A 144,179-nucleotide genomic window follows, 5' to 3' on the forward strand; every position below is an offset into this window, starting at 1 on the left:
TTTGCCGGGAGGTAAGACCTAGGAGACATGGTGTTAAATACTGGAATAAGCCAGACCTTATCTGCACTTCTGTCTAGATCCTAGGTTCTACACCTAGCACATAATTAAAATCTCAAACTTACCAACAAAAGTAAAGATTGCTAACAGTTAACAGTGTAACATGTATTTAAAACTATTGAAAGAACAGTTTACATATACTTTTTTTTTTTTTTTTTTTTTTTTTTGAGACGGAGTCTCACTCTGTCACCCAGGCTGGAGTGCAGTGGCCGGATCTCAGCTCACTGCAAGCTCCGCCTCCCGGGTTCACGCCATTCTCCTGCCTCAGCCTCCCGAGTAGCTGGGACTACAGGCGCCTGCCACCTCGCCCGGCTAAGTTTTTGTATTTTTAGTAGAGACGGGGTTTCACTGTGTTAGCCAGGATGGTCTCGATCTCCTGACCTCGTGATCCGCCCGTCTCGGCCTCCCAAAGTGCTGGGATTACAGGCTTGAGCCACCGCGCCCGGCCTACATATACTTTTGGTGAAAAGATTATAAGGAGGCATGAAAATGTGGATTTTTACCTAGAATAAAAGATTAAAGAATTGTTTTAAATTGAATGAAGTAAAAATGAAGGTTTACGCAAGTTTTGGAAGGTTAATTGTAAAGGAAAAGTTGTAGGGATATCATCCAGTTTTTCGGTAACTTGAGCATTAAAATAAAAGCACAATGAGTTTCTCTCTCTTTTTTTTTTTTTTTTTGAGATGAAGTCGCACTCTTGTTGCCCAGGTTGGAGTGCAATGGCACAGTCTCAGCTCAGCTCACAGCAACCTCTGCCTCCAGGGTTCAAGTGATTCTCAGCCTCCCAAGTAGCTGGGATTACAGGCATATGCCACCACACTAGACTAATTTTGTATTTTCAGTAGAAATGTGGGTTTTCCCAAGTTGGTCAGGCTGGTCTCCAACTCTTGACCTCAGGTGATCCACGTGCCTCGGCCTCCCAAAGTACCAGGATTACAGGCATGAGCCACCGTGCCTGGCTGAGTTTCTCTTAAAGCACTAACCTGCTCTTTAACAGAAATTATAAAGGGTTAAAAAGGGTCTATAAAAATGTTACCTATGGTCGGCCAGGCGTGGTGGCTCACACCTGTAATCCCAGCACTCTGGGAGGCCGAGGCAGGCAGATCACAAGATCAGGAGATCGAGACCACCCTGGCTAACACGGTGAAACCCCATCTCTAATAAAAATACAAAAAGTTAGCCAGGCATTGTGGCAGGTGCCTTTAGTCCCAGCTCCTCGGGAGGCTGAGGCAGGAGAATGGCGTGAGTGTGCAGTGAGCCGAGATCGCACCACTGCACTCCAGCCTGGGCAGCAGAGCCAGACTCTGCCTTAAAACAAAAACAAACAAAAAAAGGTACCTATGGTCAAACATTAACATTGGGTAAATGTGTCTACAAGATTTTATTTAAAATTGAGTTTAACATTAATAGCTCACTAATATAAAGGTAAAATTGGGCTTATATGGTATAAAATCATACAGAAAGCATTGTCAAATATAAAATGGTGTTTGGTTTTCTTTGAGCTATATTTGTATAAATATGTTATTGGTGTGTGTTCCAAAAATATGGGAGACTCCTATAATTCTGATATCTTAGTGCACATTATCAATGATAATTATAATTGTTAAAATTATTGTGTGCCACAAAGGTAGCAGATATCCTTGCTAACTGTACCTTTAACTGTGGCTACCCTAAAACTTGTTGTCATCCATAAACAATTGTTTTGTTTTGCCTTGGTCCTCTTTAGAAGGTAGTTTTATAATCAGCTATAAAGTTCTAACAGCTACTTTTGAATGCAGGTTTCTGATAACTTTGGAGATTGTGACATCAGAATAGAGGAAAAATGTTCAGGACTCTTGAAGAGCTAAAATGTTAATTAATATTCAGCAGGACAGGAATTAACTTCATGAACTGAACTAATAGGATACTGGAGTGATCTTTCTGACATTTTCCTTAAAATATTGTTAATCCTTTGTTTTGGTTTTCAAAGTCAAAGAAACTTTTCTTTTGAGTGATTGACAGCTTGTAACAATTCACATCCATGAACAAAATTTGAAGCACACTTGTTTCTCTCTACTTGATTTTCTCCAGAATTTGGAAACTATCTGTGAGTATTCTTAAGTTATGTCAGTATAATTATTTGCATAAGTGCAATAAGAATCTGTTTTCTTTTTCTTTTCTTTTTCTTTTTTTTCTTTTTAGATGGAGACTCACTTTGTCACCCAGGCTGTAGTGCAGTGGCATGATCTCGGCTCACTGCAACCTCCGCCTCCTGGGTTCAAGTGATTCTCCTGGCTCAGCCTCCCAAGTAGCTGGGATTACAGGTGCCCATCATCACACCTGGCTAATTTTTCTTTATTTTTAATAGAGATGGGGTTTCACCATCTTGGCCAGGCTGGTCTCGAACTCCTGACCTCATGATCCACCAGCCTCAGCCTCCCAAAGTGCTGGGATCACAGGCATGAACCACCGTGCCCAGTCTAAGAATCTGTTTTCTTTTGTGACATTACATAATTGGAAAACCTGGTTATTTTACCAAGGCTTTGACTGGAATGTTGTGCTTTCTTTTAAGGAATCAAACTTGACTTATGAAATCAATACATCTCTTGGAAACTGGCCTCATATTTTGTGTACACAGTCCCAGTACAGTGTTTCTGATCTGTGGAAAGTAAAGAATGTCACTTTCTAGCAGGCCAGGAAGCCCAAGTTATCTTGGAACCTCTAGAAGAGAGAAATTCATCAACTCATAGGTATTTGATTGTATGAATCCATGGCTCAGCTTAGCTGTAAAAAGGTCTTATCTCAGATTCCTTCTACAAAACAAAGTTCCATCAAAGCCCATTTAAAAGGCCTGTGTAACAAATAATTATACTTGCTGCACTGTATGCAAATAACTAAGCCAAGTATAATAAAGCAAACCAGTCCTATCATGATTTGTCTTCTAATAAAAATGGGAAACTGGAGAGAGAAATTGTTTCAAAAACTATAACATGCCTGTTGTTAAATTCTAGTCTTGCTTAATGTTTTTCAATTTTTATTATTTTCTACAGTTTAAATTAAATTCTAATTTTTCTGGCTACAAGTTTCCAAAATAAGCTGTTTTCTTAAAGCCCTATGAACTGAAAACTAAATGTTTCAGCAGGTGTTTCCTCTAAGCCCCCGGATCATCACAGGAGGAAATCTCTTCACTGCTAGCACTGACTACTAATAACTGAGTATGCCCAGAATCCCTCTCCCCCGCATGTAACGAGTCCAGAGAGCGCAGGGTAATTCAGAGTATCTGTTAAAGGAATCAACTCCTGTATACATCACATGTGAGTCAAAGCCTGGAAAGATGAGGAAGCAACCCCCGATAGTCCAAAGGAATGTCCTAAATATCAACGTAAAGAAATAGGAAATCTTAAGCTGAAAATCATAAAAAAATAAGTAACTGAGTGAGAACTACTCATCTTAGTCTCACCCCTACTTCACCGAATACTTTTTGTCATTCCTACCTCAAATATTAATGAAGCAGTAATTTTAAAAAATAACAATAACTACTGCATTTATTCACTCCAAGAAAAGTAAAAGCTAAATCTCAGAATGTGGCACGGTAAGGGTTAAAAAGAAAAAGAACAAATTTGCCTCTGCCTAGCAAGCTCACTTCAAGGACAGTTAGAAGATAACGCTGTCTGAATAGTCAGGGTCAAAGGAATGGGCTCCAGACACAACCCACGCCCTTCCAGATCAAGGTTGAAGGAAAAAAAAGAAAGACACATTCTTTTACTGTTACTCTTTTCCCAGGCTTCTTAAGCATTATTATGTTTTACAAATGTGTGTCTTTAGCCAGTTCTTGTTTTTCTTTCAATGCAGCTACAAGGCCACTGGCTATGCAAGGTCACAAGTTATGTTATGCTGTAGACTACGTGACCTGTCACTGTATAATTAACTGCTTTTGTGTTGCTTCTGTAAGGCTGCTTATAAAAACCCCACTCTGTCTTTGTTCAGTGCTCAGCTTTTTGGATTTGAGTCCACTGAGCCAGTGCGTACCTAAAATAAACAACAATCCTCCTGTATTCCATATTGGTCTCTCCGTTCCTCAGTTTACCACAACATTAAAACATTCATGAAAATTATTATTATTATTATTTTTGAGATGGAATTTCATTCTTGCTGCCCAGGCGGAGTGCAATGTCATGATCTCAGCTTACCACAACCTCCACCTCCCAGGTTCAAGGGGGTTTCTCTATGTTGGTCAGTCTCGTCTCGAACTCCCGACCCCAGGTGATCCACCCACCTCAGCCTCCCAAAGTGCCGGGATTCCAGACATGAGTCATTGTGCCTGGCCATGAAAATTATTTACTATGCCACCTTGTGGTAATTGCTTTACTCACTCTACTATTTGCAGTAGGACTATATGCTGTGGCACCCTCAGGGTGGAATATTGGACAGAGAATATAAATTACCGTAGCATTTTGCTTAATTATTATCCTCATAGCAGGAATAATGGTTACCAACAAAAAACAACACAAGGGCCTTACCAAACATGCACCTCTGCCTCTCATTAGGTATCCAATGTTGTTTCTATCTCAACCAATCTTGCCTAGTAAGAGACGATGCTGAAAACTTAAAGGATCAAAAAGCTAAGGGAATACAGAAACAACCAAATAGAGTCTTAGTTTGGGAACAAAATCACAGTATGGGTCATCCACTTCCTGGGCCCTCTCCTAATATTATGCCTAGGACTCATGTTCTTACTCTGTCTAATTAACCTTTTTCAAAGATTTTTAACTGACAGGATCATGGCCATTTGACAGACAACTACCCGAAAACATCTACAGATGGCGTTACTCCTGCAATCTATCTGAGACTTGAAAACTTTTGGTCCCCTTGTCAGCAAGAAGTAGCCAGAAGGAACATACTGCCCCTCACCTTTTTTATAACTACGGGGTCTGGATTGACAGAGCAGGAACATCACCATCTTGGACAAGTACTGCCATTTTTCACCTCGATCAAAAACTGCCTAAATCCAAAGGTCATCAGCCTAATGGCTAAGGTCAGCATGACCATGAACCACAAATAACATCTCTGACCAGACACACTCCAAACCCCTCTCTAACCAGAAACAGGCCAGCCCTGAGACAACCTCCTCTCTGGCTGGAGAGATGTCAGCCCCAAAATAACCTCCCCTCTGACCAGAGACATTCTAACCTTGCCATAAACTTCTCCCCCACACAGAAACATTGCAAGCCTGTGATAAGCTGTCTCACCTTGAACCCTTAAATAATCTTAGTCTGCAAGAGAAAGTGGTCCTGACCAAAATCAGCCAGAAACCCCTCTCAGGTTTGTTTCTTCAAAATAGACCTGTCTGTGACTGTTGAGATGCTTTTCATGCTTCTTTCCTCTTTCTTTAACTTTTACAGTGACTAATATAAATTATTAAAATAGATTAAGACCTTTTTTTTTGTACAACATGTAATCCTGAGGAGACAATCAAAATTTATGTACATTTCTACTACCTGAAGGGTCATCTAAATGTTTATACAGAAACATTTATTTAATTGTCACTATATTTTTTGTTTTTTTGTTTTGTTTTGTTTTGGTTTTTCTTTTGAGATAGAGTCTTGTCTGTCACCCAGGCTAGAGTGCAGTGGTGCAATCTCAGCTCACTGCAACCTCTGCATCCCAGGTTCAAGCAATTCTTCTGTCTCAGCTTCCTGAGTAGCTGAGATTACTAGTGCATGCCACCATTCCCAGCTAATTTTTGTATTTTTAGTAGAGATAGGGTTTCACCATCTTGGCCAGGCTGGTCTTGAACTCCTGACCTCAGCTGATCCACCCGCCTTGGCCTCCCAAAATGTTGGGATTACAGGCATGAGCCACCGTTCCTGAGTTTCTCCTTAAAAACAAATGGCAACTTTGATTTAGATAGCTTTTTTTTTACAAGATCAAAAATGAAGACATCTCCACTATTATGGTACTCTTAGTTGACAAGTTTTTTTTCTTATGGCTCCACAAACAACAGAAATCAAAAAGAAATCTCTCCTGTGCACTCATGGGGCGATTCTTTTATATGTAGAGAATTTTGAAGCCAACCTTATATATGAGGTTTCTTGCCCACATTAAGAAACAAAATTTAATTAAGAAAGAAAATTTAATGGGACATTTGCTGCCTCATAATATCAGAAACAGAATATTGGTCTACTGCTCTTAACCTACTTCATAACTTAAAGAGAACTTCTTCAGAATAGGTTAAAGAACATTGCCAAGAGGCCATTCGACTTCTGAATGGGCATTATGTGTTAGGGGCGCCCCCTCTACCCCACATGGAGTAGAACAAATGAAGCAATGATTAGAAATGTATTTTCCATAATGGGCTCTATAGCAGATTTTACTGTAAACGCTATGACAGTTACTAATACTTGTAGTTGCACATGGAGGAATACATCAGGTACTACATAGATTAAATTGCAGAGGATTAGTAAACAGGCTGCTTTGTTGAAATAAGTAGAACATTTATCTAACTAATTATTTGATCTATTTAGTTTTAATTGGTTTGTTCATGGGGACCCTGGTTAAAAAGCATACTTCAAACTCTTGGTGTTATCCTCTTTATAGTAAAAATAGTAGTTTCTCACCGAACTCTATTCTCTCAAAAGTTACAAATGTTTGAATGCATTCATCTGTAGAATGTCAAATGGTCTCTGTTTAACATGAATGAAAAAAAACTCAAAGACATATACGACCATGTGGACACCATAACTTATGAATGACATGATACCAAAAAAAAAAAAACCTCAAAATAAGGAAAACTGAGAGTGGCATTAATGATATTACCTAGGTTTTCTTCCAGGGTTTTTATGGTTTTAGGTCTAACATTTAAGTCTCCAATCCATCTTGAATTAATTTTCGTAAAAGGAGTAAGGAAAAGATCCAGTTTCAGTTTTCTACCTATGGCTAGCCAATTTTCCCAGCACCATTTATTAAATAGGGAATCTTTCCCCATTTCTTGTTTTTGTCAGGTTTGTCAAAGATCAGATGGCTATAGATGTGTGGTATTATTTCTGAGGGCTCTGTTCTGTTCCGTTGGTCTATATTTCTGTTTTGGTACCAGTACCATGCTGTTTTGGTTACTGTAGCCTTGTAGTATAGTTTGAAGTCAGGTAGCGTGATGCCTCCAGCTTTGTTCTTGTGGCTTAGGATTGTCTTGGCAATTTGGGGTCTTTTCTGTTTCCATATGAACTTTAAAGCAGTTTTTTCCAATTCTGTGAAGAAAGTCATTGGTAGCTTAATGGGGATGGCATGGAATCTATAAATTACCTTGGGCAGTATGGCCATTTTCACAATATTGATTCTTCCTATCCATGAGCATGGTATGTTCTTCCATTTGTTTGTGTCCTCTTTTATTTCACTGAGCGGTGGCTTGTAGTTCTCCTTGAAGAGGTCCTTTACATCCTTTGTAAGTTGGATTCCTAGGTATTTGATTCTCTTTGAAGCTATTCTGAATGGGAGTTCATTCATGATTTGGCTCTCTGTTTCTCTCTTACTGGTGTATAAGAATGCTTGTGATTTTTGCACATTGATTTTGTATCCTGAGACTTTGCTGAAGTTGCTTATCAGTTTAAGGAGATTCTGGGCTGAGACAATGGGGTTTTCTAAATATACAATCGTGTCATCTGCAAACAGGGACAATTTGACTTCTTCTTTTCCTAACTGAATACCATTTATGTCTTTCTCTTGCCTGATTTCCTTAGCCAGAACTTCCAACACTATGTTGAATAGGAGTGGTGAGAGAGGGCATCCCTGTCTTGTGCCAGTTTTCAAAGGGAATGCTTCCAGTTTTTGCCCATTCAGTATGATACTGGCTGTGGGTTTGTCATAAATAACTCTTATTATTTTGAGATACGTTCCATCAATACCCAATTTATTGAGAGTTTTTATCATGAAGGGCTGTTGAATTTTGTCGAAGTCCTTTTCTGCATCTATTGAGATAATCATGTGGTTTTTGTCTTTGGTTCTGTTTCTATGCTGGATTACGTTTATTGATTTGCATATGTTGAACCAGCCTTGCATCCCAGGGATGAAGCCCACTTGATCATGGTGGATAAGCTTTTTGATATGCTGCTGGATTCAGTTTGCCAGTATTTTATTGAGGATTTCTGCATTGATGTTCATCAGGGATATTGTTCTAAAATTCTCCTTTTTTGTTGTATCTCTGCCAGGCTTTGGTATCAGGATGATGTTGGCCTTGTAAAATGAGTTAGGGAGGATTCCCTCTTTTTCTACTGATTGGAATAGTTTCAGAAGGAATGGTACCAGCTCCTCCTTGTACCTCTGGTAGAATTTGGCTGTGAATCCGTCTGGCCCTGGACTTTTTTTGATTGGTAGGCAATTAATCATTGCCTCAATTTCAGAGCCTGCTATTGGTCTATTCAGGGATTCAGCTTCTTCCTGGTTTAGTCTTGGAAGAGTGTAAGTGTCCAGGAAATTATCCATTTCTTCTAGGTTTTCTAGTTTATTTGCATAGAGGGGTTTATAGTATTCTCTGATGGTAGTTTGTATTTCTGTGGGGTCGATGGTGATATCCCCTTTATCATTTTTTATTGCGTCTATTTGATTCTTCTCTCTTGTCTTCTTTATTAGTCTTGCTAGCGGTCTATCAATTTTGTTGATCTTTTCAAAAAACCAGCTCCTGGATTCACTGATTTTTTTTTGGAGGGTTTTTTGTGTCTCTATCTCCCTCAGTTCTGCTCTGATCTTAGTTATTTCTTGCCTTCTGCTAGCTTTTGAATGTGTTTGCACTTGCTTCTCTAGTTCTTTTAATTGTGATGCTAGGGTGTCAATTTTAGATCTTTCCTACTTTCTCTTGTGGGCGTTTAGTGCTATAAATTTCCCTCTACACACTGCTTTAAATGTGTCCCAGAGATTCTGGTGTGTTGTGTCTTTGTTCTCATTGGTTTCAAAGAACACGTTTATTTCTGCCTTCATTTCGTTATGTACCCAGTGGTCATTCAGAAGCAGATTATTCAGTTTCCATGTAGTTGAGCGGTTTTGATTGAGTTTCTTAGTCCTGAGTTCTAGTTTGATTGCACTATGGTCTGAGAGACAGTTTGTTATAATTTCTGTTCTTGTACATTTGCTGAGGTGTGCTTTACTTCCAACTATGTGGTCAATTTTGGAATAAGTGTGATGTGGTGCTGAGAAGAATGTATATTCTGTTGATTTGGGGTGGAGAGTTCTGTAGATGTCTATTAGGTCCGCTTGATGCAGAGTTGAGTTCAATTCCTGGATATCCTTGTTAACTTTCTGTCTCATTCATCTGTCTAATGTTGACAGTGGGGTGTTAAAGTCTCCCATTATTATTGCATGGGAGTCTAAGTCTCTTTGTAAGTCTCTAAGGACTTGCTTTATGAATCTGGGTGCTCCTGTATTGGGTGCATATGTATTTAGGATAGTTAGCTCTTCCTGATGAATTGATCCCTTTACCATTATGTAATGACCTTCTTTGTCTCTTTTGATCTTTGATGGTTTAAAGTCTGTTTTATCAGAGACTAGTATTGCAACCCCTGCTTTTTTTTGTTTTCCATTTGCTTGGTAAATCTTCCTCCATCCCTTTATTTTGAACCTGTGTGTCTCTGCGTTTGAGATGGGTCTCCTGAATACAGTAAACCCCCCACCTTAACCCACAAGTATAGGATACCTGTAACCCCTCCCTGGCAACAAATCACATACCCATTACTATCCCATTAAAGGCTAATCACCCTTATCCTGCTCAACGCCAGTATCCCATCCCTCAACAGACTTTGAAGGGACTAAAGCCTGTCCAGAATCTTGGCCTTATCAACTAAATTGTCTAGCCTATCCACCTCATGGTACCAAACCCATATATTCTCCTATCCTCAATACCTCCCTCCACAACCCATTATTGTGTTCTGGGTCTCAAAGAAAGCATCTTTCTCAAAGATGCAACAATTATGCTGATAAGACATCTAAAGAAGCAGCCAATATTCCCAGTTCTGTCCCTCATGGCCAGTTTTTCTCCTTCTCATCAGTCACTCCTACTTACTCTCCCACTGAAGTTTCCACCTATCAATCCCTCCTCTCTCAAGGCAAATGGTTCTTGGACCAAGGAAAATATCTCCTTCTAGCCTCACAAGTCCATTCTATTCTGTCATCATTTCTTTTCTTTTTTTTTTTTTTTTTTGAAATGGAGTCTTGCTCTGTCACCCAAGCTGGAGTGCAGTGGTGATATCTCAACTTACTGCAAGCTCCGCCTCCCAGGTTCATGCCATTCTCCTGTCTTAGCCTCCAGAGTAGCTGGGACTACAAGTGCCCACCACTGCGCCTGACTACTTTTTTGTATTTTTAGTAGAGATGGGGTTTCACCGTGTTAGCCAGGATGGTCTCAATCTCCTGACCTTGTGATCCACCCACCTCAGCCTCCCAAAGTGCTGCGATTGTAGACGTGAACCACTGTGCCTGGCCTTCTGTCACCATTTCATAACCTCTTCCATGTAGGTTACAAGCCACTAGCACATCTCTTAGATCCTCTCATTTCCTTTCCATTGAGGAAATCTATCTTCAAGGAAATCACTTCTCAGTGTTCCATCTGCTATTCTACTACTCCTCAGGGATTTTTCAGACCCCCTCCCTTCCCTACACATCAAGCTCAGGGATTTGCCCCTGCCCAGGATTGGCAAATTAACTTTACTCATATGTCCCAAGTCAGGAAACTAAAATACCTCTTGGTCTGGGTAGACACTTTCAATGGATGGGTAGAGGCTTTTCCCACAGGGTCTGAGAAGGCCACTGCGGTCCTTTCTACCCTTCTGTCAGACATAATTCCTCGGTTTGGCCTTCTCACCTCTAAACAGTCTGATAAGGGACCAGCCTTTATTAGTCAAATCACCCAAGCAGTTTCTCAGGCTCTTGGTATTCAGTGGAACCTTCATACCTCTTACCATCCTCAATCCTCAGGAAAGGAAGAAAGGACTAATGGGCTTTTAAAGACACACCTCACCAAGCTCCGCCACCAACTTAAAAAGGACTGGACAGTACTTTTACCTCTTGCCCTTCTCAGAATTAGATCCTGTCCTTGAGATGCTAAAAGTACAGTCCATTTGAACTCTTATATGGACGCACTTTCTTGCTCAGCCCCAACCGCATCCCAGACACCAGCCCTCTAGGCTACTATCTTCCAGTCCTCCAGCAGGCTAGACAGGAAATTTCCCAGGCTGCTAGTCTTCTCTTGCCTACTCCAGATATGCAGCCACGTGAAGACACCCTAGCTGGATGATCAGTTCTTGTTAAGAATCTGACCCCTCAAACTCTACAACCTCAGTGGACCAGACCCTACTTAATCATCTATAGTACCCCAACTGCCATCCATCTGCAGGACCCTCGCCCATTAGGTTCACCATTCCAGAATAAAGCTGTGACCATCAGACAGACAGCCTGATCTCTCCTCTTCCTCCTGGAAGTTGCAAGTACTCACCCCTACTTCCCTTAAACTCACCCGCAATCCTAAAGGATAATCCTTATAAACCTAATACATGCTTTCATTTTTATTAGGTTTCTTCTTCCTTACCTTAGCTGTTTACAATGGGGTTTACACAGTCCCCTCCCCAACTTGAACTGCACCCCAAAAACTTGTCTCCCCTACTATCTTCTGTCTAGTCATACTCCTATTCACCATTCTCAACTAGTCTTAAATGCCCTGTCCCTGTTTACACTGCCGGTTTACACTTTTCCTCCAAACCATCGTAGCAGATATCACGTGGTACTCTCTCCACGTGATATCTGACTCCCTCTTGGAGTGGATAATCTTTGCTAACAGGGCACCCTCCAATACTTTAACCCTGATAAAGTCCTATTGTTTACTTTTATACTCACTCTTATTCTTGTTCCCATTCTTATGCCACCCTCTACCTCTCTCCAGCTATCTCCACCACACCATCAATCTCTCTCACTCTCTCCGAGCCCCCTCTCATCCTTCTTTAACAAACAATTGCTGGCTTAGCATTTCTGTTTCCTCCCAAACTGCCAAGGCCTTGACTTACTCACTGCTAAAAAAGGGGACTTTGTATATTTTTAAATGAAGAGTGTTATTTTTCCCTAAATTAATCTGGCCTGGTATATAACAACATAAAAACACTCAAGGATATAGCCCCAAAACTCGCCAACCAAGCAAATAATTATGCTGAACCCCCTTGGACACTCTCTAATTGGATGTTCTGGGTCCTTTCAATTCTTAGTCCTTTAATACCTGTTTTTCTCCTTCTCTTATTCATACCTTGTGTCCTCCATTTAGTTTCTCAATTCATACAAAATGACATCCAGGCCATCCTTGATCATTCTATATGACAATTGCTCCTTCTAACAACCCCAAAATATCACCTCTTACCCCAAAAATCTTTCTTCAGTTTAATCTTTCCCACTCTAGGTTCCCAGGCTGCCCCTAATCCCACTCGAAGTAACCATGAGAAACATCACCAATTATCACTCCATACCAATCCCCAAAATTTTCACTGCCCCAACCCTTCACCACTATTTTGTTCTGTTTTTCTTATTAATATAAGAAGACAGGACTGTCAGGCCCCTGAGTCCAAGCTAAGCCATCATAACCTCTGTGACCTACATGTATATATCTAGGTGGCCTGGAGCAACTGAAAAACCATAAAAGATGACATTCCACCATTGAGATTTGTTCCTGCTCCACCCCAACTAATCAATCAACCTTGTGACATTCCTCTCGTGGAGAATGAGTCTCATGATATCCCAACCCTGCACCTTGTGACCCCGCCCCCACCTGCAAGGGATAACAACCTTTAACTGTAATTTTCCACTTCCTACCCAAATCCTATAAAACTGCCCCACCCCTATCTCCCTTTGCTGACTCTGTTTTCAGACAGCCCACTTGCACACAAGTGAAACAAACAGCCTTGTTGCTAACACAAAGCCTGTTGGTGGACTCTCTTCCCACGGACTCACATGACAGTACCAACCACTGTGTTTTTGCCAATATGAGGATTTCAACTATTCAAACCATATTCAAATAAAGTGAGTCTCAAGGTGTAATTAATCTGGGTGTTTCTGTACCTTACTTCCATGTTCTGTATGTCATTTTGGTTTTTCTGTCCCTAAGTCTTTTTGTACCACATGTCTGTGCTGGAGTGTCGCTAAGCTTATTCTGAATTTAGAGGACGCCTGATTTGAAAATCATTTTTTGCTCAATTAAACTCTGTTAAATGTAAATTCTCTAAAGACTTTTTCTTCTAAAAGTTTTCACATTTTTCTATGATAAATGGACTTCGATATTCTTGTTATTTTTTTTCCAAATTATTCTATGCAAGCTACTTTTTCCAAATTAGTTTTAAAAAGTTCTTGACCTGAACTTCCCACATTCCTGAGCTGATCTGTACTCTTCTCTCTAAAGTAGTGGTAATTCCAGAAATCAAGTGGCATAAAATATTGTTGCTTACAAATTAAAATCTAATTGCCAACACCAATTTTAGATTCAGTATTACAAGCTAGTAAAATTAAGGACCTATAAAACATTTTCAAAATATTTACAAATTTCTGTTAAAAATCAGTATTTTGGGATTAATTATTAAAATATTCTATTACACCCTTTTTACTGGGCACATTACTAGGTTGGTAATTGGAGAATATGAGCAAGATACATGTTATTTACTTTTAATTAAACAGGTATTGCTGTCTCTAAGCCAGTCTTGATCACCTGTCTGCAGAAAGGAAAAGAGCCCTGGAATATGAAAAGGCATGAAATGGTGGATGAACTCCCAGGCAGGTGAGAGTGAATACAACAGATGACACAGATGAGAGGTCCAAAGTTCAAGAAGAAAGCCAGGTCTCAAACTGTTACTTGGGGAGCTATGTTGCAAAGGAAATAGTTTCTGGGAAGCCTGAGGGGTTTGTTTTCCATTTGTTTTTTTGTTTGTTTATTTTTGTTTTCTCTCAAATAAGGGTATCTTCTGTCTTATACTTTTAAATTATCTCAAGATTCTACTTTCCCTTCAGTGATTTTCCTTCAAGTTCACAGTGAGAGCCAAAGTCTTCTTTATGATCTGTAACAGACAGCACAATCTAGCTGATTTTCCTTTCCTTCTGGGGACACACAAATATCTGCATATTTTTGAGAAACTATGTTAAACTATGTTTAAGTTATCTTCTTGTGTCATGTCTGAAATGTGTGAGAGTAGTGCTTTCTGTTCCATTAGGGTTTTTTTATATATGTTTCTACACATTCCATCCTGTTTATATTACTATAGTCTTTAAATATAGTCTGAAATTATAAAGTATGATGTTCCTCTGTTTTTTTTTCCTCAAGATTGCTTTGTCTGTTCAAAGTTTATTGTAGTTTCATATACATTTTAGAATTGTATTTTCCATTATCATGAAGAAAATGTCACTGGAATTTTGATAGGGAGTTTATCGAATCTATAGATCATTTTGGATAACACGGCACTTTAACTAATATTTATTATTTCAATCTGTTGGCATAAAATATTTTGAAATTTGTCTCTTGTGTAATTTATTTTTTATATATTTTATTGTAAAGATTGTTTATCTCATTAGTTAAATTCATTTTTGAAATTTATTATTTTAATGCTATTGTAAATAAAATAATTTCTTCCTCTACTTTGTCAGTTTGTTTTCAGTGTATGGAACCATAACTTATACTTGTTTGTTAATTTAATATTTTGCTAATTTACTGAGTTTATTAGTTTGGACAGTTTTGTTGTTGTTTTTGAGATGGAGTTTCTCTCTTGTTGCCCAGGCTTGAGTGCAATGGTTCAATTTCAGCTCACAACAGCCTCCACCTCCTGGGTTCAAGCTATTCTCCTGCCTCAGCCTCTGGAGTAGCTGGGATTACGGGCATGCACTACCACACCCAGTCAATTTTTCTATTTTTAGTAGAGACAGAGTTTCTCCATGTTGGCCAGGCTGGTCTTGAAATCCTGACCTCAGGTGATCCACCCACCATGGCCTCCCAAAGTGCTGGGATTACAGGTGTGAGCTACCACAACCAGCCTAGACGGGTTTACCACATGGTTTATGGTTTTTTATATAAGATTATATGATCCTTTTCTTTACCTCGCTGAACTCCTGAGAGCAAGATGGGTCACCAGCAGCTGTACTGGAGCCACCCATGAAAATTAGGCCACAGTTCTCACTCTTGTCGCATCTGTTCAAACCGGCATGGTCTGATCCAGAAATATGGCCTCCATATGTGCCACCAGTGTTTCCATCAGTATGTGAAGGATATCGGTTTCATTAAGTTGGACTAAATGATCTTCTTTTAAAGGATTATCCAAAGCATCTACTCAATGAAAAACCATGATAGTTCTTTGTACATAAAATAAACATTTGAAAAGAAAAAAAGATGATATGATCTACAACCTTCAACTTTTAACTTACTCATCTTTGATTTCTTTTCTTTTTTTTCTTTTTTTTCTGAGATGAAGTCTCGCTCTTGTCCCCAGGCTGGAGTGCATTGGTATGATCTCCGGTCATTGCAACCTCCGCCTCCTGAGTTCAAGTGATTCTACTGCCTCAGTCTCCCGAGTAGATGGGATTATAGGTGACTGCCACCACGCCCAGCTAATTTTTTTGTATTTTTAGTAGAAATGGGGTTTCACCATGTTTAGCCAGGCTGGTCTCAAACTTCTGACTTCAGGTGATCCGTCTGCCTCAGCCTCCCAAAGTGCTGGGATTAAAGGCGTGAGCCACCGTCCCTGGCCTCATCTTCAATTTCAATTGCTCTTTTTTATTCTTGGCTGGGCATGGTGGCTCACGCCTGTAATCCCAGCACTTTGGGAGGCCAAGGTAGGCAGATCATGAGGTCAGGAGATCAAGACCATCCTGACTAACACAGTGAAACCCATCTCTACTAAAAATACAAAAAAAAAAAAAAAATTAGCCTGGCTTGGTGGCGGGCACCTGTAGTACCAGCTACTTGGGAGGCTGAGGCAGGAGAATGGAGTGAACTTGGGAGGTGGAGCTTGCAGTAAGCCAAGATCATACCACTGCACTCCAGCCTGGGTGACAGAGAGAAAGTCAATCAAAAAAAAAAAAACCAAAGAGACATTGTAGCCAACAAATAGATGCAATGATTATATTTTGATTAAAAACATAATCTTTTAAAAAGAGTAATTATTTTTTATTCAATGAATCTTTGATATAGTCACTTTAAATTCTTAGGTGTTAAGCCTATAAATGTTCAATGGCTTAGATAATGTCGTACACTGCATATCCTACATGATAATCACTGTGACTATCAGATTATCTTTTGTTCATACCGTTTTTGAAATATAATATTTTGTATTTCTTATTAAAATTCATTTTTCTGTCATGCCTAAATATTGATAAAAATACAGAGGATTGGTTTGACTAATTTATTACTTCCAAAGTCAAATAGCAGTTTTGCTTTTTTTCTTTGTATTCAGTAACTCATTTGTTTCACACAGTAAACATGAGAATTAAGTAACACAATTATAGTTATATTCTCATGCTAACAATGGAGAAACATTTGAGTTATTTTTTAATAGTGCTAAAGTCTTATTTTACGTTTTTATTACAGATTATTTCATGTCAAGTAACAAGAATATGAATTTTAATAATATACTATGAAATTAGAAAATGTGATAGTCACAGATTACAGAAGTACGCTGAAGAAATAGATTCTATTAAGAGGTGTACATTTATATATACACACACTTTTTATTATATCTACAATAAAATGGAGTATATAAATAGCCATATAACAAGTAAAGTAAAAAGGTTACTTAAAATGTTTTTACACAAAAAGCTCAGTGTCAAGTTGCTTAAATTTTAAATTTTACCAACACTTAATGAAAAGCTGATACCAATTTCCCCCCAAAACTGTCAGCAATAGAAGAGGTAACATTTCCCAATTCATCTATTAGCTGGGATTACCATGATCCCAAAACCAGAGAAAAGAATCAGAAATAATGAAGACTATGGAACAACGTCCCCTATAAATGAAGATGCAGAAATTTTCAAAACACTAGCAAATTAAATCCAACAACATATGAAAATGAGTACATACCATGACCAGGTAATATTTGTTCACAAATTTAGTGTTGACTTAATATTTAAAAAATCAACTAACATATTACAAAATATTACTTACTGACAGGTTTTGTCCTGGTCGCTTCACCTGTGCAGGACCCAAGAAACTGCTCTGCTCTTGCGTCTCTAAGAAGCCAGGTGCTTAACCATGAGAACCAAGAGAAAGAAAGCTGAAGAAGCCAGAAGAGGAAGCCAAGCTACAGAAAGAGAGCTGACAGAACCACCAGGCGCAGGATGCTTCGGGCAGGGAGGCAGTCAGGGCTGGCAGCTGCCTGGGTCAGGTAGCACGAGGTGGATCTGAGGGTACTCACAGGCAGGATGTTCCAGAAATGAAAAGAGCAGAAGCTCCAGCTTTCAGTTGCATGGCCGTTACCACAACCAAACAATGTGAAAAGGACTGACTCTCCAACAAATGGCACCAGATAACTTAATGTTTAAATTAAAAAAAAAAAAAAAAAAAAAAAAAACTTGGGGCTGGGCCCAGTAGCTCACGCCTCTAATCCTAGCACTTTGGGAGGCCGAGGTGGGCAGATCACTGGAGATCACGAGTTCGAGACCAGCCTCACCAACGTGATGAAAACCCCATCTCTACTAAAAATACAACATTAGTTGGTCGTGGTGGCGCGCACCTGTAATCCCGGCTACTCGGGAGGCTGAGTCAGGAGAATCACTTGAACCCAGGAGGCAGAAGTTGCAGTGAGCCAAGATCGTGCCACTGCACTCCAGCCTGGGCGACAGAGCAAGACTCTGTCTCAAAAGAAAAAAACAAAAAGCTTGGACACTGTTTTTTGGCATGTTATACAAAAAATGTCTATGTATGCAAAGCAGAAGCTGGAAGTAACATTTGCATACTCATGTTGATAATCTTATTATTCATGAAACCAAAACTTGGAAGCTACTTAAATGATTTTTGATGTATAAATGGATTTTTTTTTGTTTTTAATTGAGACAGGGTCTCACTCTGTCATCCAGGTTGAAGTGCAGTGGTGCCATCTCGGCTCACTGCAACATCCGCCCCCGGGATTCAAGTGATTCTCCTGTCTCAGCCTCCAGAGTAGCTGCAATTACAAGCGTGTGCCACCACACCCGGATAATTTTTGTATTTTTAGTAGTGACAAGATTTCACCGTGTTGGCCAGGCTGGTCTGGAACTCCTGACCTCAGGTGATCTGCCCACCTCTGCCTTCCAAAGTGCTGGGATTACAGGCTCAAGCCCCCACACCCAGCCATATAAATGGATTTTTTAAATGGCAATATACATGCGATGAAATATAATTATACCTCATAAAAGGAAGTTATATCACATGCTACAATAAAGATAAACTTTTGGGGCCAGTGTGGTGGCTCACTCCTGTAATTCAAATAGTTCAGGAGGGTGAGGCAAAAAAATGTTTTGAACCCAGGAGTTTATGACTAGCCGGGCAACACACACACACACACAGACACACACACACACTATAAACCTTTAGGACATTATGTTAAGTGAATTACGCCAGGAACAAAATAACAAAGAGCACATAATTTGAGTTATATGAGATCTCTTCAGTAGTCATGTGATACCTTACCTTGTTTTAACCTGAGCGGCTGTCTCCTAGCAGAGAGAGAGCCAGACAGACTCCATTTTAGTTTCTTCACTTGTAACCCCTTTCACCTCCCTCCAGGCATAGCTAGTGTAAAACTGACTCAAAGCACGTCCAGCAACGCACCTGCTGATAAGATATTGAGGCGAGCTGCACCAGCAGCTCCTGGGGACGCACTCGGTGGATGGCACCCAAAACCCCTACATTTATCTCTTTGTGACAGTTTAAGCCCCTGCACCTGGAATTGTTTTTTTCATAACTGCATTTGTAATCAATTAATTTTTTAACTTATTGCCAGTTCTGCTTCTGTAAAAATTGCTTCAGCTAAAATCCCCCTCCTCTATTTAGACCACGGTATAAAAACAAAACTAGCCCCTTCCTCAGGGCCGAGAGAATTTTAGGCGTTAGTTGCCTCTCGGTCCCCAGCTAATAAAAGACTCTTTAATTTGTTTCAAAATGTGGCGGTTCTCTATAACTCACTTGGTTACAACGTTTGGAGGCCCCAGCGAGATGTTCGCCACCATGTGAGAACCGGACTCGTTCCGGGCTCCCCCAGACACACAGCAGACTTATAGGGGATGCGCCCCGAAGACGTTCTAAGGCCCCATAAGACCCTGTCTTCCAGAGGGGAAGGGATCGACCACCGGTGTGTGCCCATAAAACTTCAACTCCTGAGTCCTCTGGTCCCGGGAAGGTAAGTCAGATCTGACTCTGTTTCTCTAGGAGGGAAGTGGCTCTGACGGGGACCCTCCCTATTTGACTCTGCCGGCATTCCAGGACGCTGGAGGACAGAGTCCTGGTTTTCTGTAAGGCACCTCTGTGTCTCCCTGGGAGGGAAGTGGCCCTGATGGGGACCCTCCCTTGACTCAGTCCATATTCCAGGACGCTGGAGGACTGAGTCCTGGTTTCTGGCAGGCCAGTCTCTCCATTAAAGACTAGTCTGTCTGTCTCTGTCTCTCTCTCTCTGTCTCTCTCTCTGTCTCTGTCTCTCTCTCTCTGTCTCTCTCTCTGTCTCTGTCTCTCTCTCTCTGTCTCTCTCTGTCTCTCTCTCTCTGTCTCTGTCTCTCTGTCTCTCTCTCTCTCTGTCTCTCTTTCTCTCCTTATCTCTCCTCCCTCTCACCTTCCAGTTTCCTGGAGACCTCTGTTTCAGAATAAGAAAAAAGCTGTTATAAACTCTGTGTGAATGGTGAGTGGATGATGAAGTCAAGGGCTTGTGCTCGGACTTCCAGTTTGTAGCTCCATGGCGAAAGCTACGGAGTTGGAGTGGGCCCTCGCCTGCGGTTCCATGGTGACCTCATAAGGCTTAAGGCAGCATCAGGCATGGCTCGATCCGAGCCGGGGGTTTATACCAGCCTGCCAGTGCTAAGAGGAGCCTGAGTCCCCTCAGGGGGAGCGGCCAGGCGGGCATCTGACTGATCCTATCACGGGACCCCCCTTGTCTGTCTAATAAAAACTGCCATAATTGTTTATATACCCTAAGGTCTATTGTTTGTTTTCTGTTTATTGTCCTGCTCGGTGTCTATCGTCTTGTTTAGTGTCTAAGTTTCATATGTCAGGTCACCGATACTGCCCAAGGCGACTGGGAAAGAACTTCTTCAAGGTCCTCAGTACTGATTTTCTACCACAGGAGGTCAAATTCCTCATCAGTCATTTGGGCTGGCCGTCCCCATCCTGTCTTTTCTGTCAGAAAGAAATCAAGTGCTGTTATGGGAAGGAGTGGGAAATACTCGCCCATTTAGAATTTCTGGCACCATAAAGGCTGCTGGAATTTAGATTGCCACATCCCACGCCCTAGTAACTGGAGGGCCTCCACATTAGATCAGTGGTAGGTCCAAAATAGCCATGCTGCAGACCTCCTTGCCCACCTTTTCTGTCATCCTGTAACGTTTCCCCTGCCTTTGAATAGAAGACTGTGCAGAGAAGCCTACGCTCCTACTGCTTTTCTCCCTCTGGACTCCTATTCTGTTTCCCCATGGCTACTCTCCTACCTTAGGAGAGATCCCAGTGGTCCCTTTCCTCCTCATCCTTATCCCTTACCCCGCACATCTCGTTTTCCTCTGTCACAGCAAGTCCAGAGCCTCCAAGATTGAGCCCTGCTCTCCCTCCTAAAACCCTTGAAAGAAAAGGCCGAGTTTGAACTTTTTGCCTTTGAATCATGCAGACTCCAAAAACACTTCGGATATAGCTCAAGGGAAGGAGGGAGGTCATGTAGGTCCAGCCAGCCAAAGAAGCCTCGGGTCGGCCACTAGTCCTCCTCCCTAAATCTTGAAGCTTAAGAAAACCAACTTCATGTGGCAAGAAGTATTAGCTGTAGTGGTTTTCCTGCTCTTTCTGGTTGTATTTCTGTTCTTCTGATACACCAGCACCCCAGGTTGTGAATCTGTCTGTCCGTGCCACATTTAATATCTCTGTTCAACCTTGTTAAACTGCCTCCAAAATAGGAAACTTCTCTTCCTGACCCTGTAAAGAGTGGAGTCCTCTCCAGTGTATGTTGCAGAATTTCTCTCTAGGCTTCTCAGAGGATTATGGAGTCTTCCTGAAAAAAGGCAAACTCTGGACGCTCTGTGAAGTAGAATGGCTGCAGTGTGGAACCAGGTGTCCCCCAGAAAGGTCATTTAACCCCACAGCTGTTCAGGCTGTGTGGCGGGTCATTACTGGAAGCCCCGGTCACCCTGATCAGTTTCCCTATATTGATCAATAGCTATATTTTCTCGGGAGCTCTCCTCCCTCGCTCCGTTCATGTGCCATTCATGATCCCACTTCCAAGGTCCCTTGAGCCGCTCTGTATTTTTACCCCGACCCTCAGTCCCCTGGGCTCCTCCTGTACTGCCTCTTTCTGAAGAAGAGGAAAGTTTTCCTCTCCCAGTTCCACTGCCCTATAACCCTCCTGCTCCCCTGGCTTCTTCCCTTGTTTCCTTGACTACATCTCCTGTGGGCTCTCTGCTGATAGCCTCCTGATTGCTGTACAGGCAGGAGGAGGTAGCCACCCCCTCCTCCCACTGAGAGAGGCTCAAATCCCTCCAGGTGATGAGCGCTCAGCTCCCTTCTTAGTTTATGTCCCTTTCTCTACCTTTGACCTGTACAACTGGAAGGCTCGTAATCCCTTTTCTGAAAATCCCCAGGTTTTGACCTCACTAATGGAGTCCATGCTCCGGACTCACCGCCCCACCTGGGATGACTGTCAGCAACTCCTTTTACCCCTTCATCTCTGAACAGAGGGAGCTATCCGAAGGGAGGCCAGAAAGTATTACCTTGTAACAGCTAGTAGGCCAGAAGAGGAAATTCAAGACCAAATTGAAGAGGTTTTTCCCTCTACCCGGCCTAATTAGGACCCAAATTCCTCAGGTGGAAGGAGAGCTTTAGACGATTTTCAGTGATATCTCCTTGTAGGTATCAAAGGAGTCGCTCGAAAACCTATAAATTTATCTAAGACAACTGAAGTTGTCCAGGGGCCCGATGAGTCACCAGGAACATTTTAGAATGCCTCCAGGAGGCCTATCAGACTTACATCCCTTTTGACCCTACAGCTCCCAAAAATAGCCACGCTCTTAATTTGGCATGTGTGGCTCAGGCAGCCCCCAACGTTAAAAGAAAATTACAAAAGCTAGAGGGATTTGCCAAGATGAACATCGGTCAACTTTTAAAGATCGCCCAAAAGGGTTTTGACAACCAAGAGTTTGAAAAGCAGAAACAAGCAGCTCAGGCAGCTGAAAAGGCCGCTGACAAAGCATCAAAAATACAGGCAAAAATCAGAGTGGTTGCCATTCAGGAAGTCAAGAAGGAAAGGCCCCTGTCACAGAAAAATGGTCAAGGAACCCTGGGTCCCCGCCAAAAAGGCCAGAAAGAGGAGCAGGCAACCCTGGAGAAAAACCAATGTACTTATTGCAAGCAGATAAGACACTGGAAAAAGTAATGCCCATTTAGACCAGAGGAAAAATCAGAAGAGAAAAAAGTCCTCACCCTCCCCGCTTCAGAGGAATCTGATAAGTGACAGGGCTAGGGCTCCTTTCCACTTCGCCCCCGGGAGCCCATGGTGACCGCCATAGTAGGGGACCAGCCCATACGCTTCCTAATTGACACCAGGGTAGAACACTTAATACTGCAGATGCCCCTAGGCAGTGTCTCTAGTAAGAAAGTGGCTGTACAGAATGCTAGTTGAGTTATTCAAGAATATTCTATCACCCACTCATGAGAGATGAGTTTAAGACAGAAAAGAGTAACCCACTCATTCTTCGTGGTCCCAGAGTGTCCCTTTCTCCTGCTAAGATGAGACCTGCTCCATAAGCTGCAGGCATCTATTTCCTTCTCAGCCCAACAAGCTCACCTCATGCTAGGAGACACAACACCTCCCACTGCCCAGATCCTGCTAACCACCCCTCTGTCAGAAGAATATCTCTTAGTTTCACCTTCACAACTGCCAGAAAATAAAACTAATCCTCTCCTACTGGACTTACAGACTCTCTTTCCTCAAGTCGAGGCTGAGTCAAACCCCCCGGGACTGGCTATGCACCATCTGCCAGTAGTAGTAGAACTCCTGGCCAATGCCTTGCCAGTCCAGGTAAAGCAATATCCTATGAGTCAGCAGGCTAAGAAAGGAATCAATCTCCATATTCTGTGACTGTTACAGGCTGGCATACTTAAACCATGTCAGTCCACCTGGAATGCTCCATTTTTGCCAGTCCAAAAACCCAGAACAAATGAATACTGGCCTTAAAGGAAGTTCATGGACAGTCACTGTCTACCCAACAGTCCCTAACCCTTATACTTTACTCGGCCTGCTCCCACCAGAACACACAGTGTACATACACTGTCCTTAACTTAAAAGATGCTTTCTTTGCTATTCCTCTAGCCCCCAAAAGTCAACCTATATTTGCCATTGAATGGACAGATCCTGGCTCAGAAGACACCACCCAATTGACCTGGATTCGGTTTACCTCAAGGTGTTAAAAATTCCTCCACCCTTTTTAAGGAAGCCCTCCAGCAAGCTCTTGTACCATTTTGAGACAAACACCCTAAATGTCCTCTTCTTCAATATGTAGATGACCTTTTATTAGCTACTGAAACTACTGACAGCTGCCTGCAACATACCAAAGACCTACTTTACCTCCTTCAGGAACTCAGGTATGGAGTCTCAGCCAAAAAAGCCCAGCTTTGTCTTCCCAGAGCCTCCTACCTAAGGTATAAAATAAACAGAGGAAAACAGGCACTCACCAGTGCTCGTAAGGAAGCCATCCTACGAATCCCCACTCCCACCACCAAAAGACAGGTACGTGAATTCCTGGGGGCCATAGGATACTGTCGCCTGTAGATATTAAGGTTCACAGAAATTGCCAAACCCCTGTACACTGCTACCAGAAGGAATGGCCCACTAGTTTAGACTGACACTGTAGAACAGGCTCTCCAAAACCTGACAAAGGCGCTAACTGAGGCCCCCACTCTAGCCGTCCCTAATATCTCAAAACCATTTCACCTTTTTATTCATAAAAGCCAAGGAGTTGCTAAAGAGTTGCTCACTCAGACTTTAAGACCCTGGAGATGCCCAGTAGCCTATTTGTCTAAGAGACTGGACCCTGTGGCCTCTGGATGGCCAAGCTGTCTGCAAGCCATAGCAGCCACTGCAAGCCTGGTCCAAGAGGCTGATAAATTGACTCTAGGCCAAAATTTAACCCTTACAGCTCCACATGCCATAGAGACCTTGCTACAAAGTGCTTCTGGCAAATAGATGTCTAATTATCGCATCCTGCAGTATCAGAGTTTACTGTTAGATCAGCCTCGTTTGACTTTCCCTCCCACAAGGTGTTTAAATCCAGCTACTTTACTTCCTGATCCAGACTTCGCTACACCTGTCCATGATTGGCAAGAACTGTTAGAAACTATGGAAACTGGCTGGCCTGATCTCCAAGATTTGCCCCTAAAGAAGGTGGATGCCACCTTGTTTACAGACAGTAGCAGCTTCCTCGAACAAGGAGTATGGAAGGCTGGTGCGGCCGTTACCATGGAGTCTGATGTGCTATAAGCTCAGGCATTGCCAACCAATACTTCGGCCCAGAAGGCTGAATTGATTGCTCACCCTCACTCAAGTTCTCCAATAAAGTAAAGACAAACGTATTAATATTTACACTGACAGCAGGTATGCCTTTGCTACTGTACATGTACATAGAGCCATTTATCAAGAGTGTAGGCTACTCATCTCAGCAAGAAAGACTATTAAAAACAAAGAAGAAATTGTATCCCTGCGTGAAACTGTCTGGCTTCCTCATCAGGTAGCTGTAATTCACTGCAAAGGACATCAAAGAGAAGACAGAGCCGTCGCCCGTGGTAAGCAAAGAGCAGACTCTGCACCCCGAGAAGCCACTCAGCTCCCAGTCATGCCCTTAGTCCTATGGCCTGCCATGTCTTTTCCACAACCCAACTTGCCAAATCACCCAAAATACTCCACAGAAGAAGACAAACAGGCTTCAGATCTAATAAAAATCAAGAAGGTTGATATATTCTTACTGTTTCCAGAGTCTTCATACTTCAAGCCCTTAGAAAAACTCTAACCAATCGTCTACATTCTATAACCCATTTAGGAGGAGTAAAACTCACCCAGCTACTAAGGAACTGTTTCAAGATCCCCCACCCTCAGGACTTAGCTAACCAAGCAGCTCTCCAGTGTACAGCTTGTGCTCAACTAAACTCCAAGCAAGGTCCCAAACCCAACCCAGGCCACCGTCTCTGCGGAGACCCACCTGGAGAAAGGTAGAAAATTGACTTTACAGAGACAAAACCACACCGGGCAAAGTATAAGTACCTCCTGGTGTAGTAGACACCTTTTCCAGGTAGACTGAGGCATTTGCCACCAGAAACGAAACTGCCACTAGAGTAGCTAAATTTCTACTAAATGAAATCATCCCAAGACACAGGCTGCCTGTTGTCATAAGGTCTGATAATAAGCCAGCCTTCACCTCATCCGTAGTTCAGTCAGTCAGCAACGCATTAAACATCAAATAGAAGCTCCATTGGGCCTACCGACCCCAGAGCTCTGGATAAGTAGAACGCATGAACTGCACTCTAAAAAACACTCTTTTTTTTTTTTTTTTTTTTGAGACGGAGTCTCGCTCTGTCGCCCGGGCTGGAGTGCGGTGGCCGGATCTCAGCTCACTGCAAGCTCCGCCTCCCGGGTTTACGCCATTCTCCTGCCTCAGCCTCCTGTGTAGCTGGGACTACAGGCACCCGCCACCTCGCCCGGCTAGTTTTTTGTATTTTTTAGTAGAGACGGGGTTTCACCGTGTTAGCCAGGATGGTCTTGATCTCCTGACCTCGTCATCCGCCTGTCTCGGCCTCCCAAAGTGCTGGGATTACAGGCTTGAGCCACCGCGCCCGGCAAAAAACACTCTTACAAAATTAATTCTAGAAACCAGTTAGAATTAGGTGAGACTACTTCCTTTAGCCCTTCTTAAAGTAAGATGCACCCCTTACCGAGCTAGATTTACACCTTTTGAAATTATGTAGAGAAGGGCTCCACCTATCCTGCCTAGGTTAAAAGACACCCATTTAGCAGAAATGTCTCAAGTGAATTTATTACGGTACTTGCAGTCTCTCCAACAAGGACAAGACATCATCCAGCCGCTTGTCCAGGGAGCACACCCAAATCCAGTCCCTGACCAGACAGGACCCTGCCACTCTTTCCAGCCAAGTGACCTGGTGTATGTTAAAAATTTCCAGAAAGAAGGACTCATTCCTGCCTAGAAAGGACCTCATACTGTTATCCTCACCACACCGACAGCTCTAAAGGTAGATGGCATTCCTGCTTAGATTCATCACCCTCGCATCAAAAAAGCCAGCCAAGCCCAGCAAGAAACATAGATCCCCAAGCCTAGGCCAAGCCTCTTAAAACTGCACCTAAGTCGGCGAAGCCATCGAATTAATTCTTTTTATTTACTTCTCTTGTTTGTTTCCACCTATCATGTCCTCTGCTCCATCCTACTCTTTTCTCCTTACTTCTTTCACGACAGGACGTGTATTTGCAAACACTATTTGGAAGGCAGGAACCTCCAAAGAAGTCTCTTTTGCAGTTGATTTATGTGCTTTATTCCCAGAGCCTGCCCATACCCATGGAAAGCAACGCAATCTGCCGGCCACCCATGGAAAGCAACGCAATCTGCCGGCCACCCATGGAAAGCAACGCAATCTGCCGGCCACAGGAGCAGGGAACATTGACCTGGCTGCAGGATTCGGACACACAGGAAGCCGGACTAGATGCAGGAGCTCTAAAGGTGCAGAAAAAAAGACTCCAGAGCACTGATTTTTACCTTTGCCCTAGAAATCACCCTGACTCTAGTTGTCGAGATTCCTATCAGTTTTTCTGCCCTCACTAGTCGTGTGTAATCCTGGGTGCTTACTCTGGAGGATCAACCTCATGCTCAATCCTCTCCATAACTCGCAGTTCCCATCCTCGACCATGTACTCTAAAGAACTGCAGCACTCTTACTATAACTGTCCATAACCGTAATTCAGCTCAATAGTATTATGGCATGTCATAAGGATTAAGACTTTACATCTCAGGATTTAATGTTAGAACTATGTTCCCCATTCAGAAAAAAAAGTCCTAGTCCCATGAAGCCCTCCTAAGTCAACCAGACCTCTAACTGATTTAGGCGACCCTATGTTCTTTTTTTTTTTTTTTTTGAGACAGAGTCTGGCTCTGTCACCCAGGCTGGAGTGCAGTGGCTGGATCTCAGCTCACTGCAAGCTCCGCCTCCCGGATTTTCGCTATTCTCCTGCCTCAGCCTCCCGAGTAGCTGGGACTACAGGCATCTGCCACCTCGCCCGGCTAGTTTTTTGTATTTTTTAGTAGAGATGGGGTTTCACCATGTTAGCCAGGATGGTCTTGATCTCCTGACCTCGTGATCCGCCCGTCTCGGCCTCCCAAAGTGCTGGGATTACAGGCTTGAGCCACCGCGCCCGGCCTGGTGACCCTATGTTCTAAACGCACCCAGACAAGGTCAATTTAACTGTCCCACCACTCCTAGTTCCAAAATCCCAATTATAATGACAACATCTCCAACCCAACCTGATGTCCAATCTGGACAAAGTACATCACCTTCTTAATCTCACCCAGCCTAAACTAGTCCGAGATTGTTAGTTGTGCCTAAAAGCAAAACCCCCATATTATGTTAGTTTAAGAGTAGAGGCCGTGTTCAAGGTTAACTCTCTCTCTTGTCATACACCACCCCATGCCCTTACACTAGGAGATGTGTTGAGGAACCCCTCCCGTCTAATTAGCAACAGGTATAACTTATCTGCATCTCCCTTTCAGGCCACCTGTAATCAATCTCTCCTTACTTCCTTAAACGCATCAGTTTCCTACCAGGCACCTAACAATACCTGGTTGGCTTGTACTTCAGGCCTCACTCACTGCATCAATAGGACTGAACCCGGAGCTCTCCTGTGTGTGTTAGTTCATGTACTCCCCCAAGTCTATGTGTACAGCAGGCCAGAAAGGCAACTGCTTACTGCTCTCCCTGAATTGCATTCCAGGTTTCGCCAAGCTGCCCCACTCCTAGTACCCCTCCTAGCTGGCATGGGGGGGTAGGTCCTAGCTATGCTGACCTTAGCATAGCTCAGTCAGCAGCCATTGGCACGGCTGCCCTAGTTAAAGGAAAGACTAATGTCCCTGTCTCAGCAAGTAGATGCTGATTTAAGCAACCTCCAGTCAGCCATAAATACGCTTACATACCCAGGTAAAGTCTGTAGCTGAAGTAGTTCTTCAAAACCGCCGAGGCTTAGAGCTACTATTTCTCTCCCAAGGAAGATTATGTGCAGCCCTAGGAGAGAGTTGCTGTTTCTCTGCCAACCAGTCTGGAGTCATAAAAGATACCTTCCAAAGAGTTCAAGAAAATCTAAATAGACACCAACAAGAACGAGAAAGTAACCCCCTAGTATCAAAGCATGTTCAACTAGAATCCATGGCTAACTAATTATTAGATTGGCAAGACCCCTTCTCCTCCTCTTAAGTTTAATCTTCAGGCCTTGTATATTAAATTGCTCCTTAACTTTGTAAAAGAGCGCATAGCTTCTGTCAAACTTATGTATCTCAGAACCTAGTATAACCCCCTTGTTATAACTGAAGAATCACTGATTTCATTCCCCAAAACATAAGTAAGGAATGTGATACCTTACCTTGTTATAACCTGAGTGGCTGTCTCCTAGCAGAGAGAGAGCCGGACAGACTCCATTTTAGTTCCTTCACTTGTAACCCCTTTCACCTCCCTCCAGGCAGAGCTAGTGTAAAACTGACTCAAAGCACGTGCAGCAACACACCTGCTGATAAGATATTGAGGCGAGCTGCACCAGCAGCTCCTGGGGACACACTAGGTGGGCGGCACCCAAAACCCCTACACTTATCTCTTTGTGATAGTTTAAGCCCCTGCACCTGGAACTGTTTGTTTTTTTGTAACTACATTTGTAACCAATTAATTTTTTAACTTTTTGCCAGTTCTGCTTCTGCAAAAGTTGCTTCAGCTAAAATCCCCCTCCTCTATTTAGACCACGGTATAAAAACAAAACTAGCCCCTTCCTCCGGTCCAAGAGAATTTTGGGCATTAGCTGCCTCTCAGTTGCTGGTTAATGAAAGACTCTTTAACTTGTCTCAAAGTGTGGCGTTTCTCTATAACTCGCTTAGTTACAACAGTCAAACTAATAAAAATTGAAAGTAGAATCGTGTTTGTCAACAACTGGGGTAGTGGGTAGAAGGGGAAGTTCTTGGTTAATGGGTTTGAGTTTTGAGTTTTACTTTTGCAAAATGTAAACATTCTAAAGGTCTGTTGTATAATTTTTTTTTTTTCATACTGACTCTTGCTGTGTCGCCCAGGCTGGAGTGCAGTAGCATGATATGGGCTCACTGCAACCTCCACCTCCCGGGTTCAAGAGATGAGATTCTCCTGCCTCAGCCTCTTGAGTAGCTGGGATTGCAGGCACCTGCCACCATGCCCAGCTAATTTTTGTATTTCATAACAATTTTAATACACTTTTTAGTAGTATTATACTACTAAACTATAAATTTCATGGTCAAATATATGTAATAACACTTTTAAAAGCATAATTATTAAAGGTATACAATTTTTAATAGGATTGACCTTGCATCTTCTTTGCTTTATGATTATATAAAGTTTTATTTCCATTATCATGCCTCTTTCTTTCTTCCTTCCTTCCTTCCTTTCTTTCTTTCTCTTTCCTTCTTTCTTTCTTTCTTTCTTTCTAGATGGAGTCTCACTCTGTCCCCCAGGCTGAAGTGCAGGTGGCGTAATCTCGGCTCACTGGAACTTTTGCCTCCCAGGTTCAAGCAATTCTTCTGCCTCAAATTCCAAGTAGTTGGGACTACAGGTGCGTGCCACCATGCCCGGCTAATTTTTCTATTGTTAGTAAAGATAGGGTTTCACAATATTGGCCAGGCTGGTCTCGAACTCCTGACCTTGTGATCTACCCTCCTTGGCCTCCCAAAGTGCTAGGATTATAGGTGTGAGCCACCGCTCCCGGCCATTCTACCTTCTCTTTCTAATCCTACTGAGATTTTCTTAACTCGTTTCTATTCTTGTATAATGAATAAATTCAATGCATTTCTCTGAGATTTATTGTTAACAACGAAATTTTTACTTTTACTTTTTTTTTTTTAGGTGAAAGCAAGTTTATTAGGAAAGTAAACAAACAAAATAATTGCTACTCTACAGGCCTACCTTTGATTTTTATACCTACAAGTTGTTTTTGAAAAGAGATCATTTGAGAAATACTGATAGTAATTGCCTGCTATGCAAGGCTGTGTAAAATCAGTACCCAAAATTACAATTCTTCTTCGAAGTAAAGCTCTAGGAGCCCCTATAATGCTTTCAGTCTAGTGCCAAATCTAAAATTCATTTTCTGCAAAGAACTGTTCCTTTCACTCAAAAACACAGATACCACACTGAGCAGGCTGGTCTGTACTTATTTGGGAACCGGTTTAGTCATTGTGCCCTAAGTACAATAATTCCTTTCTTTCTTCCTTCCTTCCTTCCTCCCTCCCTCCCTCTTTCCCTCCCTCTCTCCCTTCCCTCCCTCCCTCCCTCCCTTCCTCCCTCCCTCTCTCCTTAGCCACCGCACCCGGCTAAGATTTGTTTCTTGTTCATAGAATTGTTATACAGATTAACTGCATTTTTACTAGTTTTTATCTTTATTCCAAAATCCAGGCTGGTGAAACAGCCTCTGTCTACATCTTTCTGATTTTCATGGCTTAGAGAAAAGAAGCGGTTGGTGGGGCACGGAGGCTCACGCGTGTAATCCCAGCACTTTGGGAGGCTGAGGCGGGCAGATGGTGAGGTCAGGAGGTCGAGACCAGCCTGGCCAACATGGTGAAACCCCGTCTCTAGTAAAGATACAAAAAATTAGGCATGGTAGTCTAGGGTGCCTGTAGTCCCAGCTACTCGGAAGGCTGAGGCATGAGAATCGCTTGAACCCGGGAGGTGGAGGTTGCAGTGAGGTGAGATGGCACCATTGCACTCGAGCCTGGGTGACAGGGTGAGACTCCATCTCAAAAAAAAAACAGTCAACCACACATTGACTCTTAAAATTTATACTCAGAAGTGACACAAGTTACTTTAGTCTATTTTCACTGGCCAAATAAAGTTAAAAGGCCAAGTCTGATCTCTATGGGGCAGGAAAATATAATTCTCTTGGGGGGGTCATCAAATATCAGGAAACAATAATACAACTTACCACAAAACCTTCCTACTCAACTAAATATGAAATTACAATACATTCATTCATAAACAAATGAACTTTGAATTTAATACTATTTATTAGTAATAATATTTAATATCTATTGTTTGCTTATCTGCTAGAATCAATGATATGCATTTTATTTTTTACTTTTTTTAGATAGGGTCTCACTCTTTTATCCAGGCTGGAGGGCAGTGGTGTAATCACAGCTCATGGCAGTCTCAATCTCTTGCTGAAATGATCCTCCCACCTCAGCCTCCTGGGTAGCTGAGACTACAGGCATGCACCACTGTGCCTGGCTAATGTGTTTTGTGTTTTGTACAGATGGGGTGTAGCTATGTTGCCCAGGATGCTATCCAACTCCTTTGCCTCAGCAGTCTTCCTGTCTTGGCCTATCATAGTGCTGGCATAAGCTGCCGTGCCCAACCAATGATAAATGTTTTTTAGTTAGTTTGTTTTTTGTTTTGTTTTGTTTTGTGATGGAGTCTCACTCTGTGGCCCAGGCTGGAGTTCAGTGGCATGATCTTGGCTCACTGCAACCTCTGCCTCCCAGGTTCAAGCAATTCTTCTGCCTCAGCCTCCCGAGTAGCTGGGACTACGGCACCTGCCACCATACCTGGCTAAGTTTTGTATTTTCAGTAGAGACCAGGTTTCACCATATTGGCCAGGCTGGTGTCGAACTCCTGTCTTCCAGTGGTCTGCCCGCCTTGGCCTCCCAAAGTGCTGGGATTACAGGCATGAGCCACTACACCTGGCCCATGCTAAGTATTTTACATGTGCTATTTCATTTAAATGTAAGAGGCTGGCATAGAATTATCCCTATTTTAAAGATGAAGCTAGTAAAATTTAGTGACGTTTTGAGTTGCATAAATAACATAAGTAATGAAGTAGAGCTGCCTCCAATCCTTAGTAAATTGCCATATGCACACTAATAGTGACAATGTGTCAGTTTATAAATGCATATGAAGTTGTACCCAAAGCTACTGATAATTTCTTTCTTTACTAATTTGGATTATCCTTGGAGCTGCCATGAATAAAATATCCATCTAGAGCCCACAAAAGAGCAGCACACCTGAGAATAAACATGAAAACAATGAAGCAGCCACTTTTAGTGAGCTTGGCAGAACCACGGGTTCAAACTCTATTGACCATACTTCTTTTTTTTTTTTTTTTTTTTTTGAGATGGAGTCTCGCTCTTCCGCCCAGGCTGGAGTGCAGTGGCACGATCTCAGCTCACTGCAAGCTCCACCTCCTGGGTTCACGCCATTCTCCTGCCTCAGCCTCCCGAGTAGCTGGGACTACAGGCACCCGCCACCTCGCCCGGCTAGTTTTTGTATTTTTTAGTAGAGACGGGGTTTCACCGTGTTAGCCAGGATGGTCTCGATCTCCTGACCTCATGATCTGCCCGTCTCAGCCTCCCAAAGTGCTGGGATTACAGGCTTGAGCCACCGCGCCCGGCCTATTGGCCATACTTCTAAACCATCCAGGGCTCCAGGACAACTAAAACTGTGGCTTCTAATAATGGAGAACCACCTATGACATTTAAGGTGTGACTTTTTAAAACTGAAAAGAACAAATATGATTACTGCTAACATTTTTATTTTGTTTATTTGAATTTGGGGATGAATAAGTAGATGCAAGAGAGGGGAATGACATGTCTTAATAGTCTCCTGAAGTAATAAATAATTTGATTTGGTCTATCAGAAGTCTATTGGCTACTACTAAACAAACCATAGTTATCCCAGGTTCAAGCAATTCTCCTGCCTCGGCTTCCTGAGTAGCTGGGATTAGAGGCATGAGCCACCACTCAAGGTTAATTTTTTTTTCTTTTCTTTTTTTTGAGATGGAGCCTCACTCTCTAGCCCAAGCTGGAGTGCACTAGTGTGATCTTGGCTCACTGCAACCTCCACTTCCTGGGTTCAAGTGATTCTCCTGCCTCAGCCTCCTGAGTAGCTGGGACTACAGGTGCCAGGCTAATTTTCTGTATTTTTAGTAGAGACGGGGTTTCACCATGTTGGCCAGGATGGTCTTGATCTCCTGACCTCATGATCTGCCCACCTCGGCTGGTGTGAGCCACGGCGCCCAGCAGGCTGGAGTGCAGTGGCGTGATCTCGGCTCACTGCAATCTGTGCCTCCTGCTTTCAAGCGATTCTGCTGACTCAGCCTCCCGAGTGGCTGGGATTACAGGTGCGCAACACCATGCCCAAATAATTTTTTTTTTTTGTATTTTTAGTAGAGACGAGGTTTCACCATGATGGCCAGGATGGTCTCGATCACATGACCTCATGATCCGCCCACCTTGGCCTCCCAAAGTACTGTGATTACAGGTGAGCCACCATGCCCAGCCCAACAGCATCATTTTTATCTAAAGCTGTAATTTAGCAAATGCTGTAAGGTGAATAATTAAATATTATTTACTACAGACCCAAGCAGTCTACTATGGTTTTATTACCCTTTAATACAAATTTATTTCTTGAATTAAATAATTATTTCATTCTGTTTTAGTTGTATTTTCTTTGTGTCTGTTGCTAAGTTTTGCTGAAATACTGCCATTTTACTTACACTTGTCCCACAAATAGCTTTTTATTTATTTAAAAAACTTCAAAAATCAAATATTATAAACATTACAGCTTGCATTGGTAGTCCCAGCTACTCAGCAGGCTGAGGAAGGAGAATCTCTTGAACCCGGACAGTGGAGGTTGCAGTGAGCTGAGATGGCGCCATTGCACTCCAGCCTGGGCAGCAAGAGTGAAGCTCCATCTCAAACTAAAAAAAAAAACAGAAAAAGAAAAATGCAGAATTCAATATGCTAAAACAACTTTTTATATCAGATATATACATCATATTGATGGTTGTCTGATATGAATATTAAGTGTTCTGTATTAGATTTTGCAAAATATATACTTTTTTTGCACGAGTGATTAGCAAAAGCCCAACTATTCAAATGGCCATAAACATGATTTTTTCAAAAATAATATATGATTTTAAAAAGTTTGGGCCGGGCGTGGTGCCTCACACCTCTAATCCCAGCAAGTTTAGAGGCCGAGATGGGGTGATCACCTGAGGTCGGGAGTTCAAGACCGGCCTGGCCAACATGGTGAAGCCCTGTCTTTACTAAAAATACAAAAATTAGCCGGGCGCTGTAGCGTGCGCTTGTAATTGCAGCTACTCAGAAGACTGAGGCAGCAGAGTTGCTTGAACCCAGGAGGTGGAGGTTGCAGTGAGCCAAGATCGCACCATTGCACTCCAACCTGGGCAACACAGAGAGACTCGGTCTCAAAAAATAATAAATAAATAAATAAATAAATAAATAAATAGCGAGAGAAACACCGTCTCAAAAAAATAAAATTAGCGTTCTCTGCTTTTTTCTTCTTTGGCTCGTTTTTCGTTTGTTTGTTTGTTTTGAGATGGAATCTCTCTCTGTTACTCGGGCTGGAGTGCAGTGGCACAATCTCAGCTCACTGCAACCTCCACCTCCCAGGTTCAAGCAATTCTCCTGCCTTGGCCTCCCGAGTAGCTAGGATTACAGCCATGTGCCACCACGCCCGGCTAATTTTTGTATTTTTAGTAGAGACGGGGGTTTCACCATGTTGGCCAGGCTGGTCTTGAACTTCTGACCTTGTGATCCACCCGTCTCAGCCTCCCAAAGTGCTGGGATTACAGGCGTGAGCCACTACGCCCGGCCAACGGTTTTCCTTTTTATAGATGAGGGTTTGCTACATTGCCTAGGCTGTTCTCAAAGTCAGTGGCTCAAGTAATGAAACTACTGCCTCAGCCTCCCAAAATGCTCTCTGTAATATTTAATAATACTTATGAGTCAAGTGTGCTGGCTCATGCCTGTAATCTCAACACTTTTGGAGGCTGAGGGGAAAAAACTGAGTTCAGGAGATTAAGACGAGTCTTGGCAACATCGTGAAACTTCATCTCGACTAGAAATAAAAAAATAATAGGTGGACATGGTGACACATACCTATAGTACTAGCTACTTGAGAGGCTTATGTGGAAAGACCACTTGAGCCCTGGAGATTGAGGTTGCAGCGAGCTCTAATCGCACCACTGCACTCCAGCCTGGGCAACAGAGTGAGACTCTATCTCAAAAATAATACTTATAATGCATTTATATAATTTCGTTATTCACTGTATTGGATTAACTTATAAATAAAAAATACAATATAGTCAAAGGCTAAATCATCCCTTTCTAGTCTTTCTTTTGCCTTTCATCTTAGCTCTTCACTCCCAAAGCAACCCAGACTATAGGGCTAGATGTTGCCATGCTGCTGTTTATATTCTTTATCTGATACCATATTAGCTTTTCTGAACATATCTCTCCTATTAGAGAAGAATTTTGCTTTATATTTATGTGAGTAAAGAGACTATAAGGTTTGCTTCCTTACTACTTTTTCAATGATTAAAAACAAATCCTGGGCCAGGCGCAGTGGCTCACACCTGTAGTCCTGGTATTTTGGGAGGCCAAGGTGAGTGGATCACCTGAGATCAGGAGGTAGAGACCAGCCTTGCCAACATGGTGAAACCCCTACTAGGCAGGAGAATTGGTTGAACCCGGGAGGCGGAGGTTACAGTGAGCCCAGATCGCATCATTGTGCTCCAGCCTGGGTGACAAGAGCGAGACTCTGTCTCAAAAACAAACAAACAAACAAACAAACAAGCAAAATCTTGGCTGCTGGCAACCAGGCACAGCCAAGTAAGGTGAAGGCAGAAGGCAGAAACTTGCAATCCATGGTGCATCAGCTTTTATAACATATTTTTTCTCCCCAATTACATAGAAAATATCCTGTGTTTGATCTTATGCATCTTTGAATCCAAACATCTCATTTTTTGCCTTATACATATTATAAACTTATTCACAATTTATCATACATAATCAGTCTATTGGAAAATATTCAAAACAAATGCATTCTCTTCACGGAACCAAGTAGTATACCTGAATTAAAATTTGTATTGAGAATTATTAGTATAATGATTTTTAAAAAACATTTATTAAGTACTTTCAGATGTTTAGCACTTGGAAAATATTATAAAAACCTTTTCAAAATTAACCTGGAACTCCAAAAGACACGTATGGTCCAAACAGTTCTTTTCTTCCCAACACCGAGGAATGGCATACAAGGCTGTCTCCAAGAGGTCACATCTCTTCCAGACCTTAATGAACCCTAAAAATAATTTTTCATGTGCAGTGATTAGCAAGCAATCAAAGATGACAAAGCTCACAATAAATAAGAAAGTGTGAAATACACCAGAGGGGGAAAAAAAAAAAACTGAAGCAAATTTGCAAAGACATCTAATATTAGAATTATCACATACAAAAATATTAAAAACAACTATGCCTACCACATTAAAAGAAGATAAAGTATTGGCAGGAAAAAATATTAAAAGTTTTAAAAATAACTAAATTGTGGCTGGGGTGCGGTGGCTCACGCCTGTAATTCCAGCACTGTAGTAGGCTGAGGCAGGTGGATCACCTGAGGTCGGGGTTCAAAACCAGCCTGGCCAACATGTTAAAACCCATCCCAGACTGGGCACGGTGGCTCACACCCGTAATCCCAGCACTTTGGGAGGCCGAAGCGGGTGGATCACGAGGTCAGGAGATCGAGACCATCCTGGCTAATACGGTGAAACCCCATCTCTACTAAAAATACAAAAAATAAAATTAGCCGGGTGTGGTGGCGGGTGCCTGTAGTCCCAGCTACTCGGGAAGCTGAGGCAGGAGAATTGCTTGAACCTGGGAGGCAGAGGTTGCAGTGAACTGAGACTGTGCCACTGCACTACAGCCTGGGGAACAAGAGCGAAACTCCATCTCAAATAAAATAAAATGACTAAGTTGCAAAATGAATAATACAATAACTAAAATGAAAAACTCACTAGTCACATTTGAACTTATGTGCACAAGACAGAACCAGTAAACTAGATGCTAGATCAGAAGAAATTAACACAGAGGCAACAAATGTCAGTCTCAGAAAACTTTTCTGGTAAGTTTTCCAGACATTCAAAATTTAAAACTGAAAAGCATAATATTGATATTATTTAGCCTCTTCCAAAAAATAAAGTAAAAAACCTGCGCAACTTAATTCCTGAGTTAATACCAAAGCTTGACAGAAACAAAACGAGAGCAACTATAGACAACCTCATTAAGACAAAGAGAAAAATGTTAAAGTAATTGCTAACAAACTAAATTTTGCTCTGTAAAAAATAAATAAAACCATAAGTAAGTTAATCTCAGAAGTACAGGATAAGTTGAAATTGTAAAATCTACATGTATATATCATAGGCACAGAAAAAGAGCTTGGTAAAAACTTTTTAGCAAACTAGAAATAAAAGAAAATTTCATTTTATTTTCTAAACATACAAGGTATCTAAAATAAACTACAGCAAAAGTAAATGTACAACTATTGAAAGCTTGTCTTTTGATGTCATAAACATGATAATGATGCTGCTGTCAACATTTTTATTAAAAATTGCATTTATGGCTCCAGCCAACAGATTAAAATGAGAAATTAGTATTACAATTACATTGGCAAAGCAGAACTAATCAATAAACTAGTACCTGAACAACTGGTTCTAGCTAGGTAGATTGAATCTCTGCAAAGCAACTCACACAAAAACTGTTCACATAGATCGAGGATTTAAAACTTAGGAGAAAATAGAGGATAACATTGTTTTTATTAAGCTAGGAGACCACCCCTCATATCATCTTATGCCTAATTTTTGCCTCCAAAGAAAGAAGAAGTAAAAACTAAAAGGCAGAAATAAAATCCACAGGCAGACAGCCCAGTGCCACACCCTGGGCCTGGTAGTTAAAGATCGACCCCTGGCCTAACAGGTTATGTTATCTATAGATTCCAGACATTCTATGGAAAGGCTTTGTGAAAATCCCCATCCTGTTCTGTTCCGTTCTGATTACCAGTGCATGCAGCCCCCAGTCATGTATCCCCTGCTTGCTCAAATCAATCACAACCCCCTCACGCAGACCCCCTTAGAGTTGTAAGCTCTTAAAAGGGACAGGAATTGCTCACTCGGGGAGCTCGGTTTTTGGAGACATGAGTCTTGCTGAAGCTCCTGGCTAAATAAAGCCCTTCCTTCTTTAACTCAGTGTCTGAGGGGTTTTGTCTGCTGTCTGCAGCTTGTCCTGCTACCATCATAACTGTGGGGTAAAAAGACTTATTAAACATATAGAAATGGTGCATAGGCTGGGCGCAGTTGCTCATGCCCGTAATATCAGCACTTTGAGCTCCAGGTGGGTGGATTACTTCTGGTCAGAAGTTCAAGACCAGCCAGGCCAAAATGGTGAAACCCTATCTCTACTAAAAACACAAAAATTAGCAAAGTGTGGTGGCACATGCCTGTAGTCTCAGCTACTACTCAGAAGGCTGAGACATGAGCATCACTTGAACGGGGAAAGCAGAGGTTGCAGTGAGCTGAGATTGTGCCATTGCACTCCACCCTAGGTGACAGAGTGAGACTTCATCGCAAAAAAAAAAAAAAAAAAGCATGAAAATATTTATAAATTAGACTATATCAATTTTAAGACTGTTTAATTATCAAAATCTTATTAAAACATGTTTTAGTAAAGATGGTGGAAAGGCAAACCATAACTAGGAGAAAATGTTTTAAAAACACATATTACAGGCCAGGTGCGGTGGCTCACACCTGTAATCCCAGCACTTGGGGAGGCCGAGGCAGGCGGATCACAAGGTCAGGAGGTCAAGACCAGCCTGGCCAATATGGTGAAACCCCGTCTCTACTAAAAATACAAAAACTTAGCAGGTGGGGTAGTGGGAGCCTGTAGTCCCAGCTACTTGGGAGGTTGAGGCAGGAGAATCACTTGAACCTCGGAAGCGGAGATTGCAGTGAGCTAAGATCATGCCACTGCACTCCGGCCTGAGCGACAGAGCAAGACTCCATCTAAAAAAAAGTTGCAAAATATCAGCATTTAGAAAATATACGTTACAGAAAATGTATGCATAAACAAGGAAATGACAAACATTTAAAATAGGACAGATGGCAAATCTTAAAACAAGAACTTATAAAAATTGCTAACTCTATTAGTAAGCAAGTAAATGCTAATTCAAACTACAAATGATACACCTTTCTAATTCACCATTTTTTGTCAAATAATTATGTCTAGTAGTTTCAGGAGATGATAAAAATATGAAGTAATTCAAATATCCACTGGCAATAGACTTGGTTTATAAATTGATGTGTGTTTGCACTATGCAGCAGTAAAAATAGAGAACTAAAGGCCGGGCACGGTGGCTCACGCCTGTAATCCCAGTACTTTGGGAGACCAAGGCAGGCAGATCTCGGGATCAAGAGATCGAGACCATCCTGGCCAACATGATGAAACCTCGTCTCTGATAAAAATACAAAACTTAGCCGAGAGTGGTGGCATGCACCTGTAGTCCCAGCTACTTGGGAGTCTGAGGCAGGAGAATCTCTTAAACCCGGGAGGTGAAGGTTGCAGTCAGCGGAGATCACCACTGCACTCCAGTCTGGGCAACAGAGTGACACTCCGTCTCAAAAAGAAAAAAAAAAAAAAAAAAACAGAACTATAGCTATGCAAAGCAACATAAAAAAATAGAAAACAACATAAGCAAGTCGCAGATGAAAACTTATGCAGAATATATACAGGCAAAAAATAGGCAACACTGAAATGTATATGTTTATACATAAAATTGCATAAAGTAAATGATAACAGAGGCTGGGCACAGTGGTTCACGCCTGTAATCCCAGCACTTTGGGAGCCCGAGGCGGGCGGATCACCAGGTCAGGAGATCAAGACCACCCTGGCCAATACGGTAAAACCCCATCTCTACTAAAAATACAAAAACCATTAGCCGGGCGTGGTGGCACGCACCTGTAATCCCAGCTACTCAGGAGGCTGAGGAAGGAGAATGGCTTGAACCCAGGAGGCGGAGGTTGCAGTGAGCCAAGATTGCGCCACTGCACTCCAGCCTGGGAGATTCAAAGCGAGAGTTTGTCTAAGAAAGAAAGAAAGAAAGAAAAGAAAGAAAGAAAGAAAGAAAGAAAGAAAGAAAGAAAGAAAGAAAGAAAGAAAGAAAGAAAGAAAGAAAGAAAGAAAGAAAGAAAGAAAGAAAGAAAGAAAGAAAGAAAGAAAGAAAGAAAGAAAGAAAGAAAGAAAAGAAAAGAAAGAGAGAGAGAGAGAGAGAGAGAGAGAGAAAGGAAGGAAGGAAGGAAGGAAGGAAGGAAGGAAGGAAGGAAGGAAGGAAGGAAGGAAGGAAGAAAGAAAGAAAGAAAGAAGAAAGAAAGAGAGAGAGAGAGAGAGAGAAAGAAAGAAAGAAAGAAAGAAAGAAAGAAAGAAAGAAAGAAAGAAAGAAAGAAAGAAAGAAAGAAAGAAAGAAAGAAAGAAAAGAAAGAAAGAAAATGATAACACAAAATTCAGGTAGTGGTCAAATTGGGGTAGGAGGTTAATAGAAGACTTTAGAGGTATTGACTTTACAGGAGTGTGTGAGGATCTCTCTCTTTTTTTTTTTTTTTTTAGACGGAGCTCAGTTGCCCAGGCTGGAGTGCAGTGGCGTGATCTCGGCTCACTGCAAGCTCCGCCTCCCGGGTTTACGCCATTCTCCTGACTCAGCCTCCCGAGTAGCTGGGACTACAGGCGCCTCCCACCACGCCCGGCTAATTTTTTGTATTTTTAGTAGAGACGGGGTTTCACCGTGTTAGGCAGGATGGTCTCGATCTCCTGACCTCGTGATCCACCCGCCTCGGCCTCCCAAAGTGCTGGGATTGCAGGCGTGAGCCACCGCGCCCGGCCTGTGTGAGGATTTTATGTAGCAAGACTGAAAGTTTTAAAAGAGTAAAGAGCAATACTTTTATTTTTTCATTTTATTTCCTAAGGCTAGCAAAAAGTATGGCACAAAGTGTGTGCTCCACAAACATTTCCAGGTTAAATGAATGAATACATCCCCTTTGTATACTGTCAAGCTATGCAAACCAAGACTTTATTATTATTAGTTACTATAGATTAGTTAATAGAATCAAATGAAAGGTAATAAACTGTGGGATTCAGAAAGAACTACTGAAAGTTCAATGTTACCCCAGCATTCTTAGGTAAAATAAATTAAAATTTTTAGTTTGTAAATTTGTGACCATTACAATTACATTTAATTTGCCACATATAGATGGAACATGAAATCTTACTTCAGGCTAGCATAATTTGAGATGAAAAGGCAAAAAGGAAAAAATAAAAAAATAAAAAAAACTTGATCGAGTCAAATCTGCAAGTTCTACTTTATACTTAGAAAAAAAAAAAAAAAAAAAGTCTCCTTCTCTCCTGACCCAGAGTGAGGCTGGCTGGGGAGCCTGGGTCCCTCTGTCCTTCCCGCGGTGGCAGTGGCTGATCTCTGCTCAGGCGTGAGAGGCGCCGCCCTGCGCTAGGCCGGAGGCTGCCAGGCCCGGCCCCTCCTCACTCCCTTGGACTCTTCACGGTGTCTCCGGACCCCTGCACAATCCTGAGCATCCCTCTGATGGAAGCCGAGGCGGCAACAGGAAGCTGGTGGAAGGAACTGGCTCCGCAGGCAGCGAGGTCTCGCCCAGGAAATGCTCTGTTGGCCTCGGATTTCTGCGCACGCAACTGGGCCCAGACCCAGGGTTGGAGCCAAGGCGTCGTCCCTCTCGGGCTGGGCGACCCTGAGCGTTGGCGATCCGGCTGCAGCTGCGTTTCCTTCTGTGCTCTGCTGGATCAAGGCTGGAGGAAGGCTCGATCGAAGCCGGAGGCCAGAAGTGCAGGAGCCGCCTCGCAGGAGGGAGGAGGCGGTAGCCATGATCTCTGAAAACTGGGCGCTGTAAACAAATTTCAGACGCCAGGAACAGAAGACCCGGGAGAAACTGCCCTAGAGCTTGAGCCAAATGGACGGACTGTTGGGGTTGCTGAGGGCGAAGCTGCCCAAACTCCTCAAAGTGGAGCAGCAAAGCAACCACCAGAGATGGACAAGAAAAAAGGAAAAGTCAAAGAAAATTAGCAGAAATCAAAGGCAGATGCTTAAAGCCGTGCAAAACTGTTCACGCCACTATGGAAACGGAGTTGATGAAGGAGTCTGAGAAACGAATCTTTTTTTTTTTGAGACAGAGTCTCACCTGTCACCCAGGCTGGAGTGCAATGGCGTGGTCTCAGCTCACTGCAACCTCCGTCTCCCGGGTTCAAGTGATTCTCCAGCCTCAGCCTCCAGAGTAGCTGGGATTACAGGCGTGTACCACCGTGTCCCGCTAATTTTTGTATTTTCAGTAGAGACGGGGATTCACTATGTTGGCCAGGCTGGTCTCCAGCTCCTGACTTCGTGATCCACCCGCCTCCGCCTCCCAAAGTGCTGGGATATCAGGCATGAGCCTCCGGGTCCGGCCTACAAATCTTAGTCACAGAAAGGACAGCAGTGACCACGGCAAGGTGCTGACGACTCTGGTCCACTGGATCCCACCATTCCTAGGACAGTAAATACCATCACAGTCACCACCCAGCAAGATACAACCGCATCATTTTCTGTTTTGTTTTTCAAAATGAATAAAGGTGATCTTCATCATAAGTGGAAATAAAAAGTCATTTATCATCTTTTTATACTAAATTGTCACGGTTTAGTTTACATTTTCTTAAGTTCTTATAATTTTAAAAGGGCAGTTGACACTTGTATGGCTTATAAAGTTTTTGATAGTCTTACATTACTTGAATTATTCAAAGTGCAGTATACTTTTAATTAAAAAGAGTAAACTGTATGTCTTTGTTTTATATATTTAAGGCTTACTCACAAATAATGCTCCTGCTTTTTATTTGAAAACTTCAAAGTTTGATTTTCCATCTGTGCATATACAGAACAGTGTATCGTGCTGATGGGTTTTTTTTTGTTTTTTAAGTGACAGCCAGTTTCTGTTTGTCTGAATGTATTTTGGACTTTTGTATGTTAAATATAACATTAAAAAGACACTTCTTCATGTTTTAGGTAATATAAGATTGGCGTACGCAAACAAACTTTACAAATTTCTGTAGGGTTTAGCAAACGATGTGTGTAATATGACAATACCTATATTTTGATTTCTAATTTTTTTAAGAAAAGATTAGTTTTTTAAAGAAATGCCTCCACAAATTCAGTCTTATTTTATAAAATGGTAAAATAGTAAAGAAATGGGTGGTTTTTCATGCTATATGAATACTGGCACTTAAATAAAATACCAAATGTTTTAATCAAAATTATTTAGACAGCAGATTTAAATAATTTATTGATTTAAAACTACAGTGATACACATTCACTAATATTTTATAAATCAAACCTATTGGTATTAGGTTTTACTTAGTAGTAATGTACATATGAGATCAAATATCTGTTCAAAATGAACATTTTTGATTTAAAACTACAGTGATACACATTCACTAATATTTTATAAATCAAACCTATTGGTATTAGGTTTTACTTAGTAGTAATGTACATATGAGATCAAATATCTGTTCAAAATGAACATTTTTCATCAATAATTTGGTGTGTTTTTTTGTTTTTTTTTTTTGAGACCAAGTTTCACTCTTGTTGCCCAGTCTGGAGTGCAATAGCGTGATCTCGGCTCACCGCAACCTCCACCTCCTAGGTTCAAGCAATTCTCCTCCCTCAACCTCCTGAGTAGACGAGATTACAGGCATGTGCCACCAGGCCCGGCTAATTTTATTTTTTCTTTTTTTCTTTTTTTTTGTATTTTTACTAGAGACAGGGTTTCTCCATGTTGGTCAGGCTGGTCTCCAACTCCCCACCTCAGGTGATCCCCCAACTCAGTCTCCCAAAGTGCTGGAATTATAGGTGTGAGCCACTGCGCCTGGCCCAGTTTGATGTTTTCAAGTAGGAAGAAGTCTTGCTTTAATCAAATATTTTGGAAAATAGTTGACTAACTTTATATTCTTTTGTGTATGGTGTGTTAAAAATGTTCTAGTGTGACCTAATATTGATTGATGACGGGTAAGCAAAGTTTTCGAAAATCTTATAGGCCTATTAAATTGTTGAAGTTGTTTTTTTTTTTTTTTTTTTTGAGATTAGTCTCACTCTTGTCCCCCAGGCTAGAGTGCAATGGCACGATCTCAGCTCACTGCAACCTCCGCCTCCCAGGTTCAAGCGATTCTCCTGCCTCAGGCTACCAAGCAGCTGGGATTACAGGTGCCTGCCACCACACCTGGCTAATTTTTGTATTTTTAGTAGAGATGGGGTTTCACCATGTTGGCCAGGCTGGTCTCGAACTCCTGACCTCAGGTGATTCGCCCACCTCAGCCTCCCAAAGTGCTGGGATTACAGGCGTGAGCCACCGCGCCCAGCCAAGATGTTTTTAATTTAAAAATTTGGTCTTTCAATATTGTTTGCAGAAATTTAGTTCTGGTCTAAACTGCTAAACATGTTAATCAGTGCCAGGTGCCAGATCCCAATTCATTTTTAGTGTGCCTGTATGTCTTTTTCCATATTCTTTAAACTAAATTTATATTACTTATTTGTTTTGTTGTTGTTATTGTTGTTGTTGTTGTTGAGACAGAGTATCGCTCTTTCACCCAGGCTGGAGTGCAGTGGCATGGTCTCAGCTTACTGCAACCTCCGCCTCCCGGATTCAAGTGACTCTCCTGCCTCAGCCTCCGGAGTAGCTGGGATTACAGGCATGCGCCACCATACCCAGCTAATTTTTATATTTTTAGTAGAGATGGGTTTTCACCATGTTAGCCTGGCTGGTCTTGAACTCCTGACCTCAGGTGATCCTCACACCTAGGCATCCCAAAGTGCTGGGATTACCTGCATTAGCCATAGCGCCTGGGCTCTATTACTTATTTGAATGATATATAATACAGTTTATATATTTAAAGTAAAATCACCAGGTAAAATGAGCTCTGACTTGATATAAAGAAGCTGTTACCACGTTACATATACAGATGGATGTGGCTCAACAAGATTTTAGACAAAAAAAATTGAATGGAACTAACATGTGTTTCTATGACAGCCTCTAATGAGTTTATAAATAAATCCAGATTTCAGCACATTTATCCAGTTGCTTTTAGTGCCTCTAAAGGTTGTATATCAAGAATTTTTGTGCTTTTGTCTGAGAAAACAGAATCTGCTGTTACTTAAGAAATCAACCGAAAAGCATTTTATAACCTTGCACCACATAAGAAAAAACTAGTATATAGTACAAATAAATGCAAGCAAAATCACCTAGAAAATGGTAATCCTAGGCCGGGCGCGGTGGCTCAAGCCTGTAATCCCAGCACTTTGGGAGGCCGAGACGGGCGGATCACGAGGTCAGGAGATCGAGACCATCCTGGCTAACACAGTGAAACCCCGTCTCTACTAAAAATACAAAAACTTAGCCGGGCGAGGTGGCAGGCGCCTGTAGTCCCAGCTACTTGGGAGGCTGAGGCAGGAGAATGGCGTAAACCCGGGAGGCGGAGCTTGCAGTGAGCTGAGATCCGGCCACTGCACTCCAGCCTGGGTGACAGAGCGAGACTCCGTCTCAAAAATTAAAAAAAAAAAAAAAGAAAAAAGAAAATGGTAATCCTTTCAATATTTAAGTATTTGAACTTTTGTTTTAAAAATGTTGTAAAATGAAGCGTTTGGTAAGCTTTGTGTAGCATACAGTAGAAAATAAATCTTTAAGCCGGGTGCAGTGGCTCACACCTGTAATCCCAACACTTTGGGAGGCCGAGGCAGGGGGATCACCTGAGGTCAGGAGTTCAAGATCAGCCTGGCCAACATGGCGAAACTCCACCTCTACTAAAAAATTCAAAAATTAGTTGGGCATTGTGGCGGGCACCTGTAATCCCAGCTATTTGGGAGGCTGAGGCAGGGAGAATTGCTTGAATGCTTGAACCCAGGAGTCGGAAGTTGCAGTGAGCCGAGATCATGCCACTGCACTACAGCCTGGGCAACAGACACATTGAGACTCCGTCTCAGGGAAGAAAAAATAAATAAAATAAAATAAAATAAAAAACAAAATAAAAATCTTTGGCGTGGCACGGTGGCTCATGCCTGTAATCTCAGCACTTTGGGAGACCGAGGCGGGCCAATCACCTGAGGTCGGGAGTTCGAGACCAGCCTGAGCAACATGGAGAAACCCCGTCTCTACTAAAAATACAAAATTAGCCAGGCGTGGTGGCACAGGCCTGTAATCCCAGCTACTAGGGAGGCTGAGGCAGGAGAATCGCTTGAATCTGGGAGGCAGAAGTTGAGGTGAGCCGAGATCGCGCCATTGCACTCCAGCCTGGGCAACAAGAGCAAAACCCTGCCTCAAAAGTAAATAAATAAATAAATAAATAAAATCTTTAAAAATGAAAATGGGCTGGGTGCAGTGGCTCACGCCTGTAATCCTAGCACTTTGGGAGGCCGAGGTGGGCAGATCACCTGAGGTCAGGAGCTCGAGGTCAGCCTGGCCAACATGGTGAAACCCCATCTCTACTAAAAATACAAAAATTAGCAGGACACGGTGGTGCACGCCTGTAATCCCAGCTACTCAGGAGGCTGAGGCTGGAGAATCACTTGAACCCGGGAGACGGGGGTTGCAGTGAGACAAGATCCGCCATTGCACTTCAGCCTTGGCGACAGAGCGAGACTCCACTCCACCCCCCAAAAAGAAAACCTACTCAAAAAAAAACAAAAACAAAAACAAAAACAAAACTAACATCCACCAGTGCATACATATTGTTCTTTGTGTTGGGAGAGTCTAAAGCAGAATATCTGGTGAACTTGATACAGTTATTTTTGCCATATTGGAATGCTGATTAAATCATTCATATTTAATGTGAATGAAACATTTTCACATCTTAAAAACACTGCTTTATATTATGAATAATAAAGGTGAAGTATTTATCCTCAACAGGATTCTGACTCTCAACCCAACACATATGGCAACTCATTTCTCTGCTTCCTCCAAACTGAGGCCTCATGAAGGCTCAAATATGGAGTGAGAAGGACTCAAGAACAGAGCATGCAAAACAAAAAGGATGAGGTAGGATGGTCAGATCTAGGGCTCAGGAATTGCCTGGGGGATGCCAATATAATGCTTGCAGCTATAAAGCTTACTGGGTAGAAATAAACATAAAAAGTTGAAAACACCATGGCTTGAATTTGGTAAAAAAACCAGTTGCTGGAATTGTAGCAGTTGTGCCAAAATAATTCAGCAAGAATGACATGTATCTAAGGATTATTAAGGGGAATGTTTACAAGCATACAAAAATTTGTTCCAAATCTTATTATAGTAGTAATATTATTTTCTGTAATGACAGTTTCCCCAAGCTAAAGATGCCATAGAGAAACTAAGGCAAGTGCCTAATATGTTATAGGCAGTTAGTTTCAAAATTTAACAAACTTACAATGATTTTATGAATTCAATTGAACTCTGTATAAATTTCACTAAATTTATACATATAAATTTCACTAAAAGGCACTATCTAGTAGCTATTTCTCTCAGTTTTTCTGGAATTTTTCTGTTGCTTGATTCCAAGTCAACCTTACTTGAATCCCAGTCATTTCTAAAGCTTCAGATGTAAGAATAGAAAAACAGCAGAAATGAAGCCAAGTTACCGCAAACAGTCCATGTCTAATACATTTGGTTTCCCACACGAACCAAAAACCCACACAAGGTAAACAACAGTGGATTTAAAATTCAACCTAAATTCAACAATAGCAATCACAGCCATACATAAAAATTAGCAAATCACAATGTAGAAACCCTTAGTCTGTTATTGCATTGTTATTCTTAAATATTTACTATATTTAGACAAGACTTTCAGTAAAAAGTACTTACAGCTACCAACTATGAATTAAAACAGCCCTGGGGGAAATAGTATTTTTTATTAATGATGAAGATTGAAGGTCCAAGGATATAAAATAATTTCTACTAGGCACACAGCTAATGACCCAAACCAGGCTCATATATGTTTGATATTAAAATTTTTAATTCTCTCACTGTTGACAATGTTGACGAAACTGTTCAATCATAGTTTCAGTGTTGGTGCTTGGGAATAAACCACAACAAGTACTACTGAGGGAGGATGGGTAGTCAAGAAAGTGACCATGTCCTTGGGATGCAGCAACCATGGCGATTGCATGGTGACTGCATACTATCAACACAATAAACCCAATGTTTGCTTTGTATTCCAGCTCATTCAAGCAAAGCTCTCTCCAATAGGAAAATTTTCCTGTAAAGAGCATGCACATTTTTATTTTACCTGTCCTCAGACTGACCTGACCTCTTAACCCATTATCAATATTTTACTATTGATTATCATTATCAATATTGAACTCATTATCAATATTTAACCACGCCCATGGGTAGAGATTTAAAATGTCATTGAGACATGTGACATATGAAGAAGCATGTACAGCCACTGTGTATGTGCACCAACAGGAAGATCCAGAACATGCTTACTAGTAGTAACACCTCTCCCCACCTCCTTATAATTGTGTAAGGCTCCGGTAAGTGGAGTCTCCCTAGTTCCTTTCTTTCCTGTCTTTCTTACAGCCTGTCTTCAATCCCTTTCTCTCAGGGTGTACTGGCCATTCTGCATCTTTTTTCTTTTTTTGAGGCAGCGTCACACTCTGTCCTAGGCTGGAGTGCAGTGGTGTGAACTCGGCTCACTGCAACCTCCACCTCCCGGGTTCAAGCGATTCTCCTGCCTCAGCTTCCTGGGTACTTGGGACTACAGGCGTGTGCCACCACGTCAGGCCAATTTTTTTTATTTTCAGTAAAGACAGGGTTTCACCATGTTAGCCAGGCTGGTCCTGAACTCCTGACCTCAAGCAATCTGCCCGCCTCGCCCTCCCAAAGTGCTGGGATTACAGGTGTGAGCCACCACACCGAGCCTGCACCTAACTTTTAAGTCTTTCCCTTTTGCAATAAATTACCCTATGCTGCATCTCCTTTGTTGTGTGGCTCATGTTTGTTTTTTTTTTTAACTTAGAAGAGAAAAACTGAGGTCTCACAACAGCCACTAACACTATTGCACTGTTTTGTATTTTTTATTATAAACATTTTATTCTCTGATACATCAATATTCACATTTCAAACAGCCAACTTATATTGAAGTCTACTATATAACAATACTAAATTGAAAATTTAAATGATCAGGCCGGGCGCGGTGGCTCACGCCTGTAATCCCAGCACTTTGGAAGTCCCAGGTGGGCGGATCACGAGATCAGGAGATCGAGACCATCCTGGCTAACACGGTGAAACTCCACCTTTACTAAAAATATAAAAAATTAGCCGGGCATGGTGGCGGGCGCCTGTAGTCCCAGCTACTCAGGACGCTGAGGCAGGAGAATGGCGTGAACCCGGAAGGCGGAGCTTGCAGTGAGCCGAGATGGCACCACTGCACTCCAGCCTGGGCGACACAGCAAGACTCCACCTCAAAAAAAAAAAAAAAAAAAAAGAAAATTTAAATGATCACAAAATGATTTGTGATAAAAGCATGTATGTTATTACAAATTTCGACTTTATCACACTATTCAGTTTCTTAAAACAATTTCCAACACAAATAATCAAATTTAATATTTAATGATTAGGATTCAATTCCAAAATTATTTAAATTCATTTATTGTTATATGTACTTTTGACAAAATTGGATTTGAAAACTAAGAAAAAACTAAAGCATGTTCTTGTTTTTGTTTTGTTTTTTTGTTTTTGTTTTTGAAACAGAGTCTCGCTCTGTTGCTCAGACTGGAGTGCAGTGGGATAATCTTGGCTCACTGCAACATCTGCCTCCCAGGTTCAAGCGATTCTCCTGCTTCAGCCTCCTGAGTAGCTGGAATTACAGGCAGATGTCACCATGCCCGGCTGATTTTTGTATTTTTAGTAGAGACGGGGTTTCACCACGTTGACCAGGCTGGTCTCAAACTCCTGACCTCATGTTTCACCCACCTCGGCCTCCTAAGGTGCTGGGATTACAAGTGTAAGCCACAGCGCCCTGCTAAAGCATGTTTTTAAAGGTTCAAGGGACTTAAGCTTAGAAGCACAAATGCTCTGTAGTAAAATAAAGCCTCTTTTTATCAATATTTTAAGTTTTATGTCTGAGCACTTATGCATCAATAACAGGACTCTGGATGATGTTGAGGGAATATTTAAATGGATAAAATAGAAAGTGATCATCGGATAAAATAGAAAGTGATCATCGGATAAAATAGAAAGTGATCATCGGAGTCTAATAAGTGATGGATACAGCAACATAATACTTGACAAAACCATTCAGGGTGTGTTTGACAAACAAGAAGGTTACATAGGAACTGCACTGCATGATTAATGTAGTGTTTTCTCTCTAACTTTAGTCTTTATTCTCAATCTTAGAAATATCACATACTCACATACACAGAATAATTAACTTTTTTTCCTGGAAGGCAGTGTTTCATCTTTTATTATGTTTCACAATGCTGTAATGATGTTGTTGAAGTACACTCTCTTTCATCAGAAGATTACCTGTGTGAATTTGAATAGATTGACCCTGGAGAGGACCAGCTCTGCACACTCACTTGAACTGTCTTGCTTTCCAGGCAGTTAAAATGCCTTTGAAGAGTGAAAATATGCTGACTGCTGATTATGTAGAAAATTTTACATTAAAAAACTTGTCAATTGTTTGAAAATTACATTGCATTGTCTACGACTTTTAAAATGTAAAATGCATAAAATAAATACTGCACAACACGAGCCGGGCGCGGTGGCTCAAGCCTGTAATCCCAGCACTTTGGGAGGCCGAGACGGGCGGATCACGAGGTCAGGAGATCGAGACCATCCTGGCTGACACGGTGAAACCCCGTCTCTACTTTAAAAATACAAAAAACTAGCCGGGCGAGGTGGCGGCGCCTGTAGTCCCAGCTACTCGGGAGGCTGAGGCAGGAGAATGGCGTGAACCCGGGAGGCGGAGCTTGCAGTGAGCTGAGATCCGGCCACTGCACTCCAGCCTGGGCGGCAGAGCGAGACTCCGTCTCAAAAAAAAAAAAAAAAAAAAAAAAAATACTGCACAACAAAATAGAAATGATGGAGTTGGCCACAAAGGACAGCCAAATCTGTATATAGCAATGTAGAAAAGTATGTATCTACTGTCAGAGTGAGGTAACTTGAAGTATTTGAGAGATGTTCTCTAAGAATCTAAAATTACTTTTAGTTTCAGTGTCTATGTTTTTTAAGCATTTTTAATTTTCTAAAAATGTTTAAATGTGTCCATCATTTTATTCCTAGAAATACAAATGGTAGGAAAAAAGAGGTATAAAAACAAATGAAATAGAAGGAAGAAAGTGGATTACTCACAATAGCTAAGGTATAGAATCAACCTAAGTGTCCATCAACAGTTGAATGAATAAAGAAATTGTAGTATATTTACAGAATGGAATGATACCCATTTCTTTAAATTAGAAAGTCTTGTTATTTGCAACAACATTGATAAACCCAGAGAACATTATGCCAAGGAAAATAAGCCAGCATAGAATAAAAGTATATCACATGATCTCATTTCTATGTAGAGTGTAAAAAAGTTTAAATACACAGAAGCAGAAAGTAGAATGATAATTGCCTGGGGCTGGAGGAGATGTTGATAAAAAATAATAGGTCCTGTCTACATCTCTTAAGTTAACAAATAAGTTATTCTCCTCTCAAATTGGATTAACCAGGGAATTGAATCATACACTGAAGAATCAATACTGAAGAAATAACACATTTGTTCTAGCAATGATGGTTGTATACCGAAATTTCAGAGGCTTAGCAAAATATATTCTCTGCTTAGATCACCATGCCCTGTCGGTTTTCTTTTTCTGGTTAAGAGGACGTCTTCATGATCTTTCAGGGATCATATTTTCTTTCATCTTCAATCTGTATTCTCCTTTCTTCAGCGAATGGATGAAAAAAACAATGCAGAGAAGACACATTGGCATCTTACCCACACATCACTTTTACTCACTATTAGGCAAAGAGGGTAAGCAAAATAGGTATATGCATGAATAAAACGCTTGTGGTAAAATAATCATTTTGCTGATTCCTGTAGAGCTCAGGTTATAAACCAAAAGCTAGCAAATATACAGCAGAAAATAATATTATTTGAAATAAGAATATTGTGAATGAAGTTATTCTGTCAATAGAAGCAAAAAAATTATAACCTTATCCTAATAGTCTCTATATTTGTACATCAAATTCTTTTTATTAAAAATTGTATTTCATATAAATATGCAACTTATATCACCTTTTTTAACCATTTCAATGTCTTCTCCACTCTGTATTAGTGGAAAACAGGCCAGCTGGTCCCGGGAATCATAAAGAGCACTTGTTTGGGTGATACTCCTGTGCCAAACACCGTTATTTGGCCCAAAGTACTGGTTTTCTATTTTTCTCTACATTTAGTAATAAAATAAAATTCTTAGCTAAGAAGACTTGATCTCATTCAAATATGTTTTATGAAATATGGCTGACATTTAAGAGTCTCTGACTTATTTTGAATATTGACTTTTTTATGAATTCAAATTGAGTTCAAAACTATAAATAATCTTTTACTAAAAGCGTTTGTAGAGTAAGATTCATAAAATTTCTTTATAATATAAAAGGAATATGTTAACCATGCTTCCAGTAATCACTCTGACCACAGCATTCTCAGTTTCCAGTATTTACCCTGAGTCACTCAGGGGAAATTGGTATTTGTAAACAGGCAGAGGAAGGTGCTGCTGAGTGGAGGTGTACCACAATGCACATCAATGCTTTCCACATGCACCTATTAGGCTCTTAATTTAATTGGACTGTCATTTCTATGGCTAGATACCTACTCAACCTAATCATACTATTTTTTAGCAGCTAATGATATCTGTTACCCATTAGTCCTATACAATTATTTGACTGGCTGAAAAATATTTTGTTAATTTACTTGAAATTGAGAGACTAGATTTGCAATCTTCAATCTTTCAGTTAAAGCAAATCAGAGAAGCACGATGCATGCAGAATGCATTTTGTTGTTGTTGTTGAGATGGAGTCTCGCACTGTCACCCGGGCTGGAGTGCAATGGCACAATCTTGGCTCACTGCAGCCTCTGCTTCCAGGGTTCAAGAGATTCTCCTGCCTCAGCCTCCCAAGTAGCTGGGATTACAGGTGCCTGCCACCATGCCCAGCTAATTTTTTTATTTTTAGTAGAGACAGGCTTTCACTATGTTGGCCAGGCTGGTCTTGGACTCCTGACCTCTTGATCCGCCTGCCTCGGCCTCCCAAAGTGTTGGGATTACAGGCGTGATAGAATGCATTTTCCTGCCCACCATAATTCTTCTTTACATAGAATATATTCCATTCAAACTATTTAGCCAGAATTTTAGATTTCAAAAGGTCAAGAACAATTGAGTGAAGCCAAAATACTGTCTTTGCTTCTTGTTAGCAATCTAACCATTTCAAAAAGCACAGCAATTATGCCAAGCCATTGAAAACATCTAGTTAACTTTATCCCATTTCAAAAATTGTTACTTTTATGTTAATTTAAGAGGATCTATCTACATAACTTTACATGCATTCCAGAAATATTTATCTTAGCTGGATGCAGTAGCTCACACCTGTAATCCCAGACTTTGAGGGCCAAGGAGGCAGGATCATATAAAGTCCGGAGTTCGAGACCAGCCTGGCTGACATGGAAAAAGCTCTGCATCTACTAAAACTACAAAAATTATCTGGGCATAATGAAGCATGTCTTTAATCCCAGCTACTCAGGAGGCTGAGGCACGAGATTCTCTTGAATCTGAGAGGCAGAGGTTGCAGTGAGCTAAGATTGCACCTCTGCACTCTAGCCTGAGCAACAGAGCAAGACTGTCTCAAATAAATCTTCATATTAAGGTATTTAATGTTCAATATTATATGACAGTAGAGTGGAATCCTCAAAAATGAGCAGAAGTTTATTATTAATAAATTAGGCCAGGCACGGTGGCTCACGCTTGTAATCCCAGCACTTTGGGAGGCCGAGGCAGGTGGATCATGAGGTCAGGAGCTCAAGACCGGCCTGGCCAAGATGGTGAAATCCCGTCTCTACTAAAAATACAAAAATTAGCTAGGTGTGGTGGTGCACCTGTAATCCCAGCTACTCATGAGGGTGAGGCAGGAGAAACACTTGAGCCTGGGAGGTGGAGGCTGCAGTGAGCCGAGATTGCACCACTGCACTCCAGCCTGGGCAAGAGTGAGGCTCTGTCTCAAAAAACATAAAATAAATCAATCAATACAATTTTTTTTCAAGGGTTTTCAATCGTTAAAGAATCAGGTATGCTTTTCACGATAAGTTCAATTTTAGGAGGGTACCCACTGGTCTCCACGGTATTTCTGTAATGGATAGTGTAAAACTGGGTCACCAGACTTACGCAGACATGATTATTTAATCAGAATGAATTCAGCCTTCGTGGGGGAATATTGGTATCTCAGGAGCTGATCATTCACTACAACTTAGTAAATGTTGTTCCATAATCCCAGTGAATTCTTTCAACCACGTTTCCTTTTTTCTCATTGATGTGGTCATGTTGTGGTCTCCCTCTGTTTATCCCAGATGAGAGGTGATTATTTATTGCATGAATGAGACCCCCTTTTTTTCCTCTTCCTTGGGATCCTCCTGTCCTCCCTACTGGAAGGAACATGTGGGAGGCAGGAATTATGACAACATACAAATATATTTCCTGCCAGGGGACCACCATAAGCAGCTTACAAAATGACCCATCTGGAAGTCACTTACTTCCAGGCCAGCAGGAGTGTTTTTCTATGATGTGCCTTTTTCTCTTAAAAGCATCTCTAATTAAGTTTAGCCCAATCAAGATAATCTCCCTTTTGATAAACACAAAGTCAACACATTAATAACCTAATTTCATGAGTAATTAATTTCCTACCACAGTAAATCACACTTGTTTTTGAGATGGAGTCTCACTCTGTGGCCCAGGTTGCAGTGCAGTGGCATGATCTCAGCTCACTGCAACCTACACCTCACAGATGCAAGGGATTCTCCTGCCTCAGCCTCCCAAGTAGCTGGGATTGCAGGCGCCCTCCACCATGCTTGGATAATTTTGTATTTTCAGTAGAGATGGGGTTTCACCATGTTGGCCAGGCTGGTCTCGAACTCCTGACCTCAGGTGATCCACCTCAGACTCCCAAAATGTTGGGATTACAGGTGTGAACCACTGCATCCGGCCAGTCGCACATTTTTTTACACTAAAAAGGTAACACCGCAGGTGTGCAACAGCTGGGAATCATTTTAGAATTTTGCCTATCTACCTGAATAGACTTTTCTTTTTTTTTTGAGATGGAGTTTCCTTCTTGTCACCCAGGCTGGAGTGCAATGGTGTGATCTCAGTTCACTGCAACTTCCACCTCTTGGGTTCAAGCGATTCTCCTGCTTCAGCCTCCTGAGTAGCTAGGACTACAGGCGCCCACCACCACGCCCGGCTAATTTTTGTATTTTTAGTAGAGACAGGGTTTTGCCACATTGGCCAGGCTGGTCTTGAACTCCTGACCTCAGGTGATCCACCCGCCTCGGCCTCCCAAACTGCTGGGATTACAGTGTGAACCACCGCGCCTGGACCTGAATAGACTTTTCAAATTCTTTCAGTTGCTTTTGTTATCTAAGTAAACAAAGATATCTGCAAATAATAATTACTTTCCAACTTAATTCGTTACAAATATCTTTTTTCTGGCTTAATTTCTTCTTTATGTACCATTTTATAGATTCACACACACATATATAACAATGAAAATGTATCCAATTATTCCATTTTTATTTGTATTATAAATGAGTGTTACATTATTTTCTGTTTGAAGGGTTTGTCTGTTGTCCTTTTTTGGGCTTTTTGTTGGTTTTTGTTTGTTTTTTGAGACAATCTCGCCCTGTTGCCCAGGTTGGAGAGCATGGCGGGATCTTGGCTCACTGCAACCTCCGCCTCCTGGGTTCAAGCGATTCTCCTGCCTCAGCCCCCTGGGTAGCTGGGATTACAGGCGCGTGCCACCAAGTCCAGCTAATTTTTGGGTTTTTAGTAGAGACAGGGTTACACCATGTTGGCCAGGCTGGTCTCGACCTCCTGATCTCAGGTGATCCACCCCAGCCTCCCAAAGTGCTGGGATTACAACAGGCGTGAGCCACTGTGCCCAGCAACACAGAACTATTTTTATAACACACAAGTCTTTCGACCAATAAATATATATTTAAATTATTTCTTAAAATGTGGTATAGATACACAATGGAGTACTATTCAGCCTTAGAAAGGGCTAAATCCTGTCATTTGAAACAATATACATTTTAAGACATTATGCTAGATGGGATAAGCCTGACACAGACAAATACTTCATAATCTCATTTATATGTAGAATCTAATAAAGTTTAACTCAAAAAAAAAAAAAAAAAAAAAAAAAAAAAAAGAAAGTGAAATAATGGTTACCAGAGGCTTGATGTGGTGGGAAGAAATTACAGAGTTTTTTGATTGAAGGGTACAAAGTTTCAAATAGACAAGGTAAGTAGGTTTTGAGATCTACTTCACAGCAGCGTGACTATAGTAAACCATAACGTAATTGTATTTTAAAATGACTAAATTTCAAATATCTTAACTATCAACTCACTTATGATAGGTAAGCGAGTTGATAGATGTTATTTAACTCAACTCAATCATTCCATATTACACACATATATTCAAACATCACATTTTACCCCATAAATTCATTCAACTTTGATTTGCCAATCAAAAATACTACTCATACTTTAAAGAGAAATAAACTTTAAGAAATTTGACAAGAAAAAAGTGTTCATTTTAAAATCTTAGAAAACATACATATATTTTTCATATATATATATTTCAAAAGGCTTGCTCCTTTAGTGATGTAAGTAAACTCTTTTTTCTGTTTTTATTAAGACGGAGTCTCACTGTCACCCAGGCTGGAGTTCAGTGGCATGGTCTCTCACTGCAACCTCCGCCTCCCAGGTTCAAGCAATTCTCCTGCCTCAGCCTCCCGAGCGGCTAGCTGCAATTAGAGGCACCTGCCATCATGCCCGGCTAATTTTTGTAATTTTAGTGGAGACTGGGTTTCACCATGTTGGCCAGGCTGTTCTTGAGCTCCTGACCTCAGGTGATCCACCCACCTCGGTCTCCCAAAGAGTTGGGATTACAGGCATGAGCCACCGCACCTAGCCATAAGTGAACTTTTAATATAATGAATAGTCTAAACCCAACACTCAGGAAAAAAATGTTTATTTTTAATGTTCAAAAGAATACAATACTCTAAAAGACAGACTCTAAAGCAACTGCTTAGAGTAACATTATTTCTACATTTGTAAATAAGTTATTTCTTCACTTGTTAGAGAAAAGTTATTTGAAAATATATTTTAAACCACATTTCAACATATTAAATCAAATGAACATATGTACTTGGCAATAAAAAATTTATTAAACAAGTAGACAAGAAAACAACATGCCTTCTTTTCTAATATTAAAACTGACACACTCGGCATTTAGGTGCTTATTTGTCTGGTGTTACTAGAGTGCCAAAGAGAAGTACTCAATGAGAAATCTTTCCATATTTATATCCATGCTGAGTGTGAATATATGGAAATTTTCCAAGGGTAGTATTATAAACATTCAACTACTATTATATATAGTCCCTCACTGACTGATTAGAATAAACATGGGTTACAAACCACTGATGTGGCCACCTTGTTTTTAGGCTTAACATTGATCATGATCTAACAGAATCAACAAATGAGAGCTATATGCTGGGTGCTCTTTGGGCAACTTTATTTGCATTAATTGCTTTAATTTTACCAAAACCCTAAAGTTAGGGATGCAATCAGTAACCAGCTGCTACCAAGTTTCAATCTTAACCATTATGCCCAACAACCCGTCACCCAATGCTTGTTCTAAATCCTGACCTAACATTTTGGCTTTAAATTTTTTAATTTAGTAGAAATAAAGATAAATTTAGAAACCACTTCTTTTTATCCATAGATAGTATGTAGAACTTAAATTTTGGTTTAAAGTATTCATTATAAAGTCTGAGACAAACACTTCAGTAAATGAATTATAACATTATTCGTCTTATGACTTAAAAGAACCATTAATTTTACTTTTGAAATAATGAGTTAAGTTTATATTTAAACTTAAAATGAGCCTATTATATAGAAAATTTGTTGTCTGCATGAACCTTGTCATCCATTGAGCAGTCTACAGTTGCTAGAAGTTTCAGAAACATTAATAAGAATACTCTTTCTGATTGAATAAAGAACGTTATGCTTTCTCAGTGATTAAAATAAAATAGATTGGAATTACTGATCGGTAACTTACAATGTGATTTAAATGTTATTTAATTAATACATGTGAAGTTTCTCTTAAACTCATTTTAACAAATGACTTCTACTGTTTTTCACTTCTATTAGAAAAAAAGTATTAAAATTTCTGTTATTACAAGCCTATAAATTTTATTCAGATCTAAATATAGTGCTAATCTTAAAAGATCTGTATGCTTAGGATTATAAAAAGCCTATTCTCCATTCACACACAGAAGATAAATAACTGCTTTTCAGTAAACCTGATGGGGCAATTGTGACTCACAATTATAAGCTATTAAAATATTAATACTATCACCTAGCTGACATTTTTAGGTATCTGCATGTTCAAGTTGTTTAACTTATAATTCAAAAATAAATTTTTATAAACTATAAAAAATATAAAGAATTTTTTTTTACTTCTTAAATACTGTCATTATTTCTAGCTGACATAACATTAAATTTTAGAGGCTGTGGCTTTAGAAACAAGAAATGTCATGGTTGACTCCGCTTTACTTCCTGCCTTATTTCACACAAACACAGCAGCACAAAAAACGGCCAGAAATGCTACAGCATGACTGGAAATACACCAGTACCTTTCTAGGGAGAATATATGTGGGAGCATATTTACTTGAAATTAATGACATCTTTTGTTGAAGTACAGGCTTCTACATGGCAAGTAATAAAGACAAAAATTTTACAGGGCAAAAGAGTAAGAAACATACTCTAAAACTACCTTCTAACCCATTGTTTCTTTTTTCACTAGCATGGTTGTGATGGAATGAGCATTTGCAGCAGCTTTTTTTTACTTTTGAGACAGAGTCTTGCTCTGTCGCCCAGGTTGGCGTGCAATGGCGCGATCTCAGCTCACTGCAAACTCTGCCTCCCGGGTTCAAGTGATTATTCTGCCTCAGCCTCCTGAGTAGCTCACCCTGCTAATTTTTGTATTTTTAGTAGAGACGGGGTTTCACCATGTTGGTCAGGCTGGTCTCAAACTCCTGACCTCGTGATCTGCCCGCCTCGGCGCTGGGATTACAGGCGTGAGCCAAGGTGCCTGGTCCGCAGCATGATCTTAAATAACCTACACTCTCTGCTTCACCATTTTTGGGATATGGCCATAAGACGTTTATGAATTTATTAGAAAAAATGTTTTCTTTTTCTAATTCAGAAATTTTAGCAAAATTTCACAGGCTGATCATGAGGTCAGGAGTTCGAGACCAGCCTGACCAACATGGTGAAACTCAGTCTCTACTAAAAATACAAAAATTAGCCACATGTGGTGGCGCGTGCCTGTAGTCCCAGATAGTTAGGAGGCTGAGGCAGAATAGCTTGAACCTGGGAGGCAGAGGTTGCAGTGAGCTGAGATTGTGCCACTGCACTCCAGCCTGAGCAGCAGAGAGACTCCATCTCAATTAAAAAAAAAAAAAAAAAATCTAATCTACAATAACTAGTAATTATACTTTGAATTTAACCAAAAAGTGGAAAAACCTGCGCATTATAATCTAAACGATATTGAAATACAAAAATAATACACAAACGGAAAAATATTACCTATAAATGAATTGGCGTTATTATCGTTAAATATCTGTATTACACAAAATAATCTACACACATAATGCAATCTCTAGGAAAATACCAGCGACACACTGGTATAAATTTTAAAACATACATCTAAAACTTATATTGTACCACAGAAGACCCAAAGTAGCCAAAGCAATGAAGGAAAAAAAAAAGGGGGGGTGCTTTGGGAGGCTTAGGCGGGTGGATCACGAGGTCAGGAGATCGAGAACATCCTGCCTAACACGGTGAAACCCCCTCTCTACTAAAAAATACAAAAATTTATCTGGGCATGGTGTCGGATGCCTGTAGTCCCAGCTACTCCGGAGGCTGAGGCAGGAGAATGGCTGAACCTGGGAGGCGGAGCTTGCAGTGAGCGGAGACTGTGCCACTGCACTCCAGTCTGGGAGAAAGTGCGAGAAAAAAGAAAAAAGAAAAAAAGAAAGTGTGAAGGTATCACCCTACCTGACTTTGAAATATACTAAAAAAGCTTTATTAGGTAAAACAGTATGGTAATTGAAGAAAAACAGACACATACTCCAATGGAGCAGGGAAAAAAAAAAAAGACCAGAAACCGCTGACTTGAAGTTACAAACTAACTCCAGCAGAATTATTTATGGCTTATTATGGAGCATCAGTTACACAGCAAGTACCGTCATGTTTCCTTTTTTTTTTTTTTTTTTGAGATGGAATCTCACTTTGTCACCCAGGCTGGAATGTGGTGGCCTGATCTCAACTCACTGCAACCTCCACCTCCTGGGATTAAGTGATTCTCCTGCCGCAGCCTCCCGAGTAGCTGAGATTTCAGGCGCATGTCACCACACCCAGCTAATTTTTGTATTTTTAGTAGAGAATGGGGTTTTGCCATGTTTGCCAGGCTGGTCTTGAACTCCTGGCCTCAGGTGATCTGCCCATCTTGGCCTCCCGAAATGCTGGGATTACAAGCATCAGCCACCTTACCCGGCCTCACTGTCATGTTTCTTTGATACATTTATATACAAAAACATTCTCATGACTTATGAAACTTCCCTAGTACTTACCTAAAAAAAAAAAAGACTCAATAAATAAGTAAATTCACTTATGTCATCTATAACAAGTAAAACGACAATAACTAAAGTAGGCTTATATAGGCATCTGCAACTAAAAGAACAAAATGGAATGTTCTAAATAAAATATAACGTTATGGAATTATATCTAAAAATTGTGTACATTACTGAATTTTATAAAAAATTCTTATAATCATGACCAGCTCACGTAGTGGATACTTCATAAACTATAAAACAAAAAATCATAACAAAATTATAGGTCTGGCATGAGTACCAGGCAAAGAATTTGTATGGAGAGATTCTGAACCATAAACCATACGGTTTTACAGTAATGAATTTAATACAAAGCTGAGAGCAAAAATTTGCTTTCAGCATTTTTGAGGTTTTTATTATCTAATAAATTAATCACCTCATTAAAACAATTTGTTTTGTTACGATATTGCTCTATTCTTCTTTCCTGAAAATAGATACAAACTCATACTCATATAAACACACTCACTCCATAATTTCTTTCCTAAGGTTTATCTTTAGAGTAATACATGTGTATTTTTAACTTCATGTAAATCAAAATTAAAAGTCTTTATGTGTTTGCAGGCAGAGAGGCCACATGTTCAAATAAAAATATATAAGAAATTTATAAAAATATGTATACAAGACTCACAAATGTATGCATTTTATTCATACTTCTAAATAATACAATAATAGAAATTACCCTGTAGTCAATATCTATTTATTCATTTTGAGACAGAGTCTTACTGTCACCCAGGCTGGAGTGCAGTGGCACGATCTCAGCTCACTGCAACCTCTACCTCCCAAGTTCAAGTGATTCTCCTGCCTCAGACTCCTGAGTAACTGGGATTACAGGTGCTCACCACCATGCCTGGCTAACTTTTGTATTTATAGTACAGACAGGGTTTCAACATGTTGGCAGTGCTGGTCTTGAACTCCTGACCTCAGGTGATCCACCTGCCTCAGCCTCCCAAAGTGCTAGGATTACAGGCATGAGCCATGGTGCCTGGCCATCGGTAACAGTTTAATTGTACATTTTAAACTAACAAAAAGTGAGAAATTAAATTTTCTGTAATACAAAGGATAAATGCCAGAGGTGAGGCCATTGGTAACAGTTTAGTTGCACATTTTAAACTAACAAAAAGCATAAAATTAAATTTTCTATAATACAAAGGATAAATGCTAGAGGTGACAGATACTTAATTTACCATGAGGTGATTATTATATATTGTATGTACCAAAATATGCCATATATGGTTTAAATATATATACATACTATCTACCCAAAAATATTAAGTAAATTTAAATAAGAAAAAAAAATTTAACATACAGGAACAACATTCTTTAACTTCTTTGCAGTTTAAAGCCACTAGCAAAAAAGATTACTACAGATACTACTTTATTACGTTAACAAATAATACTATCTTTTACCTACACTCTTGAGTAAGGTGGAATGGGTTAAGGTTAGTGGCAAAATAATGCTTTATTGAATGCACAATAGTATTTAACATGTTAAAAATGTTAAATTAAAAAGTTAAGTCTACACATAATTTCAAAGTTTTTAAATGTACTAGATTGTATCACATAAAAGTACAATTAGTAAAATAACACTATTAAATTTTAACTAAAATTAAAAATATTTTTCTCATAAAGCAGAATATTAAACTGAACACCTACTTCATGCATCACTCAATATTATAAGTTAACCACAAAGAGCATCCCTACTTAGATTTTCATCATATATCTTACATTTTAATGTCTTTACTCTTTCATAGAAGAGATAATAATGCCTACCTAATAAAAAACAATCTCTCATATCTTTCATGCAGGAACCATTCATCACATACTTTCACATATGAATGCAATAGGAATAAAGAAACAGCATGAATTTGAGAGTTGAATTCCATCATTATTCACATATTAAAAAATCTATAAATTTTTTTCAAGAAAAAGTATATTTTGGTGGGCACAGTGGCTCACGCCTGTAATACCAGCATTTTGGGAGGCTGAGGCAGGGTTCAAGACAACCTGCCCAATGGCAAGACCTCATCTCTACTAAAAATACAAAAATCAGCCAGGCGTGGTAACTCATGCCTGTAATCCCAGCTACTTGGAAGGCTGAAGCATGAGAATCACTTGAAGTGGGAGGTGGAGGCTGCACCTGAATGACAGAGCAAGACTTCGTCTGAAAAAAAAAAAGTAAAGCCTGGCCAATATGGCAAAACCCTGTCTCTACTAAAAATACAAAAATTAGCCAGGCATGGTGGTGTACACCTGTAATCCCAGCTACTCAGGAGGCTGAGGCAGGAGAAGCACCTGAACCTGGGAGGTGGAGGTTGCAGTGAGCCGAGATAGCACAACTGCACTCCATCCTGCACGATGGGAGCAAGACTCCATCTCAAAAAAAAAAAAAAAAAAAAAAAAAAGAAAAGCATACTTTGAATGTAATAACTCTCCAAAATATCTTACACACTTTTTAAAGTTATATACAAAATATTTATGTAAATTTCAGTTTTATTTTCTAAACTCAGCACTCTGATTTAGTGTCCTGTCTGAAGTGTCAGTTCCTTAGATACATCTACTCTGAATTGATATTTACAGACTTAATTTTCAAATAACTAATTTTTTATATTACTGCATCTGCAAAAATATATTTTAGTATGAACTCTCTGGTGTTTCCTAGGCTGTAGTTTGTAAAAAAATGTTTTTCCAAATTTATCACCTTTGCAGTGATTTTCTTCAAGATATATTCTCTGATGTTGAAGAAAGTTTCAGCAACAACTTCAGGGTTTTCCTCTAGTACAAAATGTGTAAAATAAGATCTGTAATACAAGTAATGGTACCACAATACTCTTCATGTTAGTTTTTTTTTTTGAGATGGAGTGCAGTTGGAGTGCCCAGGCTGCAGTGCGGTGGCACAAACTCAGCTAACTGCAACCTCTGCCTCCTAGGTTCAAGCGGTTCTCCTGTCTCAACCTCCTAGTAGCTGGGATTAGTCATGCACCACCACACCCACCTAATTTTTGTATTTTGGGTAGAGACGGAGTTTCACCATGTTGGCCAGGCTGGTCTTGAAATTCTGACCTCAAGTGAACCACCCACCTCAGCCTCCAAAGTGCTGAAATTACAGGCGTGAGCCACCATGCCCAGCTCACTCTTGATATTTTAATGCTTGTCCAAAGTGCTGAAATTACAGGCGTGAGCCACCATGCCCAGCTCACTCTTGATATTTTAATGCTTGTCTTCAAAATAAATACTCTTCTTCACTTTAAAGGCTTATATTTTCTGAAAAATCTATTGACAGTAATTTCATTTTTAATGTTTCTATTAAGTATGAACTCTCTGATATTGAATAAGATGTGAGCAGATATTAATGGCTTCTTCACATTCTTTACATTTGCATAATTTTTCTCAAGTATAAATCATTCCCTGTCCAATAAAGTGTCAGCATTGGTTAAATGTTTTGCCACATTCTTCACACTTGCAGAGGTTTCTAGCTCTAGTATGAAGTATTTTACCTACAATCAAGTGTGACAACCATTTAAAGGTGTTTAGAAATGTTCAGGTGTTGTCAACTGCATTGTTATATCATTCAGGTTTGTACAATTTCTCTCCAGTAATTCTCTTATGTCTGCTAAGAATTAAGGACTTGTTAAAGGCTTTGCCACATTATTCACACTTCTAGGGTTTCTCTCCAGTATAAATTATCTTATGTATAGTTGAGTTGTTAATTGGTTAAAAGCTTTGCCACTTTTTTTTTTGAGACGGAGTCTCACTCTGTCACTAGGCTGGAGTGCAGTGGCACGATCTCGGCATACTGCAACCTCCACCTCCCGGGTTCGAGGGATTCTCGTGCCTCAGTCTCCTTAGTAGCTAGGACTGCAGGCATGCGCCACCACACCCAGCTAATTTTTGTATTTTTTAGTAGAGACTACTAAATAGAGACTACTAAATACCATGTAGGCCAGGATGGTCTCAATCTCTTGATCTCATGATCCACCAGCCTTGACCTCCCAAAGTGCTGGGATTACACGTGTGAGCCACTGCGCCCGGTCCATTCTTCATATTTGTCAGTTTTTTCTACGGCATGAATTTTCTTGTGTGTAGTAAGGTTTGAGCATTGATTAAAAGCTTTGCCACATTCTTTACATTTGTAGGGTTTCTGTCCAGTATGAATTACCTTATGCTTAGTAAGAGTTGAGGACCAGTTAAAGGCTTTGCCACATTCTTCACATTTGTAGGGTTTCTCTCCAGTATGAATTATCTTATGTTGAGTAAGGTTTGAGTATTGGTAAAAAGCTTTGCCACATTCTTCACATTTGTAGGGTTTCTCTCCAGCATGAATTATCTTATGTCTAGCAAGGGTTGAGGATTGGTTAAAAGCTTTGCCACATTCTTTACATTTGTAGGGTTTCTCTCCAGTATGAATTTTCTTATGTGTAGTAAGGTGTGAGGATAGGTTAAAAGCTTTGCCACATTCTTCACATTTGTAGGGTTTCTCTCCAGTATGAATTATCCTATGTTCAGTAAGGTTTGAGGACCGCTTAAAAGCTTTGCCACATTCTTTACATTTGTAGGGTTTCTCTCCAGTATGAATTATCTTATGTGTAGTAAGTTGTGAGAACTGGTTAAAGGCTTTGCCACATTCTTCACATTTGTAGGGTTTCTCTCCGGTATGAATTCTCTTATGTGTGGTAAGGTGTGAGGATGTGTTAAAGGCTTTGCCACATTCTTCACATTTGTATGGTTTTTCTCCAGTATGAATTCTCTTATGTTGAGTAAGAGTTGAGGACACGTTAAAGGCTTTGCCACACTCTTCACATTTGTAAGGTTTCTCCCCAGTATGAATTCTCTTATGTTGAGTAAGGGTAGAGGACACATTAAAGGCTTTGCCACATTCTTCACATTTATAAGGTTTATCACCAGTATGAATTCTCTTATGTTTAGTAAGGTTCGAGGATTGGTTAAAAGCTCTGCCACAATGTTCACATATGTAGGGCTTCTCTCCAGCATGAATTATCTTATGTCTAGTAAGGGTTGATGACTGGTTAAAAGCTTTGCCACATTCTTTACATTTGTAGGCATTCTCTCCAGTATGAATTATCTTATGTTTAGTAAGGTGTGAGGATATGTTAAAAGCTTTGCCACATTCTTCACGTTTGTAGGATTTCTCTCTAGTATGAATTATCTTATGTGTGTTAAGGTGTGAGGACTTGTTAAAGGCTATGCCACATTCTTCACATTTGTAGTGTTTCTGTCTTGTATGAATTCTTTTATGTTGAGAAAGCGTTGAGGACACATTAAAAGCCTTGCTACATTCTTCAAGTTTGTAGGAATTGACAGTAGTGTGAATTCTTTTATGTTGAGTTAGGTGTGAAAGAACGCAAAATGATTTGCCACATTCTTTACATTTCAAAGGATTCTTTTCAGTCTTATGTCTATTTGAATTTGAAAATTTATGAAAGTCTCTCACATATTTATCACATTGAAATATTTTGCTCTGGGTAGTTGACAAACACTGGTTAAATCCATTATAACTTCCTTTGTGCACCTTATACTCATCCACACTTTTACACCCTTTTTTTAACTGTAAATTGTGATGTCCACATTTTTCATATTTTCTTGGTATTATTCTTTGGAAAGAAGCTTTTATGCTCTGCTCTGGCCAAAGGTCTTGGGCGAAATAACAACACATACCTGAAAGAAATAAAAATAACAACTTACTCCACATACTAGACTCAGATACATATTCTTTACAAATCCAACCTACAAAATTATACAAACTACATAAACAAGATTGCATAAGAAGGCCGGGCATGGTGGCTAATGCCTGTACTCCCAGCACGTCGAGATGCTGAGATGGGCAGATCACCTGAAGTCAGGAGTTTGAGACCAGTCTGGCCAATATGGTGAAACCCATCTTTTCTAAAAAATACAAAAAAATTAGCCAGGAATGATAGCATGCACCTGTAATCCCAGCTACTCAGGAAGCTGAGGCAGGAGAATCGCTTGAACCTGAGAGGCACAAGTTGCAGTGAGCTGATATCACACCAATGCACTCCACTCTGGACAACAGAGCAATACTTTGACTCAAAAACAACCAAAACAAAACTGCACAACAAAATACCAAAGGCCCTAATTTCCTTATCGACATATAAATGTAAGAAAAATACACAGACCAAAATACATTTGTGAAAAATTTATACAAGAGTTAAGTGTGTACAGTGCCCCAGGAGGTGAGGACAATGCAAAGAACCATAAAGAATAATGAGAAAAGTCTGTTATGTTTACCCAACACAGCTCATCCCTCTCCCCAATATAATATAGTGCCTTTAGAAGTGAATAACCAGCCAGGCAGGGTGGCTCACGCCTGTAATCCCAGCACTTTGGGGTGCCGAGGTGAATGGATCACCTGAGGTTAGGAGTTTGGAATCAGGCTGGCCAACATGGCGAAACTCCCTCTTTACTAAAAACACAAAAATTAGCCAGGCATGGTGGTGGGCGCCTGTAATTCCAGCTACTCGGGAGGCTGAGGCAGAACTGCTTAAATCCAGGAGGCGGAGGTTGCAGTGAGCCAAGATTGCTATTGCACTCCAGCCTGGGCAACAGAGCGAGACTCCCTCTCAAAAAAAAAAAAAAAAAAAAAGTGAATAGCCAACCTTGTTTTTCTTTCTTTCTTTGTTTTTTAAAGACAAGTAGAACACTGGCACATACATCTTTTTTTCATTTCTAGGTGCCCTTCCAGACACTGGTTTCTGTCTCGCACGACATAAAGTGCTGAAAAAAGTGTTGGTATACTGTGGAATGACGGTTTGAATCTGCTGAAACCAAAGCCAAATGTTACAGCAGCAGAGAGACCGCAGTATCACAGACAGCGAACAGGTTTAGCAAGTGGTGACTGATTATTAAGAAGAAACATGAATAAACTTTTTAAATTAAAAAACAAATTTCAGACAAGACACATCCTAGGAACATGTTTAAGACACTCTCAGAATTTCTAGCTGAGAAAATTTTTTTCAGGCTATGCCAGGACAAAGCTACATTATAAAAATTGATCATATGCAAAAATATTTTAAATAAAATACTTAAACATTAAAAAATAATTTAACCCCAGTATACTTCAAAATTTCTGCAGATTAAAAAAAAAAATTCAAGTGCCAATGCCTCCTAGGAAACTGGTAAAAATATTTGCAAATCATATAATAGGAGTTGATACTCAGAACATACAAGCAACTCTTAATACTGAGCAATAAAGTTGAATAACTTGATTTAGAAAAGGATGAATAATTGAACAAAATTTTCATTTAAAAGATACATAGGCGGGCCAGGTGCGGTGGCTCACACCTGTAATCCCAGCTCTTTGAGGGGCTGAGGCAGGCAGATCATGAAGTCAGGATATCGAGACCATCCTGGCTAACACATTGAAACCCCATCTCTACTAAAAATACAAAAATTAGCCAGGTGTGGTGGCACACGCCTTTAGTCCCAGCTACTCGGGAGGCTGAGGCAGGAGAATCACTTGAACCCAGGAGGCGGAGGGTGCAGTGAGCCAAGATCACACGACTGCACTCCACTCCAGCCAGAGTGACAGAGTAAGACTCCATCTTAAAAAAAAACAGTGAACCAAGATTGCGCCACTGTACTCCAAACTGGGTGACAGAGGGAGACTGTGTCTCAAAAACAAACAAAAAAAACACACACAAACAAAAAGATACAAAAATGGGAAAGAGCATTTGAAAGGACACATAAATTTACTAATTTGTGAAGACATACATAGAAATCACAATGAAAAGCAAAATCACCCCACACCCATTAGAATGACCACTATCATTTTTCTAAAAAAAAAAACACCAAATCTGGCCAGGCACGGTGGCTCACGCTTATAATCCCAGCACCTTGGGAGGCTGGATAAAGACCATCTGGCTAACATGGTGAAACCCCGTCTCTACTAAAAATATGAAAAGTTAGCCAGGCATGGTGGCATGCGCCTGTAGTCCCAGCTACTTGGGAAGCTAAGGCAGGAGAATCGCTTAAACCCGGGAGGCGGATATTGCAGTGAGCCGAGATCGCACCACTGCACTCCAGCCTGGGCAACAGAGCGAGACTCTGACTCAAACCAAAACCCCAACCCCCCCCCCCAAAAAAAAACCCACCACCAAATCTGTTGACGATGCTATGAAAATGAAACTTATGTTGATTGTTGATGGAAAACAAGGATGCAACCATTATTTTAAAATGTTATGTTTCACACAGAATTAAAAGTGGAATTATAATTAAATAGAGCAATCCCATTTATGAATCTATATCCAAAGGATGCAACACAGGACCTAGAAGAGATACGTAAACATCTATATTTATTGTACCAGCATTCACAAAAGGCAAAAGGCTGAAGTAACCCAGATGTCTCTTGATTCATAAACATAAAAAATCAAATTCAAAAGTTTTTAACAATATTTCTGTAAAAATGTGCTATTGAGATTTTTATAGAAATCTCACTCCGTTGCCCAGGCTAGAGTGCAGTGATGTTATCTCGGCTCACTGCAACCTAAACATAAAAAAGGTAACATATATACACAATGGAATTTTATTCAGCCTTAAAAAAATTGTGGGCCGGGCGCGGTGGCTCAAGCCTGTAATCCCAGCACTTTGGGAGGCCGAGATGGGTGGATCACGAGGTCAGGAGATCGAGACCATCCTAGTGAACATGGTGAAACCCCGTCTCTACTAAAAAAATACAAAAAAATTAGCCGGGCGAGGTGGCGAGCGCCTGCAGTCCCAGCTACTCGGGAGGCTGAGGCAGGAGAATGGCGTGAACCCGGGAGGCGGAGCTTGCAGTGAGCCGAGATCGCGCCACCGCACTCCAGCCTCGGCGACAGAGCGAGACTCCGTCTCAAAAAAAAAAAAAAAAAAAAAAAAAAATTGTGGCCGGGCATGGTGGCTCACGTCTGTAATCACAGCACTTTGGGAGGCTGAGACGGGCGGATCACTTGAGGTCAGGAGTTCAAGATCAGCCTGGCCAACATGATGAAGCTCCATCTCTACTAAAAATACAAAAAACTAGGCAGGCCTGGTGGTGCACGTCTGTAATCCCAGCTACTTGGGAGGCTGAGGCAGGAAAATTACTTGAACCCAGGAGGTGGAGGCTGCGGTGAGCCGAGATCACACCACTGCACTCCAGCCTGGACAACAGAGTGAGACTCCATCTCAAAAAAAAAAAAAAAAAAAAAAAAAATCAAATTTAGAAGAAAATAATAGCCTTGTATTGCTAAATTAAAAAGAAATATATATTTTTGCAGAATATAATTAAAGCCTCTGATATATATACAAAACAAATATTTGGAAATAAATTATGTTTTTATTTAGATATAGGCTGAAGAAAGTGAGTGCAAATCCTGTAATTCCTCTTTGCCTACAGCAAACAAATGTATAAGTAACTATATTTTAGTAAATATGGAGTGCCTACTAAGTATCTAATTTACTTCAGGCATAACACTTAAATTGTGACATATTGCCCTAAATGTGTGAATCCAAAATTATGGACAAATTTGAAATACAAAATAGAAAGAAAAATGAATAGAGTGACATTAGTTTGGTGGAAAAATAAAAGGTGACATATTTTCTTACACCCTGAGAACAAGAAAATTTGTCAGCCATCCCTAACAAAAATGCCTTTATGAGAGAGCCAAGCATTATTCATACCTGTAATGACAACTACACGGTACACTGAGGTTGGAGAATTTCTTCAGGTCAAAATTTCAAGACCAGCTTGGGGTATGCAGCAAGTCCTCATCTCCAAAATAAGTGCCTTTAAGGGAGCTTTAAAGGCCGGGTGCGGTGGTTCACGCCTGTAATTCCAGCACTTCAGAAGGCTGAGGCAGGTGGGTCACCTGAGGTCAAGAGTTCGAGACCAGCCTGGCCAACATGCTGAAACATTCTCTCTACTAAAAATACAAAAATCAGCCAGGCATGGTGGTGCACGCCTGTAATCCCAGCTACTTGGGAGGCTGAGATAGCAGAACTGAGTGAACCCGACCAGGAGGCAGAGGTTGCAGTGAGCTGAGATCAGGCCACTGCACTCCATCCTGGGTGACAGAGATGAGACTCCATCTCAAAAAAAAAAAAAAAAAAAGAAAAAAGAAAAGGTCAGGTGTAGTGGCTTATGTCTGTAATCTCAGCACTTTGGGAGGTTGAGGTGAGTGGATCACCTGAGCTCAGGCGTTCAAGACCAGTCTGGCCAACATGGCGAAACCCCATCTCTACTAAAATACAAAAATTATCTGGGCATGGCTGGGCACGATGGCTCATGCCTGTAATCTCAACACTTTGGGAGGCTGAGGCGGGTGGATCACCTGAGGTCAGGAGTTCGAAACAGCCTGGCCAACATTGTGAAACCCCATCTCTACTAAAAATACAAAAATTAGCCAGGCATGGTGGCACATGCCTGTAATCCCAGCTACTCGGGAGACTGAGACAGCAGAATTGATTGAACCCGGCCAAGAGGCAGAGGTTGTAGTGAGCCGATATCGGGCCACTGCACTCCAGTCTGGGTGACAGAGATGAGACTCCGTCTCAAAAAAAAAAACAAAAAACAAAAAAAACAAAAAACAAAAAAGGCTGGGCGCAGTGGCTCACGCCTGTCATCTCAGCACTTTCGGAGGCTGAGGTGGGTGGATCATCTGAGGTCAGGAGTTCGAGACCAGCCTGGCCAACATGGCGAATCCCTATCTCTACTAAAAATACAAAAATATGGGCACAGAAGGGCAGGATGGCTCACGCCTGTAATCCTAGCACTTTGGGAGGTCGAGGCGGGCAAATCACCTGAGGTCAGGAGTTCGAGACCAGCCTGGCTAACATCGTGAAACCCTGTCTCTACTAAAAATACAAAAATTAGCCGGGTGTGGTGTCACGTGCGTGTAGTACCAGCTGCTTGGGAGGCAGAGGCAGGAGAATCGCTTGAACCTGGGAGGAGGAGGTTGCAGTGAGCCAAGATTGTGCCATTGCACTCCAGTCTGGGCAACACAGCGAGACTTCATGCCCATCTTCCAAAAAAAAATTATCCGGGCATCGTGGCGCATGCTTGTAATCCCAGCTACTTGAGGGCTGAGGGAGTAGGATCACCTGAACCTGGGAGGTGGAGGTTGCAGCGAGCTGAGATGGTGCCACTGCACTCCAGCCTGAGCAACAGAGTGAGACTCCGTCTCAAATGAAAAAAAAAAAAGAGAGAAAGAGCTTTGAGATCCAAGGAGGGAGTTATGAAACTGATAATGCCCAAGACTGAGGCGTATCCTTTTCAGAAGGCAGGCATATATTCAGGTGGCAAACTATAGCACCTCTATTCTTGGCTACAGACCAAAAAATAGCCCACCCAACTTGGTCCCACTGAGAATATTAAACTTACCCTGTAAGCATCTCATACTCCTCCCAGTCACAGTTTGGGAGAGGTCCTGCCCTTCCACAGGGCTGGAGGAAGATACCCATTTATAGTCATGCAGGCAGGTTTGCAAGACCGTAGCCTTTACTGTGGTCCCTGAAGCAGTTCCATGACAGTTCAAGGCCAGTTCTGCCTACATAGAAACCCACACAGTGACCTGGCAAAATCCTCTTTGATGCTCAGTGAAAACCATACTCAATGACATCCTGATGTAATGCTTACCATTTGCAGACATGACTACAGAAACCTGCCTAGTGACTGCCCTACAGATCAAAGTCCTGAAGGATATTCAGCCTGTCCAAAAATAAAATGCAAATTACACCACAATCCCCTTGTAACAAGCCAACTAAACACTAAAGTAAACCCTTGTGCAGACATAGCAGCCTTGTGAGCAACCTACAACCCCTCTTCATTACAAACCCAGAGGGCATCCCATTATCCTGGGAGCCCAACAAAAGATCTTTACCTCCTGAAACCAGTTGATAAAAACTTGAAGAGGTGTTTGCTTCCTGAAATTCACAGACACCAGTGCAAAACTATATTGTGCCCAGTGTCAATGCTTCTATTTTAAAATAGCACTGGAAGTATGCAGCAGAATAGTCAAAACAATTTTTAAAAAACCATTAAAATGGAAGACAAATAGGTAAAAAGTTGCTGTTTGTAGATCATATAATCTCATATATAAAAAATCATACACAGTACATTTAAACATGTCTAAACTAATTAATATACTCAGTAAATTAGCAAAATATAAAATTAACATACATTTATAAGATAAACTTACACTTCCATAAACTTAAACTATCTGATAAAATAAAGGAGGAAAACAATCTCATGAACAATAGCATTAAAATAATAAATTTCTTAGAACAAATTTAACCAACGATCTAAAAAACCTTTACAATAAATGATATATCAATGGAGGAAATTAGAAAAGACACAAATTTTAAAATATTTTGTGCGTATGGATTGAAAGAATAAATATTGTTAAAGTGCCATATTATCCAAAGTGATCTACAGACTTAATAAACTCCCTATCAAAATTCCAGTGGTATTTGTTTTCACAGTAATGAAAAATACAATCATAAAATTTACTTGAAACTTCAATAAGCTCTGAATAATGAAAGTAATCTTGAGGAAAAAGAACAAAGCAGGAGGACAACATACTTTATAATTTCAAACTGTATTTCAAGACTATAGTAATAAAAACAGGATGGAATGTGCAGAAAAAAATGAACAAAAAAATGAAACAGAAACCACTACTCTCACACATTTCAGACATGATGTAGAGAGAAAACTTAAAATAATAGTTTAACATAGAGTTTCTTAAAATTTCACAGATATTTATGTGTCCGCCAAAACATTAAAAAAGCAGATTTTGTAGTCTTGTATATGCCAAAAAGGGGACTTTGGCTCTCACTGAAAACTAGAAAGATAACTGAAGGGAAAGTATATTCCTTAGAAAAGTTAGACGGATAAGACAAAAGATACCCCTATGTAAGAGAAAAAATAAAATAAAAAATAAACTTCAGGCTTCCCTGAAACTATTCTCCTTGGAGCACAACTCCCAAATTGTATTTCTTATTTTTATTCGTTTATATATTTATTTATTTATTTATTTGAGATGGAGTTTCACTCTTGTTGCCCAGGCTGGAGTGCAATGGTGCGATCTCAGCTCACCACAACCTCAGCCTCCCGAGTAGCTGGGACTACAGGCATGCGCCACCACACCCAGCTAATTTTGTATTTTTAGTAAAGATGGGGTTTTTCCATGTTGGTCGGGCTGGTCTCAAACACCCGACCTTAGGTAATCCACCCGCCTTGGCCTCTCCAAATGCTGGGATTACAGACACGAGCCACCGCACCCGGCCCCAAATCGTATTTCAAAAACTGACTTTCTCCTTGACATATGGACCTCTCATCTGTGTCATCTGTTATATTCACTATCACCTACCTGGGGGTTTGGCCACCATCTCATGTCTCTCCATATTCCAGGGTTCTTTGCCTTGCTCCAGACAGGTGATCAGGTCTGGCTTAGAGACAGCAATACCTGTTTTATTAAAAATAAATAACATGAATGTTGCTCATATTCTTCAAATAATGTGCTCAGTAAAGAGAGTGTAATTAATAGAATAGTAAACTAATTACGAAATACTAATTTACAACAGAAATTTCTAAATATTTAGACTTTTTTAAAATTTGTAGGTTCTTAATTTTACTACTTAGTATTACTGAACCAAAAACTGGAGATGACAATTAGATTTTAAGGTATACAAAACAATATTTTATGCCACTAAATTTCTGGAATTACCACTAATTTAGAGGGAAGGATACAGATCAGCTCAGAAATGTAAAAAGTCCAGATCAAGATGAAACATCTTGAATTATTTTTTCCTACACTGACAAATCCCCAAGATTTTCTTTCTCTTTCTTTTTTTTTGATTTGGAGTCTCACTCTGCCACCTAGGCTCGAGTGCAGTGGTGCAATCTCGACTCACTGCAACCTCTGCCTCCTGGGTTCAAGTGATTCTCCTGCTTCAGCCTCCCAAGTAGCTGGGACTACAGGCGTGCGCCACCACAACTGGCTAATTCTTGTATTTTTTTTTAGTAGAGACGGGGTTTCACCATGTTGGCCAGGCTGGTCTTGAACTCCTGACCTCAGGTGATCCACCTGCCTTGGCCTACCAAAGTGCTAGGATTACAGGCATGAGCCACTGCGGTTGGCCCCCAAGATTTTCTTAGAAATAAGAGATCTGATACTCATTTATACAAAGATCAATTACCAAAAAACATTCTACAAAAAAAAAAAAAAAGAAAGAAAGAAATCTTTAGGGTATATTAGGAATTGTATATTGAAGTTATTCTCACCCAGGAAGACCAGGTTTCTGTAGTTCTCTAACATCACGTTCCTATATAAATTCTGCTGTGCAGTGTCCAGGCATTGCCACTCCTCCACAGAGAATTCTATGGCCACATCCATAAATGTTAATGGTCCCTGAAAAGTACACACACACATATTTACCAAGTGGCCATGGGCGAAATTTTTAATTTGACTCAAGTTGAAATGAATGACTAAAAAGTACTGGTTCTGCCTTATAAAAGTGAATGAAATTACCCAAATGAAGTAATTTTAAAGACAGAAATATTATCTGATGTATTCTCTAACTCTGAGAAAAGACTAGAATAAGATCCACAACATCAATTTATATATGATACTTTTATGGATAATAAAATATAAAATTAAGGGCACGAACACAAGCATGTACATTCTGGAGTGCTATATTCACACTATACAGAATGAGTTCTGTTGAGATGAAAGACATGTTGAGTTACAAGGTACATTTCAAATTTTAATGTGTAGAATAAACTGGAAATCTTGTTATGCTTTTTTTTTTTTGCAGAAGATCTGGAATAAAGTCTGAGTTGCTGAATTTTTAATATGTTCACAAGAAATGCCAATGATTTTGCCCCAAGAAAAATATTTTATCAAACATCCAATAAGTGAAATAACCTGTTTTTTCCCCCCAGTTTTCATGGCCTATAAGAGAGAGATGACAGTCTTCATTTTCCAAAGACAAATATATGGAAAGAAACCTTAAGAAAGAAGAGCAGCTGCCAGATTACATTTGATAATTTATACAAATCAGCTGCATAAAGATACTTAATAACGAAGAAAAAAATAACACTACAGTGAAAAAATTTGTCAGAGAGCTCTTTAACCGAGTGAATCATTAGCATCAACTGCACTAGGACAAATTTTCATAATGTGCTAAAACACTCAAAAGGACACAGCATTACTGCTGAAATATTGTTCCCAATAAGTAAATTATAGTCTAAATTCAACCATATTGAAACAACAGTTTTATGCAAACTTCAAGATACAGGTATCTTCTATCTTGATATAGGATATCTCAAAATACAGGATTATTCTATTCAAGATCTTCTATGTTCTGTAATGTTTAATAGTGATTTTAAGTAGTCTTTCTTTAGCACCCTAGAGAACAGGTACCTCCTGATAATATATTTTCAGAACTTTCTGGGTAATAAATGCCATCCTGTTTAAATAAGCATTTTCTAAATTCTGTTCTGCATAGGGCTAATAGCAAACACAAATGGAACTTCAACATTACATGTTCTCCACCTTTACTAAGGATCCCAGCTTTTCCCCAACAGTAATCTTTGAGTATCCACACTTTTCCATGTTCAACAGCCACGAAAAGAACACTTTTAATACTGCAGATCATAAACTAATGGTGAGAATTCTGCAAGGCATATAAAAAGGCATAATTTAAAAAATTCATAAAAGACTCTGGTATATAGGAAAGAAATATTTTTCAGAGACCCTTGATTATCATAAGAATTTTAAAAAGTAGTTAAAACAAACTCATTAGAGAGAAAAAACCACAATTATAGAAGGCAAGGTTTGCAAGTACTAAACACATGGCATTCCAGGAGGCAGAGCGGACACAGCTCTGAGACATGTTTAGCTGAAAAAAAAAGTGCCACTTTTTCCTACCTCCTCCTTCTCTGGGATTTATTTTCAGATGAGATTTTCTAGACCAATTACACCTGCATCTTGAGAACATTCCACCTGTTTACATGCTATGACCACACCCACAGGCAGAAGGACCAACATCCTCAGAAAAAGTCCACCCATTTCTGGGTGAATCTTCAGAAAAGATTCAGAAATAATGAAGTGAAAAATAGAAGTTTCTCCTTTCCCGTCCTTAGGTATGCTCCCCACCACAGACACCAGCAATTTCTGCTACAATAATGGTAATATGGGCCACGCTGCCCCGTCTTTACTAAACCCAAACAGAACAGGCCCTGTGACCATCCTTCAGCGGAAAAGTAAAACATAACTCTCATGAATGTATCTTTTTTTTTTTTTTGAGACGGAGTCTCGCTCTGTCACCCAGGCTGGAGTGCAGTGGCACAATCTCGGCTCACTGCAAGCTCCGCCTCCCGGGTTCACGCCATTCTCCGGCCTCAGCCTCCCGAGTAGCTGGGACTACAGGCGCCCGCCACTGCGCCCGGCTAATTTTTTTCTATTTTTAGTAGAGACGGGGTTTCACCATGGTCTCGATCTCCTGACCTTGTGATCCGCCCGCCTCGGCCTTCCAAAGTGCTGGGATTACAGGCGTGAGCCACCGCGCCCGGCCACATGAATGTATCTTGAACCCCTCATAGTTGATTCTGGCCTTACCTTAGAGTCACAAGAGGCACTTAATTACAACAACATAAACTTGTCCACACAAAACAAAAAACAGATCTGTGAAGAGGGCACAAGTAAAGGGATTTCTAGTAATTAGCCATGTAATCTGAGTGTCTATACCTAAGTAATCCACATTACTTAGAATGGCAAAAATGTCAATTAACTTTTGCACCAACCTAATAGAAGTCCGGCTGATAACCATTTAGCTAAGTATTGCCTTGCAATTTTTTTTTTAAGACGGTGTTTTGCTCTTGTCACCCAGGCTGGAGTGCAATGGCGCAATCTCTGCTCACCGTAACCCCCACCTCCTGGGTTTAAGAGATTCTCCAGCCTCAGCCTCCCAAGTAGGTAAGATTACAAGCACCTGCCACCATGCCCAGCTAATTTTTGTACTTTTAGTAGAGATGGGGTTTTACCATGTTGGACAGGCTGCTCTCAAACTCCTGACTTCAGGTGATCCACCCATCTCGGTCTCCCAAAATGCTGGGATACAGGCATGAGCCACCACGCCCAGTTGTCTTGTAATATTTAATAAGCGTATAAATCACTTGGTAACTTTGGACTTTCCCTATGTAATGTGATTCTGCAGGTTTTCAAAGGGTTCATGAATGTGTGTTTTAAATAAGTCCCCTGTCAATGCTGATGTTGCTTCTTCTAGGCTAATCATTAGAATTAGTTAGAGAAGCAGGCACTGCCCCTTACACTCAGCACTCTTGTCACAACACAAATACTTCTGGCACAAATGAAGACAACTAATCTCCATCTTTAAGTATCATATTCTTTGCTGGTTCTGTAAAGTTTACAGAGGCAACATAAAGTAGCAACGCCTGTGCTCAAGAGTATGCTACAGAGCACTATGCTTGGAATAACACATTATGTGATTTAATTCTCATAACAAACTGGGAGTTAGCACAGATGTTTAATAATTCCCGGGATTTAGATTAAGGGCTCAGCATTTTTATTTCATCTTCCGTTTCTCTGTCCTTGGTTTTTAAAAAATGTATAGAATACTAAATATTGACAGATGAGAGGGATACAGAAAGAATTTAATGTAGTTTAAAGAAATTTTTATTGTGTTCATATTTACTTGTTTGTGACTTGTGGAGCAACTACTGGATCTGCAGGAATAGAAAACAAGTTACTAAATAAAATGTCTCTGCAAGTATTGGTTTAACAGAAAATTTAAAAATTAAGATGCTAAAATACATACTTTATTTTTCTAATTTTATCTTTTCAGGTTTCAGAAAATTGTGAGCACCAGCTCTAAAAAATGTAACAGACTCACCAGCCAAAACTTCCAATCAGTCAGTTCTGTGAGGCCAGACTTCAAGGTGGGGCCAGACAAAATAAGAGGTAAAATGGCTGATTGCTACCCTGTGAAGTTTGTAGAAATCTGAAGTGACTGGAAGCCTGAGAGGAAAAGGCCCCTCTAGAGTAAAGTTTGGCTGGAACCGTATGTATTTATATTATGTCTAGTAATTCTAGACAATGTTTGGAAAATATAATTAAAAGAAAAAATTTCTCCAGCCCTAGAGAAACTCCAAAATGACAGAACAGAAAGTAAACTATTTCATTACACAATTAAACCAGAATGTGACATGCATCACAGTCAATCTTCTTAAGAGACTGCAAAGACAAAAAGACACTCCCATAATTAGTCCACAAGTAAAAGAATTCACAGCACCATGTAATACATGGTTCATCCTAAATTCACCTGGTAATGGGGGAGGCGATCCATGTATGCTAATTGGTTATATTCAATGACAAAATTAACTTTTCACATCCTCATGACAGGAGGTAATTTTGCAACTTAGTAGACTCTGCTTGTCCTTTCCTGACAGCCAGTGTCCTCTCTTGACTCCTACCACAGGGCTCACAGCTGGCAGCTCACATCTTACATGAACCCCAACTGCCAGAGCAGCACTCTAGTCCCACATCAGGTAATGAAGCCTGAGGTGCAGGAGGAGAGCCTTCAGTCCTCCTAGGTAAAATTGCACCTTCACGATAATGGGAATGGGAGCAGTGTTTCAGCTTCAGTTTCTATTTATAATGGTGACATGAAAAAAATACTGCTGGATTTTCAGCATGAGTCCACATAGAGAGTTCTCCCTGTGACAGCCCACCTCATTCACAGACACCACGGGATAGTAATAGGGCTTCTGAAACAGACACCCAAAGCACTGGAGAGAAAAATCGCTCTTCATCTTAGCAAAATTATATTGAGAGTACAAAAGAAGAGCATCTTAAAAAAAAAAAAAAACTCAGGGCCGGGCGTGGTAGCTCAAGCCTGTAATCCCAGCACTTTGGGAGGCCGAGACGGGCGGATCATGAGGTCAGGAGATCGAGACCATCCTGGCTAACACGGTGAAACCCCGTCTCTACTCAAAAGAATACAAAAAACTAGCCGGGTGAGGTGGTGGGCGTCTGTAGTCCCAGCTACTCGGGAGGCTGAGGCAGGAGAATGGCGTGAACCTGGGAGGCGGAGCTTGCAGTGAGCCCAGATCGTGCCACTGTACTCCAGCCTGGGTGACAGAGCGAGACTCAGTCTCAAAAAAAAAAAAAAAGAAAAAAAAAACCTCAGATTAGATATAAGATTAATCATGTTGGCCAGAAAATGTTCCCCTAAAATAAACATCTCTCTAAACACCCAAACTGCACAGCTACTCTCAGCATGATAAGCATGAGCATTATGAAGAAAGGGGACATATCCTCAGCAAAATTTTATAAAATTTCTCTTTTATCTCTGCTGCTCTCTTGTCTCCTGGCCATTAAATGGGGGATTTATATTTGAATACATCTGACAATTTCCAACAGCACTTTTTATTTATTTATTTATTTTTTGAGACACAGTTTTGCTCTCTCACATATGCTGGAGTGTAGTGGTGTGACCTTAGCTCACTGCAACCTCCACGTTCCAAGTTTAAGCAATTCTCCTTTCTCAGTCTCCTGAGTAGCTAGAATTATAGGCGCCCACCACCACCCTCCGCTAATTTTTGTATTTTTAGTAGAGACAGGGTTTCACCATGTTAGCCAGGCTGGTCTCAAACTCCTGACCTCAAGTGATCTGTCTGCCTTGGCCTCCCAAAGTGCTGGGATTAAAGAGGTGAGCCACCTCACCCAGACTTCACCAACACTTTTTGATGAAGAATCAGAATCTGACTTTGTTTATGTAGTAAAATATATTTGAGCTTACAACATAGCTAACTGAAAAGCTATTACATTTCTTGCATGGTCACATTACCCATCACGTTTACTTGTCCTGTAATAGCAGCATTCAAGTTTAGTAAAATAAAAGACACTGAAATCATGCTTACCTACATCTATTGGGTAAATTAATATGCATGTCAGGCTAATATCTACCACAACAATTTTGTAGTGAATTTTTTTGGATACTAGATATAAACATCTAAGCATAAATAATTTTAATGTACCAGTAATAATGTAGAATTTTAAAAATTTTTCTGTAACCATAATTTAGTTAAAATACTTTATATTTCAAAAGTATGACTAATATTAAAATGACTAAGACATTCACCCTAAATATTGTGGTCTTATATTCATACTATTGTAGAAAATACCATACAATTTAGGCCGGGCACAGTGGCTCATGCCTGTAACCCCAGCTACTCAGGAGGCTGAGGTGGGAGAATCGCTTGAACCCAGGAGCTGGACGTTGCAGTGAGCTGAGATCATGCCACTACACTCCAGCATGGGCAACAGAGCAAGACTCTGTCTTAAAAAAAAAAAAAAAAAAAGAAGAAGAAGAAGAAAAGACAAGACTGTATAATTCATATGAAGGCAAGTTGTCTACAAACACTACACATAACTATGCTAATTGTTTTGAAGTAGTAAATAGGAACCAAAGCATAACCACTGACTCCACTGTTGAGTTTATACACAGAACTGTTCTTTCTTTTGCAGTGTAAGTACTTCAGCCTGCAAATATTGGATAATTACCTTGGATAATCAGTTTTTTTGTCAAAGAAACTTCCTCAGCATCTTTTAGTCTTTATCATTCTGTATTGCTAAGTTTAATCCTATCTTTGTGCTCCACTTTTTGTGTGCTCTTAAATTCAGTTTTAATCTAAACAAATCTGTATCTACTTTAAGAGACTGAAAAAAAAAAAAAAAAACCAAAAAAAAACAACACACCTTTGGGTCAGGCGCGGTGGCTCACGCCTGTAATCCCAGCACTTTGGGAGGTCAAGGTGGGCGGATCACAAAGTCAGGAGATTGAGACCATCCTGGCTAACACGGTGAAGTCCCGTCTCTACTAAAAATAAAAAATTAGCCACGCGTGGTGGCGGGCGCCTGTAGTCCCAGTTACTCTGGAGGCTGAGGCAGGAGAATGGTGTGAACGTGGGAAGCAGAGGTTGCAGTGAGCTAAGATCACGCCGTTGCACTCCAGCCTGGGCGACAAGAGCAAGACTCCGCCTTAAAAAAAAAAAAAAAAAAAACTTTGCCAAAGCAAAAACACTGCAATGGTTCTGTGGTCCTAGATACCTAGATAGACAATCCTGAGACAGAAAGAATGATAAAAGGTTTCTTTAGCTGTAAATATGATTTACGTATATTTCAAAAAAGCAGAGAATATCTACATATAATCAAAATGCTTCAATAAAGAGAGATGAACAAACTATCCCCCCTTATTATGAGGTAAGAAAATAAAGACTAATATAAATTAGTAGTTAGTAATTATTAATATTATTAATGATTAATAATAAATTAATATAATATAGAAATATAAATTTCTAATTTATATTTTCTCCCATAACAGCCAAATCTCGACCAGGCACGGTAGCTCATGCCTGTAATCGCTGCACTTTACAAGGCCGAGGTTGTTAGATCACTTGAGGTCAGGAGACCAGCCTGGCCATCACGGTGAAGCCCTGTCTCTACTAAAAATACAAAATTAGCCAGGCGTGGTGGCGTGCGCCTGTAATCCCAGCCACTCGGGAGGCTGAGGCAGGAGAATTGCTTGAACCCAGGAGGCAGAGGTTGCAGTGAGCCGAGATCGTGCCACTGCACTCCAGCCTGGGCGTCAGAGTGAGACTCCATCTCAAACCAAAAACAAAAACAGCTAAATCTCTGGACAGGTTCTTGATCTCTTGGAGATCTGAATTTCAGTAGACTCTAGGTTTAGGCATCTAAGGAGCAGCCTTGGGCACACTAAAAAAAAAAGCAGAAGACAGAAAGGTGTTCTAAAAAAATCCACGAGTGCATATGAATAATTAGAGACCTACGAAGAGAGTTGGATTCTGACACAATAATAGTGGGAGACTACAACACCCCACAGACACTATTAGTCAGATCACTGGAGCAAAAAATTAACAAAGATATCAGGACCTAAACTCAACATTTGACCAAATAGTCCTAACTGGCACCTATAGAACTGTTCAAGTGAAATCAACACAGTATACATTCACATCACCACATATCACATACAAAATTGACCACACAAGCAGAAATAAAACAGTCCTCAGCAAATTGAATTTTCCCAAAGTCATACCAAACACACACTTAGGCCACAGCTTGGCAAAAATATCATTGAATACAAAGAAAACCACTTCAAATTATACAATTACATGGAAATTTAAAAACGTTCACCTGAATGACTTTTGGATAAATAATAAAATTAAGCAGAAATCAGTAAGTTCTTTGAAACAAATAAGAACAAAGATACACAAACCAGAATCGCTATAACACAGCCAAGGCAGTGTTAAGAAGGAAATTTACAGCAGTAACTACTCACATCAAAAACTTAGAAATCAATTTAAATACCTAACATCATAAATAAATGAATGAGGCCGGGTATGGTGGCTCACTCCTGTAATCCCAACACTTTGGGAGGCCAAGGAAGGCGAATTACTTGAGTTCAAGACCAGCTTGGGAGGTAAAACCTTGTCTCTACTAAAAATACAAAAATTAGATGGGCATGGTGGCACTCGCCTGTCATCTCAGCTACTCGGGAGGCTGAGGCAGGAGAATCCCTTGAACCCGGGAGGCAGAGGTTGCTGCGAGCCGAGATTGTGCCATTGCACTCCAGGCTAGGCAACACAGCAAGACTGTTTCAATCAATCAATCAAGCAAGCGAGCAAGAGAAAACCAACTCCCAAGCTAGCAGCAGATAAGAAATAACCAAAACTAGATCTGAACCGAAGGAGATTTAGACATGAAAAGTCATAGAAAATATCAAGTAATCCAGGAGTTAAATCTTTGAAAAAAATTAAGAAGATAAACCACTAGCAAGATTAATGAAGAACAGAAGATCCAAATAAGCACAATTAAAAATGACAACAGGGGGTCAGGTGCCGTGGCTCACACCTGTAATCCTAGCACTTTGGAAGGCCAAGGCAGGTGGATCACCTGAGGTCAGGAGTTTAAGACCAACCAGCCTGGCCAACATGTTGAAACCCCATCTCTACTAAAAATACAAAGATTACCCAGGCGAGGTGGCACATGCCTGTAGTCCCAGCTACTTTGGAGGCTGAGGCAGGAGAATTACTTGAACCCGGGAGGCAGAGGTTGCCTGGGCGACAGAGAGAGACTGTCTCAAAAAAAAAAAAAAAAAAAAAAGGGGAAGGACAAATCCAAAAAGGATGAAAACTGAGAATGGCACTAAGGCCCAGAGTTTTGGTTGCACTCTGACCAAACAGGGAGACAATTTTAAACAAAATTATTGGAGGACATTATTCTGGACTGAGTTTGTACACTAGGTTCAAACAGACAAACCTAACCAAAATGGTGTCACTCATGCTTAAATGTGACATAATGGAACTGAACATTTAAGGAAAGAGGTAGATCCTAAAACAGACCAGGTTTTTTCTGTCTTTTGTGTGGGGAAAAGAAAGATCAGACTTACTGTGTCTATGTAGAAAGAAGTAGACATAAGAGACTCCATTTTGTTTTGTACTAAGAGAAATTCTTTTGTCTTGAGATGTTGCTAATCTGTAACCTTAGCCTTAACCTTGTGCCCCCAGAGACATGTGCTGTGCTGACTTAAGGTCTAATGGATTTAGGGCTGTGCAGGATGTGCTTTGTTAAAAAAGTGCTTGAAGGCAGTATGCTTGTTAAAAGTCATCGTTGTTCTTTAATCTCAAGTACCTAGGGAAACACCACACTGCGGAAGGCCACAGGGATCTTTGCCTAGGAAAGCCAGGTATTGTCCAAGGTTTTTTCCTATGTGATAGCCTGAGATACGGCCTCGTGGGAAGGGAAAGACCTGACCCGTCCCCCTGGCCTGACATCCCCCCGCCTGACACCCAAAGAGTCTGTGCTGAGGAGGATTAGTAAAAGAGGAAGGCCTCTTTGCAGTTGAGATAAGAGGAAGGCATCTGTCTTCTGCTTGTCCCTGGGAATAGAATGTCTCGGTGTAAAATCCAATTGTATGTTCTATTTACTGATAGGAGAAAACTGTCTTAGGGCTGGTGGTGAGACAAGCTGGCAGCAATCCTGCTCTTTATTCTAAGGTTGGAGGTGAGACATGCTGGCAGCAATCCTGCTCTTTATTCTAAGGTTGGAGGTGAGACAAGCTGGCAGCAATCCTGCTCTTTATTCTAAGGTTGGAGGTGAGACATGCTGGCAGCAATCCTGCTCTTTATTCTAAGGTTGGAGGTGAGACATGCTGGCAGCAATACTGCTCTTTATTACACCAAGATGAGAAATGTTTGAGATGTGAGATGTTTGTGTGAGTGCACATCAAGGCACAGCACCTTTCCTTAAACTTATTTATGACACAGAGACCTTTGTTCAGAGGCTCTCCCCACTATTACCCTATTACACTGTTACCCTATTGTCCTGCCGTATCATTATCTGGTAGAGATCATGATCAATAAATGCTGAGGGAACTCAGAGACCAGTGCCGGAGGGAGGATGCGGGTCCTCCTTATACTGAGCAGCACCAGTCCCCTAGGCACACTTTTCTTTATACTTTGTCTCTGTATTTTACTTCTTTTCTCAGTCTCGCGTCCCACCTGACGAGAACCCACAGATTGTGGAGGGGCTGGCCCCCTTCATTTTGTAAACAGCAGATTTAAGCACATAATTGCTTAAACCAGGAAGGTGACAGTTGCAGTAATCTGAGATCATTCCACTGCACTCAAGCCTAGGTGACAGAGATTCCGCCTAAAAAAAGAAAAAGGACAATAGGGGCCAGGCACAGTGGCTCATGCCTGTAATCCCAGCACTTTGGGAGGCCAAGGCAGGTGTATCACCTGAGGTCAGGAGTTCGAGACCAGCCTGACCAACATGGTGAAACCCCATCTCTACTAAAAATACAAAAATTAGGCCAGGTGTGGTGGCATACACCTGTAATCCCAGCTACTTGAAAGGCTGAGGTAGGAGAATTGCTTAAACCCCGAAGGCAGAGGTTGCAGAGACAAGATCATGCCACTGCACTCCAGCCTGGGCAACAGAGTGAGACTCCATCTCATTTAAAAAAAAAAAAAAAAAAAGACGGCAGGAACATTACCACTGACCCCACAAAAATACAAATAGCTATTGAAGTTTACTATAGACACCTCTATACACAAAAATAGAAAATCTAAAGGAAATGGATAAATTTCTAGACAAATAAATTCTCTCAAGACTAAACAAGTTGAAGCCCTAAATAGATCAATAACAAGCTCCAAAATTAAGTTAGTAGTAAATAGGCTACCAACTAAAAAAACCCAACACCAGAAAATTCACAGCTGAATTCTACCAAGTGTAAAAAAAGCTGATACAATGCCTTCTAAAACTATTACAAAAAATTAAGGGACTTCTCCCCAGCTTTTTATATAACAGCATCAATCTGACACCAAAACCTGGCAGAGATAAAACAAAGAAGAAAACTTCAGGCTAATGTCCTTGATTAACATTGCTGCAAAATGCTCAACAAAATATGGGCAAACCAAATCCAGCAGCACATCAAAAAGCTAATCCACTATAATCAAGTAGGCTTTATTGCTGGAATACAAGGTTGGTTCAACATACAAAAAAAAAAAAAATCAATAAATCTGATTCATCACATAAACAGAACTAAAGAACCACAAAATTATCTCAATAGATGCAGAAAAAACTTTCAATAAAATGTAACATTGTCCATGTATAAAACTCTCAACAAACTAGGCACTGAAGATACATACTTCAAAATAATGAGTTATCTATGACAAATTTGGCCGGGCGCGGGGGCTCATACTTGTATTCCCAGCACTTTGGGAGGCCGAGGTGGGTGGATCACGAGGTCAGGAGATTGAGACCATCCTGGCTAACACGGTGAAACCTCATCTCTACTAAAAATACAAAAAAAAAAAAAAAAATTAGCTGGGCGTGGTGGTGGGCGCCTGTAGTCCCAGCTCCTCGGGAGGCTGAGGCAGGAGAATGTCGTGAACCTGGCAGGTGGAGCTTGCAGTGAGCCGAGATCGCACCACTGCACTCCAGCCTGGGTGACACAGTGAGACTCCGTCAAACCAAACCAAACCACACCACACCACACCACACCAAAGTAAAATAAACTAAAGTAAAATAAACTAAGATAAAATAGAAATGAGTTATCTATGACAAATCCAAAGCCAACATACTAAATGGACACAAGCTGGAAGCATTCCTTCTGAAAACTGGCACAAGATAAGGATGCCTTTTCTCACTGCTCCTATTCAACAGAGAATTGGAAGTCGTGGCTAGAGAAATCAGGCAAGAGAAAGAAACAAAATTCACCCAAACAGGAAGGGACGAAATCAAACTATCCCTGTTTTCAGATGACATGATTCAGTATCTAGAAAACCCTATAGTCTTGGCAGAAATGCCCTATAAACCGACAACTTCTGCAAAGTTTCAAAATACAAAACAAAGGTGCAGAAATAAGTAGCACCTCTGCACATCAACATCCAAGCCAAAAGCCAAATCAAAAACACAATTCCATTCAAAAATGCCACAAAAAGAAGGTATCTAGAAATACAGCTAACCAGAGAGGTGAAAGACCTCTAGGACAACAATTACAAAACACTGCTCAAAGAAGTCAAAGATGACACAAATACAAAACTATTTCATGGTCATGGACAGAAAAATCAGTATCATTAAAATGGCCAGACTGACCAGGCATGATGGCTCATGCCTGTAATCCCAGAACCTTGGGAGGCTGAGGCAGGCAGATTGCCTGAGATTAGGAGTTTGAGACCAGTCAAGACAACATAAAGAAACCCAATTTCTACAAAAAATACCAAAAAAAAAATTAGCTGGGCATGGTGGTGTGTTCCTGTAGTCCCATACCTGGGAGCCTGAGGTAGGAGGACTGTTTGATCCCAGAATGTTAAGGCTGCAGTAAGTCAAGATCATGCCACTGCACTCCAGCCTGGGTGACAGAATGAGACCCTGTCTCTTCATGAAATAAAATAGAAAAAAAAAATTTTTTCTAATGAAAATATAGGACTGGGCGTGGTGGCTCACATCTGTAGCCCCAGCACTTTGGGAGGCCGAGTTGGTGGATCACGAGGTTAGGAGTTCAAGACGAGCCTGGCCAACATGGTGAAACCCCCTGCTACTAAAAATACAAAAATTAGCCAGGCTTCGTGGCACGCGCCTATAATCCCAGCTACTTGGGAGGCTGAAGCAGGAAAACTGCTTGAACCCAGGAGGCAGATGCTGCAGTGAGCCAAGATCATGCCACTGCATTACAGCCTGGGTGACAGAGCGAGACTCATCTCAAAAATAATAATATTAGTAATAATACAGGCTGGGCGCAGTGGCTCACACCTGTAATCCCAACACTTTGGGAGGCTGAAGCGGGTGGATCACCTGAGGTCAAGAGTTCGAGACAAGCCTGACCAACATGATGAAACCTCAGCTCTACTAAAAATACAAAATTAGCCAGGCGTGGTGGCACATGCCTGTAATCTCAGTTACTCGGGAGGCTGAGGCAGAAGAATCGCTTGAACCTGGGAGGCAGAGGTTGCAGTGAGGCGAGATCGTGCCACTGCACTCCAGCCTGAGTGACACAGCGAGAGTCCACCTCAAAAAAAAAAAAAAAAAAGTAAACTAATGCAGAAAGAGAAAACTAAATGCACTATCTCATTTTTAAAGAGCTAAATAATAAGAACACATGGATGCAAAGAGGGAGAAAAATAGACACAGGCCTAGTTGAGGTTGGCAGGACAAAGACCCGTTTGGGCTGGGCGCAGTGGCTCATGCCTGTAATACCAGCACTTTGGGAGGCCGAGTTGGGAAGATCACCTGAGGTCAGGAATTCAAGACCAGCCTGGCCAACATGGTGAAACCCCATCTCTACTAAAAATATAAAAATTAGCCTGGGCGTGATGGCAGGCATCTGTAATCCCAACTACTTGGGAGGCTGACGCAGGAGAATCACTTGAACCCAGGAGGCAGAGGCTGCAGTGAACGGAGATCACACCATTGCACCTCAGCCTGGACAACAGCAAAACTTCATCTCAAAAAAAAAATTTTTTTAATTAAATAATAAAAAAAAAATACCCATTTGGTGTTATGCTTAGTGCCTCAGTGAAAAAATAATCTACATCAAACTTTCATGACACAATTTTACTTATGTAATAAACCTACATGTGTACCTCTGAACTAAAATTAAAAGTTGAAAGGAAAAAACTCTATGGGTGGGGGTAAGTACAATATGTAAGCTGAAAGATCGGTTTGTGCTATTTATTTCTGGGTCCATGCAGGCACGTGAGATTATGAACAAGTGGCCCAGAACCCTAAATTGGTGGGGAAAACAGGTTGCTGCTGCAGATTCAGTGTCTGGGGAACGGGAATATGCCAGGAGACTTGTAGACACTTTTGTAGGATTTTTGCAAGAAATGCTAGAATCAAAAATGCTGTGAAGTTCCTGAGGGTGGTGCCTTGTCCTGAGAGGGGTCTGGATACATCAGTGTCTAGTGGGCATGATTGTGAGTCGGTGGGAATCCTGTGGTGGCAGCTGTGGAAAGAGAAGGTCTGTCATCAGAGCTTCTCTTTCCTCTAAATTTTCAGTCCTCTCTCACTCTAAGAGGAGACCTGGAATCAGAAAACAATGGGCAGTGTGACAGCCAGTACACAGGCGAGTAGAGCCTCCCATTCCCAGACACTCTGAGTTTTATTCCAGGCCAGGCCTTTATGGCATTTTTATTCTGGCACAAAAGCTATAGAGTTTGCTGAATACCAAGCAACTCTCCAACACCAATTCTTTGTCTAACATTCAAATTCTGACACCACCCAGAGTCAGCACAGACCCTGATTCAGGGCTTGGTCTCAAAATACTGTTCTTACTACAGATGCCAGTAACAAACCCCATGGGCCCATTTATGCTTCCAAATTATGAGCCCATTATGAGCTACTGTTTAAAAATTCAGGAGTCCCATAAACTTGCTCAAGTTCAATAACTTAACAGTGCTATACACAGAACTCAGAAAAACACTGTAGTTATGTTGACTGGATTATTATAAAAGATACAACCCAAGAAAAGTCAAATGAAAGAAATGTGTAAGACAAAGAAAAGAGGTGGGGAAAGATGAAGCACGTAAGTAATCCTGGTAAATGGCTATAATTAATAAAATTCTCCATCTTTTGTGTGCTCCAGAAACAGTTTATGGAAAGAAACACACATCCCATTATGACTTAGATGATGCACTCTTTTCTTACCTATCACGTAGCCAGACATAGACTCTGCCCATTTTCTTCTTCTCTTAGAAAAATCAGCTGAATTTGTCTTCAGTGATCAAAATAAAATACTACTTAATCAAACTTAGGTTTATCTCCTTCCCACAGCTCCTGAGCTTTGAGCTACCCTCAGTCTGAGCCAACATACAACCCCATTATATGCTCCTCCTAAGAACATGCTAAACATTCTCCGACTTAGAATCTGATTTTTTCACCCTCCATTTGCCATTCCCCTCCCACTTTGTTTCTAATCTTGGTTGCTCCTTTCTATGAAGAAAAGCCACCCTTGTCTGCCTAACCTTTGAGATCTTTAAAGATCTTATAGTTGGTACTTTCTCCTGTTGCAATACTCCTTTGGAACTTAATTTTTTAATACAAATCTAACTTTGTTTTAGAAACTGCCTCAAAGCAAAAACAACTTTATCTTTAGTAAGATCCTTTCGGTCCTGTTCCATCTTAATCTTAACTGCACCTGTCTGTGGGTCCCCAGCTTTCCAGGGCTCTGTAGCTTCTCTCCAGATAAAAGGCTTCTTCCATGGCTGGAGTGAACAGGCTAGGAAATCCGCAGGGGAGGCTCCCCAGGAAGAACTAACTGGGCCTTTAATAACCTCCTTTTGCAGGCTCAATATGAGCCTTTAGCTTGGAGTCACTGGGCTCACGTTTTAATTTTCAAGTAAGAGTTATTCACTCAGGTTTTGAAACCAAGTGTTTGAAAAATCCAGTAAAATTACTCAAACACAGTGCTCATACAAAAGAAAAAAAACTTAAGGTGCTTACATTTTATACCTCAACAAGAAAAGCAAAAGAATCTATTTCTTTCAGACAATAAATGTACTACTTTATTATCTCCATTATGAATCATGTAGTAAACAATTAGTCATATGGGGACACTTCTAGGAGGTACCTACCAAGTTTTATCTTATAAAATTTAGCATTGGCCAGGTGCGGTAGATCACACCTGTAATCCCAGCACTTTGGAGGCCGAAGTGGGCAGATCACAAGATCAGGAGTTCAATAACAAACAGCCTGGCCAACCTGCTGAAGCCCCCGTCTCTACTAAAAATACAAAAATTAGCTGAGAGTGGTGGCGTGCACCTGTATTCCCAGGTATGCTGGAGGCTGAGGAAGAATTGCTTAAACCCAGGAGTCGGAGGTTGCTGTGAGCCAAGATCGCACCATTGCACTCCAGCCTGGGCGACAGAGCAAGACTCTGTCTCAGAGGAAAAAAAAAAATTAGCATTAAACTCATACATCAAGATTACAAGATATAGAACAGAGATATTCACTCACAGAAACTTACCCTGCAATAAGAGGAACTGATGTTTTTATGAATCTATGTAACTCAGCAATTATCCACCACATTTCTTGTGAAATGTGAATGAATACACATTTTCTTGTGTATTCATTTTCTACAGCCAAAATGGAAGAGAGATTTTCCTTATTCTTTCCCTTGATAGCTCTCTAAAAGCTAACCCTTGAAATTCTGTTTGAAAACACCCAGGCATAAAAACACACCTGAGTGACTCACCCCTACTATAATCCCAGCACTTTGGGAGGCCGAAGTGGGCGGATTACCTGAGGTCAGGAGTTCAAGATCAGCCTGGCCAACATGGCGAAACACCATCTCTACTAAAAATACAAAAATTAGCCAGGCATGGTGGCGTGCACCTGTAATCCCAGCTACTCAGGAGGCTGAGGCAAGATAATCGCTTGAACCTGACAGTCAGAGGCTGCAGTGAGCTAAGATCATGCTACCGTACTCCAGCATGGGCAACAAAACGAGACTCTGTTTCAAAAAATAAAAAACACACCTGAAAAAATTTCTAAACTCACACTGGGGGAAAAAAAAATGAGAATTTTTAACAATGGAATATATGATTAGATATTTTTTGAAACCCGCCTATTTTATGTTTTTGTACATATTTTCTTACCTTTCTTTTTTTTTTTTTTTTTTTTTTTTTTTTTGAGATGGAGTCTCGCTCTGTCACCCAGGCTGGAGTGCAGTGGCCGGATCTCAGCTCACTGCAAGCTCCGCCTCCCGGGTTTACGCCATTCTCCTGCCTCAGCCTCCGGAGTAGCTGGGACTACAGGCGCCCGCCACCTCGCCCGGCTAGTTTTTTGTATTTTTTAGTAGAGACGGGGTTTCACCGTGTTAGCAGGGATCGTCTCTCGATCTCCTGACCTCGTGATCCGCCCATTCAAGCTCTACTAATAAACTACAATTTACAGTTTAAAAGAGTCAATATAAGTGAATAGATCTTTTCAAGGAGACAAAACAAAGGAGTGGCAGTGCTGATTAGAAAACCAATGTGTCTGACTCATATGTCAAGTCAGACCATCCAATTCCTGGAGAGATTCTCCCACTCCATCCTGCTCACTTAAGTGCCCAGTGACCACCCTCTCAGGAGACACTGCATTACGCCCCAATGAGTGCCCCAAATGCATTTTACTTGGCAAGTTCTTGTACTATCTCACTGAGGTCAGGTTTTTTTCTGTCTTTGGGGATACGATTTTTTTTCACAAATCTCAGAGAATCCAGGTGGCAGAAATTATTTCTGTTTTCCCCTCAATACCAGCATCTGATCGCTGACCAGCAATGTGTCTCCAAGAAATGAAAGCTGGCTTGGATAAAAATAATCTTGGCCGGGCGCGGTGGCTCAAGCCTGTAATCCCAGCACTTTGGGAGGCCGAGACGGGTGGATCACGAGGTCAGGAGATCGAGACCATCCTGGCTAACACGGTGAAACCCCGTCTCTACTAAAAAAATACAAAAAAATAGCTGGGCGAGGTGGTGGGCGCCTGTAGTCCCAGCTACTCGGGAGGCTGAGGCAGGAGAATGGCGTGAACCTGGGAGGCGGAGATTGCAGTGAGCTGAGATCCGGCCACTGCACTCCAGCCTGGGCGACAGCGAGACTCCATCTCAAAAAAAAAAAAAAAATCTTAATGTCTTAAAGGGTTAGCTTTTCAAAGGAAGAATACACCAGCAGATTCCTCTAAGCCCCAGGGCATTCACCGGCTTCCTTGAGGCTACACTCCATACCTCAGCTTGTTCTGCAAGAGAAAATGACCCAAGAGCTAATATTAACTCTAGCAGACAGACACGGTGGGTATTTTGGTTTATTCAGACAGTACAGGACCAGGAAAAAACTAAAGGGTGGCTGAGGACACATCACCCCATAAAGTTTCCAAAAACCATTGACCCCTAAAACATGATCTCTGCGCTCAGGAAGATAAAAGGAAAAGAGGCACAGATTTTTTACGATACAGTGTCAGGAGATTACTCTTTGCTTTCTTCTCATGGAAAATATTTAAAAACAGAAAATAAATTTTTAAAATGTTTTCAATGTGTTGTCGGTAAATAATTAAAATACAGTATGAAAAACGTACACTAAAGGACAAGTAGTTCATAATGTGAATTAGGGAGAGAAAGTTGACAGCTCCTTGAAGTAAAATACTAAATTTTCAGTTCTTGAGATTGTCAGAACCGGAAATTTACTATGCGTTTTTATTTCAAGCCAGAGTTAGGCTGGAGGTAAGGAGAACTGGGGGATACACGGGAGACTCTGCTTGGAACACTTGTAAAAAATGTAGGGGAAAATCAGTCCTCTGTGGAGTATGAAAATAGTTAAGTGGCAGGCAATTTAGTCTGAGGTGGAAATCTAGGCCCTGGATTCCTGCTTTGAAAAAAATCTAACTCAAATGCATTTTTTTTTTTTTTTTTTGGTAAATTACTACATTAGAGGAAACAAAATTCAGGCTTAACTAACTACAAACTGTCAATTAAGCTCCAATTACATAACCAGGAAATTAGTACCCTCAAGCTGAAAATTAAGAAACTAAGATACTAAGGCGGGGAGCGCTGGCTCACGCCTGTAATCCTACCACTTAAGGAGGCCGAGGCCGGTGGATCGCCTGAGGTCAGGAGGCTGAGACCAGCCTGTCCAACATAGAGAAATTCCGTCTCTACTAAAAATATAAAAATCAGCTGAGCGTGGTGGCAGAAGCCTATAATCCCAGCTACTCGGGAAGCTGAGGCAGGAGAATCGCTTGAACCTGGGAGGCGAAGGTTGCAGATCCTACCACTGCACTCCAGCTTGGGCGTCAGTGCAGGACTCCGTAAAAAAACAAACAAACCAAAAAAAACACTAAAAAGAAGAGGAGAGAAACAAAGACAGGAAGACAGAAAAAACATAACTGTACCTAACCAATTATTGAATTTGGGATTTTTGCATCATGCACCTTATAAAAGTCTTTCAAGGCCCTCTTACGAACCAAAAACTACAACCCACAGGGGTGATCTAAAATTTTTGAACCACTTTTTGATGAAATTATTTAATATTTTTGCGGAGACTGCCATTTTTTTTGTTTTGTTTACGTTTTTTTGAGACAGAGTCTTACTCTGTCGCCCAGGCTGGAGTGTAGTGGGGCGATCTTGGCTCACTGCAACCTCCTCCCGGGTCCAAGCGATTCTCTCGCCTCAGCCTCCCGACTAGCTGGGATTATAGGCATGCGCCACTATGCTCGGCTTTTTTTTTTTTTTTTTTTTTTGAGATGGAGTCTTGCTCTGTCACCCACGTTGGAGGGCAAATGGCGCGATCTCGGCTCACTGCAACCTCCGCCTCCCGGGTTCAAGCGATTTTCCTGCGTCAGCCTCCTGAGTAGCTGGGATTACAGGACCGCGCCACCACGCCAGGCTAAGTTTTTGTATTTCTAGTAGAAACGGGGTTTTACCATGTTGGTCAGGCTGATCTTGAACTCCTGACCTCGTGATCTGCGTGCCACAGTATCCCAAAGTGCTAGGATTATAGGTGTGGGCCACTGCACCAGGCTAATTTTTGTATTTTTAGTATAGACGGGGTTTCGCCATGTTGGCCAGGCTGGTCTCGAACTCCTGGCCTCTGGCGATCCGCCAGCCTCGTACTCTCGAAGTGCTGCGATTACAGTCGTGAACCAACGCGCCCTGCCTGCCATAAATTTTTAATAGGGGGAAAGAGGAACTGGAAACGCAGCGGACTAAAGCTCTTCCCATTCACCCGCACGCCGAGTCAGGATTCTCCCGACTACCCTCCCGTGGTCCCTGCACAATCCGGGAGAGACGCGGCGCTGCGGGTGCAGAGCTACCCAGAGGGCTCCAGGTCAGGGCACAGTCACTGCACAGGGAACAGACAAGAGGCCCGGGGGCCCGGCCATCAGCGCTGCCGCCATCTTATGGCTGAAGGGGACTGAGGCCGAACTGGGCAAGGAGAACTCGGGGCGCAGTTTGCGGAGACGACTGAGGGGAGGCCCGAGTCCGCCACAGCCACTTCCCACCGGTTCCAACCAGCCCCTCCCTCTCTCTCCGGATGTCGGAGCCGCCACTCTCACCATTTCTAGGCTTCCAGGGGGACCCTGGCGTCTTAGCTGTGGATCTCCCAATACTTGCAGGTCACAGGGCCACAGAGGCTGGGCCTCTAGGAGCAGGGAGACTCAGAGCAGGGAAGACGAGACCAAGAGCTCCAGCTGCAGCGAGAGACAAAGGCCCCGCCAAATCCCGGAAGCCGCCCTGTCCGCTCCAGCTGCGTGCCTGATTGGACAGTCCCCAGCTCAGCGTCCCTGATTGGAAACCGTCTAAGGCCCGGCCGCTTCAGGCCTTGAGTGACAGAAGACTTGACCAAATGCTAGACTGAATGAAGTAAGAGTGACAGCCTAAGCTGCAGCCTTTTCAGGCAGGCCTTCCTCCCTGAGCTGAGCCAGGCCCACCCCGGAGGGTATTTGCATTTAACCTCTTGTATAAGGTTTCATGTATTTATAAATAATATACTATATGGCTATTCACAAAGGAAAAATATATAACAATAATTTTAAAATTTCAGTTTTGATGATCTTCCTGGCTTCTGGCATTTGAGCAAGCAGCCTGAGATTTTTTTAAAAAGGCAACCCCTCTGAAATAAAATATAAGCCACATGTGAATTTTAAACTTTCTAGTAGCCAACTTTAAAAAGAAACAAGAAAAAGGTGGAGTTGATGTAACAATTTAATTTACCCAATATATCCAAAATATTATCAGTTTGTGAGCAATAATGAAATATATATAAAGTTTATATATATAATATAAAGTTATATATATATAAAAACTAAATCTTTGAAACTAACTCTGTATTTTACCTTTCTAGCACATTGCAGTTTAGACCAGCGACATTCCACGCACCCAGTAGCCACACGTGGCCAATAGCTGCCATATTGAAGTGCGGCTGAGATGTCAGCTGAATGAAGGGCCTGCACATCAGAGGTGGGGGAAAGCCTCTTCCTACCAACATCTCTCCTCAGTTCCCAGGTTGGAACAGATAGTGGTCATAAAAAAAGCAGAAAGCAGCAAGAATAAGATAACCACACACAGACCACTGCTGGCCACCTGTTGCCCACCTTCCTTCCAGAGATTAGACAGTGAACAAAAACTGATGGGGTGACAGGAGAAAAAACTCTGTCTTCATATCTTTCCACAGTCTTTTTGGCGACAGTTTCGCTCTTTTTGCCCAGGCTGGAGTGCAATGGAGTGCAATGGCGCGATCTGGGCTCACCACAACCTCCACCCTGGGGGTTCAAGTGATTCTCCTACCTCAGCCTCCTAAGTAGCTGGGATTACAGGCATGCACCACCACGCCCAGCTAATCTTTTGTATTTTTAGTAGAGATGGGGTTTCTCCATGTTGGTCAAGCTGGTCTCGGACTCCCGACCTCAGGTGATCTGCCCACCCCCGCCTCCCAAAGTGCTGGAATTACAGACGTGAGCTACTGTGCTCGTCCAGGATGGAGTGCAGTGGCACGATCTGGGCTCACTGCAACTTCCACCTCCTGGGTTCAAGCAATTCCCTGCCTCAGTCTCCTGAGTAGCTAAGATTATAGGCACCCACCACTACGCCCAGCTAGTTTTTGTATTTTTAGTAGAGACGAGAGTTTCACCATCTTGGCCAGGCTAGTCTTGAACTCCTGACCTCGTGATCCGCCCACCTCGGCCTCCGAAAGTGCTGGGATTACAGGCATGAGCCCAGCCCTGTCCACAGTCTTGACTTCCTCTGTTTATATATGAAGAAAACAGATTAAAGGCAAACTTATTTTGCTATGTGATCTTGGCCCTAATGGTCAGGCTGTAGTTACCTGTTTTCTTTTGTGGTGTGGGGGGGTCTGTGAGAGTATAAGGACAAATCACATGCACAAATGTCTATATGTATTTCTGCATTACTCAGCATTATCTTACAAGACATCCAACTTTATTTATTTTTATTTATTTTTGAGACGGAGTCTCACTCTGTCGCCCAGGCTGGAGTGCAGCAGCGCAATGCAATCTTGGCTCACTGCGACCTCCACCTCCCGAGTTCAAGCTATTCTCCTGTTTCTGTCTCCCCAGTAGCTGGGATTACAGGCACGTGCCACCCCGTCCAGCTAATTTTTTTGTATTTTTAGTAGAGACGGTGCTTCACCGTGTTAACCAGGATGGTCCCCTTCTCCTGACCTCGTGATCCGCCTACCTCGGCCTCCCAAAGTGAACCACCGCGCCGGGCCAAGACATCCAACTTTAAATCAGAAATAAAAAATTAGAGGCTGGGCACGGTGGTTCATGCCTGTAATCCCACAACTTTGGGAGGCCGAGACGGGTGGATCACGAGGTCAGGAGATCGAGACCATCCTGGCTAACACGGTGAAACCCCCTCTCTACTAAAAATACAAAAAATTAGGCGGGCGTGGTGGCGGGTGCCTGTAGTCCCAGCTAATCGGGAGGCTTGAGGCAGGAGAATGGCGTGAACCCGGGAGGCGGAGCTTGCAGTGAGCCGAGATGGCACCACTGCACTCCAGCCTGGGCGAGAGTGCGAGATTCCGTCTCAAAAACAAACAAAAAAAAAGTTTATGTGACTTACGTATAATCTTTAACAAATAAGGCAACTTTAAAATTATTGGTAAAATAGTATCAGCAATGTCTTAAATATTGTTAGCATTTCGTTAACTTTTTTTGAGATGGAGTCTCACTCTGTTGCTCAGGCTGGAGTGCAGTGGCGTGATCTGGGCTCATTGCAACCTCTGCCTCAGCCTCCCGAGTAGCTGGGATTACACGCACCTGCCACCACGCCTGGCTAATTTTTGTATTTTTAGTAGAGACAGGGTTTCACCATGTTGGCCAGGCTGGTCTTGAACTCCTGACCTTGTGATCCACCTGCCCCAGCCCCTCAAAGTGCTGAGATTACAGCTGTGAGCCACCGGGCCCAGCAACAATTTTTTAATCAAGGGGGTTTTGGCCCGGTGCAGTGGCTCATGCCTATAATCTCAGCACTTTGGGAGGCCAAGGCGGGTGGATCACTTGAGGTCAGCAGTTCGAAACCAGCCTTGACAACATGGTGAAACCCTGTCTCTACTAAAAATACCAAAAGTTGGCCAGGTATGGTGGTGCATGCCTGTAATCCCAGCTACTCAGGAAGCTGAGGGAGGAGAACAGCTTTAACGCAGGAAGCAGAGTTTGCAGTGAGCCGAGATTGCACCACTGTACTCTATCCTGGGTGACAGAGTGAGAGTCCATCTCAAAAAAAAAAAAAAAAAAAAAAAGTGGTTTTATGATTATTCCTGCAAGAATACTCTAAGATTTGCCCTAAGGGTTATAAATGATAAAACCCAGCACAAGACAGAATAATCTTGGCTTGCGTAAGCTTGTAAAATATTGTTGGCTTGATGAAAACAGCTAAATTGCTAAATTGTGCACTTTTGGTATAAACCTAAAATTAACCTTAATTTTTTTTTTTGAGAATGGTATGAGGTTACAGATTGGTTTAAGAGTGTGCCCTTTCTTAATGATATGCCTGGAAAGGCAGAAAGCAATTTCAGGATACCAAAAAAACTTCCCCTAACTGGTACTTAACTAGTGAGGCTGGTGTGGAAGAGCTTTTCATTGATATGCCCCTTTAACAATTCACTTAGTTGAATCAAATAAGGTACTCTTTTTACTTTTACAAAGCCCAGATTGCTTCTCTACCATCCAAGGAGGTAAGAAGTGTTTTTTTGTTTTGAGATGGAGTCTTGCTCTGTCACCCAGGTTGGAGTGCAGTGGCTTGATCTCGCCTTACTGCAGCCTCCGCCTCCCGGGATTCTCCTGCCTCAGCCTCCCAAGTAGCTGGGATTACATGCGCTCACCTCCACACCCAGCTAATTTGTGTATTTTTAGTAGGGATGGGGTTTCACCGTTTGGGCTGGGCTGGTCTTGAACCCTTGACCTTAGGTGATCCGCCTCCCAAAGTGCTGGGATTACAGGCAGGAGCCACCATGCCCGGCCAGCTGAGAGTTTTAATGCTCTGTTACACAATTGGTTTCTCTGGCAATCAACCCTGGTCCTGAGGCTGTCCAGAAGCCTGCAGCCAGAAGTCATCTCATTAACATACAAAAGATGCTTCTCTTTTCAGACATTCCAAAGATTTTAGCTGCATATGAAGAAACTGAGACAAATTCTAGATTTTAGGGGCTGCAAATAAACTGAGACAAACTCTAAGTACTCACATTGATAAGAGCATCCAGACCTGGCTCAGCTCTAGCCCTCTCTGGAAAGCTTTGCTTTACCCACCTCCTTTTAATTACAATCTACCCCTAATAACCCTGTGGAATTCTTTATAGCAGCAGCATGTTCAGGCATTTCACATCTTTGATATAATCTTGGTGTTTGTTGTTTACTTCCTTATAGTTTTGTTCCGGGGAGCTATGTCTTGTTTACCATTATATTCCCAGTGCCAATCACAGTGCTCAGCCCATGGCAGGTGATCAATGAATAGTTGTCTAATCAAGGCACAACAGCACTGTCTGTAAAAGGGAAGCAGGAAGGATTAGGTCAGAGCACACTTTAGCTCAGCCACTTCCTACCTGGCTGACTTTGGGCAAGTTCCTAAATTTTTTCTTCTTTCAGTTACCTTGTCTGTGACACGAGGAATCATTAAACTTACCTACAGTTTTTGCTGATGAAGATTTAATGAGCAAAAATATCTAAACAGCTTTGAAACACTGGTTGGCACAGCAAGCGTGCTCCATACATCAGCTGTGTCAATGAAGAGTTAAACTCTTTAAAATATTTGAAGAAATTTATTCAGAGTCAAATATGAGTGACCATGCTCCATAACACGGCCCTCAGAAGGTCCTGAGGACATGTGGCAAAGGTGTTCTTCAAAATGTTCATTACTAAGGCATCCATCTCCCATTACTTCAATGCACTTTGCTAAACAATGCATTATTTCCGAGAAGACGTCTGAATCTGTTTCTGTACCAATGGTCTTAATTAGAACATCACATAAATTGCCACATCTGTGTGAGATACTCAGGACTACAGACTCTCGCACACTCCAGGAGAAAAGGCATGGATTCTGCTGCTGCCCCTCCAACGCCATCGTGGAAATAAAATTTCAGTAAAGGAACTATCAGTTTGACAACCTGCTTGGTGTACTCCACAAAGCACAGTTAAATCAGCTATGTGCTGCAAAAGGTCACAATCTTTTTTTTTTGAGATGGAGTCTCGTTCTGTCACCCAGGCTGGAGTGCAGTGGTGCCATCTCGGCTCACTGCAATCTCCACCTCCCTGGTTCAAGCAATTCTCCTGCCTCAGCCTCCTGTGTAGCTAGAACTACAGGTGCCTGCTGCCATGCCCAGCTAATTTTTGTGTTTTAAGTAAGACAGGGTTTCACCATGTTGGCCAGGCTGGTCTTGAACTCCTGACCTCAGGTATCCACTCACCTCGGCCTCCCAAAGTGCTGTGATTACAGGCATGAGTCACTGCGCCTGGCCGAGGTCACAATTTTTCCTGTGTGCACAGACCAGGTAACAGAAGAAAATCATATCACCTGTGTGACTGGTGCAAAGACAATGTCCTCAGATGCCAGGACCCAGGCATAAAAGTTACATCACCTGGATGTTGGACCCAGCAATATGTCACAGTGGCCCAAGTAGGCAAAACAGAGACAGAAGAGTCACATAATGTCAGTGCAGGGCCCAGCAATGTCACAAAGTCTCCTGCAGGCAAAACCTAAAAGAAAAGTGCTGGGCATAGCAATATGCTACAATGTTCCTGTAAGCAGGGACCAGGCAGAAGAGAGTCACATCACCTAGATGCTGGGCCTAGTGATATGTCAACCATCTTTTCTATAATAAAGATCCAGGCAGGAGAAACACATCACCTGGTTGCTGGCCACAGAAATGTGCCACAATTTTCACTGTAGGCAGGGTGCAGGCAGAAGAGGAGAGTCACATCTCCTAGGTAATAACTGTGACATACCTGTGCAGAGGTATATCACAATGCCCCCTGGAGGAAGGAGCCAGGTAGGGGACTCCCCATCCCTTAGGTGTTGAGCCCAGTGTCACATCTGAGTATGTCACAATACCCAAATATGTGGGGCCTGAGAAAAAAGAGGAGAGTCACATCACCAAGATGCTAGGCCAATGGTATGTCACAATTTCCCTGTGAGCAGAGACCAGGCAGGAGAAGAGTAACATCACCATGGTTATGGGCATTCAGTTATGTCACAAAGCCCCCTGTAGTCAGGGCCCAGGAAAATAATGTTCCATCACCTGGGTGTTGAGCCCAGCAATATGTAATGATGTCTAATGTGAAACATTGTGCTGCAATATGGCACAACATGCAGGACACAGGTTGGAGAGTCACATAACATAGGTACAGGATCCAGCAATATTTGACAATACCCAAAATTTGTGGTGTCCAAAAACAAAAGTCACATCACCGAGATGCTGGGTCCAGTGATACATCACAATCTTCACTTCAGGCTGAACCAAGACAGAAGCATCAAAGCACTCCGGTGCATAACAAAGACATATGTCACAATCACACCTGCAGGAAGGTCCAGTAATTAAAAATCCTGCACATGTCCCAGTTCTAGACATGTGAGTCACCACATTCTGTATGTTGGGTCTAAGTGTGCTAGTGACAATCTCACCAACTGAATCTGTGCATGAGAGCTGAGAGCCTTCATCCCTTCCATGAACTGTTTGGCCCTAAGCCCAGGTAGGAGAGTCAACATGTCCCCCAGCCAATTAGGGACATGTTGACTCTCCTACCTGGGCTTAGACAGGGAGAATTCTCACTGCCTATGAACTGGATTTAGAAATAAATCACTATTTCAACTCTAGCCAGATGTTCACATATGACAGTCACAATTTTAACTGTAGACTGTGTATGTGTGTGAGATTCAGGGCCTCACCAGTGGGCTCTGTCCACGTGTGAGGGTGACAATTCTAACAGTTGGCCGGGAGTGTATATGAGAACCACAATCTCACCTGTATGCTGAACCCTGTAATGACACTCTCTGTACCACAAGAGATTTATATAGTATGCAAGAAAGTGGGAATTCATTATGACCTTTGTACAAGGAGACCCAGAATCATATTCATGACTCTAGGCCTAGCCGGAACAGACAGCATCTTGGTTGGGCTGGGTGCAGTGGCTCATGCCTGTAATCCCAGCACTTTGGGAAGCCGAGGTGGGCAGATCACCTGAGGTCGGGAGTTTGAGACCAGCGTGACCAACATGGAGAAACCCCATCTCTACTAAAAATACAAAATTAGCTGGGTATGGTGGCACATGCCTGTAATCTCAGCTACTTGGGAGGCTGAGGCAAGAGAATTGCTTAGACCTCGGAGGCTGAGGTTGCAGTGGGCGGAGATCACGCCATTGCACTCTAGCCTGGGCAACAAGAACGAAACTGTCTCAAAAAAAAAAAAAAAAGAGAGAGAGAGAGAGAGCATTTCTCCTATTAAATAGTGTGACGTATGAGAGTAATCATTGCATCTGTGATCTAGGTCAAGATATATTTTACAGGCCAGGCGCAGTCGCTCGCACCTGTAATCCCAGCACTTTGGGAGGTCAAGGCAGGTGCATCACCTGAGCTCAAGAGTTTGAGACCAGCCTCACCAACACTGGGAAACCCTGTCTCTACTAGAAATACAAAAATTAGCCAGGTGTGGTGGCTCACGCCTGTATTCCTAGCTACTGAGGAGGCTGAGGCAGGAGAATTGCTTGAACCCGGGAAGTGGAGGTTTCAGTGAGCCAAGTTCATGCCATTGCACTCCAGCCTGGGGGATAGAATGAAACTGTCTCAAAAAAAAAAAAAAAAAAAATTATTTTACAATCCTGCCTGTGAATAGGGAGAGAGGAGAGTCGCATCATCTGGGTTTTTAGCCAGGAATATGACGCAACCTTTTTTTTTTTTTTGAGATGGAGTTTCGCTCTTGTTGCCCTGGCTGGAGTGCAATGGCACAGTCTCAGCTGACTGCAACCTCCGCCTCCTAGGTTCAAGTACATGATTCTTATGTCTCAGCCTCCCAAGTAGCTGGGACTACAGGAACATGCCACCATGCCCAGCTAATTTTTGTAATTTTTTTTTTTCTCCCCGAGACAGAGTCTTGCTCTGCTGCCCAGGCTGGAGTGCAGTGGCATGATCTTGGCTCACTGCAACCTCCCCCTCCTGGGTTCAAGCAATTCTCCTGCCTCAGGCTCCCAAGTAGCTGAGATTACAGGTGGCTGCCACCACACCCAGCTAATTTTTGTATTTTTAGTAGACACGGGGTTTCACCATGTCGGCCAGCTGGTCTCAAACTCCTCAGGCGATCCACCCACCTTGGTCTCCCAAAGTGCTGGGTATTACTGGCATGAGCCACCAGGCCTGGCTTGACACAACCTTTTCTGAGGGCAGAGACCAGTCAGGAGTGTGACATCACCTGAATACTCAGCCAGGAATAAGTTACAACCTTCTCCTGAAAGCAGCACACAGGCAGCAGAATCACATCACCTGGGTGCTGAGCCCAGCAATCAGTAACAATGCCCTCTGTGGTCCAGGCCCAGGCAGCAGACACATATCACCTGGTACCGGGGCCAGCCAGTTTTTTCTGTGGGGCGAGTACAGGTAAAAATGGAGAGTCACATCTCCCAGGTTACTGATGCAGAGGTCTGTCACAAGGCCCTCTGTAGAAAGGGCCCAGGTGGCAGTCTCCCATTTTATAGGTGTTGGACCTAGTAATATGTCTTAACATGAAAAATATTCAGGCCTAAGCAAAAAACGAGAGTCACATAACCTGAGTGCAGGGCTTAGGAATATGTCACAATGCACCCTGTGGGCAGCTCCAAGGCTGGAAAAAAGAGTCACGTCTTGGAGGTCCAGAGTCAAACCATATGTAACAATCTCATTTGTGGGCCTGGCCAAGGCAGGAGAGTCTAATCACTAAGGTGCCCTGCAGATGCATACAATCACACCTGCAGGCAAGTCCAGGGATTAGATTAGAAATTCCAAACATGTCCAGGTTCTAAAGGTATGAAAGTCAACACCTCCTGTATGTTGGGTCTAAGTACATGAGTCGCAATGTCAATGATCGACAGAATGCGTGCAAAAGAGCCACAGTTTCTTCTGCAGACTGTATCTTCTTAGTGCGGTCACAGACTTACACGTGTGGTGACTCTTGGTCTAGAAGTCACTAACCCACCTGTGGACCAGATCCACACGAGAGGCAATTATCCAACTTTTGACAGCCTCTGTGAAATTCAGAACTTCAATAGTGGGATGTGTTTACATGGGAGAATGACAATCCTTACTGTTGCCTGGGTGTGCATTGGACAGACACTCTCTGTGTCACCTGAGGACTTTCTACAATACGCAAGATTGGTAATCCTCTGTGACCTTTCCACAGGAAGGAGCTCCAGAATCTTTCCTGTGGTTCTAAGCCCAGATATGAGAGTCAACGTCTCTCTAATTGACTGAGTCCAGATAGGAGAATCTTCACCTTCCTATGAGCTGGATTTAGAAATCAGTCACCATCCCAACTGTAGCCAGATGTTCACATATAACAGTCACGATTCCAACTGTGGACTGTGTTCACATGTGATTCAGGACCTCACTAGTGGACTCTTGTCAATGGATCAGGGTGACAACTGTAAAGGTTGGTGTGGTGTGCAGAGGACAAATACAATCTCAGTTGTGTGCTGCACTCTGTTATGACATTCTCTGTACACACTAGGGCTTTATAGATGTGAGAGAGTACTAATTCTTTATGACTTTTGTACAGAAAGACTTTCTAATTTTCCTCAGCCTAGCTGAGGGCAACATTCTCTCTCCTATTGGCTTCTGCAAGGTATGACAGTTATCATTACATCTGCATGCTTGGCCAGATATATGTCACAATCCTACCTGTATGTAAAGAGCGAATGCAAGAGTGACATCAATTGTGTGTTGGGCCAGGGCTATGTCACAATCCTCCCTGAGGGCAGGCATCAAGCAGGAGAATCACATCACTGGGGGCTTTACCAGGGATGTTACAATCCCCTCCTGAAAGCAGGGCACAGGTAGAAGAGTGAGATCCCCTGGGTGCTGGGCCCAGATATGACAGACACAACAACGACTGGTTGCCGGGCCCAACGATATGTCAGAATCTTCCCTGTGGGCAGAATGCAGGCAAAAATACAGGGTTTTATCTCCTGCATGATGGATGCAGAAATACATCACAAAGCTGGGCACGGTGGCTCACAACTGTAATCCTAGCATTTTGGGAGGCCTAGGCAGGTGGATCACCTGATTTCAGGAGTTCGGGACCAGGCTGATCAACATGGAGAAACTCTGTCTCTACTAAAAATAGAAAATTAGCTGGGCATGGTGGCAGATGCCTGTAATCCCAGCTATTCGGGAGGCTGAGGCAGGAGAACCGCTTGAACCCGAGAGGCAGAGGTTGTGGTGAGCCAAGGTCGCGCCACTGCATGCCAGTCTGGGCAACAAGAACAAAAATCCATCTCAAAAAAACAAAAAACCAACAAAAAAACATCACGAGGTCTCCTGTGGGAGGGACTCAGGCAGAAGCCTTCTAGCCCCTACGTGTTTGTCCCGGTTGTATGTTACAATATCCAAAATATAGCAGGTCTCAGGCAAATGAGGGGAGTCACATCACCTAGGTGCTGGGTCCGGTGATCTGTCACAATCTTTTCTTTTGGCAGGCCTTAAGCAGAAGAGAAGAGTCACATTACCTAGATAATGAATAAAGAGATGTTATAATATTTCCGTGGGAGCATCCATGCAGGGCAGTCACATCACCTTGGTGTTGGACTCAGAGACATGTTGCAACATGCAATGTATGCAGGTCCCAAGCAAAAGAGGAGAGTCATATCACCTAGGTTCTTGGTCCAGAAATATTTCACAATATTTCTGGAGGGGAGGGCCTAGGCAAAAAAGTCACATTACCTAAGTGAGAGGCCTAGAGATATGTCACAATGTCTCCTGCGGGTAGGGCTCATAAACAAGAAGAGAGTCACATAACCTAGGTGCTGGGCTCAGCTTTATGTTCCAATCATCCCAGTGGGAAGGGCCCAAGCATGAAAGAAGAGTCACATCACATAGGAGCTACGTCAAGCGATATATCACAATTGCCGCTGTGGACAAACCCCAGAAGAGGAGGCACATCATCTAGGTTATGGGTCCAAACATATATCACAGTGACTTGTGTGTGCAAGGACCAAGCAGAATAATTACATCACTGCTTGGTCCAGCGATAAATCACTCTATTCTGTGGGCATGGCCCAGGCAGTAGAGGAATGTCAAATCATGTCGGTAAAAGAGAGCATTTATCTGTGCTTTTCCCATAGGAGAGATTGCAGTGGGTCAATAGGTAGGTCACAATGCTTCCTGTGGTCAGGGTTCAGGCAGAGAACTCACATCATCTTGGTGCTGGGCATAGCAGTATGTCTCAATGCCTTCCAAGGGCACAGCCAAAGCTGTAACATCACCTTAGTGTTAGGCCCAGCAATATGTCATAATCTCCTTTGTCGGCAGAACCTAGAAAAAAGAAAAGTCACATCAGCTAGGTGCTGTACCCAACAATATGTCCCAATATCCCCTGTGAGTGGAGAACAGGCAGGAATAAAAAGTCACATTTCCTGGGTGATTGGTGAAGACATATATTACAATCCCCTCTGTAGACAGGTCCAGGATGAAGCGTTACATCACCTGGGTGTTGGATTCAGCAACGTTACAATGGCCTATGTGTTTAGGGCACAAACAAAAGAGTCACATAACATACACCCAACAATATGTCACAATACACCTGTGGGCAGCACCAAGGCAGAGGAGGAGACTCATATCACCTGGGTGCAATGCCCAGTTATGTCACAATGACCCCTATGAGCTGTATCAAGGCAGAATAGAATCACATTACCAAGGGTCTAGGTCCAGTGATATGTCACTATGAGCTGGGCCCAGGAAAGAGACAAATAACTCAGATGCTGGGCCAAGGTGTATGTCACAATTACACTTGTCGAAAGGTCTTGTGACGACATTAACAATTACACGCTTGTCCTCAGTCAAGGGATGAGAGTCAACACCTCCTGCATGTTGGGTCTAAGTACAGGGGTCACAATCTCAGTGGTGGACTGGATTTGTGCAAGAACCTCAATTTCCTTTGCAAATTATGTGCCTTAGGCTGGGCATGGTGGCTTACACCTGTAATCCCAGCATTTTGGGAGGCCAAGGTGGGCGGATCACTAGAGGTCGCGAGTTCAAGACCAGCCTGACCAACATGGTGAAACCCCAGCTCTACTAAAAATACAAAAAATTAGCCAGTGGGGTGGTGGGCACCTGTAATCCCAACTACTCGGGAGAATGAGGCAGGAGAATCGCTTGAACCCAGGAGGCAGAGGTTGCAGTGAGTTGAGATCAGGCCACTGCACTCCAGCCTGGGTTACAAGAGTGAAACTTCATTTCTAAATAAATAAATAAAGCTCCATAGTGAAGTTACAGTCACAAAGGTGTGCTGAATTTTGATTAAAGAGTCACTAACCCAACTATGGACAAAATCCACAAATGAGAGTCAATTTTCCAACAATCAACTGCCTCCAAAAGTGAGGTTCAGAATCTCAAAAGTAGCGTGTGTTTATTTAAGTAAATGACAATCTTTGGTATTGACTGGGTGTGAATATGTTTCACAATCTCACCTGTGTGCTTGGCCCTGTCAGGGCACTCTCTTGTGGACTGTATATGGTGTGCATGAGAGTTGAAACCTGCTCTGAGAACTCTGCGCTGCTTTGGACCCATGATCTAACGTGGTCCTAAGTCTAGCTATGACAGTCAACATCTCTCCAATTGGCTGGCTCCAGGGAGAAGAGTCCTCAGCCACCTATGAGCTGGGTTTAGAAATGAGTCACCATCTCAACTGTGGCCACATATGATATGTGAACACACATGTTCACATATGATAGTCACAATTTTAACTGTGGACTGCATCTGTGCATGAGAATTACGACCTCATCAGTGGGCTTTTACCATGTGTGAGGATGACAATTCTAAAAATTGGTAGGGAGTGCTTCCATGAAACATGATCTAACCTGTTTGCTGGGTCCTATGATGACATGCTCTGTACACTGTACCATCCGAGTGCTTTATACAATATACGAGAGAGTGGTGATTCTCTATAACCTTCATGCAGAGAGGAGACCCGGGATTTTACTCCTTTTTCTAAGCCTAGCTGTGAGAGACAGTATCTCTTCTATTGGCTGGTATGAAGTATTAGAGTCATCATCAAACCTGTGAGCTGGGATGAGATACATGTTACCAACCAACTTGCTGGCAGAAAGCACCCAGGAGAGTCACATCACCTGGATGCTGGGCCAATGATATGTAAATTTTTTTCCCTGAGGGCTGTGAAAAGGCAGGACAGTCACATCATCTGGGTTTTCAACCAGTGGCATGTTACAATTTTCTCCTGAAAGTTATGCACATGCAGGAGAGACACATCACCTGGTGGCTGGGCCCTGCAGTGTGTCACAATCTTTCCTGAGGGCAGAGTGCAGGCAGAAAAGGCATCACATCTTTTATGTAATGGATGCAGATATATGTCACAAGAATCCCTGGGGACAGGGCTGAGGCAGGAGCCTCTCATTTTTTAGGTGTTTGGCCCAGTGAAATGCCACAATTCCCAAAATATGTGGTTGCTAGATAGAAGAGTCGCATCACCTAAGTTCTGGTTTCAGTGATATGTCACGATCTTTCCTTTTGACAGGGTTCAGGGGGGAGAGGAGTCATATCACTCAGGTGATGAACAAAAATAAATGTCCCAATAACCCATGCTCATGGTACATGTGAGAGAGCTGAATCACCCGTGTGTTGAACCCAGTGACATGTCAAAATACACAATTCATGCAGGGCCCAGGCAGGAGAAGATAGTACCTTCACCCAAGTGTCAAGCCCAGTGATACATCACAATACCTTCTGTGACAGAGTCCAAGCAGTGGGGAAGAGTCACATTACCTAGATGCTGAATCGAAAAATGTGTCACAAAAATCACTGAGCAGAGAGCCCAGGCAGGAGAGTCAAATTACCTAAATGAGGGGCTCAGAGATATGTTGCAATGACCTCTGTAGGTAGGACTCAGGAGAAACAGGAGAGTCACATTATCTAGGTGGTGAGTAAAGCTATATGACACAATCACCCAATTTGATAGACCCAGACAAAAGAAGAGAGTCACATCACATAAGTGCTGGGCCAAGTGATGTGTCACAATCCTCATTATAGACAGTTCCCAGGAAGAAAAGGAGAGTCACATCACCTAGGTGATTGGTCTAAAGATGTCACAATAAGCCGTGTGGGCTGGGATCATGAAGAAGAATCGAATCACTTGTATGTTGAGCCTAGCGATAAGTCACTCTCTTTTCTGTGGGCATAGACCAGGCAGGGGAGGAGAGTCATAATATCTAAGTGCTGGAGCCAGAGATAGGTCACAACCTCTACTATTAGCAAAGCCCAGGTAAGAAAAGAGTCACCGGGCAGTGGCTCATGCCTGTAATCCCAGCACTTTGGGAGGCCAAAGCGGGCAGATCACCTAAGGTCAGGAGTTCGAGACCAGCCTGACCAACATGGAAGAACCCCTCTCTACTAAAAATATAAAAAATTAGCTGGGCGTGGTGGTGGGCACCTGTAATCCCAGCTACTTGGGAGGCTGAAGCAGGAGAACTGCTTGAACCCGGGAGGCGGAGGTTGCAGTGAGCCAAGATTGTGCCACTGCACTCCAGCCTAGGCAACGGTGCAAGACTCTGTCTTAAAAAATAAATAAATAAATAAATTTAAAAAAAAAAAAAAAAGCTCTACTATGTACTAAATATTTGACAAAATATTCTTTTTTTTTTTTTTTTTTTTGAGACAGAGTTTCACTCTTGTTGCCCAGGCTGGCAGGCTGGAGTGCAATGGTATGATCTTGGCTCACTGCAACCTCTGCCCCTAGGGTTCAAGCGATTCTCCTGCCTCAGCCTCCCCAGTAGCTGAAACTACAGGCGCCTGCCACCACACCCAGCTAATTTTTGTATTTTTAGTAGAGATGGGGTTTCACGATGTTGGCCAGACTGGTCTTGAACTCCTGACCTTGTGATCCACCCGCCTCAGCCTCCCAAAGTGCTGGGATTACAGGCGTGAGCCACTGTGTCTGGCCCAGGGACGCATATTAAACAGCGACAAATATTATTACTTCTCATAAATTATTTTGTTGTATTGTTCATTAATATGTAAAAAATTGCTAGGATAAAATTTAGTATATAGTCAATATAGTCCAAGAAAGATTGTTGCCAGGCATGGTGGCTCATGCTTGTAATCTCAGCAATTTGGGACTCCAAAGGAGGAGGATCACTTAAATTGAGGAGTTCAGGACCAGCCTCACCAACATGGTGAAATGTCTCTATCAAAAATACAAAATTAGCCAGACTTTGTGGTGCGTACCTGCAATCCCAGCTACTCAAAAGGCTGAGACAGGAGATCACTAAAACCTGGGAGCCAGAGGTTGCAGTGAACCCAGATCGCACCACTGCACCCCATCCTGGGTGACAGATGACTCAGTCTCAAAAAGAAAACAAAGATTTTTGCCATTCTTGCTATAATGCTATAAACCTGCAAATCCTATAAAACTCTCAATTTCATATTCTCCATGAATTATTACAGGTACACACCTGTAATCCCAGCTACTCAAAAAGCTGAGACAGAAGTATTGCCACCGCACTCCAGCGTGAGGAATAGGCGAGACTTTTTCTAAAAAAATAAATAAATAACAAAAAAAATAATGCAGAAACAAAAGACCAACCCCGGATCTCTTGAATGAGAATCTGCATTTCAAGAAGATCTCCAGTTCATTGTTGCACACGACACAATTTGCAAAGTATGCTTCTAAATCACTGACTTTGCTGAGAATTATACACAGCTGATTCTGGATGATTTAAAATAGCACTCAGGCTGGCGTGGGGGCTCACGCCTGTAATCCCAGCACTTTGGGAGGCCGTGGTGGGCAGATCATGAGGTCAAGAGATCAATACCATCCTGGCCAACATGGTGAAACCCTGTCTCTACTAAAAATACAAAAATTAGCTAGGTGTGCTGGCCTGCGCCTGTAGTCTCAGCTACTCGGGAGGCTGAGGCAGAAGAATGGCTTGAACCCAGGAGGCAGATGTTGCAGTGAGCCAAGATCATACCACTGCATTCCATCTGGCAACAAAACTAGACTTTGTCTCAAACAAAAAAATACATAAATACAATAAATAAAAAAAATATAAAAAATTAGCCAGGCGTGGTGGTACACATGTAATCCCAGATACTCGGGAGGCTGAGGTGAGAGAATTGCCTGAACCTGGGAGGCGGAGGCTGCAGTGAGCTGAGACTGTGCCACTGCACTCCAGCCTAGGCAACAGGGCAAGACCTCGCCTCAAGAAAACCAAACAAACAAAAAAAATCACCAGGCTGACTTCTGCGTAAAATATTCCCTGATCTAGCATCTACTTTCACCACGTTCTATCCCTCCCCTTCCCAGTTTTTTTCTGACCTTGTTTTCTCTTCTTTATGAAAGTCCTTTTCTCTCTAACCTTTAAAATTCTCCAACATCTTATAGTTGGTGCTTTCCCCTTGTTGCAATACTACTTTAAAATTAAGTAAATTCATTAGCTGGGCATGATGGCAGGTGCCTGTAATCCCAGCTACTTGGGAGGTTGAGGCAGGAGAATTGCTTGAACCCAGGAGGCAGAGGTTGCAATGAGCTGAGATCGTGCCATTGGACTCCAGCCTGGGGAACTCAGCAAAATACCATTTCAAAAAAAAAAAAAAAAAAAAATTAAGCAACTTCTTGCCAAGCACAGTGGCTCACACCTGTAATTTTAGCACTTTGGGAGGCTGAGATGGGTGGATCACCTGAGGTCCAGAGTTTGAGAACAGCCTGGCCAACATGGTGAAACCCCATCTCTACTAAAAATACCAAAATTAGCCGGGCATTGGGGTGCCCATTTGTAGTCCCAGCTACTAGGGAGGGGAGACTGTGGCGGGAAGATCGCTTGAATATGGGAGACAGAGGTTGCAGTGAGTCGAGATTGCACCACTGTACTACATCCTGGGTGAGAGAATGAGACTCAAAAAAATTAAGAGACTTCTTACCTAAATCTAAATTTGTCATATTTTACAAAATCTAGAAACAACCTCAGAACAACAACTCTATTCCCAGAAAGAGCTTCCCAACCCCACTTCTGTGCCAATCCCAACTGTATCTGCCTGTGGATTTCAAGGTTTTCAGGGCTCCGCGGCTTCTCTAAGTATAAATGCTCTGTCTCTGGCTATTGTGAGCAGGCTGGGACATCTGTAGAGGAGGCTTTCGGGCAGAACCGGCCGCTCCTTCAATGATCTCCCTTTACAGGCAAAACTATACTTAGCTTGGAGTCACTGAGTTCAGGCTTCTATTTACCAGTCAGGGTTACTCACTTAGCTTTAAAAAAGAAAATGAACAATGTATGGCCAGGCGCAGTGGCTCAATGCCTGTAATCCCACCACATTGGGAGGCCAAGGCAGGAGGATCACTTGAGGTCAGGAGTTCAAGACCATCCTGGCCAATATGGTGAAACCCTGTCTCTACTAGAAATACAAAAATTAGCTGGGCATGGTGGCATGCGCTTGTAATCCCAGCTATCCATAAGGCTGAGGCACGAGAATCCCTTGAACCCGGGAGGCACAGGTTGCCATGAGCCAAGATCACATCACTGCACTCCAGCCTGGGCGATAGAGCAAGACTCAGTCTCAAAAAAAAAAAAAAAAAAAAAAGAAAGTCAAAAAACAAAAATGACCAATATTTCAAGAAAAGATTAAAATCACTCCAACACATAGTTTATGGAATATTTTAAGGAAATTGTAAGACTTAAATTTTCTACTACAATATAAAAAGCTTAAGTAAGGTTGGGCACAGTGGCTCACACCTGTAATCCCTGCACTTTGGGAAGCCAAAGCGGGTGGATCACCCGAGGTCAGGAGTTCAAGACCAGCCTGGCCAACATGATGAAACCCCATCTCTACTAAAATGTAAAAATCAGCCGGGCATGGTGGCAGGTGCTTGCAATCCCGGCTACTCAGGAGGCTGAGATAGGAGAATCACTTGAACCTGGGATGCAGAGGTGCAGTGAGCCGAGATTAGAATACTGCACTCCAGCCTGGGCAACAAGAGTGAAACTCCATCTCCGCCAGGCATGGTGGCTAACGCCTGTATAATCCCAGCACTTTGGGAGGCGGAGGCGGGCAGATCACAAGGTCAGGAGATCAAGACCATCCTGGCTAGCATGGTGAAACCCTGTCTCCACTAAAAATACAAAAAAAAATTAGCCCCGTGTGGTGGCGGGCACCTGTAGTCCCAGCTACTTGAAAGGCTGAGGTAGGAGAACGGCGTGAACCCGGGAGGCAGAACTTGCAGTAAGCTGAGATCACACCACTGCACTCCAGCCTGGGAGACAGAGCCCTGTCGCTCCAAAAAAAAAAAAAGGTTGAGAAGGAACTTTTTAACTGTTTACACACTTGTTCATTTTTATGTCATTGGGGGAGGACCCCTCAATATATTTCAGAGTCAACGGGTAACATTTTTTTTTTTAATAATTTTTTTTGAGACTGAGTCTTGCTCTGTCACCCAGGCTGCAATGCAGTGGCGTGATCTCGGCTCACTGCAATCTCCACCTCCCGGGTTCAAGCAATTCTCCTGCCTCAGCCTCCTGTGTAGCTGGGACAACAGGTGCCCGCCACCATGCCTGGCGAATTTTTGTATTTTTAGTAGACACAGGGTTTCACCATATTGGCTAGGCTGGTCTCAAACTCCAGACTTTGTGATCCATCCACCTCCACCTGCCAAAGTGCGGGGATTACAGGCATGAGGCACCATGCCCAGGTTTTTGTTTTGTTTTGTTTTTTAAGATGGAGTCTTGCTCTATTGCCCAAGCTGGAATGCAGCGGCGATCTTGGCTCACTGCAACCTCCGCCTCCCGGGCTCAAGCAATTCTCTCGCCTCAGCCTCCTGAGTATCTGGGATTACAGGCACACGCCACAATGCCCAGCTAATTTTTTGAATTTTTAGTAGAGACAGAGTTTCACCATGTTGGCCAGGCTGCAAGTAATTTTTTACTCTGGGGCTGGGTGCAGTGGCTCATGCCTGTAATCCCAGCTACTCGTGAACCTGGGAGGCGGAGGTTGCAGTGAGCCGAGACTGCACCACTGCACTCTAGCCTGGGTGACAGAGTGAGATTCAGTCTCAAAAAAAAAAAAAAAAAAAAAAAAGAGTATACTCTGCACCAGCAGCATTAACACAAAAAAAGGTTGTATTAAACCCTGACACTCACTCAAATGTCACCTCCTCTATAAAGCCCTCTTTGATTTCCCTCTATGTCAGTGGCACAATTGATCACTATTACCATTCAGCTCCTCAATACAAGTCTTTTTATTTACAAGTATTATTCTCCAGAATAAATTAATCATTTACACCTATCCATGCCAATGAACTATAAACTCCTGTAGGGCAGGTATGTCGAACCCTGTTCATCTGTGTAATCCAAATGTCTTATACATAATAGATGTCATATACAAAAAAATCAAAATGCTGTCAGGGAATTATTGGAAAAGCTACCAAATTCTTTTAAGTTCAAGTGGTATTTAGTTTTCTATTCCTGTGTTAGTTTGCTAAGAATCATGGCTTACGGCTCCATCCACATTCCTGCAAAGGATACGATCTCATTTTTTTTTATGGGTGCACAGTGGCATGGAGTATATGTACAACATTTTCTTTATCCAGTCTATCACTGATAGGCATTTAGGTTGATTCCATGTCTCTGCTATTGTGAATAGTGCTGCAATGCACATACGCATGCATGTGTCTTTATAATAGAATGATTCACATTGCTTTGGGTAAATACTCAATAATGAATTGCTGGGTCAAATGGTATTTCTGTCTTTAGGTCTTCAAGGAGTTGCCACACTGTCTTCCATAATGGTTGAACTAATTTACACTCCCACCAACAGTGCATAAGAGTTCCTTTGTGAAAAAATAATTTTAATTTTCTAAGTGGTTAGCTTTTTAGACAAATGGTATACAAGGAAATTTTCCACAGGCCTAGGCCATCCAGCTGCTCTTCTGAGAGGCTACACTCTTACTCTTCAGGCTGTCCTCTAAGATATGATCCAGGGAATGATATTCATTAGACACTCCAAGAGATATGGCCACTGTGGGCATCTTGGGTTATCCCAGACAGTTCTGAAACTCATGACCAAGAAAAGACTAGAGGGCTGCTGTAAAGGGCCCTGTAATTTCTCCAAAGCAAACCTTCAACCCAAATATGTACTAATAAGGTGTGTGTGCCTAAGGAAGATAAAAGGCGGAGAGGCGCAGAGATTTTTTTTTTTTTAACAGTGGAGTTCCAGAGGAACTCCCACCTGGGCAACACGAGTGCAACTCCGTCTCAAAAAAAAAAAAAAAAAAACCTGTTTACAGACAGAAAACAAATATTTAAAAACCTGCCATTCACTGCTGTGTAAAAACATAATTAACAATTAAAACACTGTGTTTGAAATGTACAATAAAGGACAAATAGTTGATAGTGTTGTAAATTGGAGAGAGGAAGTTGTCCTCATTTCCTACATTTGAGAATGTAGGAACGAAAGTGGAAATTTATAATTTCCTGAGTTAAGCTAGGAGAAAAGGTGGATTTGAAGTCCTCTTTGCCATACATTAGGAAGTCACCGAGGACACCAGTCCTCCTGTGGAGTGTTAAGATAATTAAAAAGCAGGAAATTAGACTGAAGTGGCTCTAGTAACCTGTGTTCATAAGTAAAAAAAAACCTAACTCGATTTATTACAAATTACTATTTTTAGGCAGAAACAAAATTCAGGCTTAACCAATCATAAACCTGCAATTAACTTCTGATTACATAACCAGGAAATTTCCACCTGAATCATACAAATAAGATGACTACATAACTGTAACCACTTTTTGAATTTGGTTTGCCTTCTCACACGCCCTTCATAAAACCCTTTCCTTTATGCCGCTCAGGTGGGCCACATATTATGGCTGGGTGCTTTCCATTTCACCAATCACTGCTCAAATAAACTCGTTAACGTTTTAACACTGACTCCCTTTAATACTTAATAGAAGAGGCTGGGCGCGGTGATTCATGCTTGTAATCTTAGCACTTTGGGAGGCCATGGCGGGCGGATCACTTGAGGCCAGGAGTTCCAGACCAGTTTCCACTTCTCTACTAGAAACACAAAAATTTGCCAGGCGTGGTGGCGCAGGTCTGAATCCCTGCTTCTCGCGTGTGCTGAGGTACGGGAATCGCTTGAGCCTAGGAGGCGGAGGTCGCAGCGATCACGCCATTGCACTTCCAGCCTGGCTGACAGAGCAAGACTCCGTCTCAAACAAAATGTTTAAAAAAAGAGACTGGGAGTCTCACCTGCCGCAGCTCCTCCCACGCACACACCGAGTCAGGATTCTGCCCTGATGACCCGCCTGGCATCCCTGAACAATCCGGGAAATACTCGGGGCTGCGCGCAGAGCTGCCCAGGGAGCTCCAGACAGGGCGCCGCACAGTCGGGTCGCGGCGAGACGCCGGGGTCCCGGCTACGGGCCCAGCCGCCATCTTACGGCGAGAGGGACCTAGGGTGGAGCTGCGCCAGCGGGGACTCTGGTGGGCGACCCGGGAGCGGACTGTGGGGAGGCCGGTACCACCGCTCTCCCCTCTCGGGATGCCCAACCCCGCACACTCACCTTTTCCCATCTTCCAGGATGTCCTGGCATCTTAACTGTGCGTCTCCCAGAACCTGCAGATAACAGGGCAACAGATTGTGACAGTCACCGGGCGCTCCCGAGGTGGAGGATGAAGAACAGCAGAGACCGATCCCAAGCTCTGGCGCCAGCGAGGTACAAAAGCCCCACCAAATGCCGGAAGCCACGCCCTCCTCTCCAACTGGGCGGCTCCCGCGCCAGCGCCACTGATTGGATAAAGCACCAGCACTCTCTCCATACCACCCCCCTCCTCTCAGCATTAGTGCATTTTACGGATAGGAAAACAGGCTGAAGTAGGTAGGGTAACGAGCACAGGGAATTACAGCTAATTAAGAAGTGAGCTGAGACTTGAGATGCACTTGCTCTTTCCCTTACCTGGGTCGGCTTGTATAATGCATCTTATTTACTACTTAAGGGTAAGAAAAGAACATTTGGACTGTGGTTTGTTTGTTTTGTTTTGTTTTGGTACCTAGTTTCGCTCTTATTACTCCAGGCTGGAGTGCAATGGTGCGATCTTGGCTCACTGCAATCTCCGTCTCCCGGGTTCAAGCGATTCTCCTGCCTCACTGCCTCAGCCTCCCGAGTAACTGAGATTGCAGGCATGCCCTGCTACTTTTTTTTTTTTTTTTTTTTTTTTTTTTTTTTTTTTTTTGAGACGGAGTCTCGCTCTGTCGCCCCGGCTGGAGTGCAGTGGCCGGATCTCAGCTCACTGCAAGCTCCGCCTCCCGGGTTTACGCCATTCTCCTGCCTCAGCCTCCCGAGTGGCTGGGACTACAGGCGCCCGCCACCTCGCCCGGCTAGTTTTTTGTATTTTTTTTTTAGTAAAGACGGGGTTTCACCCTGTTAGCCAGGATGGTCTCGATCTCCTGACCTCGTGATCCCCCCGTCTCGGCCTCCCAAAGTGCTGGGATTACAGGCTTGAGCCACCGCGCCCGGCCTACTTTTTGTATTTTTAATAGAGACCGGGTTTTGCTGTGTTGGCCAGGCTGATCTCGAACTCCTCACCTCAGGTGATTTGTCCGCCTCAGCCTCCCAAAGTGCTCAGATTACAGGCGTGAGCCACCGTGACCGGTCCACATTTCTTTAACAACTTTTTAATCATTTTGATAATGCAGGAAAGACCTTCATCCCATCCCTGGACCCCTCTCTCACCATGCTGTACCACACTGCTGACCACATCGTGGGATGACCATTAGGAATGGGGTGGGGGTGGGGGACAGCTGAGGCTGAGAATGGTTAAGAAAGAATTATGTTACCCCAGTTTGTTCATCTTAGAAAGGCTCCTCAATTATTCCGTGTGAAGTGGCTATTCCAGGGTAACTGTGCCCTGACTGCGCTGCATCTCAGTCTGACTTCTCTTTTTTAAAATCACTGGATTACTCTCACTAACGGGGGTATTTCATTTTCTATTTGAAAATGGCCAACTGTCCTTTGTGGGTGTCCTGATTTGATTTGCTAGTTTAGACCCTGGTGGTAGGAGTGAGGAAATATTGAGACACATCAGAACACCTTATTCTCAGTTAGAGAATATACAGGAATTTCTTAACATCTAACGGTTTTCTCAATACCCATTATATTTAACAGTGATAGCTTACAGGGCAGGAAGGGGACACAGAGGACACAATCTTAGAAGTTAATTAGGTCATACAATTTTTTGTTTTGCTTTGTTTTTGGAGACAAGGTCTCACTTTAGTGCCCAGGCTGAAGTGCAGTGGCACAACCATAGCTCATAATTCGGTTGTAACAGTTCTTTAAAAAATATTTTTGGCTGGGTTTGATGGCCAACACCTGTAATCGAAACACTTTGGAAGACCATGGTGGAATGATTGCTTAAGCCCAGGAGTTCAAGACCAGTCTAGGCAATGTAGTGAGACTCAGTCTCTAGAAAAATTTTAAAAATTGGCCTTGTATGATGTTGCATGCCTATAGTCCAAGCTACTCGAGAGGCTGAGGTGGAAGGATCACTGGAGGTTGAGGCTGCAGTGACCTATCATTCAGCCTCTACACTCCAGCCTGGGTGACAGAGTGAGACCTGTATGTGTACACACACACATACACACATACATATATACACACACACACATATACACCCTATATATATAATCAAAATAATATATGTTTAAAGAAATTTAAGCACAGAAAAAAAGTGAAAGACCATTGTGGGGAATGTGATAAAAGGTGAGTGTGGCTCCTACAGTTCAGTGAGATTTGTTTTTCCATCTTGAGGAACTGCCCTCCCACACTGAAACTACAACCCAGAACATGGCAATTCTCACACGGTTTATACTTTGCCCAAACACAGCCGAAGGAGGCCAACATCGTCGTTTGTGACATGGAAGTCTATTCTCCACTGAGACATTATAAACATGTTATTGTCAGCCGGGCGCAGTGGCTCACGCCTGTAATCCCAGCACTTTGGGAGGCCAAGGTGGGCGGATCACCTGAGGTCAGGAGTTCGAGACCAGCCTGACCCAAACGGAGAAACCCCATCTCTACCAAAAATACAAAATTAGCCAGGCTTGGGGGCACATGCCTATAATCCCAGCTACTTGGGAAGGCTGAGGCAGGAGAATCGCTTGAACCTGGGAGGTGGAGGTTGCGGTGAGCTGAGATTACGCCATTGCACTCCAGCCTGGGTAACGAGAGCGAAACTCCATCTCAAAAAAAAAAAAAAAAAAAAAAAAATGTTACTGTCTTCCTGAGTGCAGTGGCTCACGCCTGTAATCCCAGCACTTTGGGAGGCCAAGGCAGGCAGATCACCTGAGGTCAGGAGATCAAGACCATCCTGGCTAACAAGGTGAAAACCCATCTCTACTAAAAATACCAAAAAGTAGTCGGAGTGGTGGCACGTGCCTGTAATCCCAGCTACTCGGGAGGCTGAGGCAGGAGAATCGCTTGAACCTGGGAGGTGGAAGTTGCAGTGAGATCATGCCATTGCACTACAGTCTGGGCAACAAGAGCAAAACTCCGCCTCAAAAAAAAAAAAAAAGTTATTGTCTTAAGCCCTCTTCCTTCTAATAAAGTCTATAAAAATACACACATATAAGCCTGAAACTACTATAAATAAAAATCAGGTTTTTAAAATCCCATAAATAAACAAGCAAACACGGCCGGGCACGGTGGCTCAAGCCTGTAATCCCAGCACTTTGGGAGGCCGAGATGGGCGGATCACAAGGTCAGGAGATCGAGACCACCCTGGCTAACATGGTGAAACCCCCGTCTCTACTAAAAAATACAAAAAACTAGCCGGGCGCGGTGGCGGGCGCCTGTAGTCCCAGCTACTCGGGAGGCTGAGGCAGGAGAATGTCATAAACCCGGGAGGTGGAGCTTGCAGTGAGCTGAGATCCGGCCACTGCACTCCAGCCTGGGCGACAGAGCCAGACTCGTCTCAAACAAACAAACAAACAAACAAAAAAACAAGCAAACACAAAAACAGTCACTTTGAGGAGACTGTGGGATGGAGGGGGTTAGGAGGCTGTCCACGTCACCTCCAGGCCCCATGTGGAGGAGGGGATGGAGTCTAGGAAGACCCTGGCTAGTCACTTGTTCTGACTGGGCTTTCCCCCGCTGCCCCGCTCCACACTTTGCTAACCATTTCCTGGGAAGAGCTTAGGAACCTCTTGTGCCCTAGTGAGGCAGGGCTTCCCTTCACAGGGTATTGGCGAGGAGGCATTCTGAGACTCTGTGGGAAGCTAGCACAGTGCTTGACAAGTACCTGTGGGAACTGTCATCCTCTGTAACTACCATGTGGCCTTGGAGTGTTCAGATGGCCTGACCTGGCCTGGGGCTTGGTGGAGCTGTTTGAGGGTCAACTGCTTTAGCTTCCACTCTCTCCTCAATCAAAGTGGCTGTTTTTGTGTCTGCTTATTTATGTTTTTTAAAAACCTAATATATAAACACAAAGTGCAGCTGGAGATGCCAAGGCTCAGGGTCTAGAGCTGTGATGCTTGGACTTGCTTGTTGGCCTGTGACCAGGTGAACTCTGGGTGTAAGGTGGTTCCCACCCTGGATCTACAATCCCCACCTCCTCTCCCAGGCTCTGAGTAACCAACACAAGGCAGTGCTAGAGAGAGGGTGAGTGACAGGCATCAAGCCCATCCAGGAAGATTTGAATGCCATCTGGGCTGGGGCTGTTGGGGGTAGGGACTATGACTGCCTTGGCTTGTCATTGCCCCACCCACAGATGTGCCTGCCCTGTGGTGCTTCACCAGCAGCCAGCTGTCCATGGCCCTAAGCCTGTCTTACCATGCCTGCTTCCTCATGCTGTTCATGTTTTTAAAAAAAAAAAAAAAAAAAAATCCTAGCCGGGCACAGTAGCTCACACCCATAATCCCAGCACTTTGGGAGGCTGAAGCGGGCGGATCACAAGGTCAGGAGATCAAGACCATCCTGGCCAACATGGTGAAACCCCGTCTCTACTAAAAACACAAAAATTAGCTGGGTGTGGTGGTGTACACCTGTAATCCCAGCTACTCGAGAGGCTGAGGCAGGAGAATTGCTTGAACCAGGGAGTCTGAGTCAGAGGTTGCAGTGAGCCGAGATCGTGCCACTGCACTCCAGCCTGGCAATAGAGCGAGACTGCGTCTCAAACAAAACAAAACAAAACAAAACAAAACCATCCTGAGATGGTGCTGCTGGATGTGAGTGCTGGAAAGGGGGAGGCACCTTTGTCCTAGGGAATTAGGAGCTGACCAGATACCTCCTGAGCGCCCTGCAGAACAAGTTGGGGGTGGTGCTGCACTAAATGATGCCCCCCCGGAAGATGTATTTGCATTGGTTCAATGAATATACAATGCAGAGGCCTAAATGAAGATATGTGAATGGTGAATGTGGACATCAGTTTGCAGCTGGGAAGCAGGTGCCTCTCATTCTCCCCAGTAAGTGTGGAATGTGTCCGTGCCCATGAGTGTATAGATCTGGCCTTCTTAACTTGTACACGACTCTAGGTCAGTTCTGAGTGAATGACGTGCAGACGAGATTTCTCGTCATAAGTAAGTTTGACATTGTGGCTGCTGCTTTTGCTGCCACCATCCCAAAGACCAACCTGGCTTAAAGTCCAGGCTTTAGGTCAAAACAATGGAGGGCTTCCTGTGTTCTGGGATGGGAAGTTGGAGATCTGTGGTAGGGCTGGGAGTTGGGGTACACTTTAGTTGTGTGCAGAATGAGAGCTGCAGTGGTTTTATGAATCGTGATTAGCCTGACCTGGTTTTAGCTCTCGGTGGGGGAAGGAATCGGCAGTGGTGGTTCCCCAGATATCCATGTGACCAGCCGTGGCCTTCCTGCCCTCAGACCCAGCAAAAAGTACCACCACAGGCTCTGACTTGCCTCGCTCCTCCCTGCACCCCAGATGGGAATACCTTGGAGGCTACAATCTGAATGTGTTATTCTCCCCATTTTAACTGTACCTGCCTAACACAGTGAGGGGAGTGAGTATGGGCGGGATGAGGGACCTGAGGAGAAACCAGAGTGGAATCATAAATCCTTGGGAAAAGTTAAAGATACAGGAGTGGGCTGGGCTCAGTGGCTCATGCCTATAATCCCAGCACTTTGGGAGGCTGAGGCAGGCAGATCACCTGAGGTCAGGAATTCAAGACTAGCCTGGGCAACCCGGTGAAACCCCATCTCTACTAAAAATACAAAAATTAGCTGGGCATGGTGGCACACACCTATTGTCCCAGCTACTTGAGTGGCTGATGCAGGACAATTGCTTGAACCCGGGAGGCAGAGGTTGCAGTGAGCCGAGATTGTGCCACTGGGTTCCAGCCTGGGTGACAGAGCAAAACTCTGTCTCAAAAAGAAAAAAAAAGTTTGGTCTATCTCTCAAAATTGAGAAGATGACCAATAGGGAGAAACTGTTAAATTAATTATATCCTAAAGCTGCTCCCTTTCTTGTTTAATTTTAGCGAGTCACATAGATTCATTAAAACATCAGTTTTTCTTTTTCCAGGTTAAATTCATGACAGTGAATATTTTTGTTGTATATCCTGTGATTTTTATTTCTGAGTTTCATGCTAAATTTTATGAGATAAAACTTGAGGCCAGGCACGGTGGCTTATGCCTGAAATCCTAGCACTTTGGGAGTCTGAGGCTGGCAAATTGCCTGAGCTCAGAAGTTCGAGACCAGCCTGGGCAACACGGTGAAACCCCGTCTTTACTAAAATACAAAAGAATTAGCCGGGCATGGCGGTGTGTGCCTGTAGTCCCATCTACTTGGGAGGCTGAGTCAGGAGAATTGCTTGAACCTGGGAGGCGGAGGTTGCAGTGAGCTGAGATTACACCACTGCACTCTAGCCTGGATAACAGAGCGCGACTCCATCTCAAAAAAAAAAAAAACACAAAAAACAAAAAACTTGGTACCTCCCAGAAATGTTCACATATGACTAATTGTTTACTACATAATTTTTCATGAAAATAGTGCAATAATACATTTATTGTCTGAAGGGAATAGATGCTTTTGCTTTCCTTGTTGAGGTCTGAAATATAAGCACCTTAAAATTTCCTTTTGGCAGGGCACAGTGGCTCATGCCTGTAATCCCAGCACTTTGGGAGGCTGAGGCAGGCAGATCACGAGGTCAGGAGATAGAGACCATCCTGGCTGACACGGTGAAACCCCGTACTAAAAATACAAAAAATATTACCTGGGTGTGGTGGCGTGCACCTGTAGTCTCAGCTACTCAGGAGGTGAGAGGCAGAAGAATCACCTGAACCCAGGAGGTGGAGGTTGTAGTGAGCTGAGATCGTGCCACTGCACTCCAGCCTGGACAACAGAGCAAGATTCCGTTTCCAAAAAAAAAAAGAATTCCTTTTTTTTACATGAACATAGTGTTTGAGTAATTATGCTGGATTTTTCTTTTTTTTTCTTTTTTTTTTTGAGACAGAGTCTTGCTCTGTCACCCAGGCTGGAGTGGAGTGGTACGATCTCGGCTCACTGCAAGCTCTGCCTCCCCAGTTCATGCCATTCTCCTGCCTCAGCCTCCCATGTAGCTGGGACTACAGGCACCAGCCACCACGCCTGGCTAATTTTTTATTTTTTTTTAGTAGAGACAGGGTTTCACTGTGTTGGCCAGGATGGTCTCGATCTCCTGACCTCGTGATCCACCCTCCTCGGCCTCCCAAAGTGCTGGAATTACATGCGTGAGCCACTGTGCCCGGCCCGTGCTGTATTTTTAAACACTTTCAAAAACCAAGTGAATAGCTGGGCACGGTGGCTCATGCCTGTAATCCCACCACTTTGAGAGGCTGAGGCAGGCGGATCATCTGATGTTAGGAGTTCAAGACCAGTCTGGCCAACACAGTGAAACCCCATCCCTACTAAAAATACACAACTTAGCCGGGCATGGTGGCAGGTGCCTGTAATCCCAGCTACTTGGGAGGCTGAGGTGGGAGAATCGCTGGAACCTGGGAGGCGGTGGTTGCGGTAAGCTGAGATTGCGCCACTGCACTCCAGCCCGGGCAAAAGAGTGAGGCTCTATCTCAAAAGAAAAAAAGAAGAAGAAGAAGAAGAAAAAAAATCTCTCTCTCTGATTGTCACACCCAGTCTGGAGTGTGACAAAAACAAAACTAACAGGTCAAATTCAGCATGCAGGAAGAAGCACAGGAAAATAGAGAAAAGAAAAAGGAAGAAAAACAACACCAAGTTACTCTAAGTACTGTGGAAATAAACTGAAAGTGAGGTTAGAAAAAAAAAGAAAGGAAAAAGTCCAAGTAGTTCCAGGTGTTTAGGAAGCCGAGATGGGAAGACCACTTGGCTGAGACTGAAGAGATTGAGGCTGCAGTAAATCATGATTGCATCTCTCTGCTGGGTCTAAACAATACTGCCACTGTCAAGGGCCATCTGGTTGACCTTGCCGCTGGAGAGAGCCATCTGGTCGACCTTAGACATGGCAAACTGGCAGTTGAGTCGAATCTTCAGAGTCAATACCTGTCTCAAAATAAACAAAATAAGTACAGTAAATATTTAACAATAACAAAGAAATAATAACAATATCAAACACCAATAAATACATAAGTGGGAGTGAAGAAAGGTAAAAGGTAATATCACAATTGAGATCTTCTCCCTCTCTTTCTCTGTCTCACTCTCACTCCCTTTGTCACACCCAGGCTGCAGTATGCCAAAACAAACAAACAAACAAAAAACAAAAGGTCAACTTCAGTGTGCCGGAAAAAGTGTAGGAAAATAGAGAAAAGAACGTAGGAGAAAAACAGCGGCAAGTCACTCTAAGTACTGTGGAAAGAAACTGAAAGTGGGGTTAGTAAAAAAAGAAAGAAGAAGGTCCAAGTAGTCCCAGATATTTGGGAGGCGGAGATGGGAAGACCACTCGGGTGAGACCGGAGAGATCGAGGCCGCAGTGAATCACAAGCGGATCTCTCTGCTGGATCTGAACAGGCCTGCTATCAGCGAGAGCCATCTGGTTGGCCTCAGTCATGGCAAACTTGCGGCAAAGTCCAACCTCTGTGGCTGACATCTGCCTCATATATACAAAAAAGAAAACAGTAAATATTTAAAAATAACCAAGAATTGATAACAAACAACATTAAAGACCAAGAAATAAACAAGTGGGAGTGAACAAAAGTAAGAGGTAATTAATATCACAATTAAGATCTTCTCTCTCGCCGGGCGCGGTGGCTCACGCCTGTAATCCCAGCACTTTGGGAGGCCGAGGCGGGCGGATCACAAGGTCAGGAGATCGAGACCACGGTGAAACCCCGTCTCTACTAAAAATACAAAAAATTAGCCGGGCGCGGTTGTGGGCGCCTGTAGTCCCAGCTACTCGGGAGGCTGAGGCAGGAGAATGGCGTGAACCCGGGAGGCGGAGCTTGCAGTGAGCCGAGATCGCGCCACTGCACTCCAGCCTGGGCGACAGAGCGAGACTCCGTCTCAAAAAAAAAAAAAAAAAGATCTTCTCTCTCTCTCTCTCTCTCTCTCTCTCGCTTTGTCACACCCAGGCTGGAGTGTGACAACAAAAAACTAAAAGGTCAAATTCAGCATGCAGGAAGAAGCATAGGAAAATAGAGAAAAAAGAAAAACAACAGCAAGTCACCCTAATTACTGTGGAAACAGTCTGAAAGTGGGGCTGATAAAAAAAAGGAAAAAGGTCTGAGTAGTCCCAAGTACTCAAGAAGCCGAGATGGGAAGACCACTCAGGCGAGACTGGGGAGGTCTACCTTGCAGTGACAATGGCATCCCTCTGCAGGACTTGAATGGTACTGCTGCCAGCAAGAGCCATCTGGTCAACCTTAGACATGGCAACCTGGTGGCCAATTCCAGCGCTGATGGCCAACATCTGTCTTGAAATAAATAAACAATAAAACCAATGGTAAATATTTAACAGAAACAAAGAAATATTAACCAACAATAATAAGACCAATGAACAAAAAAGTGGAAGTGAACAAAAGTAAAAGGTAATTAGTATCACAATTGATTGTTGTCTCTCTGTCTCTGTCCATCTCTGTCTGTCTGTGTCTCTGTCTCTCTGTTTCTATCTGTGTCTCTTTCTTTTTGTCACTCTGTCTCTCTCTCTCCCTTGATTTCCCTCCAAGCACTGTGGAAGCAAACTGAAATGGGGCTAGGAAAAAAACAAGGAAGTACGTCCGAGTAGTCCCAGGTACTTGAGAAGCCAAGATGAAGAGACCAATTGGGTGAGACTAAGGAGATCGAGGCCACAGTGAAACACAACCGCATCCCTCTGCTGGAGCTGAACAGGGCTGCTGCCAGTAAGCCATCTGGTCGACCTTAGACATGGCAAGCTGGTGGCCAGTTCTAATGCTCCTGGCCAACACGTGTTTCAAAATAAATAAACAGTAAAACTAACGGTAAACATTTAACAGTAACAAAGAAATAATAACAAACAATAATAACACCAATATTTAAATAAGTGTAAGTGAACAAAAGTAAAAGGTGATAATATCACAATTAATTGTTGTCTCTCTCTGCCTCTCTGTCTCTATCTGCCTGTGTCTCTTTCTCTTTGTCTCTCTGTCTCTCTCCCTCAATCTCCCTCTGAGTACCGTGGAAGCAAACTGAAAGTGGGGCTAGGAAAAAAAAAAAAAAAGGCCGGGCACAGTGGCTCACGCCTGTAATCCCAGCACTTTGGAAGACCAAGGAGGGCAGATAACGAGGTCAGGAGATGGAGACCATCCTGGCTAACATGGTGAAACCCCGTCTGTACTAAAAATACAAAAAATTAGCCGGACGTGGTGGCGGGCGCCTGAAATCCCAGCTACTCGGGAGGCTGAGGCAGGAGAACGGCGTAAACCCGGGAGGCAAAGCTTGCAGTGAGCCAAGATCACACCACTGCACTCCAGCCTGGGTAACAGGGCGAGACTCCATCTCAAAAAAAAACAAAACACAGAGGAAGAAGGTCCAAGTAGTCCCAGGTACTTGGGAGACTGTGATGGGAAGACCAACTGGGAGAGACCAAGGTGATCGAGGCCACAGTGAATCATAATCTATGTGGACCTGGATGGTACTGGCACCAGTGAGAGCCATCTGGTCGACCTTAGACATGGCAAGCTGACAGCAAAGTCCAAAGCTCATGGCCAACATCTCTCTGAAAATAAATTTTTAAAAAACCAACAGTAAATATTTAACAATAACAAAGACACAATAACAAGCAATAAGTCCAATAAATAAGTAGGAGTGAACAAAAGTAAAGGTAATTAATATCACAATTAGTTGTTCTCTTTCTGTCTCTCGGTTTCTGTCTTTCTGTTTCTCTGTCTCTCTCCCTTGATCTCTGTGTGTCACACTGTCACACCCAGGCTAGAGTGCAGATGTATGGTTACAGCTCACTGTTGATCGCACACCTCCACTCAAGCCATGGTTTGACAGAGTGAGAAGACCTAGCTAAATAGAAATATATATATAACATCAACTTCAGCATCCAGGAAGGAGCATAAAAAATTTAAAAAAGAGGGAGAGAGAACAAAGAACACAGAAGAAAAACTACAGTAACTCTCTGTAAGTACTGTTGAAGCCAACTGAAAGTGGGGCTAGAAAAAAAAACAGAGGAAGAAGGTTTGATTAGTTTCAGGTACTCGAGAGGCTGAATGGAAAGACCTCCAGGGCAAGACTGGGGAGATCGAGGCTGCAGTGAATCACAATCGCATCCTTCCTTTGGACCTGAAAAGTACTACCACTGGTGATAGCTATCCGGTCCACCTTAGACATGGCCAGCTGGCAGCCAAGTCCAATGCTCATGGCTGAAGTCTGTCTCAAAATAAATAAACAACCAACAGTAAATATTCAACAATAAAGAAATAATAACAAACAATAATAAGACAAATAAATAAGTGGGAGAGAACAAAAATAAAAGGTAATTAATGTCACAATTAATTGTTGTCTCTCTCTCTCTGTCTCTCTCTCCCTTGATCTCCATGTGTCACAGTTTCACAGCCAGGCTGGAGTGCACGTGTGTGGTCACAGCTCATTGCTGATCACCCACCTGCACTCCAGCCAGGGTGTGACAGAGTGAGAAGACCTAGCTAAAGAAAAAAAAAAATCTAAAACATCACTTTCAGCGTGCTTTCAGAAAAGAGTGTAAGGAAATAAAAGAAAGAGAACAAAAAACAAGGGAGAAAAACCACAGCAACTCCACGTTCTGTGGAAGCAAACTGAAAGTGGAGTTGGAAAAAAAACCGGGAAGATCCAAGTAGTTTCAGGTACTCAGGAGGCCGAGATGGATGAGACGACCATCTGGGCAAGACCAGGGAGATCAATGCCGCAGTGACTCACAATTGCATCCCTCTGCCTTACCTGAATAGTACTGCTGCTGGTGAGAGCTATCTGGTCCACCTTAGACACGGCAAGCCTCTCCCGAGTAGCTGGGACTACAGGCGCCCGCCACCACGCCCGGCTCATTTTTTGTATTTTTAGTAGAGACGGGGTTTCACCGTGGTCTCGATCTCCTGACCTCGTGATCCGCCTGCCTCAGCCTCCCAAAATGCTGGGATTACAAGCGTGAGTCACTGCGCCTGGCCATAGAATTTATTATATAGTAGCAATGACAGTTACAGACTAAATGCTTTGAATAGTTCTTTGATAATTTTCTATTTACTAAATGTTATAATAAAGAAATTTAGAGGCCAAAAATTTGTTTTAAAATGGGACCTCTAGTAATTTAGAGACAATGGAAAACTTATATGGGTATGTGGCTTTAAACTAATTAATTTAAAATGTCAGCCAGGCACGGTGGCTCATGCCTGTAATCCCAGCACTTTGGGAGGGTGAGGCAGGCAGATCCCCTGAGGTCAAGAGTTCGAGACCAGCCTGGCCAACATGGCAAAACCCTGTCTCTACTAAAAATATGAAAATTAGGTGTGGTGGTGTGTGCTTGTAATCTCAGCTACTCTGGAGGCTGAGGCAGAAGAATTGTTTGAACCCGGGGGGTGGAGGTTGCAGTGAGCCAAGATAGCGCCACTGCACTCCAGCCTGGGTAACAAAACAAGGCTCTGCCTGAAAAAGAAAAAAAAATAAAAAGCTATAACTGGTTCATAGGTACATCAAGGTGGCAGAATAGAAGGCTTCACAAACCAATTTAACAATGACCTATATTTAAAAAGCACCTTCATGAGAACCAAAAGTCAGGTGAGCACTCATGGTACCTGGTTTTAACTTCATATTGCTGGAAGAGGCACTGAACGGGTAGGAAAAATAGTCTCGAATCACCATTTCTCCCACATCCCCCAACAATGGTGGCATGGTGCAGAAAGGGAGAGTTCAGCAATTGAGAGGCATTCAACTCAGTGCTTTCGTGTTATAACAGAAAGAAAAACCAAACCAAACTCAGCTTACACCTGCTGATGGAGGAATCATTTAAACCATATAGTTACATACAGTTGCTGGTGATAGTAAGTACACAGAAAATCAAATAATATTGTAACACTGTAACTGTGGTATATGAACTACTCTTATGCAAGGTAGAAAAGACTAAACAATAAACCAATCAAAAATAACAACTACAACAACTTTTCAAGACATACACAGTAAAATTACACATAAATAGAAACAACAAAAAGTGAGGGAAAAAGAGTTAAAGCATAGAGTTTGTATATTCTTTTTGCTTCTTTGTTTATTCAAACAGTGTTAAGGCATTATTAGATTAAAATGATAGGTTATAAGATAGCATTTGCAAGCCTCATGGTAATCTCAAACCAAAAAACATACAAGGAATACACAAAAGATAAAAAGCACAAAACTAAATCATAACACCAGAGAAAACTACATTCACTAAAAGGAAGACAAAAAGCAAAGAAAGATAAAAGAGAAGATCACAAAGCAACCATAAATCAAATAAAATGGCAAAGGTAAGTTGTTGCTTATCAATAATAACATTGAATGTAAATAGACTAAACTCTTCAGTCAAGACAGAGGGGATAAATGTATATAAAAACAAGATATATTGATCCTTTGCCGGTAAGAAATTCACCTTATCTATAAAGACACACATAGACTAAAAGTTTTAGAAGTGGAAAAAGATATTCAATGTCAATGAAAACAACAACAACAAAAATGCCGTAGTAGCTATACTTACATTAGAAAAATAGTTAAGACAAAAACTATAAGAAAAGACAAAGAGGTTACTATATTATGACAAAGGGATAAATTTAACAAGAGAATATAACAATTTTAAATATAAATGCACCCAACTCTTGAGCACTGAAATATATAAAGCAAATATTATTAGAACCAAAGAGAGAGATAGACTCCAATACAATAATAGCTGGAGACTCCAACGCTCCATTTTCAGCATTGAATTGGTATTCCAGATAGAATATCAACAAAGAAACGTTGGACTTAACTTGTACTATAGATCAAATGTATCTAATAGATATTTAGATAACATTTTATCTCATGGTTGCAGAATACATATTCTTTTCTTTAGCACATGGATTATTTTCAAGGATAGACTATATGTTAGGCCACAAAACAAGTCCTAAAACATTCAAAAACTTGAAATAATATCAAACATCTTATTTGTCCACAATGGAATAAAATTAGAAATTAACAAAAAGAAGAATTATAAAAACCATACAAATACATGAAAAATAAACAATATGCTCCTAAATGATCAGTGGGTCAATGAAGATATTAAGAAAATTAAAAATTTTCTTGAAACAAATGATAATAAAAACACTACATACCAATATCCATGGGAACACAAAAGCAGTACTAACAGGAACGTTCATAGGTATAAGTGCCTACATCTCCAAAAAAGAAAAATTCTCAAATACACAACCTAATACTGTATCTTAGAGAACTAGAAAAGCAAGAGCAAACCAAACCCAGTTATTAGAATAAAAAAAATAAAGATTAGAGCAGAAAAAAAGTTGAACAAAAATACAAAAGATCAATGAAAAAAATTGGCTTTTTTGAAAAGCTAAAAATTGACAAACCTTTAACAGACTAACAAAAATTTTAAATCCAAATTTAAAACAATTTAACCAACAAAAAAATAAACTATGATACAGGAGGGCAAATAAATGAGGCCTACAGGTTCCAGGGCAATGTGAGAGACCTCAGAAGCCGCCTGTGCTTCCTTGTTTCCCTCCACTGTTCTGAGGTATCCAGTTAATTCACAAGGCTTCATCCTCCCAGCCTGGAAAATGAGTCTGGTTCCACTTCTAAAAAAGAAGCCCAAAGCTATGACAGGGATGGTCTTCAGAGCAGTGATCTGATGCTCTGCCACATTCTACACTAACCTGAGTGCTCAGTCCCACAAACCCCCAAGCCAATTTCTGCTCTGAAAGACCTCCAGAGGATACAGAGAAATTCCCAAGGATCTGAGAGTACAGTGGGTAATTGATAGACAGCAAGGTCAACTCACTTTTTTAAGCCTTGGAAATATAGAGGCCACCTAGGTCAATTACCTCAATTTATAGAGAAAAATTTGAGCTCTTTCACTACTGTATTCCCCTTCATACTGAGTGTAGGGGGATTACTGCCAATTTTAATTACACAGAGCAGTGAATGCAGACACTAAGGTTTTGTCCTTTGAAATCTTTCCTGTGGATGGCCACAGCCCAGGCAGATCCATGGGAACCTTGAGGTTCCCAAGTCTTTTTTCCTCTCCATGTTCTAGGTCCTGGGCATGTTACCAGGAGACTGCGTGCCCCTACCCCATGGCAGAGCTGCCATCATCCTCTGTCTTCTTTCTTGTTACTCCATCAGTGTTAACTGCTCTTCTGACCTTTAACCTGAGAAGTCTTTGTGTGTGTGTGTGTGTGTGTGTACGCTCATTATGCACACAAACCTGTGCAAGTTTAATGGTGCAGATATGAGTTTGCTCCATATGAGAAAATTGGTAGAAATTCTCAAGATTTCAGGGACTCTCATTCCCAAAGCAAACCCTATCATAGGGTTGAGCCCTGGCCTGTGAGATCAGGATGTGCTTTTCTCCTCTGGACTCTGCCAACTTTATGTTCTCTGGGCTATTCTCTGCTTCTCTCCAGACCTCAGTTTCCCAGTTATCCAGTGAGATATCAGATGTCAAAGTGCTTAAGCCACAGCTCAGCATGCACATGCTGCAATCTCCCTACCAAGTAGGATGAGTGTAGCAGGGCTGTGATCAGGGTGTGCCCAGATCTTCCTCACTTGGGCAGAAATAGATGGGTACTGCACTGGGCAGCTGGACCTGTCCAAAAAAGGTCATGCACACAGGATCCTTCAAGGCCCACAGACAATGTGTGCATGTGAGCCCCACCTTTATCCCCCAGCAGCTCCCCGTGGAGCATACCCAATATGTCCCTTCCCCTCTGCATCTAGAAAGTGGTGACATCCTCACTTAACACATGGACTGATGGACACTTCGTGGTGGAGTAGTGCCACAAAGAGAATCTGAGATGCTATTAACTGTACAAGAAACTATGGATGTGGGCCATATGAAGGCACTAGAACTTGAGAATCTTCCCCACTCCTGCCTCCACCACTATGCAGATAAAAAAAAACTGTCCTTGGAAAGAGATATGTCTTACCAAAGATTACCAGGGATTCCATGACAAAGCTAGCCCTTTGGTTAGGATTACATTTGCCTACAAGTAGAAGAATACCCAATATAACAGTAGTGCAGACAAGACACAGGATGCTTTCTTTCCCATAAGTAAGAATCTTAGAGCTGAACAGTCCATGCTGACTCTGGACTGTTCACCAAGGCAGTCAAAAATAATCTATCTTTTTACTACATTTTTTTTTTCTTTTTCTAACTTTAAAGTTCAGGGGTACATGTGAAGGATGTGCAGGTTTGTTACATAGGTAAAGATGTGTCATAAAGATTGGTTGTACAGATTGTTTTATCACCCAGGTATTAAGCTTCCTATCCATTAGTTATTTTTTCTGCTTCTCTCCCTCCTCCCAACTCTCCACCTCACAACATGCCTCAGTGCATGTCGTTCCCCTCTGTGTCTGTGTGTTCTCATCATCCAGCTCCCACTTATAAGTGAGACCATGTAGTATTTGGTTCTCTGTATCTTTGTTAGTTTGCTAAAGGCAATGACCTCCAGCTTCATCCGTGTCTCTACAAAGGACATGATCTTCTTCTTTTTTGCGACTGCATAGTATTCCATGGTGTATATGTACTATATTTTCTTTATCTAGTCTATCATTGATGAACACGTGGGTTGATTTAATGTATTTGCTATTGTGACTAGATCTGCAATGAACGTGTGCATGCATGTGTCTTTATAATAGAAAGACTTATATTCCTTTGGGTATATACTCAGTGATGAGATTGCTGGGAAGAATAATATTTCTGTCTTTAGGTCTTTGAGGAATCATCGCACTGTCTTCCACAATGGTTGAACTCATTTACACTCCCACCAACAGGGTAAAAACGTTCCTTTTTCTCCACAACTTTGCCAGCATCTGTTATTTTCTGAGTTTTTAGTAATAGCCATTTTGACTGGTATAAAACAGTATCTCATTGTGGTTTGGATTTGCATTTCTCTAATCATTGGCGATGTTGAGGTTTTTTCACGTGGTTTATTAGCTGTGTGTATGTCTTCTTTTGAGAAGTGTCTCTTCCTGTCCTTTGCCCACTTTTTAATGGGATTGTTTGCTTTTTTCTTGTAAGTTTAAGTTCCTTATAGATGCTGGAAATTAAATCTTTGTCAGATGCATAGTTTTCAAAAATTTTCTCCCATTCTGTATGTTGTCCACTTACTCTGTTGACATTTTTTTGTTTGTTTGTTTGCTGTGCGGAAGCACCTTAGTTTAATTAAATCACATTTAGCAATATTTCCTTTGTTCCAATTGCTTTTGGCATCTTCCTCATAAAATATTAGCCCATGCTTATGTCCTGAATCATATTGCCTAGGTTGTCTTCCAAAGTTTTTATAGTTTTGGGTTTTACATTTAAGTTTTAAACCATCTTAACTTAATTATTGTATATGGTGTAAGGAAGGAGTTCCGTTTCTTTTTTGAAATTTTAAGTTTCAGGATGCAAGTGCAGAACGTGCAGGTTTGTTACATAGGTATACATGTGCCATGTGGTTTACCACACCAATCAATCCATCATCTAGGTTTTAAGCCCTGCATGCATTAGCTATCTGTCCTTATGCTCTTCCTCTTCTCGCCCCACTATCCCCTGACTAGCTCTGGTGTATGTTGTTCCCCTCCCTGTGTCCACGTGTTATCATTGTTCAACTTCCACTTATGAGTGAGAACATGTGGTATTTGGTTTTCCATTCCTGTGTTAGTTTGCTGAGGATGATGGAGGAAGGGGGTCAGTTTCAATTTTCCGCATATGGCTAGTCAGTTATCCCAGCACCATTTATTGAATAGAGAGTCCTTTTCCCGTTGCTTGTCTTTGTCAGGTTTATCAAAAATCAGATAGTTGTAGATATGCGGTCTTATTTCTGGGTTCTCTATTGTGTTTCATTGGTCTATGTGTCTGTTCTTGTACTAGTACCATGCTTTTTTGGTTACTGTAGCACTGCAGCATAGTTTGAAGTTGGGTAGCGTGATGTCTTCTGCTTTGTTCTTTTTGCTTAGGATTCTGTTGACTATTCAGGCTCTTGTTTTGTTCCATATCAATTTTAAAATACATTTTTCTTGTTTTGTGAAAAACGCCAGTGATAGTTTAATGGGAATAGTATTAACCCTACACGTTTACTTGGACAGTATGGCCATTTTAGCAATATTAACTTTTCCTATGCATAAGCATTGAATTTTTTTTATTTGTTTATATCATTTTTTTTTTTTTTGAGTTGGAGTCTTGCTCTGTGACCTAGGCTGAAGTGTAGTGGTGTGATCTTGGCTCACAGCAACCTTTGCCTCCCAGGTTCAACCGATTCTCCTTCCTCAGCCTCCTGAGTAGCTGAGATTACAGGCATGTGCCACCATGCCTGGCTAATTTTTGTATTTCTAGTAGAGATGTTTTCACCATGTTGCTCAAGCTGGTCTCGAACTCCTGACCTCATGATCTGCCAGCCTTGGCCTTCCAAAGTGCTGGGATTACAGGGGTGAGCCACCATGCCCTGCTCTGATTTCTTTGAGTAGTGGTTTATAGTTCTCCTTGTAGAGGCCTTTCACTTCCTTTGTTAGATGCATTCCTAGGTGTTTTATTCAATATGGTGATTGTGAATGGGAGTTTATTCAGGATTTTGCTCTCAGCTTGACTGCTGTTGGTGTATAAGAATGCTAGTAATTTTCGCACATTAATTTTGCATCTTGAGACTTTGCTAAAGATGTTTATCAGCTTAAGAAGCTTTGGGGTTGAGACGATGGGGTTTTCTACATATAGGATCATATTGTCTGCCATCAGGCATAGTTTAACTTCTTCTCTTTCTATTTGAATGCCTTTTATTTCTTTCTCTTGCCTGATTGCTCTGGCCAGAACTTCCAATACTATCTTAAATAGGAGTGGTGAGAGAGGGCATCCTTGTCTTGTGCCAGTTTTAATGGGGAATGCTTTCAGCTTTTGCCCTTTCAGTATGATGTTGTCTGTGGGTTTGTTATATGTGGCTTTTATTATTTTGAGGTACGTTTTTTCAATACCTAGCATATTGAGAGTTTTTAACATGAATGGATGTTGAATTTTATTGAAAGCTTTTTCTGCATCTATTGAGATAATCATGTGGTTTTTGTCTTTAATTCTGTTTGTATGATCAATCACATATTGATTTGTGTATGTTGAACCAACTTTGCATCCCATGGATGAAGCCTACTTGATTGTGGTGGATAAGCTTTTTTTATGTGCTGCTGGATTTGGTTTGCCAGTATTTTGTTGAGAATTTTTGCATCAATGTTCGTCAAGAATATTGGCCTGAAGTTATCTTTTTGTGTGTATGTCTCTGCCAGGTTTTGGTACCACGATGATGCTGGCCTCATAGAAAGAGTTAGGAAGGAGACCCTCTGTTTCAATTCTTTGAAATAGTTTCAGTAGGAATTTTACCAGCTCTTCTTTGTAAATCTTGTAGCATTCAGCTGTTAATCTTTCTGGTCCTGGGGTGTTTTTAGTTGGCTGGCTCTTTATTATTTCCTCAATTTCAGAGCCTGTTATTTATCTTCACAGGGATTCAATTTCTTCCTAGTTTAGTCTTGGGAGGGTGTATGTGTCCAGGAATTTATCCATTTCTACTAGATTTTCTATCTTATGTGCATAGAGGTGCTTATGCTATTCTCTGATGGTTATTTTTATTTCTGTGGAGTCAGTGGTAATATACTCCTTATTATTTCTGATTGTGTTTATTTGAATTTTTGATCTTTTCTTCCTTATTAGTCTATCTAGTGATATATCTATATTATCAGATTTTTCAAAACAAACAAACAGCTCCTGAATTTGCTGATCTTTTGAATGGTTTCTCATGTCTCCATCTCCTTCAGTTCAGCTCTGATTTTGGTTATTTCTTGTCTTCTCCTGGCTCTAGGATTTCTTTGCTTTAGTTTCTCTAATTACTTTAGTTGTGATGTTAGGTTGTCAATTTGAGATCTTTCTAGCTTTTTGATATGGGCATTTAGTGCTATAAATTTTCTTCTTAACATTGCCTTAGCTGTGTCCCAGAGATTCTGGTATATTTTGTCTTTGTTCTTATTAATTTCAAAGAACTTCTTGATGTCTGCCTTAATTTCATTATTTACCCAAAAGTCATTCAGGAACAGGCTATTCAATTTCCATGGGTATGGTTTTTAGTAAGTTTCTTAGTCTTGAGTTCTAATTTGATTGTGCTATGGTCTGAGACATGGTTTATTATGATTTCAGTTCTTTTGCATTTGCTGAGGAGTGTTTTCCTTGTCACTATGTGACCGATTTTAGACAAAGTGCCATGTGGTGAAGAGAAGAATGTATATTCTGCTGTTTGGGGTGGAGAGTTCTGTAAATATCTTTCACATCCATTTGATCCAGAGCTAAGTTCAGGTCCTGAATATCTTTGTTACTTTTCTGTCTCAATAATCTGTCTAATATTATCAGTGGGGCATTAAAGTCTCCCACTATTATTGTGTGGGGGTATAAGTCTCTTTGAAGATCTCTAGGAACTTGTTATAGTAGTCTGGTTGCTCCTGTGTTTGGTGCATATATACTTAGGATAGTTCATTCTTCCTGTTTAATTGAATGCTTTGCCATTATGTAATGCTTCTATTTGTCTTTTTTGATCTTTGTTGGTTTAAAGTCTGTTTTGTTGGAAACTAGGATTGCAACCCCTGCTTTTTTCTGTTTTCCATTTGCTTGGTAAAATTTCTTCCATTTCTTTATTTTGAGCCTATGTGTGTCATTGCGTGTGAGATAGGTGTCTTGAAGACAGCATACCAATGGGTCTTGGTCCTTTACCCACTTGCCACTCTGTGTCTTTTAATTGGGGGATTTCATCCATTTACATTTAAAGTTAGTATTTTTATATGTAAATTTGATCCTGTCATCTTGATGCTAGGTGGTTATTTTGCAGACTTGTTTATGTAGTTGATTTATAGAGTCACTGGTCTGTGTACTTCAGTGTGTTTTTGTGGTGGCTGGGAATAATTTTTTCTTTCCAAATCAGTGCTTCCTTCAGGAGGCAGATCTGGTGGTAGCGAATTACCTCAGCGTTTGCTTGTCTAAAGGGAATGTTATTTCAACCTAGCTTAGGCTTAGTTTTGCAAGATATAAAATTCTGGGTTAAAATTTCTTTTCTTTAAGAATATTAAATATTGGCCTGTAGTCTCTTTTGGCTTGCAGGGTTTTAACTGAGAGGTCTGCTATTAGTCTGATGGGCTTCCTTTTGTAGATGACCTGGCCTTTCTCTCTGGCTGCCCTTAACATTTATTTTTTTCATTTCAACTTTGTAGAATCTGATTTTTGTATGTCTTGGGTATGATCTTTTTATGGAGCATCTTACTGGGGTTCTCTGCATTTTCTGAATTTGAATGTTGGCCTGTATAGGAAGGTTGGGGACATTCTCATGGATCATATTCTGAAATATGTTTTCCAAATTAGTTCTAGTCTCACCAGCTCTTTCAGGTACACCAATCAGTTATAGATTTGGTCTCTTTACATAATCCCATTTTTCTCAGAGGTTTTTTAAATTCCTTTTTAATCTTTCTTCTCTATTCTTGTCTGCCTTTCTTACTTCAGAAAGATAGTCTTCAAGCTCCAAGATTCTTTCCTCTGCTTGGTCTATTCTGCTATTAATACTTGTGATTGCATTATGAAATTATTGTATTGTGTTTTTCAGCTCTACCAGGTTGATTAAGTTCTTCTCTATCCTGGCTATGTTGTTTGTCAGCTCCTGCAATGTTTTATTATAATTTTTAGCTTTCTTGCATTGAGTTAGAACATCCTCCTTTAGCTCAGTGAAGTTCATTTATATCCACATTCTGGAGTCTACTTCTGTTATTTCAGCCATGTCAGCCTCAGCCCCATTCTGAACCCTTGCTGGAGAAGTAATATGGTTATTTGGAGAAGGGAGGGCTCTCTGGCTTCTTGAGTTTTTAGTATTCTTGTGCTGATTCTTTCTCACCTTTGTGTGCCTATCTACCTTTAATCTTTGAGGTTGCTGACCTATGAAAGGAGGTTTTTGTTTGTTTCTTTCTTTTTAACTATTTGGCCATTTTTTTATGTTCTGTTAAAAAATGAAGTTACTTTAAAAAAATTGTTTATTTCCATAGGTTATTGGGGGAATAGGTGGTGTTTCATTACATGAGTAAGTTCTTGAGTGGTGACTTGTGAAATTTTGGTGCACCCGTCACCCTAACAGTATACACTGTACCCAGTGTGTAGTCTTTTATCCCTCACTCCCTTCCCACCCTTTCCCCCTGAGTCCCCAAATTCCATCATGTCATTCTTATACCTTGGCATCCTTATAGCTTAGCTCTCACTTATAAGTGAGAACGTACGATGTTTGGTTTTCCATTCCTGAGTTACTTCACTTAGAATAACACTCTCCAGGCTGGGCATAGTGGCACACACCTATAGTCCCAGCACTTTGGGAGGCCGAGGCGAGCAGATTGCCTGAGATCAGGAGTTCGAGACCAGTCTGTATTTGGCCATTTTTTTGTAGAGCTGCTGCAGTTAGTTGGGCATCTGTCCCAGTTCCTAGTTCTTGGATTTTTCAGTATCTGGAGGTATCACCAGTGAAGGCTGTAAAACAACAAATATAGCAGCCCACTCTTTCCCCTGGGAGCTCCATCCCCAGGGGAGGTGCAGACATGTTGTGGGCCCAAACACATTTGGAGGAGATGACTGGAGATCCCGGTTAGAAGGTCTCACCCAGCCAGAAGGAACAGAACTGGGGACCCACTTAAAGAAGCCGTCCAGCTCCACTTTCATAGAGCAGCCATGCTGTGCTGGGGTGCCATTTCTGCCCCTCATCAGGTTGGGCACTCCCAAGCCTGGAGGCTGAAACAGCTATGTTGCAAAACAGCAAAGGTGTTGGCCCACCCCACTCTCTAGGAACTCTGCCCCAAAACGTTTTCAAACCTCTGTTGCCCAGAGAACATCAGTGGGAGGAGCTGGAGGTCCTGGTTGGGAATTATCTCTCAGAGATGAGGAGCATATCAGAGTCCCACTTAAAGAAGCAGTCTGGTCACATTATGGTAGAGCCACTGTGCTATGCTGGGAGATTCCTTCTGACCTTTGATGATTTGGTCTCTCCTAAGCTCACAGGCTAGAATGGCTGAGTTGTCCAAACACCAAATATGGTGTCCCACTCCTCCCATTGGGCACTGCATCCCAGAGAGAAATAAAAACCCTGTCTACCAGAGAATATGGGAGGGGCCAGCTGGAGACCCTGATAGGAGGCCCCACCCTGAGACCAAAAAAAAGTGTCAGGGTTCCACTTAAAGAAACAGTCTGGCCACATTTTGGTGGAGCCACTGTGCTGTGCTGGGGGCTTCTTTCCATAGGCTGTCAGTTTTGTTTGGACTTTCCTAAACCCGCAGGCTAGAATGGCTGAGTCATCCAAACAGCGAATATGGCAGCCTGCGCCTGCCTCCAGGAACTCTGTCCCATCCCAGGTAAGTGCAATGCTGTTCCTGGGGAGTGGCTGGAATAGATATATGTAATGTCCATTTATGAGTAAGTCTTGTAAAAAAAAAAAAAAAAAAAAAAAAGTAAGTCAGAGGTCATTTCCCTACTTATTCTTCTTAGGGGAGGTGAATAAAATCAGCCCATTTACTCAGCCCTGATTATTTCAATCAGCCGATTAGCTCAACCCAGTTTATTCCAATTAGCCAATTAACTTGGTCTAGGTAATTCTAGGTAACCTGATCAGCCAATTAGCTCAGATCAGGTAAATACAATCAGTCAATTACCTCATTCCAGGTGATTTCAATCAGCCAATTAGGTCAGCACTTTTGATTTCAATCGGTCAGTTAACTCAAACTAGGTTATTACAATTAGTTGATCCCAGGAGATTAAAATCAGCCAACTAGTTTAGCCCAGGTGACTCCAGTCAGCCAATATTTGAGCCCACATAGTTTTAACTGGCCAATAAGCTCAGCTTAGGTGATTTCAGTCAGTTAGATAAGCCCAGGTGGATTCAATCAGCCAGTTCTCTAAATTGCAACTATAGATTAATCAAGACGGGCCCCCAGTGGTGGATGAGAATAGCTCATGCATACAATGAGAAGGAAAGCAAGGTTCAGAAATGTTAACCTTCACAGAAAGTGTTACATGGCTTTACTATCAGTTTATTTCCCAGACCCTGGGTCAGGAGATTTTCTTCTCTTTTGCCTGGGCCCTGCATATGTTGCGTATTGTGACCTAATACTGGTCCCAACTTATAGTGTATGAGAGACTCCCACCTGGGCGATGTCCACCAGAAGCCTTGTGACCTATCTTTGCATCTATCACCTAAGAGATGTGACTCTCCTTCTCCGCATTGATGCTGCTTATAGGAAAGATTGCTACATATCGTGGAACCCAGAAATGAGGTGATGTGTCTTTCATGCCTGGGTATTACCCAAAGGTCACAGTGTGACATAACACTGAGCCCTGAATCCTGGTGATGTGTTGCTGTTGGCTGTGCCCTGCTTTCAGTGGGGAATTGTAACATGTCCCTGGCTGAGAACCCAGGTGATGTGTCTCTTTTTCCTGGTTCCTTCTTTTAGAAAAGATTGTCACATATCTCTTGCCCAGCACTTATGTGATGTGACTCTTCTGTTTGCTCCCTACACACAGGTAGGATTCTGACATATATATTGGCTCAGTGCACAGGTGCGATAATGACTCTAATATTTTGAACTGGCTAAGAGGACAAATATTGTCTGTCATAGCTAAGTGTAGAAAAATGGGTAAGATCCTAGGTTTCCTTTCTGTACAAGGTTAAAAAGGTTACCACTCTCTCACATATTGTATAAAGCTCTTGGGTGGTAGAGAGAGTGTAGTGTCATCACAAGGTCCAGCATGCAGATGAGATTGTGTTGCTTGTGTGCTCACCCTGACAACCATTAGGATTGTCACCCTTACAGATGGACACAGTCCACCAGTGACGAACTTAATCTCACACATGGATGCAGTCCACAGTTAAAGTTGTGACATTCATTTGTGAATTTCTGTTCAGAGTTGTGATGGTGACTCATTTCTAAACCCAGCTCTGGCAGGTGAGGACTCTCCTATCTGGACCCAGCCAATTAGAAAGATGTCGACTGTCATACCTGGGCTTAAAGCTACAGACACTATCACGGGTCCATACCAGCACAAAGGATTTAGAGGAAATTGTGACTCCCACACATACCATATAAAAGCCCTTGGGTGATACAGAACATGTCTTAACATGGCCCTGAACAAATGTAAGATTGTGACAGTCTTACACACACACAGCAAACAGTAAAGATGATCATCCTTTCACAGCCCACTGTTGAAGTTCTGAATCTTATACCTGGAGACAGTCAAAAGTTGGAAAGTTGACTCTCATGAGTGGATCTGGTCCACAGGTTGACTGCTGTCTCTCAGACCAAAATCTAGCACACCCGTGAGACTGTGATTCTAATAAGGGAACACAGTACACAGAAAACATTGAGGCTCTCATGAGTCGATTCAGTCCATTGTAGAGATCGTGGCTTATGTATTTCCAAGCAACATACATTGACTCTCATACCTAGAATTTGGACATGTGTGGAATTTTTAATCTTATCCTTGGACCTTCTTGTAGGTGTGACATGTGCCTCTTCCCAGAACCCAAGTGATTTGACTCTCCTTGTGTGGGCCAGCCCACAGAAGGGATTGTGACACATCACTGAACTCAGAAGCTAGGTGATGTGACTCTACTCTTTCCTTGACAATGTCCACAGGGGCTTTGTGACATACTGGTAGACCTTGTCCCTAGGTGATGTGAGTCTTCTGTTCTGCCTTGATGATGTCTACAGGAAACATTGTGACATATGGCTGGACCCAACACCAAGGTGATGTCAGTTTTTTGCCTTAGCGTTGCCTTCCAAAGGCATTATTACAAATTGCTTGGACTATTACCAAGGTGATTTGAGTTTCTTGCTTGGACCGTTCCCACAGTAGGCATTGTGACATATCACCTAGAAAATGTGACTCTTCACCTCTGCCTACACCCTGACCACAGAAATAATTGTGACATATCACTGGATCCAGAAACCAGATGATGTGTTTCTTTTGCCAGGACCTGGGTCATAGAAAATATTGTGACTTCTCTGTGGGTCTCTTACCTTGGTGATGTGACTCACTATCCTGCCTGGGGCCTTCGCTCAGAGGGTATTGTGACATATGGCCGGACCAAGCATTTAGGTGATGTGACCCTGCTCAACATCGTGGACTCTGACCGATAAGGAATTTTTATGTGTTGATGTGTGCTCTGCATCTAGGCGATGGGACTCTCCTCTCCTGCCTGGGCCCTGCACATATTCTGTGTTGTGACACATTGCATGTTATCACGCCTAGGTGATGCTACTCTCTCACATAAGCGCTGCTCACAGAGGCATTATGATATTTTTTATGTCTGTTTCCTATGTGATGTGTGTCTCCTCTTCTGCCTGGGCCTTGCCAAAAGCGGGGATTGTGACATATTACTGGACACAGATTCTAGTTAACATGACGCTCCTCTTTTGTCTGGGCCCTGGATTTTTA

At 42.1% G+C, this 144,179-nt stretch overlaps 1 protein-coding gene and 1 pseudogene across 5 annotated transcripts; one reads left to right on the forward strand and one right to left on the reverse strand.

Moving 5' to 3' along the window:
* The first annotated feature begins 15,152 nt into the window (after positions 1 to 15,152).
* LOC123570218 (small ribosomal subunit protein uS14-like) lies at positions 15,153 to 15,323 on the forward strand (annotated as a pseudogene).
* Positions 15,324 to 57,616: 42,293 nt separating this feature from the next.
* On the reverse strand, positions 57,617 to 117,817 carry LOC102146885 (uncharacterized). 5 transcript variants are annotated; one of them, XM_045378987.3, is made up of 7 exons: positions 117,661 to 117,817; positions 107,297 to 107,416; positions 106,536 to 106,611; positions 76,874 to 77,005; positions 75,612 to 75,738; positions 74,698 to 74,793; positions 57,617 to 67,009 (listed from the first exon to the last, which is right to left on the reverse strand). In XM_045378987.3, the coding sequence occupies exons 4-7, from the start codon at positions 76,985 to 76,987 to the stop codon at positions 65,340 to 65,342; spliced, it is 2,007 nt and encodes a 668-aa protein (XP_045234922.2). In that variant the 5' UTR covers positions 76,988 to 77,005; positions 106,536 to 106,611; positions 107,297 to 107,416; positions 117,661 to 117,817; the 3' UTR covers positions 57,617 to 65,339. The 5 variants fall into 5 exon arrangements, with proteins under 5 accessions (XP_045234922.2, XP_065392399.1, XP_015295937.2 ...); XM_065536327.2 differs by lacking the exon at positions 76,874 to 77,005 and adding an exon at positions 95,965 to 103,925 and having other exon boundaries at positions 103,960 to 106,611; XM_015440451.4 differs by lacking the exon at positions 76,874 to 77,005.
* Between the last annotated feature and the right edge of the window lie 26,362 nt (positions 117,818 to 144,179).

Source organism: Macaca fascicularis, chromosome 19 (assembly GCF_037993035.2).
Source record: "Macaca fascicularis isolate 582-1 chromosome 19, T2T-MFA8v1.1".
NCBI classification, from domain to species: domain Eukaryota; kingdom Metazoa; phylum Chordata; class Mammalia; order Primates; family Cercopithecidae; genus Macaca; species Macaca fascicularis.

Coding starts and splice junctions, on each gene's coding strand:
- LOC102146885 (XM_045378987.3), bottom strand. CDS start 76,987: ATGATCTGCAGTATTAAAAGTGTTCTTTTCGTGGCTGTTGAACATGGA. Junction 74,794..75,611: donor CAGAAACCTGGTCTTCCTGG/GTGAGAATAACT, acceptor TTAATAAAACAG/GTATTGCTGTCTCTAAGCCA. Junction 67,010..74,697: donor GATGGTGGCCAAACCCCCAG/GTAGGTGATAGT, acceptor TATTTCTTTCAG/GTATGTGTTGTTATTTCGCC.